General features: G+C 35.4%; 7 protein-coding genes across 13 annotated transcripts; 4 read left to right on the plus strand and 3 right to left on the minus strand.

Moving 5' to 3' along the window:
* Window positions 1-22,117: 22,117 nt before the first annotated feature.
* On the minus strand, window positions 22,118-23,113 carry LOC120153596. 2 transcript variants are annotated; one of them, XM_039165518.1, is made up of 2 exons: window positions 22,885-23,113; window positions 22,118-22,710 (listed from the first exon to the last, which is right to left on the minus strand). In XM_039165518.1, exons 1-2 carry the CDS (start codon window positions 23,016-23,018, stop codon window positions 22,290-22,292), a joined length of 555 nt encoding a protein of 184 aa, XP_039021449.1. In that variant the 5' UTR covers window positions 23,019-23,113; the 3' UTR covers window positions 22,118-22,289. The 2 variants fall into 2 exon arrangements, with proteins under 2 accessions (XP_039021449.1, XP_039021445.1); XM_039165514.1 differs by having other exon boundaries at window positions 22,118-22,719; window positions 22,885-23,099.
* A 1,258-nt stretch (window positions 23,114-24,371) lies between these two features.
* Window positions 24,372-27,696, minus strand: LOC120156060 (transcription factor bHLH145-like). Of its 3 annotated transcripts, XM_039167487.1 has the most exons (5): window positions 27,535-27,696; window positions 26,435-27,031; window positions 26,048-26,200; window positions 25,398-25,970; window positions 24,372-25,334 (listed from the first exon to the last, which is right to left on the minus strand). In XM_039167487.1, the coding sequence occupies exons 4-5, from the start codon at window positions 25,951-25,953 to the stop codon at window positions 24,880-24,882; spliced, it is 1,011 nt and encodes a 336-aa protein (XP_039023418.1). In that variant the 5' UTR covers window positions 25,954-25,970; window positions 26,048-26,200; window positions 26,435-27,031; window positions 27,535-27,696; the 3' UTR covers window positions 24,372-24,879. The 3 variants fall into 3 exon arrangements, with proteins under 3 accessions (XP_039023418.1, XP_039023405.1, XP_039023412.1); XM_039167474.1 differs by having other exon boundaries at window positions 24,373-25,970; window positions 27,535-27,695; XM_039167481.1 differs by lacking the exon at window positions 27,535-27,696 and having other exon boundaries at window positions 24,373-25,970; window positions 26,435-26,626; window positions 27,020-27,032.
* A 9,373-nt stretch (window positions 27,697-37,069) lies between these two features.
* LOC120152273 (protein CutA, chloroplastic-like) lies at window positions 37,070-39,542 on the plus strand. The gene is made up of 6 exons (XM_039164532.1): window positions 37,070-37,344; window positions 37,439-37,518; window positions 38,002-38,064; window positions 38,569-38,600; window positions 38,837-38,929; window positions 39,188-39,542. The coding sequence occupies exons 1-5, from the start codon at window positions 37,070-37,072 to the stop codon at window positions 38,927-38,929; spliced, it is 543 nt and encodes a 180-aa protein (XP_039020463.1). The 3' UTR covers window positions 39,188-39,542.
* A 1,085-nt stretch (window positions 39,543-40,627) lies between these two features.
* On the minus strand, window positions 40,628-44,417 carry LOC120156082. Of its 2 annotated transcripts, none has more exons than XM_039167505.1 (6): window positions 43,818-44,417; window positions 42,368-42,458; window positions 42,099-42,256; window positions 41,854-41,881; window positions 41,274-41,382; window positions 40,628-41,094 (listed from the first exon to the last, which is right to left on the minus strand). In XM_039167505.1, the coding sequence occupies exons 1-6, from the start codon at window positions 44,079-44,081 to the stop codon at window positions 41,013-41,015; spliced, it is 732 nt and encodes a 243-aa protein (XP_039023436.1). In that variant the 5' UTR covers window positions 44,082-44,417; the 3' UTR covers window positions 40,628-41,012. The 2 variants fall into 2 exon arrangements, with proteins under 2 accessions (XP_039023436.1, XP_039023428.1); XM_039167497.1 differs by having other exon boundaries at window positions 42,099-42,259.
* Window positions 44,418-61,926: 17,509 nt separating this feature from the next.
* LOC120153622 (AT-hook motif nuclear-localized protein 28-like) lies at window positions 61,927-62,844 on the plus strand. Its single transcript, XM_039165539.1, has one exon. The coding sequence runs from the start codon at window positions 61,972-61,974 to the stop codon at window positions 62,842-62,844; it is 873 nt and encodes a 290-aa protein (XP_039021470.1). The 5' UTR covers window positions 61,927-61,971.
* Window positions 62,845-64,129: 1,285 nt separating this feature from the next.
* On the plus strand, window positions 64,130-79,315 carry LOC120152292 (MADS-box protein AGL24-like). Its single transcript, XM_039164550.1, has 8 exons — window positions 64,130-64,241; window positions 77,690-77,768; window positions 77,834-77,895; window positions 77,972-78,071; window positions 78,161-78,202; window positions 78,873-78,935; window positions 79,013-79,152; window positions 79,303-79,315. Exons 1-8 carry the CDS (start codon window positions 64,177-64,179, stop codon window positions 79,313-79,315), a joined length of 564 nt encoding a protein of 187 aa, XP_039020481.1. The 5' UTR covers window positions 64,130-64,176.
* Window positions 79,316-83,736: 4,421 nt separating this feature from the next.
* LOC120156094 (probable ubiquitin-like-specific protease 2B) lies at window positions 83,737-97,703 on the plus strand. Of its 3 annotated transcripts, none has more exons than XM_039167515.1 (16): window positions 83,737-84,055; window positions 84,842-85,155; window positions 85,236-85,326; window positions 85,419-85,468; window positions 85,748-85,945; window positions 86,035-86,110; window positions 86,376-86,484; window positions 86,658-86,714; window positions 86,882-87,013; window positions 87,106-87,306; window positions 87,398-87,453; window positions 87,527-87,620; window positions 88,245-88,335; window positions 95,392-95,511; window positions 95,903-96,316; window positions 96,575-97,703. In XM_039167515.1, exons 1-16 carry the CDS (start codon window positions 83,917-83,919, stop codon window positions 97,484-97,486), a joined length of 3,054 nt encoding a protein of 1,017 aa, XP_039023446.1. In that variant the 5' UTR covers window positions 83,737-83,916; the 3' UTR covers window positions 97,487-97,703. The 3 variants fall into 3 exon arrangements, with proteins under 3 accessions (XP_039023446.1, XP_039023453.1, XP_039023457.1); XM_039167522.1 differs by having other exon boundaries at window positions 84,896-85,155; XM_039167526.1 differs by lacking the exon at window positions 95,392-95,511.
* The last annotated feature ends 12,690 nt before the right edge of the window (window positions 97,704-110,393 follow it).

A 110,393-nucleotide genomic window follows, 5' to 3' on the forward strand; every position in this document is an offset into this window, starting at 1 on the left:
GGGACTCCAAGTGCCAATCTAATCCTAGGTTTTTTCCTTTTGTAGTGAACTTGGGTTTTTTCTAAATGAGTGCTAGGTGTGGTTGTTGACCTGGCCGTGGTTGAGGTCGAGCAACTAGATTTACGGATCCAATAGATAAGACGCGTGTAGATCCCTCACCTCCGATAAATAATTCTACCTACGTGACCTCGATGGATTTGACCCTGTCCCTGGTATAAGTTTGACTACTCCTGTTAGAGAAACGACCATTTCTAAGTCTGAGCCTATGAGGGTAGTATTAGATGAGAATCTCAATAGATAATTTCTCCAATTGATTTAAGGAGCGATTCGAGCTACTGGTATTACATCGGAAGTTCTTATTTCTCAGACTCTGATTGTTAACTGAGTTAGGACCTTCGGAGACCCTACTGGTGGAGCTCCGTCTAAGGTTGAGGATTGGCTTTATGATACCGAACGACATATAGATCAGCTAGGTTTAGATCCACAACGGTGTTATTTGGGAATTTTCTATATGTTGGAAAAGAATGCCACACTTGGTGGGAGTCTGTGGTAAGTAGCATACCAGCTGATCACTTGACCTGAGATTTCTTCAAAGAGTGTTTTAGGAGTCATTTTCTGGGAGAACATTAACTTGTGCAGAGGCGACAATAGTTTTACGATCTGGTTCAGAGATATATAAAAGTTTCTAAGTATGATATAGAGTTTCTGAAGTTGTTGAAGTATGATTCCAGTTTGATACCTACGGAGAGGGATATACGCCGAAAGTTTGTCTAGAGACTTATATATGAGTTACGTCGACATGTAGTTACTTACCAAGATAAAGTGCTCGATGTTGTAGTAGAGAGAGCAAAAGACATTGAAAAAGTCAAGGCTTCTGCTCTTGATAGAGATAAGGTTCATTGAGAGTGATCTAGAATACCTTTTGGTCAGTCCGAGCCCTCTGCACGCCCTGAGAAGAGAACTCGTACTACTGCCCATCAAAGGAGTCATATTGGTTCGAGGCTTGCGTCACCTCCACCTTCATATGTTAGTTGAGGCGATTATTCTGTTTTCACTCTGATACCGAGTTGTGAGTACTGTGGGAACCAACACGAAGGAAAGTGTCGTAAGAATATGGGTACATGTTATTGTTGTGGCTCCAGTGAGTAATTTTTGAGGAATTGTCTGCATCTAGTTTCTGCCGATCGGACCTCCACTCAGAATCCTACACGTTCACAGGCTTCTATTCAGACTCCCGTTATGAGTCACAGTCAGGGTAGGACTTCCAGATCTATTTTTAGGGTTGACAAGAGAGCTCAATTGCAGAGCAGAAGACCAGCTGCTTCTAAGGCTAGACAGCCTGCCCTTGTCTACACTACCCGGCATTTTGGTGATCGAGTTCAGTTTGGGACTTCTACATGTATAGTTGTTGTTATTGATGTTACTTACCATGCATTTCTAATAATGCCTTTTCTATACTCGAGTTCGTATCTTAAGGCCCCCAGATTTTCAATTTAAGGCACCGAGATGTGCCCCCCAATGTGAACCAACCCAAAATCTTAAATTTTTCCCTAACCCCAACCGTCGATCCTCCATAATCCACCCCACTCCGGCCGTCGTCGATGTGCCTCGACACCACCATTGGAACCAACGTAGTCCGATGACCCAATCTCGACCCCTAATTCATCTGAGTCGACTGTCGTTCACCACGTTCAAAAGAGAAACTCATTCGGTTACCTATCATCTTTTCTAGGCCACAACACATCGGTAGGAGTCACCATTCTCGCAAGTCGAAGCGTCGTTACCGTCAGACCAAAACCCCTATGTTCAATTGTTGTTAACCGTGGGGAGCCGTTCGAAGTTTGTCGGAGAAACTTATGTTGGGCGTCATTTTTCCTCGATTCTGGTCGTCTCGATCATCGGCTCACTTCACCGCCACCTCAACTAGGCTCCCTGCCGCCGTCTAGTCAAAATCAAACCGGTGGGGCACATCGACGTCTCTGTACTTGTCATCTTCCATCGAGGTAAGCTTCTTAGACTTTTTTTCGTTTATTCTCGTGGATTAAGGTTGAATAAATGGATGTTGTAGATCGTTTTGGGTGAGTTGAAACTGTCGAAGTGCTCAGTTATCGTCCATGACCCCGTTGGCTCTGTCACGCGTTGCCATGCGACGTTGCGTGCGTGTGGGGCTCCTCTCTGACCTTATAACATTAACTCGAATTGGTCTGAGTCAACTTGAACTGAACCGAGTCAGCCTGGACCGACCCGAGTTAACCCGAACCGATCTGATTTATTGACTTTGACCTGACTGTTGACCTACCCATTGACAGTTGACCAGACCCGTTAACTATGTCTTTGAACAGTTTGACAGTTAACTTTGACCAAAAAGTTAAAATTTTTGAAACGTCGTATTTTATGTTTTTCGACGTCCTGAGTCTGAATCCGAACTTTGTTTAGCTAGATTCTAACCCGAAAGCCTCTGAATTGACCCCAAAACTAGAATATGCATATGTAATTTAAGTATTCATTTAAGTGATTTAATTAAGTGTATCTAATTTAATTTGAGGGTCAAAGACTAAATTATTATGTCGTTTAATTAAGGTACCTGTGATTCTCCCGACCGTTCGTCTGCTCTGCCCGATTTCTCCCGATCTACTCTTCTGCGAGAGCCCGTGATTATTTGTATAGTTCTGTAACCCTGTTAAATAATCAATTTAGTGTACTACTCCGATAATAATTTTGTTCTGATATGACTTAGGTTCTCGTACAATCAAAGAGCGTAGTGAAGCTGATGCTCGAACTGATTCTTTTGCGAGTGTTGTTCCTTTTGTGCTATATATATATATATTTTAAATACCTATTTGAAATATCATGTGCTTATAACTGTTTTATTTGAATTGCAATATGGTAAGCTGATCTGATTCAATTTCGCATAATTTATCTACTTTAAACCTGGTTTTTTATTTACTGAAGTTTAAGTCTGTTTGTCTGATTAATATTCTCTGGTTACTGTTTTTACTGAATTGATATATTTTTTATCTCTGATTTTCTTGCTACTGTGAGATACTATTGAAAACTATTCTCTTCGGGGTACTCTAGATCTAGTATGAAGTCTCTGCAGGTTCAACTTTGATCAAACTGGTAATTACTTATATAGGTTCAGCACCGATCAAGTTGGTAATTCCTTATGGACCTAAGGTGACCCTTGGGTGGGTTTCTAGTGTCCAATGAGACTTGTGGTAAGACCTTATGAACCCTAAGGTACTTTTTTAAGGTGGCTCGTCTGCTATGTGCATTGGGTAAGTCCTTATGGGCCCGAGGGCACACCCCTCAGGTGGGCACCTACGCTTCGACTAGGATAAGACCTTATGGACCCAAGGTGCTCTATTAGGTTAAACCTATGCCCTTTGGGCCTACTGTAAGTAGTTATACGGAACTGCATATGGCATACGATTTGAGGATTGTTATGTATTTTAAACTATAACTCTAATATTATTTTCATAACTTTGATAATGAACCAATTTTGAAACTAAATTGTATGTTTTTATTTTGCACTGCTGGAACACATTGAGCTCCCTAGCTCACTTATCAAACTTCTCTCTTTCAGATATTTTGGATAGGCATTTCAGACCTGGCACTTAGAGGATCGACACATTCGTAAAGTACATTTTTATAATGTTTTTATCTTCCGATTTGCCATTATTTTTTTGGGTGACATGTGCCTAATTATTTTTGAAATACTTGTTTTGCGACGCATATTGCTTTTGCTACTTACGTTGGTTTATTTTGATACTAACTAGGGGATACTTATTTTACTCAACTGTTTACTCCTTATAATATTCGATTTGGACTTTATTTTATCATTACATTTTATTTAAGTTGTGTGGTTATAATATGGTTTTAAATTATTGAAAATATTTTGAAATCGTTAATGTAATCCACTAGATCTAGTCATAACATATATGTTGATTCTAGGGGGTTATATTTAGTTGCATCAGAGCTTAGTTGGTATCATATCTTTTGGTTTTTAAACCTCAGGCTGTTGATGAGTCCTTAGTAAAAATACGGTTTTAAAATGATTTACAAAATAAGTCACGAAGGTCATGTCACCAAGTTTTTACGAGTTTAGCTATGTGCGAGACTCCCTGTGACCCCGATAGATATACCTCTGCCCCTGTTATAGGTTTGACTACTCCGGTTAAATGAGCGACCATTTTTGAGTCTAAGCCTATGAGGGTAGTATTAGATGAGAATCTCGGTAGACAATTTCTCTAGTTGATTCAGGGAGCGATTCGAGCTACCGGTGTTACACCCGAAGTTATATTTCTCAAACTCTGATTGCTAATGGAGTTAGAACCTTTGAATGCCCTACTGGTGGAGCTCTGATTGAGGCTTTATAAGTACAAGACCATAGAATTCTACGGGTCTAGGGGTAATGGCCCCATAGTAGCGAATCAATGGCTCCAAGTGACCCTCCACACGCTCTGTCAGTTCTATCTTACTCCCGAGGGTAAGCTAGAGTGTGTCACCGCCCTACTCAAGGGTGACGTTATAGATTGATGGGAGACGATTAAGATGGCGTTGGAGCTAGAGAGACCGTCTAGGGAGTACATCCTATCCGAGTTTTGTGCTGCGTGTTGTGAGTACTATAAAATATACGCAAATAATGTGCAAGTATACACAATCGCTCAAGTAATATAATGATGAGTGAGTATCGTCTCCACAGGGATTGGGTGAAATCACAAAAGTCTAACCAAAGCAATGCACTAAATTATCTAAGTATAGTTAGTCTTGATATATACAAATGTCACGGCAAGGATATGTGTATGCTGGTGGATGCGGATTGATGGTGTGATGGTGTAGCAAATGGAAATGCAGTGGCAATGATGGATGTTTAACATTGAGTATGGTGAAATGTCAAGGCAATGAGAAATGGGCATTAATTTATGCTTGAGAAAGTGATTCCATAGCTTTGCGCGCGGCTGAAGACGTTCCCGGTTGACCGAGTATCGGCTCGTCTGGCGACCATTCCACTCAGTGTTTTCGAAACAAAGGTCCTTAAGACCCACGTATGTGTTGCTACGGGCTTCCTCTTCGAATGTGGCAGATATCCACAACATCCTGCAAATGAAAAATAATGATAATAGCAGTGGATGTAAAACGGATTTGCTTACCTCGAACGAGATGGAGTGTTGATGGGCTTGGAAATATTCGCATAGAAATCCTTAACTAATGAGGCGTTCACGAACCAGGATGATGGGCAAATTCTGCCATTGAGCGGCGTTATGATGTCCATAACATCGGGTCCAAAACCACCATCGGTTTCCTCGGTAAAATAAATCCTAACTCAAAAAGAGTTTCGGTTCTTGAAGTTTTGGAACCAAGCCTTAGCCTAATCGTTCTCAAACTATTGCAAGCGGTTGTGTCGGTTGGAGCCGGTCTTGAGCGCACCATTTTTGATGTCCATAACATCGGGTCCAAAACCACCATCGGTTTCCTCGGTAAAAATAAATCCTAACTCAAAAAAGAGTTTTCGGTTCTTGAAGTTTTGGAACCAAGCCTTAGCCTCATCGTTCTCAAACTATTGCCAAGCGGTTGTGTCGGTTGGAGAGCCGGTCTTGAGCGCACCATTTTCAGTGTTTTGAAGTAGAAAAATGAAAAGGAAGAGAAGCTTTGAAGCTTTAAAAACTTGGATGTATTTCGGCTATGGAGAAATAACAAAGAAAGAGATGAATGAAAGAAAGAGAAAAGGTAAAAGTTAAAATGAAAGAGAAAAATTAATAATGAAAGATAAAAGAAAAAGTTAAAAATTTGGGAGGGAAAGGGGTGATAGGACGGTTAAGAGAGAAATTAGTAGGTGGGGGTTGTGCGTGTATGGGGAAGGAAAAAACTGCCAAAAAGCAATGATGTGATGGGATAAAACTGTGGAAAGAGAAAAGAAATGTCAGAAATTAAATTAAAAAGAAACAAATCAAAAGAATATCTCTCCAATTAATGCTTTGTCCTTCCTCCCTTTGGTAAACCGCTCCTTGTACGGTTTGCAGCAGTGTGGTCCTACAAATCAGATCAAAAATTAATTACAAAATAAAATAAAATAAAACTAAAGAAAAAACTTGAATGTTAAATTTATTTATGCACAGACACAAATTCATGCCGAGGCATCGAATTTTGGTTCTCCTCTGGGCACGCTTCAGTATCGTGCAGCCGTAACACGTCCTTATTGTGCGGTGGTGGAATTCCATTGTAGGCTTTCAGACGCTGGCCATTGACCTTGAAGATCTTCCCATTGTCTATTCTCTTGATGTCAACAGCTCCATGGGGATAGACATAATGCACCTCAAATGGCACTGACCATCGAGATTTTAGCTTCCCAGGAAAGAGTTTAAGTCTGGAGTTGTAAAGCAAGATTTGTTGCCCCACATGAAAATGACGTGGCATCAGTTTTTGGTCATGCCACTTCTTGGTTTCTCTTGTATATCCGAGCATTCTCATATGCTTGTGCTCTAAACTCTTCCATTTCATTAAGTTAATAATCTCTGCTCCCAGCTAGTTGAGATCGAAATTCAATTGCTTGATAGCCCAATAAGCTTTATGTTCAAGCTCAACGGGAGATGACAAGCTTTACCATACACTAACTTGAAGGGTGACATCCCAAAGGAGTTTGAATGCTGTTCTGTACGCCCAAAGTGCTTCATCCAACTTTGGCGACCAATCCTTTCGCTTTGGGTTCACCACTTTCTCTAAAATCTGCTTGATCTCTCGATTAGATATCTCAGCCTGGCCATTTGTCTACGAATGATATGCCGTGGCAATCTTGTGTTGAACTCCATATCTCAGCAATGCCTTGGCAATCAACTTGTTATCAAAATGGGTTCCTTCATCACTGATGATAGCACGAGGTACTCCAAACTGAGTGAGAATATACTTGTGCAAAAACTTGAGTACAGTCTTGGAGTCACTCATTGATGTTGCTATTGCTTCCACCCACATTGACACATAATCCACAGCAAGCAATATATATAATTTTCCTTCAGAAGATGGGAATGGTCCCATGAAGTTGATGCCCCATAAAAAAGCTCTATCTCCAAAATATTTGCAGCGGCATTCATGTCGTCTGGAGACGTTTCCAGTCGTTGGCACGATCATCCTTTGTAAAATGCTTGGGCATCTCTAAACAAAGTTGGCCAGTAAAAGCCTGATTGCAGGACCTTAGCAGCAGTCCTTGTTCCACCAAAATGGCCTCCACTTGGGGTCGAATGACAATGGTACAAAATATCACTTTGCTCCTCTTCGGGTACACATCGTAATGAGCTGATCGCACAATGTTTGAACATATATGGCTCATCCCAAAAATAGTGCCTTGCATCGTACTTGAACTTCTTTTTGCCTGACTATTCAAATCAAAAGGCACAATTCCACTAACAAGAAAATTAACAAGGTCAGCGTACCATGGGATTGCCGCAGCATATAAAATTTTCTCATCAGGAAATTCCTCTTGGATATCTACAGTGTCATGGCATTCATAATTGTTCTCTAGCCTAGATAAGTGATCAGCAACTTGATTTTCAGTTCCTTTTCTATCTACCACCTCTAAGTCAAATTCTTGCAAAAGTAAGATCCACCTAATAAGTCTAGGCTTGGCATCCTTTTGTTCACTAAGTATTTTATAGCCGAATGATCAGTGTGAACAATAACTTTAGTGCCTATTAGGTAAGGTCTAAATTTATCAAAAGCAAATACCACGGCAAGTAATTATTTCTCAGTGGTGGTGTAGTTCAATTGTGCTTCATTTAAAGTGCGGCTAGAGTAATAAATAACATGAAAGATTTTACCTCGGCGTTGCCCCAAAACAGCTCCTACGACATAGTCGCTTGCATCACACATCAGCTCAAATGGTGATGTCCAGTCGAGAGGGACTACAATGGGTGCCGAGATCAGTGTCGTCAGTTTAGTAAATACGCGAGGCATAATTCGTCAAACATAAAGGGTTGGTTTTGTTGAAGCAATGTGCACAAGGGCTTAGAAATCTTGGAGAAGTCTTTGATAAATCTTCTATAAAATCCAGCATGTCCAAGAAAACTTCTTATTCCCTTGACCGAAGTTGGTGGTGGCAATTTTTCAATCACTTCAATTTTGGCCTTGTCTACCTCAATACCCTTGTGTGAAATTTTGTGGCCTAATACAATACCTTCAGTCACCATGAAGTGGCATTTTTCCCAGTTTAAGACCAACTCAGCCTCCTCGCATCTCTTGAGAACTTTTACTAAATTGTCGAGGCATCGTTCAAAGTCGTCCCCACAAACAGAAAAGTCATCCATGAAGATCTCCAGAAAATCCTCAACCATATCTGAAAATATAGCTTGCATACAGTGCTGAAACGTTATCGGGGCAATTTGATTGTACCCCGAGTACCCATCCAAAAAGCAATAGAATGCTTTGCCGGCCAATCGATCCAACATTTGGTCGATGAAAGGTAGAGGAAAGTGGTCCTTCTTCGTAGCTTTGTTGAGTTTTCTATAGTCCATGCATATCCTCCATCCGGTCACAGTGCGAGTAGGTAATAGCTCATTATCCTCATTCGTAACCACCGTCGTGCCTCCTTTCTTCGAAACACATTGGACAGGGCTCACCCATGAGCTATTGGAGATAGGGTAGATCACTCCAGCATCAAGCCATTTCAGAATTTCTTTCATCACTACTTGCTTCATAACAGGGTTGAGTCTTTTTTGTGGTTAAATTGAATTTCCGTGGCAATCTTCTTGCAGAATCTTGTGCATGCAGATCGTGGGACTAATGCCTTTCAAATCGGCCATAGTCCAACCAATTGCTTTCTTATGCTGCATCAAAAACTTAACAAACTTTGCTCTTGGTTAGCAGTAAGGTTGCGGAAATAATCACGGTAAAGTCTCATCGCTACCTAAGTAACATATTAAGATGCCCTGGCAAAGTCTTAAGCTCTAGATTGGGTGCATGCAATAATAAAGGCTTAGGAGAAATGAATTCATCAAAATTTAGAGGTTCAAAATTCATACCTGATCTAACTTGCACTAAGCTAGATTGCTCCTCCAAAATTGGAAAGTCGTTGGACTTCACTAAGCTTTCATCATCCACCCAATATTCATTTTCTGCTAGCTGAATGAAGTTGTTCTGGCAAAGATGTTCAGTCTTCTTCAATTATTGAGTTCAATTTAGAAATGCCTTGGCATTCTTCAGTGTCATCAACATATTGAGCGTTCTAAAAACATTGACAGTTACACACTGATCAGCCACTCTCATGGTGAGTTCACCTTTTCACAGTCTATCAAGATACGTCCAGTGGCTAGGAAAGGTCTTCCCAGAATGATTGGTGCCTTGGCATCAACTTCGTAGTCCAGAATTAAGAAAGAAGTCGACTGGAAACACAAACTTGTCCACCCTTACTATGACATCCTCGACTCTCCCTTCAGGTTTAACATGGGATTTGTCGGCAAGTTGTAAAAATAACTGAGGTGGGTCTTGCATCTCCTATGCCAAGCTTCAAGAATACGATTTCGGCATTAAGTTGACACTTGAACCAAGATCACATAAAGCCTTTCCAACAAAATTAGCTCCAATGAACAAGGAATAATGAAGCTGCCCGGATCATTTCTCTTTAGCGGCAACTTACTCAATGAAGAACAAAATTTGTTGCCGTGGCAACAGTCTCTACTTTACTCTCTTGGTACAGATGTCCTCAGAAATTTGGCATACACGGCATCTGTTCAACAGCTTCCAAGAGAGGTATATTGATATGGAGTGATCAAGAATGTCTACGAACTTCTTGAACTGAACTTCTCATTGTGCTTCTCAATCTTTGCGGGAAGGGTGGGGGAGGTCTAGCTTCCTTAGCTGTAGGAATAGAATTTTCTTTTGCCTTAGCATCAGAATCTGGTACCTTGACAGAATCCTCTGTCATTCTCAGAAACTCTATCATCTGTAATTCAGCTTCAGTAGTGGGATTAGAATCATCATGCTGTGGCCACTATCCATTGACTTGTCGGTGATTGTGTCCACTCTAAGAGTTAACACATTGCAGTGCTCTTTTCCAGGCCTTAGTGACTTCAGTATCACTTGGCAAACGTCCTTGCTGACGCTCTTGCAATGCCGTAGCAATCTGACTAACTTGACCTCAAAGCTCCAGAGACGAGCTATGGCTTTGAAGTAAGGCGCCTTGACTATGAAGTAAAGCTCCTTGATTCTTAATGAAGTAGAAGGTCTTGCAGCATTGTCTTCGTAGTATATAATAATTCTTGAATTGTAGCTTCTAAGGAACTTATGCTTGCTGAAGATGAAGCTCCTTTGTTAGCATTATGCCATGGCATAGCATTTTGGTAACTTTGAGGCTCATTGTGATTCTGCTACCTAGTAGGTTGATTAGCATTATGGGCTCCTTGATTTCCCCATGAAAAATTAGGATGCTGACGCATCAGCATTATAAGTGTTGAGTAAGGATTGTTGCTGCCTCGATTGTAATTACCAACAAAGTTGATGGACTCATGGTTGGTTGGGCATTCGCTCTCGTGATGATTGCCTTGGCATAACAGACATGCCAGACTAGTTGTTTTCACTTCCTTCACATCAGTGGAACATTGTAAGTTCTTCAACATATTAGTAATAGCGGAGAGTTGAGCGGACACCGAATCTTGGCTTCTAACTCGAATGCTCCAGGTGCTCTCTCCCACTCCCAAGTCTTGAGGAAGGAAATTGATAATCATTGTTAGCAATTCTGTCCAAATAGCAAATGCCTCGTAGGTGATTTATCCAGCAATGTCCCATTTGCCGAGGCATCCAGTAACATCCGTGGGTGCATTGACTCCATTATAGAACATGACTACTTGAGTCCAATCATGAAACCATGATTTGAACATTTTCGAAGCAAACTCTTGTAACGATCCCAACACATACATGGATTCGTCGTCGCCCTGGCGAAAAGATGATATTTCATTCCTTAGCTGGTATTCATATTCGGTGGGTTGTACCTCAATAAGAAGCTCTTGCAAAGATCGGCCCATGATTCCATCGAACCGGCTGGTACACCACTCAACCAAGCCCTTTCTCGGTCACGCAATGAATACGAAAAAAGCTTTAATTTCAGAAAATCCTCATGCACTCCTTCTTGGCGGAAAGAATCACAAACTTCCAGAAAATTGCGAATGTGCTGCCTGGCATCTTCAGTTGGCATACCCCTAAACTGCCCAATGGAATTCAACATGTTGAACATGATGGTTTCAGCTCGAAATGTGCAGCTGAATTTCGAGTGCCACAATCCAGGATTCAGATCATCCAGCATCGGATTTAAATGATCTCGAATACACGAGGCCTGATAGCAGGTTCAACATGTTTAATGCATCGGCATTTGATTTCCGTCATCTTGACCAATGCCTTGGTTTCCAATCTTATACACATTTCTTGAGCACGTCTTCTTCTTCTAAAGAGTCTTTCAATCTCAGGTTCTATGGTTCCAAAGGCTCTTCAGAATTTCTTCTAGGCATACACTAAATAAACTGGAAAAATAAAACAAAAATATCAAGTAAACTATACAAAAAAATAAAACAAAACAAAATAAAATGCTCTGGCAAAACTAAATAACTTCAGGCTGCCAATCCCGGCAACGGCGCCAAAAATTATTGCGTGTTGTGAGTAAGTCTAACCAAAGCAATGCACTAAATTATCTAGTATAGTTAGTCTTGATATATACAAATGTCACGGCAAGGATATGTGTATGCTGGTGGATGGGATTGATGGTGTGATGGTGTAGCAAATGGAAATGCAGTGGCAATGAGGATGTTTAACATGAGTATGGTGAAATGTCAAGGCAATGAGAAATGGTAAAAACAGTAAATAAAAAGATAATAAATAAGAAAAAATAATCTCACTGAAGCTTCCAATGAAATGAATGGTAAGGATTGTCTAAGGTGCTAAACTTATTTCTCAAGTATATTAAGCTATCTTATCTTTATTACTCGACAGGGCTTTCCTAAGGTGTTCAAAAGAACCTAACAAATAGGATGCCAAGGCATCTGCTCTCACTCAACGAGTTGGACAGCCTACCCTATTGATAAAGAACCCTTTTAGTCGTTGAAATCCTATCCTAGTCTCTTCCGAGATCTAAGGGATTAAGTTATATATTCCTAGGTCGGTTCAAACCCCTGAAAATACCATAACCCATGTTTATGAGATCTTATCTTGCGTTTCTTCGAATACTTACAAGTATTTTTAGTTTAGGATTCTTCCGAATACCTAACCTTATCTAAGAGATGGACATTTCCATGCCTCTTACAAGCCTAGATGGTGAAGCATTCATAAGCAAGCAAATAAAGAACCAAAATAAACTTAAATATACCTTAAAAATAAGTTTAAACAACCATTCAACCAACCACCACCAAATAAGTTAGTTCATGGTGGGGTTCGAAATATCCAAACAAAGTCATGAAATTCGTTCCAACAACCCACAAAATAATATAAAGAAATAGCAGCAAAAGGGAAGTGAGAAGAAGCCTCGACGCCACCGGAGGTCTCTCGGCCACCACGAACCACCTAGCTCGCTAGCTCCTTCCGGCGCCTAGCTTGCCACTCCTTGGAGCTTATCATGGAGGATATTCCAAGGAAGAAGAAAGGAAAAAGAGAAAATAAAAATCTGATTTTTCTGCTATGCTGTGCTCACTCTCTCTCCCATGAGGTGTCATATAATAAATAAATATCTAGGGGTGATGATGAGTTTGTTGGGTGCAAATACCCCTCATACCCTAGAATCACATTTGTGCATGAATCTATCCTCCAAGTGGTAGTGGTACATTGGCAGCTGGAAGGCGGTTACAACAGTCCTTCACATGCAGAGACAGCTGTCCAGTGCCAGCTGTCCTTATGCAGAAATATCTTTTATCTTTTTCTGCGCCAAAAATGCCAAGGCATTTCAATCTGCTTTAGCAACGTGTGATGCCGCATTACTTCCCAAAGAATCCTTTTTTCTATTCCCTGCACACCATAGACAAACTGCACATTTCCCTCAAACAGCACCATTGAGAAATAAATAGTACAACCACCACAAATGCAACTATATGCAAACATGATCCTAAAATGATTAAAATGAGCTTTTAAACAAACAATAACTTAAGTGAAAAAGGCTTTAAAAGTAGCCTTTTTAGGAAGTTAACGTTTTGTTAGAAATATATTGGGGTGGCTCACATAGATGAATTGGGGGACTAATTTTTGTATTTATTCCAGGGGGATCATATAGTAATCGAGTATGAAAGATAATTCTTTAGAGTGAACTGATATGTGTCGGAGTTGATTTCGTTAGAGGACCACTGTTTCCAGAGATTCAAGGAGGGCTTACATTTAGATATTCTTTTGCACATCGCAACTGACCCTCTCAGGGTCTTCATCGAGTTATCCCGCCAAGCAAAGGTTATTGAGAAAGTCATGAGTCAAAAGGCCAAGCAAACTAGTGAGACCATAGGACATACTAGGATATCCACTAAGCCAGCGAGATCATCACAGACTTCGATTTAGAGAGCTAAGGGCAATCAAGGTTCATGGAGACCTTCAGCAGTGTAGTCGAGGAGAATTTATCAAAGTTTAGATAGGGGGTAGGTCTGAGCCCGAAGGAGACTTCTTGCATTAATATTTAACACGAGTGTCGAATGCTAATTCTAGTGATTTAGAGATAATCTTCACATATCCAGTTTATGTTCACTGTGGGAGGATAGACCCAAAGTCATGCTTGCAGGGATCGAAGAGTTGTTTCAGTTATGGCTCCTTAGACCACTTTATCAGAGATTGCCTGAAAACTCAAAGAGTAGCTCCAGCATTGACTCGGAGATCAACATTATTCATGCAGAGAGTTCGAGGGACTACAAGAGGTAGTGGAGCTACGTCTGGGCAGTATAGTTGAGGGATACCATATTAGTGGTTGAAATTGAGCCAAACCTATCCTCTAGACAATATACAGGGAGAATCTGTGAGTGCAATACAACAAATATATGATATACATTCACAGTGTTTTCCATTCCAATTACCGTATTGATATATCTAGGTTCCACTCATTCCTATATTTGCCATGACCTAGTTTGAGAAATATATATATTAGCATAAGATTTAGTGATAGGAGTTCGAGTGTCGAGCCTTCTAAGTCTAGACTTCTTGGTAGATAAAATTCATAGGCGATGTCTGGTAGAGATTTAGGGTCAGACCTTCTTAGCATACCTAATAGAATTGTCATTTTGGGAATTCAATATGATCTTGGGTATAAATTGGTTATCCAAATATAACAATAGTTTGAAGTGTAAGATTAGGAAACTCAAGCTCAGGATTGATGACAACACAAAGTTAGTTATGAAAAGTGAGAAGACGGGTCAGTCAAGGATTGTATCAGCTATAAGGGCTCAACGAATGATCGATTAGGTTTTTGAGGCTTTTCTAGCTTACTTGTTCGATACTAGAATCTCAGCCCCAACACTTTGGGATATCTGAACAATATGAGATTTCCTCAATATGTTTACAGAAGAATTATCAAGCTTACCACCAAATCGTGAATTAGAATTTGGCATCAAAGTATTGTCAGGTTCAGTTCTAGTGTCCATTGCTCCCTATCGCATAACACCGATAGAACTCAAAGAGTTAAAGACCCAGATTCAAGAATTGCTAGAAAAGGGCTTCATCTGACCGAGCATATCTCTGTGTGGAGCACCGATCTTGTTTGTTAAGAAGAAATATGGATGTTTTCACATGATGTTTGATAATTTTTTTGGGTTAACCACTTCGGTGGTCCCATGTAATACTCTAGTCCACTGATCATCAGAACGTATCAGATTAGGGTGTTACATGCTAACTCTTCCAATTGATCCACATATCCAAGCCTTAAAAAAGAAGACCAGAATAATAGCATACTTGCAATGATTTTTTGAATGCGATCCATGTGTTATTTGGTCAACAAATCTTTTGGAGATATAACAGTCTGTCTTTTAGCTTTTCAACAATACTTGAAACACATTAATTAAATATAGATAACTCAATATACGTTCATTTTAGTGAAGACAATGCATACAGAAATTCATACAGAAACACATTTCCATGCCTCTTACAAGCCTAGATGGTGAAGCATTCATAAGCAAAGCAAATAAAGAACCAAAATAAACTTAAATATACCATTAAAAATAAAGTTTAAACAACCATTCAACCAACCACCACCAAATAAGTTAGTTCATGGTGGGGTTCGAAATATCCAAACACAAAGTCATGAAAATTCGTTCCAACAACCCACAAAATAATATAAAGAAATAGCAGCAAAAAGGGAAGTGAGAAGAAGCCTTCGACGCGCCACCGGAGGTCTCCTCTCGGCCACCACGAACCACCTAGCTCGCTAGCTCCTTCCGGCGCCTAGCTTGCCACTCCTTGGAGCTTTATCAATGGAGGAATATTCCAAGGAAGAAGAAAGGAAAAAGAGAAAATAAAAATCTGATTTTTCTGCTCTATGCGTGTGCTCACTCTCTCTCCCATGAGGTGTCATATATAATAAATAAAATATCTAGGGGTGATGATGAGTTTGTTGGGTGCAAAATACCCCTCATACCCCTAGAATCACATTTTGTGCATGAATCTTATCCTCCAAGTGGTAGTGGTACATTGGCAGCTCTGGAAGGCGGTTACAACAGTCCTTCACATGCAGAGACAGCTGTCCAGTGCCAGCTGTCCTTATGCAGAAATATCTTTTTGTCTTTTTCTGCGCCAAAAATGCCAAGGCATTTCAATCTGCTTTAGCAACGTGTGATGCCGCAGCATTACTTCCCAAAGAATCCTTTTTCTTTCTATTCCCTGCACACCATAGACAAACTGCACATTTCCCTCAAACAGCACCATTGAGAAATAAAATAGTACAACCACCACAAATGCAACTATATGCAACTACATGATCCTAAAATGATTAAAATGAGCTTTTAAACAAACAATAACTTAAGTGAAAAAGGCTTTAAAAGTAGCCTTTTTAGGAAGTTAACGTTTTGTTAGAAATATATTGGGGTGGCTCACATAGATGAATTGGGGGACTAATTTTTGTATTTATTCCAGGGGGATCATATAGTAATCGAGTATGAAAGATAATTCTTTAGAGTGAACTGATATGTGTCGGAGTTGATTTCGTTAGAGGACCACTGTTTCCAGAGATTCAAGGAGGGCTTACATTTAGATATTCTTTTGCACATCGCAACTGACCCTCTCAGGGTCTTCATCGAGTTATCCCGCCAAGCAAAGGTTATTGAGAAAGTCATGAGTCAAAAGGCCAAGCAAACTAGTGAGACCATAGGACATACTAGGATATCCACTAAGCCAGCGAGATCATCACAGACTTCGATTTAGAGAGCTAAGGGCAATCAAGGTTCATGGAGACCTTCAGCAGTGTAGTCGAGGAGAATTTATCAAAGTTTAGATAGTGGGGGTAGGTCTGAGCCCCGAAGGAGACTTCTTGCATTAATATTTAACACGAGTGTCGAATGCTAATTCTAGTGATTTAGAGATAATCTTCACATATCCAGTTTATGTTCACTGTGGGAGGATAGACCCAAAGTCATGCTAGCAGGGATCGAAGAGTTGTTTCAGTTATGGCTCCTTAGACCACTTTATCAGAGATTGCCTGAAAACTCAAAGAGTAGCTCCAGCATTGACTCGGAGATCAACATTATTCATGCAGAGAGTTCGAGGGACTACAAGAGGTAGTGGAGCTACGTCTGGGCAGTATAGTTGAGGGATACCATATTAGTGGTTGAAATTGAGCCAAACCTATCCTCTAGACAATATACAGGGAGAATCTGTGATGAGTGCAATACAACAAATATGATATGATATACATTCACAGTGTTTTCCATTCCAATTACCGTATTGATATATCTAGGTTCCACTCATTCCTATATTTGCCATGACCTAGTTTGAGAAATATATATATTAGCATAAGATTTAGTGATAGGAGTTCGAGTGTCGAGCCTTCTAAGTCTAGACTTCTTGGTAGATAAAATTCATAGGCGATGTCTGGTAGAGATTTAGGGTCAGACCTTCTTAGCATACCTAATAGAATTGTCATTTTGGGAATTCAATATGATCTTGGGTATAAATTGGTTATCCAAATATAACAATAGTTTGAAGTGTAAGATTAGGAAACTCAAGCTCAGGATTGATGACAACACAAAGTTAGTTATGACAAGTGAGAAGACGGGTCAGTCAAGGATTGTATCAGCTATAAGGGCTCAACGAATGATCGATTAGGTTTTTGAGGCTTTTCTATCTTACTTGTTCGATACTAGAATCTCAGCCCCAACACTTTGGGATATCTGAACAATATGAGATTTCCTCAATATGTTTACAGAAGAATTATCAAGCTTACCACCAAATCGTGAATTAGAATTTGGCATCAAAGTATTGTCAGGTTCAGTTCTAGTGTCCATTGCTCCCTATCGCATAACACCGATAGAACTCAAAGAGTTAAAGACCCAGATTCAAGAATTGCTAGAAAAGGGCTTCATCTGACCGAGCATATCTCTGTGTGGAGCACCGATCTTGTTTGTTAAGAAGAAATATGGATGTTTTCACATGATGTTTGATAATTTTTTTGGGTTAACCACTTCGGTGGTCCCATGTAATACTCTAGTCCACTGATCATCAGAACGTATCAGATTAGGGTGTTACATGCTAACTCTTCCAATTGATCCACATATCCAAGCCTTAAAAAAGAAGACCAGAATAATAGCATACTTGCAATGATTTTTTGAATGCGATCCATGTGTTATTTGGTCAACAAATCTTTTGGAGATATAACAGTCTGTCTTTTAGCTTTTCAACAATACTTGAAACACATTAATTAAATATAGATAACTCAATATACGTTCATTTTAGTGAAGACAATGCATACAGAAATTCATATACGAGATTAATATGAGATTTTGTAAATATTATAAATTTTTAATATTTTATTGATTATTTGTAATATAATTTAATATACAAAGTTGCACTATAGTTTAAGACTAGATTTATTATTTTATTAGGAATTAGAATCAAACATTATCTATAGTTATTATTATTTTATTCATTAGTTACTTAGGACTTTGGAACTCCTCTCCTATATAAAGGAGGCTCCATTCACCATTATAAATCATATTTCTTTTGATTATATTTTGTTAAGTGTTGATTGCCTTTTGTCTTCGAAGCATTCTTCATCATAAAGTTCTTCAAGTTCTCATCATAAGAGCATGTTCGGCATGTCATTCAAGAGCTTAATGCTAAGTTCATATTAAAAGATCTAACTCATTCAATACTTTCATGGTATTGAAGTTGTTATACGTCGTCTGGGATATATTTAAGTCAAAAGAAGTACGTAGAAGAGCTACTTGCCAAGTTCAATATGGATATTGCAAGGTCGGTTGATACCTCGATGGATGTTGCTCCTAAATTATGTAAATAGAGTAACAGTGAACTTGTTGATGCCACATTATATCATAGTGTAGTCTATCCACTTTTATATATGTGCCATACCAGATCTGACATCTCCTTTGTTGTGCATAAAGTGGCACAACTTATGTTGGCAACGTGTGAGTCACATTGGTCAGCTGTTAAGATAATATTCATGTACTAGAAGGGAGCAATTGATTTTGGTCTTTAGATTGCTCCAAGAAAAGATTTTTCGATTGTTACAAGCTTTATAGATGCGGATTGGGGTAGTGAACCTGATGATCGTCGCTTTGTTTTGGGATATTGCGTGTATCTAGGGCAATATCTATTATTGTGGAGCTCAAGGAAGCAAATGTCTGTGTCATGTCCACAGCTGAAGTGGAATACCAGAGTATGGCTGATGCAACCTCTGAAGTTACCGAGTTAAGGAACTTTTAGAGGATATGGGTGTTCATCTTTCTCAAACACCTATCATATGATGTGATAATACGAGTACAGTGGCTATTGTAGAAAACCCGATTCTGAATGTGAAAATTAAGCTAGACCTTAATGTGCACTTTGTGTGTGAGAAGGTTGAGAGCAGATTGATTGAGGTGAATTATGCACCAGCTAAGTTTCAAGTTGATGATGTCTTCACTAAGCCTCATCATGCAGCTCGATTTCAAAAACTGCTTCAGAATTTGAAGGTTTTACCCTTAAATCATATATGATCTCCTAAGCGAAAAGAATGTTAAAAAATTGAGTATAGGTTGTTTGTGATTTGTGCCGTCTGGCTTTGTGGAAACTGAAATTGGTTATTTTGTTAGGTGGTTATGCCCAATGGTTCAGGTCAGGTCAAACTTTTTGTGTTGATCTGTTGGACTAAAGTGGGTTATATAAAAAAGGCTCACAGGCTTGAAGGCCATGTTTTGAAAACCGAACCGGACCGGTCGGTTCAATCGGGAATCGTTGTCTAGTCCGGTTCAATCTAAACCGGTTGAACCGCTACTAGTGAACCGGTCAGAACCGTTGAACCGTTCGAACCGGACCGGCTGAAAACCGGAAAAAAATGGAAATTTTGTTTTTTTTTTAAAAAAAATTAAACCAAACAACGTCGTTTGTTAAACGAGCCAAATTGAACTTGAGTATTGCTGAGCTCGACTCGAACTTAAAAACTTTAAAAGTAAGCTCAACTCGACTCAAACTCACAAGCTAAAAATTATCAAGTTCAACTCAAACTCGAAATATAATATTGAAACTTGAACTCAAAAAAAATTTAGAAGCTCGATTGAAGCCTAAAATTCGAGCTTGATTGAAGTGAAAGAATAGTTCACTCAATGCTCACCAAAAGGCTCCATGATTTTGAATGCCAAATTACCTCTATTATTTATAGAAGTTAGTTGTGATGCTCTTCTATGTTTCTTAGCAATGTGAGATTGTTTTGTTATCATATTTTTACTCTTTAGACTTTTGGGATGCTCTTCTATATTTCTTAGCCATGTGGGATTGTTTTTTTAAAAAAATTAAACCAAACAATATTATTTTGTTATGATTTTTTTAGCCCCAAATTTATTTTTTAATTATAGTTATATAATTATATTTATTATTTAATATGTTTTACCTTAAATATTATGTTGTAGTTAATTTGAATCATTTTGTTTCACTTGATTTTATGGGTTTTAACTTATATATATGTTATGACTTGCTTTGAATATGACTTAGATATAAAAAATTATTTTTTATTAAATATTTTTGGTATTTTTATTTAATTTTTTAAATAATTATGACGTCGTCCGGTTCTTCTGACCGATCGGACCAATTCGACCGGTTGAACCAGTGAACCGGTAGCATGACCGGTTCGCTAACCGGTCTGATTCTGAAAACCATGCTTGAAGGCTAAATCATCTAATAGCCTACACTCTCTTCTTCATCTCGTTAACCTAATTTTCCTCTGCTGTTTCACTTCTTATGTTTTCTCTGGTGTCGTTTTCTCTCCTTTCTAGGTTTAATGAAGCAATTAAGAACTAATCAATTGGTGTGCTTGAAGCTGTTATCATTCATTGTGTCTATAAAGTGAGAGGACTAGAATTGGAAGCCGAAGAAAGGAGGTCAAAGGCATCCGCACTATCCGCCTGAACAATAAGGTTACGAAAGCCCCTATACCAAGCAAGATTAAGGTCATCAAGAACACCCCATAACTCAGAATTGATGATCCAAGAGATACGCAAGTTATGAGCAAAACCGGCAATGAAGCTTCCGTCATGACTACTCAAGATACCATCCGAGGAGCTATGATTAGAGTGGCTCACCGAGCCATCGTGTTGAGGCAAATGGAGCTCAGAGGAGGATGTTCCTAAATGATTTCAGTAGTAGTAGATCGACCACAGACAGCAGAAGCACCCGAATTATAAATGTTTGCCCAAGAGAGACTTTGATGAAGCCAAGAAGTAAGAGTCTTCTGGCTATTTTAGAAAACCCAATTGTTTCGCCGCTTCCAAATACACCAAAGCAAGGAAGAGAAAGCTATTTTCCAAGGTATGCAAAAACCAACATACTGAAGTGAGGAAGAAGAAGACGGATTGGCCACTAACCAGTCATGGAGCTGAAAGGAGAAAAGACGGGCAGGAGGACCACAACTATCCAAAGTGACTTGGTCCAGGGGCAGTCCCTGAGAATGTGAATCGTCGTCTCCTCAGCAGCTCCACATATGGAACAGGAAGGATCTCGAGCGATCCCCCGCTTACACCGGTTTACATTTGAGAGAAGCTTATCATGAGTAACTAGCTAAAGAAAAGTTCGAATCCTCTCCGGGACTGCCAGCTTCCTTGTTAACCAGGTGGATCTCAACTTTATAATCCATAAAAAAGGGTTCATTTATTAAAAAGCCAACCTAAATTTGATTGGATCTCAACATATGTACATTGTAGTCTAAAAGCTCGCTATCGTCCTCGCCTACTCCTCCTTTATGTTAACCTCATAAAACAAATGTAAGGTACCCAACCGTTAAGAATCCTAGGAGAAATAGCTGGTGTTGCTGATTTATAATTACATCTTTGTTAGGATTTAATTATATAGATATTATTATCAGTGTAATATATAAAAAATATAAGATTATTCATTTTCAAATTCTTAAAATCTTTTAATTTAAGAATATGGTATAATTTAAATAGTTAAAACATTATATAAAAGAATTAAATAATCAATACAAAATAAACCTAAAATGTAAGAAAAATTAAAATTTCTATAAGATCCATTAATGGTTAGTAGGTAAAATACACGTTAACAACCCATTTGAGCGACCCTATTTATCGCTATAAATAATATATTTATTATATTTTCCCTTTCATATACTACATATCTACATGAGTATTGATTAAAGATTCTATAATCCCATATTTTATTTCCAAAATATTTCGACCACAGAAAAACATATAATGGAATCTGATCAGATATTTCACAATGTGTCTAGACTAGCCATTCACCTAAGTTTCACTACTTTCCAAGTTTGTATTTTTATTATACTAAAATAAAACGTGTTGGTCTATGCTTTTTAGTTAAATCTAATTAAAAAATATCAAAATAAATAACAAAAAATTGATATTTTTAAAATTTTGATTTTATATGAATAGAAGCGTCTAGCGACAATTTGCTGTCAAATGCCATAGCTTTTTCAAGGAAGTTTCCCTTGATGACTAATGCATGCAAGACATGGGAAAACATAAACTATTTTCTTTTCTGTTTGGAACGAAGGAAAGTAAAACAGATTGCGTACGAATACATAAACCAAGTTCCTCTGGGACCAGATTCCCCCACAAACAAAACAAAGCCATTACGATCATAGAAAGTTCATTTTTGGGATGAGCATCATCCGAACTTGTGAATTAACTCGAAACCTCGTCCAAAAGCTTGTATCTTCTTACCTTGTTTCTGAACACATGTCTTGTAATGAACCCACCGTTTGATCTCTCTTCCGATTTTGTTCTCCTAAGCTTTTCTTCTAGCCGAGCATTGCTTATTATCCTTCTTCGTGGCGATTTCTCCGGTGACGGCGACCTTTTCGTCACCCGCAGCCTTAAATCCTTGCTTCTTTGGCCGCCGCCTTTCATCCCTCCATGATTGTTATCATTCTCGGTCTTCTTCTTGTTCTTCTTGTTCTTCTTATTGCTATCGTCTTCCTCGATCTTGTCTTTCCATGTTGCTGAAGAGTTCGAAGAATTCTGAGACCTCTGATCCTTCGAATCCTCCTTTTGATCCAAACACCAATTACAAACTCTGTAAAACTCGGCTTTCGGATACAGATTGCTGCAGTATCTGACATAAATGGAACGAAACTCAATAGTATTAAAAAAGTCGAATTCATAAGATTTTAACTGAATAAAACAACATAAAATACATATAAAATATATAATCATCTAAAATTACAATAGATCAAATAAAAAAAACAAAGTCAAATGAATGATTCATTATGTTTTGTACCTGTGCTGAGATCTGAAATGGCAAATTTTGCATTGAAAAAGCTCCCGAGTTAAACCAGAATCACCACACATGCAACACTCGAGAAGGCTTGATTGTTGTGAGATCGATATGATATCTTGCTTGTTTTCTGCCATTTTTTTTTTCTTTCAAGAGGAAGGGAGAGGGAGAAGAAGACGATAAGAGTAGGAAAGAGCATCACATGAAACCATGTTTCAATGGAGTTTTATTGCAATAATGCATTAATGAATATATATATGTTGGATATCATTTTCCGTGTGTGAAAAGTAATATACTAATATCGTATACGTGTATATGTACACAAACACGTTAATTGATTTGCTTTTACATATTTTTCAATTAGGGTATATCATATGTTTTAGCATATTAAAATACATTCAACTAATGTAAAATGTGAACCCTTACATATAAATAATCTTTTTTGAATATATATTATATATATTTTATATGCAATCAATAAATTTATATAGGGAGGTAGAATATGTTTATATTAAGTAAAAGTTTTTAATTTTATGTTTGTTTTTTTAAATGGTTGAGATTAATATTATGAAACGAGAATATATTTACTAGAAAAAAAAATTTCAGTTTGCATTCATCCATACCTTAAAACGTGTAAAACTAAAAATTGTTCGACGAAATGTTTAGAAGAAAAAAATGATCCCTCATGTTATAATATATTAATCAATAGATTTTTCATGTTATAATATATTAATCAATAGATTTTTTCAGAAATAATGGGGTGTTTGGCAAACAACTGATAGTTGATAGTCGGTAGCTGATTCTAGTAGCTAATTTGACCAATTAATTTGATTAGCTGATTTGAGAAATTGATTTGATTAATTGTTTATATAGAAGTGTTTGGTAAAATTTAACTGATAGTTGATATGGGTAAAATGACAAATAAGGGTATGATACATTTAGTTGTTAAATACATATATGTTTTATAATACTTTAGTCTTTATTGAGATGAAATTATTCGGACAAAATGTTTTTAACAATGAATTAAAAATTCCTTAAGAAAATTAGTGAATATTTTTGAAAATTTTGAATATATTTTTTAAAATTTAATATTTACAAATATTAATCTTGTGAGATTGATACATACTATTAATTTTGTTTAAAATATCAACACTACATTTTTTACTTTCATGTTTTACTATATTTTCTTAACTAAAATATATTTGAGAATTTACAACTAAAAAATAGAATAATAAAATAAAATTTCAGCTTAAGTGTATTAAGATGAAGACTATTTCATTATATTAGGTTTTATGGTAAAGATGTAATTATGGAAAAAAAATAAGGTCAAATATATCATTTAACATTTTATTTTGCAACCAGCTCTTTCAAACAGTTGGATTTTTCGGCGTTTTCATTTTCATCTTATTTTGCAAAATAAACTTTTTTAAAAAGGTGTTTAGTATTTCGAAAAACCTTAAACACTGAGTAATCAATACATAATCACATTCAGTCCAGCCAACACCATTCAAAGCACTACAATCACACGGTTCAACAAAGAAAACACACCATCCATAAAAACAATAAAAAAGGCAACACAGATTCATAAAGCACGAGCTGATCGGAGACACTAGATACTTCCAGCACATTGCTGCATTATAAAATGGGACGAACCATGTTCGCTTTATCAATTTTCTACAGCAAAAGAAACGGAACTCAGCACGTCGCAATCATAACAGCAATACCATAATGATTAACGAGAACAGGGCAAGCACTGGTCTCCTTTGTGATGATCCCTCCAGAACTATTGCTACTTCCACTGTAAAACAAAAGAGAATTCAGGCCGAAGTTACAGGTTTCCGCCTCGAATCATTGAAGAAAACACACACACCGAAGAGGAGGGTTTCAAGCTCATTCTCCACTCTGCTCCACAATTTCAGCTCCTTTATTGGAAGACAACCATCACACTTCATTTATTCGACGCATATCATTAATAATGGGTAAAATAATAACAGCAACTCATGCAGCACGAAATCCCAAAGATTTGGCTTTGAGTTTCAAGGACTTCAGGTAATCAATAGCTTCTTCAAGAACCAAAATGGCATCCTTTCCCTCTCCATCTGGAATTATGCTTCGTAAAACACTTACAGTGTCACAAATTTTATCCTTTCTCATTTTCTTTCTCCCTGAGGATGTGTACACATCATAAGATGCAGGTTTCCAACCATTGACACAGCTGGAATCAGCATCATCCTGGTAATCTGAATGTATAGGATTAGCTGAAACAGCAGGGTCCAAAGGCAATGGGAAATAATCATTATTGTCACCAAGCAGTTTTCGTTTTTTCGTTAGTCCGGTAGTTCTAACGAAATCTTCAGTGCCTCCCACAAGTTGCTCATAGTGAGCCGTCATTGTACTAGGAGAATGATCTGTGCTCGCAACTTCTTCATCATCATCAGTATCATCACAATCATCTGAATAAAGCAACGCATTCAGTTCGCCAGTGTCCTCATGCATTTCACTTTTCACATCAGTACAATTGTCATCAAATGCATCTATTGATATTGGTCCAGACTGAACATTCGGTTTTACTTTAGCTATAGGATCATTCCAGCTAAAGTTACACGAAGGGATCTTTGAACCCAAAGAAGTCGGGATTTTAATAGGAGTTCCAAACACAGAACTAAAAACCACTGTTCGACCACCAGATCGATCAAAAACAAGGAATCTCTTCTGAGCACACTCAGACCCTACCTTGGGGGTAATGTTTTCCGTTTGATTTTCACAAGGGTTTACCGGGAGTTGTACTTTCAAGGAAGAGTTTGAACCAGGCACAAAGACCTGACGGAAGTGGGGTAAACAGTAAAACCGGCCACGATTTTCGTTATCTTGGCCAACCTGAAACTGAGGTAATTCGGTATTAGCATAAACCGGAAAAGTCCTAGTGGTGGAGACCATATTAGTGTCGAAGTTCATGAATTCAGTATTGGTTCTTTGCTGCCCCAAAGGATGTGGAGCAGCCAAAGAATTCAAGTTGTGTGATTGACAATCAACTTGCCTCTGAGGAAACTGAGATCCACAGTCTTCTCCCATCCAACCAAAACAATCACCTAGGAAAACAACCGAGTCAACTCGAAAACAATGTTCCAATAGAGATTCAAAAAACAAAGTACTCTTTAATACTTACCAGAAGTTGAATGCTGTAGCAGTAGAAATAGCAGTTTATTCGCAGTCTCTCTCAAACACAATGGGGAAAACTAGAACTCCAACTTAACTTGAATGCGGAAAATGTGGAAGGAATCTACGTAACAGGCTTAAGCAAATGACGGAAATATTCAGCCTGGCAGAAAAAAAAGACCCTCAAGAAAGGAAATCCAGTCAAGGCTTTGCACAAACTTTCTTATTCAATCATCAATGACAAAAAACAAAAAGAACAAGGTATCACATGTACTACGAAAAGATATATAAACCAATGAAATCCAACATCATCAGGCATAAGGGCATCTAGTTCTATCATAAAGGCTAGTAAAAACAGCATCAGATCGAAGTCACAGTTAACAGAAGGTAAACAAACCTGGCAATCCTGAAGAGGTTGAAAGCATGCTATAACTCTAACCACAATGACTGCAGTCCCCAAAATACCGTTTTCATACTTCAATGCCCGGAATCGTGTTTGGCTTGCAGCTTGGCACACCATAACTACGTCCCAAACCTTCAATATGGCACAAAAACAAGGATCTTCCCGACAATGATGTATTCGAAACCCCTATTATGTTAAATAGAATGAAAGGAAATAAAACTACAACTAATATGCCAACAAAATCTAAACTCTGGATTGAACTACTACTAATCTGCCTACCAAAATCAAAGCTCTTATAAATTTCAGAGATGGGATTGAAGCTATTCAACTAATCCGACGGACATAACATCGGACAACAATAAAATAAGTGGATCCAATGGAAGATATAGAATGATAAGACTACCAAAAAATGAAAATGTTCTAGAATTTGCAAATTACAGAATCACTCTGCAATACAAGTTCAAGGAGATAACTTTTGGAAACACATCAACAGAAACACTTAACCACCACCGCATGATGTTCCTATTTCCCAGTAAATAGCCACGTTCACCTTTCTTTGTAATACCACCACAAAACAACCTACTCCAAAACCTGCAATTGCCAACAGATTTGTTATTTTCAGCATCACATACATAATATTTTTTCTCACTAAAAGCAAGTCTATTAATCAATGAAAAACAAAATTGAAGAACAAGGGTATGATATTTTAAGTTATGTCATTATGTAGCCAGTCGAAGAGCCCGTTTTCTTATTTAATGTTATTGTTGAGATGAAGATATAAAGTTCTGAAACCTTTTGCATTACATCTGTTTTGAGTTTTCTATTATGTTTTGGTTTTCATCAAAATTTGTTTTCTCAATAACCAAATACATCAAACTTATAAAGAGAAATTAGATAAAACAATTTAGCAAAAGTTAATAAGAATACTATGAAGTACACTCTTAACTACAGAAAAAAAAATAGCTGAAAAAAATAAATGAGCTAAAAAACCCAGCAAGAAAATTAAAGATTTGTCACAAAAACCAATAAATCTAAGCAGATTGAAGCAAGATTTGCAAATGAAAACCATCAAATAAACTGGGAAAAAAACTTACAATAAGAGAACAAAGGAGAAGAAGCCCAAATCCTAAATCAACAAAACAAAAAGAAACCCCAACTCCAAATTGCTCCAATCTTTAAGCTTGACAGAGATTCAAGTCTGAAGCTTTGTTTATTTCCTTTTCGGCAGTGAGAAATAAAATAAAATGAGAATCATTACATATAGTCAAAAGGGTTGCAATTTAAGAGTACACAGAAGCTAACATTGTTAATATTAGGCTTTAATATACAAAACGTAACGGTACATTCCGTCATGCCGTCACAAATCATTAATATTCGACGTTGACTCATTTAAAATATTACGTGACTTATTTTTTAATTAAAAAATGATATTTGCAAATAAAAGTAAATTAAAAACAAGCGTTATAATTTTTTTACCGTTTAACCCATTAAAAATTTTCGCCATTCTTCTTCACTCTCTTCCCCCAAATTGATTTTACCCTAAATCTTTTCTAAAGGGATCGACATCGAAGCTTATTGTGATTTTGTTTGGTTGTTGTAATTTATTAAAGCCAGTGCTACTACTAGTAAATGCCTTCCCTCCAACTATGATTTTACTTGGTTTTTGTAATTTACAGTTCTACTTCCTGAAGCTCAACTGGTAACTGTAAGTGTGTTTTCATGATTTTAGATAAGTTTTAGATAACTTTGTTGCTTTCATTATAAAAAGGATTTAGGATTATCATAATGTTTACAAAGTAGATGAACTTTGAAATAGGTAAACCATACAGAAGCGTTAGGCTTTTGAATATATGAGTAATTTCTCAACAACAAAAAAACGTGAATTTTTATTTTAATAGTAAGTTTCCATGGATTCTTTGGATTTTAACATTAGGTAAATTATTTTGATTTTTACAGTGTGACTTTTGAAGGATACTTAAAGTTGAAGCAAGTCTTCTACAGGACCAACAAAGGTAATTTTTTTTGTCTTTTTCTACAGATTTATTTTTTGAAAATAGTAAAATATTTGATTAAAGTAGTAGCAGGTCTTCTATAGGACCAATATTCTTTAATTCTGTAACACAATGGAGGCAAATATAAAATTAATTGGTCTCAGGTTGAAGGCATAACATGTTGTCAAAGCACAATATTTAAATTAGTTGCAGGTCTTGTGCTGTGTTAAAGAATAATTTAAGTTTGACCATAACATGTTTATTAGCTGTTAAAATATTGTGACAGATATAATGCATATTGGTTATTTGGTTAGTGACAGATATAATGAATATTGGAATTATATGAACTTGTGGTTATTTGATTTTGTTTGTTAAATATTAGTTTGACCAGAAAATGTTAGTATTCTATTAAATGATTCTATTTATTAAATGTTAAAAGCAGTACTGATATGGAAATATTAGCAGGTAATTGATATTGAGGGTAGTGAAAATATTGGCAGTAGTGAAAATGCTGGCAGTGGGCCTGTTGGCATTGATAGATTGTTAGATGAAGAAAGTGATGACTTAAGTTATGATACCCAAGAGGAGAGTGAAGAGTTAGGTGGATATTATCTCTTATCTGATGATGATGATGATGAGATAAACTCCATCAGAAACAACTTTAAATTAGTGAAAATGAATATAAAAAATAGCACTCTCACTGCATCAAACTTAGAAGTTGTTGTTAATAAAGGTAATCGGGAGGTTAATGAAGATTCTGGAAATGTTGATTTGGGTGTAGCAGATCATGATGAAGAAGGTACTGGTTTGGGCTCAGCAAAAGTAAACGAGGCAGATTTACCTGGTCAAAACAGAAGAACTGGTTTGGGCTCAACAGAAGAAAATGAGGCAGATTTACTTGGTGAAAACAGTGAGGATGATATTGTTTACCTACATTCTTCAGATGTTGGGAGTTATGAGACTGATTCAGATGGAGATTTTGTATCTAAGAAGATTGGTAAGCTGTTTTACGATCCTTCAAATGTTGAACCTAGATTTGAACTAGGAATATTTTTGAAAATCACAAACAGTTAAAGGATGCTTTGTCTGCTTATGCAATAGCTCATAGGTTTGATTTTAAGTATTTAAAAAATAGAAAAGAAAAAAATTAGGGCAGTTTGTAAGACTTAAGGGTGTCCATTTTTTATATATGTCTCTTGGGATGATTTTTTTTACAGTTAAAACTCTAGTAATTGAACACCAGTGTTCTATGACATTTAAGAATCAAAAAGCTAATTTTAAGTTTATAGGAAAACATTTTCTTGGGAAGCTTAGGATTGTTTCTAATTTGAAACTGAGAGAGATGATCAAGCTTGGTAGAGGGGAGTTACATGTGGAGTTGAACAAACAATGTTGCATGAGAGCTAGGATGTGGCCAATGAACTAAATTAGGGGTAGTGTTGAGCATGAATGTAGTAAATTGTATGATTATGTGAATGTAGTAAATTGTATGATTATGTGAATGCATTGAGGACTGCTCTTTTCACGTAACAATTGTCATATCATCCTTCATCTAAAGACCAAATTTCACCATGAAGTACACTATCCAAGAAGTAAATAATGCTATCTTATAGAACAAAGTATTTGTCATCCTCTTTGCACATTTTTCTTTATATGATTTTACAATTTCCTTCAATTGTTGGTTTTCATTTTTCAATTTCTTATTTTCGGTCATCAACAACTCCAATTGAAATTTTAAATCTTCATCAATACATCCATTGTCTTCTTCATTGTCTACCCACTGAAAAAAATTACATCGATTCTGCGGTATACAAAAAATAATTAGGCTAATAAGTTAGCAAACTCTCAAAATTTCTTATAAAATCAAAACATACCTCTTTCACTTGACAACACCCAAAAAAAATTCCCTTTACTCCGTGGCTTATTCGAAATGCAAATGGGATATTTCATTCCACAATAACATACCACGACCCTAGAACCATAACGAGGCCTTGAACTTCCACTTGACATCTTCAATTTACTTTTAGAAAAAGGGTGGAGAAGGAGATTCCAAGAATTGATTTTGGGGGAAGAGAGTGAAGAGAAGGGGGAAATTTTTAATGGGTTAAACGGTAAAAAAATTATAACATTTATTTTTTATTTGTTTTTATTTGCAAATATCATTTTTTTAATATTAAAAAATAAGCCACGTGACATTTTTAATGGGTTAATGGCGAATATTAACGGTCCGTCACTGCGTGACTCATTCTGAGTTATGAAATGTAACGTTAGATACCAAACTGGAACGAAAAAACCTTAGGCACTAAACTAAAAAAATAGACATACATTGGACACCTTTTGTATATTAAAACCTTAATATTATAAAAACATCCTTGAAACGCAAAAAGAAAAAATGTTTTTTTATTTATAAAAGGCTTAATTCCCAAATAAGTGCCCTAACTATCTATTTTGTACCAAATAAGTGCCTACAGTATTTTTTGGCTCATCTGAGTGTCTAACGTTATAAACATTACCCTTTTATGTACCCAGGTCGTTAACGCTGTTAGTTTTCTCCGTTAAGTGACACGTGTCAACACCTGATAATTTTAAAATTATATATAAAATTTAAAAAAAAATTATATATTTTTAGAAAAGAAAAACATAAATTTTGAAATAATCCCTAAACTTTGAAAAAAATTCATTTCAACCCCTAAACTCACGTCAATCGCCACTTTTTACCGTCGAAGAAACTCGACCCGACCTCCCCCGGTAACCATAACCCCTATGAAATCGTGACCGATTGGCGATCAATCGACCACAAATCAATTTTTTAAATCTAACGAACCCTAAGATAAAAATCGTGATCACACGCGATTTTGACGGTGAATCAGCAATAACTACAACGACTTACAACTAGGATGATATCAAAGACTACGTCGGCGACGGTGGTGATGGCCGGATAAGGCATTAAGTATTTTGTGGTTGTTTTATAATATAATAAAAGTTAGGGTTTTTTATAAACATAATAATTTTTTATAAAAAAATTAAAATTACCAAGTATTGACATGTGTCACTTAACGGAAAAAACTAAAGGCGTTGATGACATGTGCACCTAAAAGAATAATATTTGTAACGTTAGGCACATGAATATGTTAAAAGAAACCGTAGGCACTTATTTGACAAAAAAAAATACATAATTTGAATACTTATTTAAATATTAAACCTTTATAAAAACATTTTTTAGATACTCTCGATGACTATAATATAATATTTATTAAAATAATATATATTTTACAAACATGATTATTTAAATTTAATTTTTCAAAAAGAGATACCTTTTAAATATTGAATTCAGTTAATGAATTTTATTTATAAAAAAATTGAAAGGAAGAAAATTTAAAAGGAAAATGATGAAAGGTTTGATAAGTGCGTGCGTGAGGAGCGCACGCAAGATGTTAGTGAACCCTGATGAAGGCAGCACAGTTGTAGGCCGTGTGGTGATTGTTGGTGTCGGCGCACTTCTCAGTGATTTTATCATTACCCACATCCAGATAATGATTTGGTTTTGATACACTTGATTTTATTGGAAAAAACTCACACATACAAATATCATTATGTTTAATTTTCAACAAATACAAGTATAATTTAATTAAAAAACAGATCGCTTTTATAAAGTTTAATAAATATATATATTAAATTAAATTTTATTATATTTTTAATTATTATAAATTATCTGATAATTAAATTTATTTAATAATTAAATATTTATTTTAAACAAAAAATCATATAAATTAAGTTTATTAATGACCAATATTCGATAATATAAATGATTTTACCAGATTCTGGTATGTGTGTGTGATATAATATATTTTGTATTATTTTTTTTCTACGTTTATAGTGAAATAATTATTTCTATCATCTATTAAGATAAATAAGGTAAAAATCATATTGAATCTCATCATTTGTACGTATCTTATTTATATATTGATATTTTATTATTTATTTTTCTTTTACAAATTATTAATAATATATGTTATAAATAAGTTATATATGCTTGAATTGATTAGACTACATTACATTAGTATCGATAGCCAAGGTCCTTGTTTCGCATCACATATGGTTCATTTTGGCCATTTTTTTGTGTGTATTATGGAACTATCGTTTTCGTCCAACGTGTTACTTTGTTCCTTTTCTCGAGTTAATGTATTATTGTGACCACTTAATCATTGGCCAACAACAAAATAATTTAAAAAAATAGAGCTCAATTTTACACAGAAAAATTAAAAAGATTTCACCACAAAAGGAGAACAACTTCCAATGCAAGTGCCCTTCATTATTGTATAAAAAATCCCTAAAAATTATTTTTCTTGAGAAATATTCTAAATAGCATTATTTAAAAAAATACCCTAAAATATAATTATAGGATTATCCTAGGTTTTATAAAATACGTTTAATGAATTTCGTGTTTTATAAGGCACATGTCCTATCAATTTTTTTTAAATAAAATCATTTAATTTTAAATAAAATAATAATAAATACAATAAATATGTTTTTCGTAAAACATAATATTTAATCTCACATTTTACAAAATACGTAATATTTTTGTAACTAATCTTATTTGTAAAGTTTTTCTCTAAAAAAGTAATTTTGGGTTTTTTTTACTTCTTTATTTCACATGACAGTCAGTAAATGTCAGCCTTTGAACGTGATATTCTTATATAGAAACAAATGGCGGCATTAGAGAGTACAACAATGGGCAGTTATCCGATACGGCATTCTAGTATACGATTAAAATAAAATTGTATTAATTTTATTATTATTTTAAATAATAAAATCGATAAAAAATGATTAAAAATATCATTTTTTATCGGTTCTAATTACCTATATAAGTAAATATAGTGAAAAATTCGGTCAAAAAATGATTTTTTAGATAGCAATTTACCTAAAACATCATTTTTCTTACCGAATTTTTTTATCGTGTTTATTTATATAGGTAATTAGAACCAGTCAAAAAAATATTTTTAATATTTTTTACCGGTTTTGTTTAATACCTTATTTTACTCGTATATTAAATTGACGCACGTAAACATTTCCGTACAACAATACTTTTTCATTGACGTGATACATGGAAAAGGATGCCCCCATCCCCTTTGCGTGGTTATGCTTTTGAATCATTACTTTTTTAGATATATTTCACCAAATCAATTTCATTTTTATTTTTCCTTCTTGTTGTTGTGTTTTGGGCCTTAGCAGACCCCGTTTCTTGCTAATTACTAATTACTAAATGCTAATTATCTCTAATTATTTATTAAAATCATACACATATATATATATATATATATATATATTTAATTATACAAAATTAAAGTTTACATGTATATTTTTAATAATGATAAAATATTAAAACTAAATATAACTTTGGTCAAATGTGTAATATTATACATTAACTTTGATTTGATGAAATAACCTATATATGTAATTTTGATTTTCTCTCAATTGTACATATGTAATTTAACCTTAATTATATATATTTTAAAAAATATATACACATTCTTATTTATATTGGATAAATGTAAATATTATTTTTTTATCAAAAATGAAATGATTACAAGATAGTACATATTTTAAAGGTTCTATTTCATTTAATAATTAATGTTTAAATATTTCTGTTAATGTTGATATTCGAAATCGAAACCTTTAAAGAAAATAATTATCTATTTAATCATTGAGATAGTTCGATCCGTACGACAAATATAATCATTTATATAAAATGTAAATGTGAAATGATACTACATTAATAATAATATTAAAAACTTTAAAAATTTTAATTAAACTAAAATTTCGTATACAATTTTATAAAAGTTCAATTTAGGTGTCATATAATATAAGAGAAAATAACCTCAGTGACCGAAAATGTCTTGTAATATACGATTTTGATCAACTTTTTTTGGATTTGCCAAAATGACCAAGTAAATCGCAATGCGATCGATAATTCGCAACGCGATCTCTGGTATCGCAAATCAGATTCCAGATTCGCAACGCGATAGTCGAAGTTCGCGTTGCGATTCATTCCAAATTTGTTGCGATAGTCGAAGTTCGCGTTGCGATTCATTCCAAATCGTTGCGATAGGCGAAGTTCGCGTTGCGATTAATTCCAATTCGTTGCGATAGGCGAAGTTCGCGTTGCGATTAATTACAAATATTTGCGATAGGCGAAGTTCGCGTTGCGATAGGCGAAGTTCGCGTTGCAATTCATTCCAAATCGTTGCGACAGGCGAAGTTCGCGTTGCGATTCATTCCAATTCGTTGCGACAGGCGAAGTTCGCGTTGCGATTCATTCCAAATTCGTTGTTGCATTTGTTTCTTAAGAATTTTCTCTAAAAAAATAGAATTCGCGCGGACGTGTCGAAGACACGTATTGCCACGACCACGCCTTAAATACCATTCCCAATAGTATTTCCAATACTATGTGGGATTGAACATTACCAACACTTGTTTCCAATACCATTACCTTCATTGTTGTAAGAGTTTAATTTTGAAACTAAAAAAATATTTATTCGAATAAATAACTTACCCTTTGAGGACTTTGATCATAAATGAAGTAATTGCTAAAACTAACTCTGATTCGGGTTCTTATAGTATTCAAATGACTTACTTGCAAAGAGTAGATGATGACCAAACAACTCGATATGTTTCCTTTGTGTCATTATCAGCTAGTTTTCGTAGCATCCTCAGTTGAAAACTTCCATCATTGTCTCCTTTGTATTTGTTTGGTTAATATTTTTCTTCCATCAAAGTCCTCAAAGGGTGAGTTATTTAATCGAATAAATATTTTTTTAATTTCAAAATTAAACTCTTACAGACAATGAAGGTAATGGTATTGGAAACAAGTGTTGGTAATGCTCAATCCTACATAGTATTGGAAACACTATTGGGAATGGTATTTAAGGCTTGGCTTTCCCACTTCCTTGTTGAGTGATAGAGAACAAGGGGGACTCTCGCGCGCCGCCGCCGCCGCCGTCCCGTCTCGGGTCGGGTCTAGTCGGGTCTGGTCGTGGTCGTGGTAATACGTGTCTTCGACACGTCCGCGCGAATTCTATCTTTTTAGAGAAAATTCTTAAGAAACAAATGCAATATTTGGACTATTGCAACAAATTTGGAATGAATCGCAACGCGAACTTCGCCTATCGCAACGAATTGGAATGAATCGCAACGCGAACTGCGACTATCGCAACGATTTGGAATGAATCGCAACGCGAACTTCGCCTATCACAAACGAATTTGGAATGAATCGCAACGCGAACTTCGACTATCGCGTTGCGAATCTGGAAACTGATTTGCGATACCGGAGATCGCGTTGCGAATTATCGTTCGCATTGCGATTTACTTGGTCATTTTGGCAAATCCAAAAAAAGTTGGTCAAAATCGTATATTACAATGCATTTTCGGTCACTGAGGTTATTTTCTCATAATATAAATGTGGTTGTCCCTTGTTCCCTATGTAATGGGGTAAGGGGGAGGTAAGATAGTAGGCTGCCCCCAACACCAGGTTGAGAGCAACTTCCGTAAAAGACCTCTGAATTATGAAATGCCATCCGTAATACTCGATCCCACGTCCTCAAGATTAAGAACCTTGTGCTCTAACAACTTGAGTCGGATAGTCATCTTAGGTGTCATATAATATATTTTATTAAAATCCAGTACTGCCACGTTTCGGGTGGGAATATGTATATGAGATCGGAGTGTGAACTGTTAGTAATAGGCTTCTCTTCGTGACACCAAATATAAAACACAGACCCCAACAAAAAATGGCCTCCATTCTCAGCAGCACTGTTTTGAAATCGGACCGGACCGACATGTTCAACCGGGAACTGCTGTCTAATCCGGTTTATTCTACACCGGTTAAATCGCTACTAGTGAACCGGAAGGAACCGTTGAACCGACTGTGAACCGTTGAACCGGACCGGACCGTGAATCGGTTGAAACCCGGTTCTGTTTTTTTTTCAAAAAAAAAAAAATTAAATCAAACGACGTTGTTTGTTAAACGAGCCGATTTGAACTCGAAAACTTTAAAAGTAACCTTAACTCGACTTAAAAACTCACGAGCTAAAAATTATCAAGTTCAACTCGAACTTAAAATATAATATTGAAATTTGAACTTAAAAAGACTCAAACTCAAAAAAAAAATTAGAAGCTCGATTGAAGCATGAAATTCGAGCTCGATTGAAGCGAAAGAATAGTTCGTTTTGTGATCACCAAAATGCTCCATAATTTTGAATGTCAAATTACCTCTATTATTTATAGAAGTTAGTTGAGATGCTCTTCTATGTTTCTTAGCCATGTGAGATTGTTTTGTTTTCATATTTTTACTCTTTAGACTTTTGTTATTTTCTTCTATGTTTCTTAAATCAAACGATATCGTTTGTTATGATTTTTTTAACCCCAAATTTATTTTTTGATTATAGTTATATAATTATATTTATTATTTAATATGTTTTATCTTAAATATTACGTTGTATTTGATTTAAATCATTTTATTTACTTGATTTTATGATTTTTAACTTTTATATATATATATATATATATATATATATGTTATAACTTACTTTGAATAATGTTTTTTATATTTTTATTTAACTTTTTAAATAATTAATTAATTATGACGTCGTCTAATTCTTTCGATCGATCTAATCGGTTCAACTTATTGAACCAAAAATCCGGTAGCACGGCCAATTACCGGTCTGGTTATGAAAACCATGCTCGGCAGCAGAGCTCCATCGCTGGTTTCACCCGTCATAATACGGCGCCGTTTGCTGCTGGTCGGTGTGTTTTTCGTCATCAGTGTGGGATTTTCCAATCTCTGCCCGCCTCTTCCCTCTCCCTTTTATCACAAAACAGGCAGCGCTCAGTCTCTCCCCTCTTCCCCCTCTTAAGGTAGTGGTTGCTCTGTGGTTATTATTAATGCTGATTTTCTCTGGATTTTAGCTCTAATTTATGTTGGGATTCTTGTTTTAAATTCCAAGTTTAGTGCGCAATCAGCAGATAAGACCGTCCACACTGCGAAAATGGAAACGAATAGCGACACTGTTCCAAGCATCGTCGTTTATGGTACAGTTCCCAACAGAGAAGCAACCCCCCCCCCCTTTCTGGGTGTTGAAAAGATTAATTGCTTAACGTGAATTTTGTGGTCAAATTGAATATGGGTTTGGGGAAAAGAAATCAGTATTTGGGAATATAAAGATTTAATTGAGAATACTTTTCCATTTGCAGATACACTGATTCGAACTTCGATCTACTTGATGACATCTTTTAGGGATAATTGCTTAAACCAACTAAGCTAAACGCCTAAACCCATTTCTTACTTTTCAGTATTAAAAAGTATTAGACTTTAGAAAATGCCATTTCAAAACCAAGGGTGTGATGCAGTATTAAGTTTGTTGATTCATTCAAATCAACTTGAAAGTAGCTTTTTTCTTCTTAATATTAAGGTTTCTGCTTAATTTGCTGAATAATCCATTTCCATGTATTGAATATTTGAAGTAGTTGAAATTTGAAAGTAGCTTTCTAAAAGTAATGCATGATTATATGCAGGTAAGAAGTTAGCTGGAAGCATTGTCAAAGAGAAACTTGCAGCATGTGTTAATATAGTACCAGGTTAAGTTTATAATTCTTTTAATTTGTGCCACAATATAGCAATCTATTTCAGATATGGGAATGTATTGTTTTTGTGATTGTGTTATTGTACGTTATATATGTTTTACTCTATAGATTGCCTATTAAGTTTGCATGTTTAACCTTATCAAAAAACAAAAAAAAAGTTTTCATGTTTAAAAATACATATTTAAATCATCTATCAGCTAGCTAATATCCGTTTTACGAAATGAGTGTGCCTCAGACTATCTTGTAAAGATATTTGGAATAAGTCATTTCTCTAGTTTATTCAGTTTCAATTTGGCAATTCGTAAATAAGTGATCTTGTAGCTTGAATGTCTTGCTTTACAGTAATTTTTATAAGATCCCTTGAACTAAATCCACTTGGTCTATCGCTGCTCAACTTGCCTTTTTAAAATGTTCCCTTTCTTTTCTTTTTCATTTCACGAGGGACAGTTTATTTCTGATTATATTGATTCTTCAATCATGGTTATTTTGTGGATGTAGGTATTGAATCAGTATATGAATGGGAGGGAAAGGTGGACTTTCTTTTTGATACTTGCTTTTGTTGAACTTATGCGCTTAAAATGTTAAGGCTCAAGTTTTGCCGAGAAACTGAGATTTTGAGAATCTAGAAGAGCAAATCCTTTTAATTCTCAAAGTTTTTGCTTAGGGGGTCAATCTAGGCATTTCTGATGATTGTTCTCTGGCTAAGTTTGTAATAATTAGATTATGTCTAGGATTGTTTAACCTAATTATGTCTCTTTGGCTGCAGATCAACTCCGATCCTGAGGAACTGCTCATAATCAAGACAAGGCAATCTCTTCTCGAAGCTCTAACAGAGCATATCAAGGCAAATCATGAATGAGTAAGCACAAAATAAAAATTGTTCCAACTTGAACTTGAAGTTAGAAGTTGCAACTGAAGAATGGATTAAGGATTGTTTCAAAAGGAAAAGAAATAATGTGTTTGTTATTCTTTTCGGGACATTATTTTTGAACTTTTGTTTTAACCCCTTTTAAAGCCAAGAAAATAACATCCCTTTTTTAATAAAGAAAATAAAGAATACAATGAACCAAAAGCATGCTAGATCAATTTCTGGACCTTACCTTTTTTCTTTTTTCAGTGTACCAGAAGTATTTGCCTTACCCATCACTGGTGGCAGCCCACAGTATCTAAACTGGCTCAAGACCAGTACAAGGGATTGAGTTTCCCAGATGTGGTATTTTCCGGAACGCTTGAAACCATTAAGTAGTATTTCCTTTAAGATGCCAAATCACATATATGGTTTGCATGGATAGATGCCATTAGAACATTAGAATAAAGGTGGCATGTCATTCTTGCAATATGAAAAGTCAAAATCGAGTTATGATAGGTAGGATCGTTTTAGAGTGAGTGACTTTAGATGTAAGACATGGAATTCTATTCGATAAATAAAGGGGCAACCCGTATTCAATAATGCAAGTATTTGATCCCCTCAATTTCTGCTTGCTTTCTAAAATATAGTTGTATGCGAATGGTGCTCATCGTGTAAAGGTCCTACTATTCTGCGTTGTGTATTTCTCATGCTTTAGGTTTAGGTCACCGGTTTGGTGTGAAAATAGATTGTTTGCCAACTGTTCATTATTCTAGGACAAGCCACTTAGTTGGGGGTTGAACTAGAAGAGGCAACTGGTGTTACATATCATATTCGTGTTGGATCATGTACATGGATCTGTTAGATGAAACACAAACACCTGTTTAGTTACAAGTTCATTTTCACATACTTTTTTGTTGTTTTAGCAAACAATGCTGGGAGTTGACACTCTAGCTTCCAAGTCTTCAATATTGCTAAAGAGATGGAGCTTATCCATTTAGAAGCCTAGGCCCTAGAGAATTTTTTTTTAACCTTGTAAAAATCCTTTAAACACCCACCCCATTATTAGGGTTAATGACTTCTATGGCCCTTATAGTCGAGAAAACAATAATTTTTTTTATCGATCCCTTCAATTTAACCGGTTCTAACAGAGATTGATTTAGTTGGTTATTTCTGAGTTTTGGGTTTATTAAATTGTGAACTGCATCAGTCGTCAAAACTGTCCTATATATTATTTCAAATGTACTTATTACATATAATATAATTAGTGGCTTAAATTATCTAAAACCTAATTAATTTGGTGAGCTAATTAAACCGATTGAGATTATGTCGTTTCTCCATTATAGTCGACCGGTTCAATTTTTATAAATCATAATAAGTTAGAATGATTTTTTTAAACGATTGAAGTGATGGTTTAAATCGTTTGTTCTCCCGAACAAGGGAGTACAAACACTCCACGAAACAATTATAAAAAATAACATTAACAACTATTATTATTATTATTATTATTATTATTATTATTATTGGGCAGTTGATCTGATCTTCCACGTTTGGTCAATGAATTAAAGATACTTTCTTTGCTCAGCAGAACAAGAGAAACACCGAAACAAAGAAATACAAAAAAGAAGCCAAGGAAGAAGTTGCCTCCACGTTTCTGTACACGAGATTGATTATTTTACCAAGACTTCCTATAGCTTGCCCTCTACTGTTTTAATAATAGGAAAAGCTTGCAACGTAGGCCACAACGTAAACAAGTTATCTTTCTAGAAAAACAAAATAAACTTCAAGGACTCTACCAATAAGCATTTGCATATCCCGGTCACAATCAGCAAAACTATTATGAGATCAAAAGGCTGATTAAGCCATCACCTGATGCCAAATTGCCAACGAGTTTTAATTGCAATCAGAAATCCCCCCATAAAAGAAAACGATATTTACAATGATTAAACATAGAAAGGGTAAGGCAATGAATCCGTAGCACGAAAAAGCATGGAATCCGTGGCACGAACAAGCTGGCAATTTGACGGCACAAGAGCATAAATACAACACGGATTTCCGGCACACCATGCTTTGTTGTCCATGTCATGTAAAGAAATCAGATAAGTTTTGAAAGTACGTCACAAGAAGTCCAGAAGGCTTTCAATGCAGCTTGGTAAAGTAATGGGTTTTGGTATATCCTGTTGAGAACAAACAAACAAACAAATGGATTGTTATAGCCAAAAGAAATTAAGCGAAATCCAAATAATAGAATAGCAGAGATGCCGCATATTTATCGGCAAAAGCTGAGTCAGAGAACTTCTACAAGCAAATTGAGGAACTGAGAGACTCGTTTGCTAAGATTAAAACCATAACTCACCCAACTGCAGTCGCTCCCCAAGATGCAACGTTATAAATGACTTTACTTCCATCCCATGCTCTTTGAAGCTTTCCCTTTTTCTTTTTTACAGAGAAGGTCTTGCAAAGTGCTACAAGAGAATTGCAAAGGTGTTCAGAATTCCTATGCTGGATTAATGACTGGGATTATAGTATCAATTATGGAATAATCTGGTAAAAAATATGGAATAAAAGATACTTGAGATGGAAAATATAAAAATGGCAGCCTGTTTTTCCTACAGTATATCAACCTGGGATTGCAACTGGATTAATCAATAGCAACCCAGTAAAAAACCACATAAAACCAATAAGAAAACCAATTTTGTATTTGTTTCCAAAATTTTGTTTATAATTGATGATTTGAACCTTCAACCTTATACTAAAGATCATGTCATTAAGCCAAACTTTTTTAATTAATCACAAACTATAGTTGATATTTATTTTATTATTATTTTTTAAATATTGAAAAAGGAGTTTTGATCAAAGTGGAAGAAGCCTGACTGGTTCAACTTCTGCTTCAGTCTTTTACACTGAATTTCCTAGAGTGGAATAAACAAACTCACCTTCCTGAAGTTGATTGGGGGTCAAATCCTGGGGAAGAAAACAACAATAAAACACTTTAGCCTTCAGCGGTGAATTAATGAAAATGCATGTAGACAGTTTTGTTTGGGCTTCCAGAAAGTAAGGCCCCAAACGAACTTTGAAATGAAACCATCAAAATTTTCCGGCTTTAAGAATAATACAAGTGAATGAAAACAAAGAATATAAAAAGATAATAACACCGAGAAAGAGCAAGAATTTCACATACCTTAGTCTGTTTAAGGGACAGCAAATATGCAGCCATAAAACAAGCAACACCTTCTACTATATCCTCCTGCCTAACAAGAATATAATCTTCTCCATCTAAATCAACAACTTCATCTTCCCAAAGATCATTTTTGTTGATCATGTCCCAAGAACTACAATCTTCTGGGTCCATATTAGAATTTCATTAGCATCAAGAAAAACAAAGATGCATGTTCAAAGCATTTGCAATAAATTGAAAATGGCAAATTAAAGGGGTCATTGGATGCATACTGGCTATGTCTTCTGGAACAGCCACCTGGGCACACTCTAGCTTTTCAAGGAAGTCAGAGCATTGAACTCTAGATTTTAGAAGATAGCATAACTGCATTTATACAAAAGGTGCATAAACTTTGAAAGTTATTTGGAAATATTTGATATGAAAGGCAATTCAAATCTCATATACTATTGCAAATTAAGTAGATCTCCTTTCTAGCGAGATAGGGATAACCATATTTAAGTGGATTTTTGCCATAAAAGATGCAGATTGAAAAGAGTAGCATAGAAGTGTAATATGGGCATTTATTCTGATCCTGATATTTAGTAAACAGGTGACTGCAAAGTGGACTACAATGAAAGAACAACTACCGAAACACACACACAAACTTCACACTCCAAAGAGGAATACAACCATCAGATGAATAAATAAATTTCTTCACATTCCCCAACCGTCAGACTCAACTTCCAAATGAACAGAAGAAGGTTCCAGTTTATCACAAACTTCGGCTCTGCTTTATAATTTCATTTATCCAATTCGAAATCCATTTGTATTAGTTCCCAATCTTATATCTTAGTACCAAATTTCTAATTCATATTATGAATATTAAGAATGAGAAGTTTCAATATCTTCTTGGTGCTTCGTTCTCATTTATTTCCCTTTTCAAAGTAAATAATCGCATGCAAAGACAGAAACAAACACATAAGAAAGGAGCATGGCAATTGAGTTGACATCAATGAGACAAAGGCTATGAGGTAAACGGATTATTAAGCAAAGAAAGGCATTATATAACAAATCTGACAAGGCAAAGTGTGTAAACTGTAATCTATTCTTGTTCAATTTATCTTACTATCCTCTAGCTAGCTTTTTCAATTTGTTAGAGAAAGAATGCACCCCAGCCAATTTAGCTGTTAATCAACAATAATTTATCCCTCATATGACAGCACAAACACTCCTCAAGCAAACCAGAACTCGAAAGTGAAAGTCATCACAGCATATGTAACTTATTTCCTAGCAAAACTTTACCTGTAAGCATACAGCAGCAAAAGAAAGTACTGGACAGTTGACATAGATACGCAATTGATGAATCACAACAGGAAAATTGTCCGAATGAGAACTGCCATTTAGCTATAATATAAGTCCAAATGCCTCATTCAGGCTGAGCTCAACTGAGATCCCAACTATCTATCACTCAAGGATGAAATGCATAATCCTAATGAACTACATAACGTAGCTGAACCTCTACGAATTAAAATTTTCATAGTTTTAGAATTCTCAATAACAAAGCATAGAATGAGATTAAACAAACAAAATCTTCACAAGGACAAAACAAATCCACCAAAATGAAAATCAATTATTCTTACGAAGTTGCGAGTTAAAAAAGCTGCATATGTAAGATTCTCGCCAGGAATTTCCAGAATCAAACCTCTTAGAAAACAAACAACAAACAAAAAGCATTACACAAACCTTGTCAGCTTCTTGGTCACTTTGAAGTCCGCCACCGCTGACTTCCCCTCGACGATCTACATCTTTATCATATCCATCTTCTCCGTCATTATCGTTATCGTCAATTCCAGCTTCGGCTTTATTAAGCAATTCGAGAGCTCTCTGGCACTGTTCCAGCACGGCTTGCAAAGTCTTCCTCTTAACGCGAACCTGATCCTTCTCTTCCAAAAATTTTCCCTTCATCTCCCAACCTTCCACCGCCAAGGATTCGTTGCTAGAACTCATGTCGCCAACCCTAAAACAATCTCACAAAATCCACCCAAGCCTTAATTTCAAATTCAATCAATTTTTTAAATTGTCGTCTCCTAAGGAAATCGGAAATGGAAGGGAGTGTAATTGAATTTTATTTTATGTTCTTCGTAAAATAGACGGAGATGAAGAGGAAGAACATGAAATATATTTTTGTTTTTTTTTTGGTGAAAAAAATGTAAATGTTATTTTTTGTGGAGAAAAAAAGAGGAGCGGGAAGAGGCGTACAGGTTGTAGCCGCCGTGCCAGCTTTGGCGTTTGGAGCGGCTTACACGCTGGATTTTGAGGGCCGTTCTGTTTCGGGTAGCGTGCCCCACCTCACGGGGCAATTACAGTTTCGTCAATTTATATTAATTAATAATTATATTAAACTTGTTTCTAGTTCCAACTAATCTTTATTAGGAATTGTAACTATGTTTTAGTAGTTATTTTTTTTTACAAAAGCTACTAGTTTTATTAAAAATAAAAAAAATAGAATTATAATGAAAATTAGGATTTTTTATAACTATGTACACAAAAATTAGTTATTTAGATTACAATGACCAAAAAAAGAAAAGATTAAAAAATCTAATCAATGCTCAAACAAAATAAATATACAAACAAATCTGATTACATTGGCAAACGAACCACAAAAGGGGATGAAACTATTGAAGACCACCCCAATCGCAAATCATAGTTAAGCGACATGAGAAAACTATCAACGAACGCAAAATGTATATCCAAATCAATATGAGTGTCAAAAGCAAGGAAGATCGTCATGATAACAAATATGTGTCATCTTGATCAGTCGTGGAGATGACAAATCCAACTTTGATAAAAAGATAAACGAAAAAATGGTAAAAGACTGTAAGTTGCCAAAAAGCGGAGAAAAACGTGTCACAAAGAAAAAAAAACATGTCACAACAACATAATTTCCCAATTTACCAGTTGGAATCTAACCTTTAAAAAAATGCTCTATTTCGATGAAATAAACTTCTCATTCTCATTCCTCCTTCATAACTTGGTTTCTCATTGTTTCCCAATTTATCAAGGAGATACCATTAGATCCTTTATTCGTGCCCCATATAAAGTGACAGATTAATTTCTCCATCTCATCACAAAATCCTTTAGTGATCTATGTGGACTGCATAATGTATCCCAGTATTAGAGATGTAGGTTGTTGTTCACTACTATGCAGTTATTGTGGTTGATGTGCAACTAAAAACTTGTTGAGTTTGTTAAAGTTGTTGCCGAAAGCTGTTAAGTTTGCCAGCTAGGATAATAGACAGTTATGCTAGCTAGGCTAGTAGACGGTTATAGTTTTACCTATATAATCTTGTCATTATATTATTGAAACTCAGATAATAAGAATAAACTTTTGGTATACTTGTTGTGAGTTTCTCAACATGGTATCTTTCGCTAAAGATCCTGGAGCTTGCTTGGTTACGAACTGAGGAGTGTGTTTCGGCTATTGCGTTTGCTCTTTCATGTGGTGGTGCGTTCGTGGCTTCTTCTAGCAGTGTCATAAAGTTTATCAATAAGAATGTGAACGTGGTTTTTGATAAGATGAACTTCCTATTATGGAAACAAGTTATTCTTACTGTAAGGAGTCAACACATCAAACGATTGCTTACCGGTGCGATGCAACCCCCATCATGAGGTAGTTGTTGATAATAATGGAGTCTTGATCTCCAATGAGACGTATGAGGATTTTGTTATTCAAGATAGTGATATGGCATTGTCTACCATTAGTGCTCACTTGTTACCTCAATTTGTTGGTGCTGAAACAGCTGCTCTTGTTTGGAGTATGGTACTTAAGTTATTTGCTAATAGATCTACAACTTCTGTTATGAACTTGCACTATAAGATGCAATCTCTTAAGAAGGGAGACGATACCATGAATGTGTTTTTTGCTAGGGTTAAAGAAGTTTGTGATGCCTTGTTGTCGTGTGGCAGTTCTGTTCATGTTGTGGAGTATATTACCATTATTCTCAAAGGGTTTCCAAGGGATTATAAACCATTCACGACCATCATAATGTCTTGTGGAAATATTTTCCTTAGATAAGGTTTATATTGTACTTGTTGATGCTGAAACATAACTTGTTCGACTTGCTACTTATGAGGATAATGGTATTGTCATTGCTCATGTTGCTCGTGGTATTGTGGTTGATCTTGATAGTAGTGGTCGTCCTCAACCGCACCGATCTTATTCTGGTGGTCGTTCTGGAGACCATGGTCGAAGGAAGCAACGTGTCCATTATCAACTTTGTGGAAATGTTGGGCATCTGGTCAATAAATGTTGGCATAGGTTTGGTGAGATGTTCACCGGTGTTACTGATGATGCTGGTCAGTTTTGTTCTAAGAAAGATTCAAGAAATGCTCATATTGCGGTTAGTGACACCTCTGGTTGTGATTGCTGTCATAGTAAGAAATGTGATAAGTTGTCTTCAGCTCATGCAGATCTTGCTTCTGCTTCTAATCAGTGGGTGAAAATTCAGGTGCCACGCACCATGTCGCGCCTAAGTCTGAAACTGTCACTCCCCAAGCTGAACACTTTGGTCTAGGTAATTTAGTTATGGGTAATGGTGTTTTATTGAAGGTTAATATGGTTGGTAATGTTGTGTTACATTCTTTTTCTCGTTATTTTTTCTTAAATGATCTTCTGTATGTATCTGGTGTAACAAATAATTTGCTTTCAGTTTTAAAGTGTTCTAGGGACAATGTAGTTTACTTTGAGTTTCATTCAAATGCGTGTTATGTTCGTGATAGCTCTACAACTGATGTACTGTTTACATGGAAGGTTAAAGATAATTTATATGTGTTTTCAGAAGATTGCTCACCAGTTGTTTGTAATAAAGTGCATGCTAATGTTGCTAATGCTCATGACTATAAATTGTATGATGTATGGCATAGATGGCTGGGTCATGCCAGTTATAATATTTTAGTAACAGCTTGTAAGGCCATTGATGCAACAATTCCTTCGAATGTTAATGAAAATGTGATGCATACTGCATTGACAAAAGCCATAAGTTGTCATTTCATTCTTCTATTTCTATTTATAATGCTCCATTTGAGTTGGTGTTTACTGACCTCTAGGGTCATGCTCATGTTGTTTCAAGAGGCTTTAAGTATTACTTAACATTTGTTGATGTATATTCTAGGCACACTTGTATTTATTTCCTGCAAAACAAGTCTCAGGATGTTTCAGTGTTTCAATTGTTTCAGAAGTTGGTTATGAATTAGTTTGGGGGTTTTATTAAAGCAATTTAGAGTGATTGGGGTGGAGAATATAGAAGTTTGTCTCCAATTTTACTACAAGATGACATTATGAACTACCTTACATGTCCTCACACTTCTGAGCAGAATGGTTTTCTGGAGAGGAAGCGTAGGCATGTCATTGAACTTGCTTTAGTTCTATTTGCTCAAGCTTCTACGCTTATACAATATTGGTTCTATGCAGTAATGACTGCGGTTTATACTATTAATTGATTACCAACTAAAGGGTTAAGAGGAATATAACTGTGTGAGCGGCTTCTTGGGAAGAAACCATATTATACTGCAATGAAAGTGTTTGGTTGCAAGTGTTTTCCTTATTTACGTTCGTTTCAAACACATAAGCTTGAGTTTCATCTCAAGTGTGCACGTTTCTAGGTTATAGCCCTCAATACAAAGGATATATTTATCTTGTTTTGAGTGAGAGAATTTATGTGTCTCGTCATGTAGTTTTTGAAGAATCTGTTTTTCCATTTGCAAGTTTGTCTAACAAGTCTCCTACAGCATGTATAGATGACTCGTACAAATGAGCTAGCTGAACTAGAAATTGTGGCTGATATTTCGAGGTTACGGGTAGTAGCTACTCAGCCTGATTTCTCGTTGACTGACCTGGGTATTGTTGAGTCTAGTGATGCACTGCAGGGGTATGTACAGGTTGAATCAGTGCGTTCTGAGTCGGCACCTGCAATGGCTGGTGAATGTTTGTTTGCAGATGAGTCTGATGAAGTACTTGCTTCTAATAACCAGACAATTGTACAAGTTGTTGATGCTACCGTCAATATATCTGAGCATTTAGCCACACCTGCACCTGCTTTGAATAATCACCCTATGCTCACGAGGAGAAAGTGTGGCATTTTCAAGCCTATAACATTTCTTCTGAAACTGTGGAACCCGTTAATGTGTATGATGCCTTGAAGTCTTCCAACTGGAAAACAACAGTTCATGCTGAATTTGATGCTTTATAGTGTAATGGTACATGGAATGTGGTAAAGTTACCCCCTGGACAATCAGTTGTAGGGTGTAAGTGGCTTTTTAAACTGAAAACTAATCCAGATGGTTTGGTTCATCACTACAAGGCTCGGTTGGTTGCTAAGTCCCAGGACATTATTTTACTGAGACCTTTCTTTAGTCCGGTGGTTAAGTTTGCTACACTTCATGTTGTCTTGTCTCTGTCTGTGGCTCGACAGTGGCAATTGTACCAGATTTATATTATTAAAGCATTATTAAATGGAGAGCTGCATGAGGATGTGTATATGCAACAACCTCCAGGGTTTGAACAATATGTTGAGGATGTCAGTCAGTTTGTGTGTAAACTGCACAAGGCATTATATGGACTTCGTCAAGCACCTCGCAATTAGCATACTCGATTAAAGCAATGTCTACTTCAGCTAGGGTTTGCAGAATCTAGGGCTGATACATCACTGTTTATTTGTAATAACATGGGTGTTTTTCACTACAATAAATTTATCAATTTATGACGAAATTTCTATGTGGCGTTGCATATAACGTCACAAGATATACAATAATTGTGACATTTTTTTAATTTTTGTCATAATCAATGATTGATGGTATATCTTTTATGAAAATTTTAAAATTGGCCATTGATTTTCGTCACTATATGTTTGGAGCCAAAATTTGCCTCTAAAAAGAATTGGTGGGAAACCTTTTAATGACAATTAGACAAAATGGTGACATTATAAATTCGTCACTAATAGAATATAAGTATTAGTGACGATTTATTATAATGAAGATCTGATTTGAATTAGTAGCATGTCAAATTTGTTGCAAATAAATTCTATTCACGACAATTTAATTTGTCATATTTTATAAGACATAAAAGGTGATAGTTTATTGTTGTCACAAAAATAAATTTAACATGACAAAATCAATTACTTACCACTCATTGTTATACCTATTCTCTTTTATATGACAATTTTAAAAGATATTGTGAGATTATGTCACTTAATTTTTGCACCAAAAAAACATAAAAAAAAATTGGTGAGAAAAGTTTAGTGACACCTTGGATGTGCCACTAATTCAAAATCTTATTAGCAACGATATTTTTTAGGCTCATACTTCCAATCACTCCTACTAGTTTTCTCAAACTTATGTTTTTTTATATATTTATATGTATATGTATAATATTTTTCAGTTAATATGTATATCTATATGTATATTTAAGACCCCTTTTTACTATTAAAAGGTAATATTTAGTTGAATATATCAAAGTTGAGTGGTAGATAATCATATAATTAATTAAAAAAAAGATAATCATATAACCTTAATGAATAAATCAATTTAAGTAGATTCATTATTTCTAATTTATCACATTATAATGTCCATAAAAGAATTACTCATATTTATCGATATCATAACAATATTTTTTAATATACAACAAATAGGATTTTAATATTGGTTTAATATTGGTTTTTTGGAAAATAAGGAAGAAACACATATTATAAAAAAGAACTGTTTTTAGTTACAAGAAAAAAACCCTAGAACTGTTGTCTTTTAACCCTCTTGTCATCACTGTCTGGCTTCTATTATCATGTCGTCGTTTCTTGGGTTATGTTATCATTGTCTTCGTTGTATTTCCTTTGGATTCATCAGATCAAGCATTCAAATGGGTAAGATTATTCTCACATTTTTTATTTCTATTCAATTTGTTAAATTAGGGGGAAAGTAATTGATTTTGAAAAGGAGTTTTTGTGCGTGGAGGTAGTTACTTTATGGGTTCAATGTCGTTATCGCCAATTTTTACGTGTGAAGGTTCATGTTTGATATGTTCTTTATTGGAAAGAATTTGGGGCCTTGATTGCATGGTCGTTGATTCATCGTTCCCCTATTTTGAATGAGGATGTTGTCAATATGATTGAATGGTGTTTCCATTCACTCTCTATTTCAGCATTGGTCTTCTTCATTGGTGAATCAACATCATGGTGGTCGCTGTCTATTGTTAGATACCTTGAATTCTAGTGCATGTAGTAATTCTTTGCTCCCCTGCAACATTTGAATTAAAGAAAAAAATATAAATAATAAATAACAAAATGATAAGTAAATTATAAATTATATACGTATGATACTACTGTTTTTAATTGATAAAAGGATAGTAAATTATGTTACTTAAGGATTTTAGATAGTAATTGATTACATTGTTATTACTATGTGTCACTATTACCTTACCAGACTAGGAATTCAATATAATTTTGAGCTGTTAATTCGTGGTCAATTTTGGTGCAGGAAATATGTAACACCCTTAACTCATATCCGACCCGAATACAAGTCTGAGGTGTCACATTGACTTTTCAAAACCTTGACTCTTATAGAAAATCCCGGGAATTTTTAAAACTTTCATTAAAACGAAATACTTTAATTTACATAAGACCATAAAATACAAAATCGATCAGAGTATTTGTAATTAACACTTATTACATGCCAACATTCTATACATAACCAAGTACATACTTTGTCAATTACTTCTGATCTGATCTCTTAGTAGTATTGCTGTCCGTGCTACTTCTATTTCCACTTTTCCTGATTCTTGGTACCTACGTGTAAATCACTTACACGCTAAGTCATAGACTTACTGAGGCAATAAATGAATATGCAACAATAAACTTATGAATGTTCATACTTACCATTGGATCATGACATTTCAATATACATGTTTCTATCACACGATAACATATAATGCACATACGAAACTTACCTTCTTGTATCACTTTCACTGTAAATCTGTATTTCAATTGTATAGCCCATGTATATTATTGAGAATAGAGGTATGTGAGTACATTGAGGTTGTGCACTAATGCTGTCACCACAGCTCGTATCAATTTCCTCATGGGGCACCGAACCTTAGTTCAGTATTCGTCCCGTAGGACTATTATCTATGTCCTGTAGGACCCCTACATCCCGAAGGACTACATCCCGAAGGACTATTATACCCTCGACTCTTGGCATGCCAATTACACCTATAGTTCTCATATCGTATACTATGGGCATTATTGTTATATTTCATATGTTCATGTACTCATATCATTTCTCTTGTGATCATGTATCTCATATCACTTCATATCATGTTCTCATATCACATGTCATATCACATATCATATCACATGAACATATATATGTCTTATGCATGTATCACAATAATTATCATGTATGCATATAGTATGCACTCACCACCACTATTATATTATAAAAATCAACTTAGGAATTAGACTTATCACAAGTCTTATTCCATTATAATATACATATAGTATGCACTCACCTTAGCTTTGATTTGATTCGATTCTAATCCTTTGATCGTTCCGGAATAAGCTTACTTTTAGTATCTACATAATCACACATGAATCTATATCAGTATTATAACTAATATATTCTAATAGTTCATTCTTTAGACTAAGAGAAAAGTAAATTTCATCTTTTAATGAAGGTATGCATCGATGCACTACTGATGCATCGGTGCATAAAAGACATTCGATGTTTCATTATTAATGGGATGCATCGATGCACTACTTATGCATCGATGCATGAATTGCATTCGATGTTTTTATTTTAAAAGAGTGAATCGATGCACTACCAATGCATCGATACACCTTCAAACAATTTCTGGGTTTTAACCTTGATGCATCGATGCATTATGAATGTGCATCGATGCACTCTGCCCAGAATCCTCTTTTTGAACCCGAAAATTCATTCATTTTGGATTAAATCCTTCATGTTTAATCCTCTTTTTCATTCTTAACTCTAGTACACATCCTTAAACCAATTTATACTCATTTATTTCATCTTAAACCTTCAAATCCTATCCTTCATATGTAATTCAAGAATTACATTAATAAATCAACATGTTTGAATTCCGCTTTTAACACTTCGTATATCTTAACTAGATTGATGACAAGTCAAATATAACTTTCAATTCTAGTTATGAACTCTATTACAAGATTTCATTCAAGAACCTCTAATCTTTAATCTTCTCTATCACCTTTATATTTTGATCTTAAGATAACTTAAGCTTTACTTAAGCTTAATTATCATCTAATGATCAAAACCCAAATCTTAAACTTAACAAATAATTAACTAAGTAGAAGACTCACCTTTGAGCTTGGAGATACGGGAGGAGAGGAAGAAGAAGTTCTGGAGAAATATCTCCCTACATGCTTATCTCTTAATAAAGAGATAAGATAATTATCTTTTAGATAAAAAGACAATTTTGCCCTTTAATTACTTTAATAATTACTAACATTTTTAGGATTTATTTCCAGATAAATCATTGAACTAATCCATTCTTCTACTTTAATCACCAAATTCTGAAACTTTACAATTAAATCACCCATAGTTTGGGATGTTACAACTCTCCCCCCTTAAGAAAATTTGTCCTCGAATTTTCATTATGCAAAGAGGTAGGGGTACTTAATCCTCATGTCCTCTTCACGTTCCCATGTTGCTTCCTCTACTTTGTGATTCCTCCACAAGACCTTAACCAATGGAATAGTCTTGTTCCTTAGTTGTTTGACTTCGTAAGCTAATATTTGAACAGGTTCTTCCTCATAAGTTAAATCTGGTCGGATTTTAATTTCTTCAGGGGTCACAATGTGAGATGGATCAGATCTATACTTTCTAAGCATTGAGACATGAAAAACATTGTGTATCTTTTCCATTTCAGGTGGCAAAACTAACTGATATGCTACTGATCCTACCATCTTAGTAATCTCATAAGGTCCAATGAACCGAGAACTCAACTTTCCTTTACGTCCAAACCTCAATACTTTCTTCCACGGAGACACTTTCAAGAACACTTTATCTCCGACTTGAAATTCAATTTCTTTCCTTTTTAAATTAGTATACGATTTCTGTCTATCAGCTGCACCTTTCAGATTATTCTGAATTACTTGAACTTTCTCTTCCGTATTCTGAATCAACTCAGGACCAATAACTCCTCGATCCTTAAGTTCATACCAGTTCAAGGGCGTACGACATCTTCTTCCGTATATAGCTTCATATGGAGCCATTTTAATGCTTGACTGATAACTATTGTTGTATGCAAATTCAGCAAGTGGTAAATACCTTTCCCACGATCCTTTGAATTCAATAACACAAGCTCTTAGTATATCCTCCATAATTTGAATAGTTCGCTCAGATTGACCATCGGTTTGAGGATGAAACGCTGTACTGAAGTTTAACCGAGTTCCCAACGCTCTTTGTAATGACCTTCAAAACCGTGATGTGAATCTATGAACCCGATCAGAAACTATGGAAATAGGTACACCATGCAACCGTATAATCTCTCTAATATACAACTCAACATACCTATCCATGGAGAAATTAGTTCATACTGGAATAAAATGGGCTGACTTAGTCAATCTATCCACGATTACCCAGATTGAATCCTTTTTGTTTGGAGTTAAAGGCAAACTCGTCACAAAATCCATCGTTATGTTTTCCCATTTCCATTGAGGAATTGAAATCGGTTATAACAATCCTGACGGAACTTGATGTTCAGCTTTGACTTGTTGACAAGTCAAACACTTTGATACAAATTCCGTAATGTCTTTCTTCATTCCCGACCACCAATATCGACTCTTGAGATCTATATACATTTTGTTCCCTCCCGGATGCATTGTCAATGGACTACAATGAGCTTTCGTTAACAAATCATTCTTTAATTCATCATCATCTGGAATTACTAATCTTTCTTGATAATACAAGTTCTCATCAGACTTAATCTTATAATCCGTACCCTCTCCATTCTTTATCTGTTGTATTCTCTTTAAACACTTTTCATCTTTAACTTGCAATTCTTTAATTCGATTTATCCATACGGGCTTGACTGTCAGTTCTACACAAATTGCACCATCTTCTCTTAAAGATAATCTAGCATCAAGAGTTCGTAAAGCTGCAAATGTCTTTCGACCCAAGGCATCAGCTACCACATTTGTCTTTCCAGGATGGAAATCAATCACCACATCATAATCCTTGAGAAATTCCACCCATCTTCTTTGTCTTAAATTCAACTTTTTCTGAGTCATCAAGTATTTTAAGCTCTTATGATCCGTATACAAGTAGCACTTTTCACCATACAAGTAGTGACGCCAGATCTTTAAAGCAAACACTACTGCCGCCATCTCTAGGTCGTGTGTTGGATAATTTTTCTCATGCGGTTTTAGTTGTCTCGAAGCATAGGCTACCACTTTGCCTTCTTGCATTAATACGCATCCCAAACCACTATGAGACGCATCACTATACACTATAAAGTTCTTTCCAGACTCGGGTTGAACTAACACTGGAGCTTCTGTAAGAATCTTCTTTAACTTTTCAAAACTCTCTTGACATTCTTGAGTCCAAACAAATTTTACTTCCTTTATCAACAGTTTAGTTAGGGTAATGCTATAATCGAAAAGTTTTTAACAAATCTTCGATAATAACCAGTTAACCCCAGAAAATTTCTAACTTCTGATACATTCTTTGGAACTTCCCACTCCAGAATAGCTTTAATCTTTTGGGGATCCACTCGAATTCATTCTTTAGAAATTACATGTCCAAGGAATTCCACTTCATTCAACCAGAATTCACATTTAGAAAATTTAACATAAAGCTTATTGTCTCATAAAATCTGTAAAACTATCTGTAAGTGTGAACTATGCTCTTCTTCTGACTTTGAATATATTAAAATATCATCAATAAACACCACAGCAAACTGATCCAAATACGGTTGGAAAATTCTGTTCATTAAATCCATAAAAGCAGTTGGTGCATTCGTAACTCCAAACGGCATCACGATAAATTCATAATGACCATATCTTGTTCTAAACGCCGTTTTCGAAATGTCTTTTTCTTGAATCTTTAATTTATGATAACCCGAACGTAGATCAATTTTTTTTATTTCTTTATCCATTTATCCTTTCATTATCAAAATCTTCTTATATACAAATCATATCTTTATCACCTCTTTATAACGTTAATAACCAACTTTACTTATACATAACCTCATTCTTTACTATCTCTTATAATTGTATTTTCTTTCATCAGCTTCTAATTCTTTAACTTAATATACTCCAACTTCATAACTCTGTTAATCAACATCGATTCTTCTAATCTAAAGCGAAAACCTTCATCTAACCATTCATATACATTCTTTGTAATTGGAATTATTTCAACAATTACCAAATCTCAATACTCATCTCATCCCTTTATAATACTTTTCCCGCTTCAATTTTCATAACTCTAACATAACTTTTAATCTAATTCACAAAGGTTGTCTTTAACCTTGGTTTATTATCAATTAAATCATTGTTTAATCTTTCAGTACCAGACCATACTAATTGAGTCTGTCTGATTCTCATTAGATTTGATTATCTGGCAGAGAATACAACTAATTCATACCTTATCTGAAGTTAAAAACCAGAATCTCTACCTCTCTTTGATAGTACTGAACTCTATGAAGCACCAATTCTCTTAATCATATGAGATTTGTATTCTCCAAACTTTTCATTCTGAGCTCTTTCTCTTTAAAGCTTTAACACAATTAACCATTTCTTGAAACGATAACAAATTCAAAACCAGTAACACTCTTTTAATTTAAGGCGCAAGTCCTAAACAACAAATCACATGTATCATTTTCAGTCGGAATTAACTCAGCATCAATTCTGCTTAGCTTATTAAACTTATAATCATACTCATACAAGGTGTAATTCCCTTGTTTCAAGCTCGTGTATTCCAGTTTCATCTGTCTTATAAACTGGTCATCAATGCACTTATTCTTGAACTCTTATACAATTCTAATCACATCATTTAATCTTTTAACGTTCTTATGGTGACAATTGTCCACCATACTCTAACTTACCAAAGTAGTAACAAAACTACTCAATTCAACATCTCCACTTTGAAGAAATGAAAACCTTCTATCATATCATTAAACCAAAGGTCTATAACAATAGAACCTTCCTCAAATCCACCCTTGAACTTGGGTGCTCGCAACTTTATCAACTAATTTGATACATTCATTCTATGAGTTAAAGAAGTATAAATTGAAAACACATCAGAACATTCTTCAACATGAAGAATAATTTTCCAAATTTTATACAGGCACCTCCTGAGGTGTTCGCTCTTCTCCCTGCCTGGCCAGGGCTGGTGAATGCTATTAACTTCAGGTTTATTACCTTTCACTTCTTTTGAAGCTTTTATTATCATACTTCTATTATCACATAATAATATATTTTTATTAGCAAGACAACATACTCCTTACACTATCAGATCAGAATTTTTCACTTTGAGTTGGCATGTATACTTTTTAAAACACTTCTGACTTCGATTTAAGCCTAAAATCGACTAAACCGTAGCTCTGATACCATTAAATGTAACACCCTTAACTCATATCCGACCCGAATACAAGTCTGAGGTGTCACATTGACTTTTCAAAACCTTGACTCTTATAGAAAATCCCGGGAATTTTTAAAACTTTCATTAAAACGAAATACTTTAATTTACATAAGACCATAAAATACAAAATCGATCAGAGTATTTGTAATTAACACTTATTACATGCCAACATTCTATACATAACCAAGTACATACTTTGTCAATTACTTCTGATCTGATCTCTTAGTAGTATTGTTGTCCGTGCTACTTCTATTTCTACTTTTCCTGATTCTTGGTACCTACGTGTAAATCACTTACACGCTAAGTCATAGACTTAGTGAGGCAATAAATGAATATGCAACAATAAACTTATGAATGTTCATACTTACCATTGGATCATGACATTTCAGTATACATCTTTCTATCGCACGATAACATATAATGCACATACGAAATTTACCTTCTTGTATCACTTTCACTGTAAATATGCATTTCAATTGTATAGCCCATGTATATTATTGAGAATATAGGTATGTGAGTACATTGAGGTTGTGCACTAATGCTGTCACCACAGCTCATATCAATTCCCTCATGGGGCACCAAACCTTAGTTCAGTATTCATCCCGTAGGACTATTATCTATGTCCCGTAGGACCCCTACATCCCGAAGAACTATTATACCATCGACTCTTGGCATGCCAATTACACCTATAGTTCTTATATCGTATACTATGGGCATTATTGTTATATTTCATATGTTCATGCACTCATATCATTTCTCTTGTGATCATGTATCTCATATCACTTCATATCATGTTCTCATATCACATGTCATATCACATATCATATCACATGAACATATATATGTCTTATGCATGTATCACAATAATTATCATGTATGCATGTTCACCACTATTATATTATAAAAATAAACTTAGGGATTAGACTTATCACAAGTCTTATTCTATTATAATATACATATAGTATGCACTCACCTTAGCTTTGCTTTGATTCGATTCTAATCCTTTGATCGTTCCAGAATAAGCTTACTTTTAGTATCTACATAATCACACATGGATCTATATCATTATTATAACTAATATATTCTAATGGTTCATTCTTTAGACTAAGAGAAAAGTAAATTTCATCTTTTAATGAAGGTATGCATCGATGCACTACTGATGCATCGGTGCATAAAAGACATTCGATGTTTCATTATTAATGGGATGCATCGATGCACTACTTATGCATCGATGCATGAATTGCATTCGATGTTTTTATTTTAAAAGAGTGCATCGATGCACTACCAATGCATCGATACACCTTCAAACAATTTCTAGGTTTTAACCTTGATGCATCGATGCATTATGAATGTGCATCGATGCACTCTTCCCAGAATCCTCTTTTTGAACCCGAAAATTCATTCATTTTGGATTAAATCCTTCATGTTTAATCCTCTTTTTCATTCTTAACTCTAGTACACATCGTTAAACCAATTTATACTTATTTATTTCATCTTAAACCTTCAAATCATATCCTTCATATGTAATTCAAGAATTACATTAATAAATCAACATGTTTGAATTCTGCTTTTAACACTTCGTATATCTTAACTAGATTGATGACAAGTCAAATATAACTTTCAATTCTAGTTATGAACTCTATTCCAAGATTTCATTCAAGAACCTCTAATATTTAATCTTCTCTATCTCTTTTATATTTTGATCTTAAGATAACTTAAGCTTTCCTTAAGCTTAGTTATCATCTAATGATCAAAACCCAAATCTTAAACTTAACAAATAATTAACTTAGTAGAAGACTCACCTTTGAGCTTGGAGATACGGGAGGAGAGGAAGAAGAAGGAGAAGAAGTTCTGGAGAAATATCTCCCGACATGCTTATCTCTTAATAAAGAGATAAGATAATTATCTTTTAGATAAAAAGACCATTTTGCCCTTTAATTCCTTTAATAATTACTAACATTTTTAGGATTTATTTCCAGATAAATCATTGAACTAATCCATTCTTCTACTTTAATCACCAAATTCTGAAACTTTACAATTAAGTCACTAACCCATAGTTTGGGATGTTACAAAATATTTCAAATTTTAATGGTAATTGTTCAACTCCTAATTCAATTGTATTAGACTCACTCTAGTTTGAGTTGTACCCGTTATCTAGATAGATTATTTGATTTGTTATCTGATCCAATCTAATCAAGAAAAATATAGTTGACCATTGTTAACTGTTAACTATCGTTAACTCTTAATTGTTAATCGTTTGTTAACTATTGTTAACTATTAATCATTAATCATCAGTGACTGCTAATTGATTTTGATTTTTCATCATCATTGATTGTTAACTATCGATGACTGTCTAGGACAGTTCATCCAAAAGTCAAATATATTTTCTTCTTTTACTACTTTTTTTTGTTTTGATTTGTGTTTGCATTTTTCTATGTGAGATAATTTTTTTTTGTTTCTAGTTAACGTTTTTTGTTTAAAAGGATTTTAGAATGGTGGCCAACGATAATGATGACCAAGAAAAGCAGCGATCATGATGTAGTGGCAAAATCGTGGATTAGATTTGGGGATTGGTTTTGGGTATTCAAGAGGAAATTATCAAAATGTAATTATTGCATAATTTTGAGTATTTATTGTAATTTATAAAAGTACGGGTTGTTATTGTGTAAGTTGTAAAAAGTATATATCATTATTGTAATTTATAAGAAGTTTTGATTTTTATTATGATTTATAAAAAGGTTTGTTCTTTGTTGTAATTTGCAAAAAGTTTTGTCTTTTATTTTAATTTACAATAAGGTTTATTTTATTGTAATTTACAAAAAGGTTTGTCATTTATTATAATTTACAAAAAGGTTTATCCTTTAATTTAATTTTTAAAAAGTAGCGACGATAATAATTTTGTCATTTACACAATAAAATTATTATATTATTGGTGACATTTACAAATAATTAGTGATGAAATTTTATATTATTTGACGACGTAATTAATTGTCATTGAATACAAACTATAATGTGACAACATTCATTAACGTCACTAAATGTCTAACAATATGTGACGAAAATACATAAATCGTCACATTTGATATTTAGTGACACACCTAAGGTGACGTTCGCTGTGACACCAACTTTTACGTCACAAAATACAAATAGTGACATAAATGTCAGTTTCAGTGACAATATTTTAGACGCCACAAATAAACAAATTTGTTGTAGTGGATGATATTATCATTACTAGTGTTTTGGATATCAAGATTGATGATATAATTCGACGCTTGGGTGCTATATTCTCATTGAAGGACCTTGGAGAACTTGGCTACTTTCTTGGTATTGAAGTTAAGAAATGTAGTGAATATTCTTTTCTAAGTCAACACAAGTTTATACTTGAGCTGTTGATGAAAGATAATATGGATACAACCAATTTTGTGGCAAAGCCTATGACACTAACCAAGCTGCAACAGGATGCTGGCGATCTGCTCTGTGATGCTAAGGAATATCGCAGTATTGTTGGAGTATTGTTGTATGCTTGCCACACTCAACCAGATATCACCTTCAGTGTAAATAAAGTTGCCCAGTACATGCATACCCCTTGTCAGGGTCATCTTCTTGCTGTAAAATGGATTCTTTGCTATCTTGTTGGCACACTTGATTATGGATTGATGTTGTTTCCCTGTGGTGTGGATGTGATGGTGACAACATTTTCTGATGCAGATTGGGGTGGTAGTCGTGATGATAGAAAATTGATATCAGGATATTGTGTTTTTGTAGGCGATAACCTTATGTCCTGGACCACCAAGAAACAAAAGTTTGTTTCCAGATCCACCATGGAGGCAAAGTATCGTAGTGTGGTGGATGCAACAGCTGAGGTAACTTGGGTTAGTGCACTTCTTTCAGATATGGGGCTTACACATCAGTGTGTACAAGTCGTCTGGTGCAATAATAGTGGTGTTGTTGCCATGAGTAGCAATCCAGTGTACCATGCAAATGCTAAGCACATTGATCTGGATGTACATTTTGTGAGGGAAAAAGTTGCTGCTAAACAGGTGCTTGTCAACTATGTTCCAGCTAGGCATCATGTTGCAGATGGGTAAAACCGTTGTCCAAATCTTCATTTGAGCAATTTCGATCCAAAGTACAAGTTTTCTCATTTGGTCAAGGAGAAGAAAAAGAGTATAGAGAATATTAGAGATGTATGGTGTTGTTCACTGTTGTGCAGTTACTGTGGTTATTGTGCAGCTGAAAACTTGTTGAGTTGTTAAAGTTGTTGCCGAAATCTGTTAAGCTTGCCAACTAAGCTAGTAGAAAATTATAATTTTACCTATATAAGCTTGTCAATGTATTGTTGAAACTCAACTAATAAGAATAAACTTTTGGTATACTTGTAGTGAGTTTGTCAACACCCAGGATAGCATGCATAACGTATCCAACTTTCATAAAAAAAACTCTATTTTGATGAAATTAACTTCTCATTTCCATTCCTCTTTCATGACTTGGTTTCTTCATTTTCATAACATTTTAACATCTATAAAACTATAACATAATTAGTTAATTTTTATCACATTTTATAATAATTTTATACAACATACAATATACTCATAACTACGGATTTGAATTTAACATATTAATAATTTTCTTGATAAATATTCATTTCTTTTTTAAAATATGTGATTGAGATCAAATTTTATTTTTATTATATGAGAATGAAGTATAATATATGATTAAATATTTAGTTTAAAAAATTCAAGATAATATAATTAATCATTAAATTAAGAAAACAAAATATAATAGTTTTGACAAAATAAAATGGTCTAATTTAAAGAAATGATCATTCAATATATATATATATATATATACCAATCAGACAATTCTAATAGTTAATGTATTTATTGTTATATCTTAAGGTTTTAAATTTAAACATATCATATGAACATTCATGGTAAAATATTTAAAAGATTTTAAATACATACTATAAAAAAACATTTTGTCCGTGATGAAAATAATCCACTTTATTTTTTTTTTCACTTTCATTTATTATTCTGCGATAAAAGGAATCCAAACACTATAAATTTTATCTTTTTTTTTATTGTCCCATCCCTCTCACCATCTTTATCTCCTACAGGCTTTCTTCCCCCACATCTCATCCTGACTTGTTCCTTCTCTTACTTTAAAAAAAAAAAAAAACATATCCTCTTATTTTATTACAAATTCCCACATCCAAAAATCTCATCCCCATAACATGAAACGTGAATATGTAGAACCCAAAAATGAAAACCCCAACGCCATGTACTCCACGCTCCACCACCAAAACCACCCTTTCTCTCATCACTTCCAGCTCTCTCGCGACTCTCAAATCCTCGAATCCGATGACATCGCCACCTCCGCCTCCAACAGCCACCGCTCCTCTCTCCCCAGTGGCGGAGGTGGCGATGGTTCTATGGAAGTCATTCGTAGACCTAGAGGTCGTCCTCCGGGTTCAAAAAACAAGCCCAAACCACCCCTCGTCATTACTCGTGAATCCGACCCTTCGATGAATCCTTACATTCTCGAAATCCCTGGAGGAAACGACGTCGTCGGAGCTATCTCCCGCTTTACTCTTCGGAAAAATATTGGCATTTGCGTGCTTACTGCTTCCGGTGCCGTTTCCAATGTAACGCTCCGTCAACCTTCGAGCACTCCAGGAGCTACCGTAACTTTTCATGGTAAATTCGACATATTATCTCTCTCCGCCACTCTCCTCTCCCAGGTGACGTCGTGTCACGTGCCCAACACGTTCTCCATCTCCTTAGCGGGTCCTCAAGGGCAGGTCGTCGGAGGGTTCGTCGCTGGTTCCTTGGTAGCAGCTGGCACGGTGTTTATAGTAGCGGCTACGTTTAACAACCCTTCATATCATCGGTTACCTGGAGGAGGAGGAGAAGAAGAAGAAGAAGGGAGGAATATGGTGTCGTCAGGTGGTGGCGGTGAAGGACAGTCGCCGCCCTTGTCTGGTGGCGGGGGAGACAGTGGTCACGGTGGTGGTGGGGGAGATTCTTCTGGGGTTTCGATTTATAGCTGTCATTTGGGTGGTCCGGATGTAATTTGGACTCCAACGGCTAGACCACCGCCGCCTTAGTGACGACTGTGAACTTCAAAGTTTTATCTTTTCAGTTTATTTTCCATCAATGCAGTTCACATCTTTTTCTTTTTCTGTATTACGTGGTAATCTGTATTTTCTGTTTAATCAAATTATCGTTAATAATCTGTTTAAATTTTAATTTTGAATTGTTAACCATTCTTCATTACTTTTCTTTCATACCATAATTCAAAATCAAACTTCTTTTTTTCTTGGTTTTACATGTTAGATATATATATTACATTAGCAAACTCCAATATTCGTGAGGCATTGCATTGCTTTGAAGTATGGAAATTTGATCCATCATTCATACAGATCACTGCAGCTGCAATCTTTTGAAAGCAGCAACACTGACCGAAAGATAATGCAGCTGAGTTGGGATTCGATTCGATTCATCTTTTTTTTGTTTTGGGGAGTGAGTTTCTTCATGTGGATAAAGTGTAATCCAGAAGAAAACATGGCTAGGGTTATGGCTGCCAGTTCTCTTTTCAGTACTGCTACTGACCTTTGCTTTTTATCCCCCCCATGTATATGTGTTATTGAATGCTCTTTCCAGCTGCCCCACTTAGAAATAGTATTATGGAGTATTTCTTTTTTTCTTTCCAATCTGATCTGATTATATTTGTGTACTTTGGTTTGTCTCTTTCTAGCTAATTCGCAGAACTTGAAAGCTTTGTATTTTTAAGAGAAACTTCGAATCCAGTGTTCGAGAAATAGGCGTGTGAAAATTATTTATTTTGAAAATGGAACATTTGATTTCATGAATAGGAAAGTTTATTGCGAGACTTTTAATATAAATTTTACAATAAAATCCAAGAAAAAAAGTGTCCGTACCTCAATAATATTTCATATTATTAGAGAAACTTGCTGCTGCAGATGGCAAAGTTACTAATATGCACAATGTTGAATGATTGAGAAAGAACCTTGCAATGAAGACCCACATAAAACAATTATTTTCATAATGACCCATGAAGCACACTCAAAATATTTTTAAAATTAGTCTTGGTGTAATATAATGAGTGTATACTAAACCTCTACAGCTCACTCTTCATTGAAAAAGAAAAGGTTTTTCATTGAGCAGAGAAATATGCAAGAGTGTGGGATTTGGTTTAACCAACTGAATGTTGTTCTAGAAAAGCAGTACTATTTTATGTCCTTAAAAGGCTATTTTGGGAGGGTATTGTTGGATCTTCTGGGAGAGTATTTTGGTAGACATGACGAGGGAGAAGACCAAGATCAAGAAGGTCGACAACGTGACGGCGAGGCAAGCGACTTTCTCGAAGAGAAGGCGAGGGCTTTTCAAAAAGGTGGAGGAGCTTTCGGTTCTTTGTGATGCTGAGGGTGCTCTCATTGTTTTCTCTTGCTACTGGAAAGCTCTTTGAGTTTTCTAGCTCCAGGTATATTCTTCATCAGCTTTTGATAATATTCTTCTTCCTCTCCTTTTAATTACTTTCTGACTGCTTAAATCATAGCCATAGGTGAAGATAAACAGCTAGGGGAGTTCTTGTACTAAGCTTGCATAACAAAAATAACCCTTTGATGATATTGAAGAAGAAGCAAAGTCTTAAACAAATCTGTTATACAGATGGGTGATCTTTGTTTTGTTCAGTTCCCATAGATGATGGAGGCTATGGTACTGTGTTAAATCTTTTGCATAAAATACTCTCTCCCTCTCTCTTGTAGGATAGGCATTGGTCGAATTTTTTGTCCTTCTTACCCGACTTAAGAATAAAGGAGCCTTCACCCAAGATCTGATTTGATCTGATCAATATAAAAGTTTATCGGATCCGATATATAATTTAGTAATCTGACCCAATCTGATCCAACTCAAAATAATAATAAAATTATTATTTTTATTTAATAAAAATAATAACTTGATTGAAAAAATTTATATATAAAGAGATATTATTTTAATTATTTCTAATATATATATAATGTAAAATTATATATATTTTTGGGTCGAGTTAGATATTTTTCACCTTAAATCCGATTCCGACTCGATTTTAAATTTTTTTAAAAAAATTATACCCAATCAAATCAGATCGAATCGAAACTCGTCGAATTCGATCCCATACCCATCCGTAGTTCCTTGTTTCTTATACCATCCGTGTGCTCCTTGGTTATTGGTTCAGTCTCTTTTCCTGCACATTTAGCCAGATAGTTTATCCATTTTTAACTCTACCCTGAAAATTTGAACTTTTTTACGTTATATTTATATATTATTAGGATTTTAATGGGGTGTTAGACAATCCTAACTCATTTATGTGCGTCGTATTTATCGAAAAATAATCCTGATTTTTTTATTTACGTGTCATATATCTTTAGAAAAATTTTATTAATCTAATATCATTTGTAAAAAGATGCTAATAATGATTCGTACCTTATCTTGATGTGACGTTATATTAGCGTAAAACGCGGATCATTATCCGTGCCTTTTTTCAAACTGATACAAGCGCAAAAAAGCATGGATCTTTTATAATTGTATCTGAATTTCTCGGCTTTTAAACTTTCCCCTCGGTTATAAATAAGACTCTCTCAACCCGTAAACATCACTCATCAATTCCTCTTATATTTTCTTTACAAGTTTGTTCGATCTTTCGTTATAAGATAATTTTTTAATATATAATATTTTTTATATATGATTATTTGAAAAAAAAAATTATTATGCTAATTATTTTTTATTATTTTTGTGGTTGTAAAATTAGAAAGTGTGATCATACGTCGAAATATTTTTACCGATATAGTAATAATATAAAATTATTATTTAAATTATTTACGTTTATTTTTAAATATTTTATTGTTTTATATTTTATTTATTTAATTAGGCTTATTTCAGGTATTATTTTTGCAGATATAAGACTATATCTTTCAAATTCTCAGAATGACGCGAATTTCAGCTATTGTTTACTATGATAGAGAAATTCGGGAAGTTAAATCGGCTTTGTATTCACATCAAATCATTCTGTTAAAATATCCTTCAAGAGAAACATAACTTTTAAGGAGCTGATAACGAAGATTTTAAGGAAGGTTAATGTTGGAAGTACTAGAAGACTGTCGTCGTTTTAGTACGAATTTCCAACATCAGTGTTTTTGTTAATTTATAAAACGTTCGAATTATCGAATGATGATTTTGCAATGATGGTTGATTATCAAAATCATTATTCAGACGTCAATATGGAGATGTATGCAAAGTTTGTTGAAGTGTGTATTGTTCGGGGTATGTCATTATGCTCACACTATGGGTTAGTAGGGATGCACAAAGTCGGATTTAAATCCGATCTGGATCGGATAAAAATCGATCCTATTTTTTCTCCTAGCCAAAAAATCAGATTTTAAAAAAACTGGTTCGGATCCTAATCGGTTTGGAGGGCCAGATGGTGTAACTCGGTTTGAAAAAAATTTGGTTTTTAAAAAAAATCGATTTTTAATCCGGTAAAAAAATCGGTCGTCCAATTTTTCCCAAACCAGTTATATTAAAAGCTAGTTTTTAAACCCCAGACCGGATTTTTTTCGGATAAAAAATCGGTTTTTTATCTGATTTTTTTTCAAACTGGTTTTTAATCCGATAAAAAAAACGGTCGTCCAATTTTTCCCCAAACCGGTTATTCTATCCAGTTTAAAAAAAAATCGATTTTTCCCAAACCCGATTTTGAATATTTTTTGCGCAAAATCAGATATTCGAATTTTTTGTACATCTCTATGGGTTGGCTCAACTAGTTGATCAAGTTGACAGCCCAACTACAATAATGCGTAATGATTTTAACGCCATAATGGGAAATACACATCATGGTGACATCCCATTAAGTTCAATGGGGAGATATTTATCAGCAACTTCTTACGATCTGTACCGAGATGGGTCTACAAACAATTCGTGTGGCAACATCGCGTCTAGTTCAAGGGGAAGATATTCATCTGCCAATTTATTTGACCTAAATATAGAGATTTTATCGACGCAATAATCTGTGTAGTTTTCATTTGACACGATGGTTTCAAGCTCCAGGAGGAGGCATTCTACTGTGAATTTTTTCGATCTCAATGTCAAGATTCCTTCAAGTTCAAGGGGAATGCATGCAAGTACCAGGTTGTTCGACCTAAACGTTGACAGCATGGAGGAACCTCCATCTCTACCAGAAGAACCGCTTCGTGAGCCAAGTATGGATGGTGCTGAGACTGAACTATTTGTTCACCCAGAATCACCGAAGTTCAATATAGACTCCGATGACGATGATGTAGATGAAGCTTCCACAAATGTGGTACACACTGAACCTCCAGCACACATGTATAAAGCTGACTATGGTGCAATGTATGGGTCAGAATTTGCGGATATGCCTAATGTCGGTGACTATGGATTTTAATCATCAATAATTAATGGTGAGTTATATAACGGAATGGAGTTTTCAAGCAAAGAAGAAGCGATGACGTCAATTAAAAATTACAATATGTGTAATTCTGTTCAATCCAGAGTCGACCGCTTTACGACCAAAAAGTATGTCTGCCACTATGTCCAACGTGATAACGGATACAATTGAATAGTTCGTGTATCGAAGAGGAATAACAATATATGGGAACTAACGATATACAACGATCCTCACACATGTTGTGCTGGAGGGATAAACCAAGATCATCCCAACTTGGACTCCGAAATAATATGTCAAGCCATTATACCCATGGTAAAAGCAAACTCTCATATAGTTATTGTTGTGTTAATTTCAACTATACAATTGCGGTATGAGTATTCCGTCTCATACAGAAAAGCATGGATGGCAAAACAAAATGCGATTATAAAACTTCACTGTGAATGAGATAAATCTTATAATGAACTATCAAGTTGGTTTAGGGTGGTGCGCATGTTGAATCCAGTGACAGCTATGGACTTCAAAACTTGCCATTTATACCATAATGATCGAGTTCTTCGCAATCGATGTTAATTCTACCGACTTTTTTGGACTTACCCACAGTGCATTAATATTGTGAAATACTGCAAGTTTGTGGTCCAAATCGGCGGGACATTCTTGTATGGAAAATACAAGCAAGTTTTACTATTGGCAGTTGTCCAAGATGGTAATCGCAACATTCTTCCAGTTGCTTTTTCCTTTGTTGAAGGATAATATACAGATTCTTGGGCTTTTTCTTCCGAAACTTACGCTCATATGTTATCACGAGGAAAAAATCTGTATCATTTCAGATCGCGGAGCTGGGATCAAAGCAGCAATGAATTCTTTGGGTCCAATGTGGCAACCACCCTATATCCAACATAGGTACTGTATTCGACACATTGCTGCGAACTATCATGGAATGTTCAAGAAGAATGATGAGCGCCAATTACTTGTGCGTATGGGTATGTAAAAATGATATTATTTTTTTCTTTCAATCATTTTCAATTTTTATAGAAACAAAGTTAGTAAGTTCTATATTTGATGCTCAGGTTACGAACTATTACCTCAAACATTTGAGTTCATGCTTCAAGATTTAAGGGGGAAGAACGAGAAAGGATACGATTACATCAGCCTCATCAATGAAGAAATGTGAACAAATGCATATGATGGTGGATATTAATATGGACACATGACAACCAACTTAGCAAAGACAATCAATTCGACCTTAAAGGGGGGCATGTCATTTATCTTAACGGCTTTGGTAAAAATGAAATTGTAACACCCCCAACCCGTATCCGACCCGAATACGAGTCCGAGGTGTCACATTGACTTTTCAAAACATTTACTTGTATAAAATAAGGAGTAATTTAAAACTTTTATAACATATAAATGACTAACTTACATCAAATACATTTACATTATTGTAAAAACCGACCAGAGCATGCATAATTCACTTATTCATCTACATATAACTTATTCAAAACGTTTACAAAACTATTCAGAGCTTATACAATATATTCTTTTGAATACATGCTAACTAGAACTTTATATACAAAAAGACATTATTCACCTATTTTCTGATTTGACATTCGGTAAGGAGAATTGACATGTCTTGTTCCACATTGCTCTTCACTTCTCTTGAAACCTACATGTAAATCACTTACACGCTAAGTCTATGACTTAGTGAGGCAATAAATATATAATGTAAACTATAACTTGTAATAATGCATGAACAATTACTGCAATCATAGCATACCCAAACATATATATGTTCATCCATCAAATCCATACATGCATATAATTATCTTCATTCCTATCATTATCATTTTATTATCATTCATATTTCTATTCTCTTGTTTCTATGATTTATTATGTTCATATCATATATCTTATAACATATACAATAATCACTAACACACAGATATCCTGTCATATAATTCATATTCCAAAACATACATATCCCATACATTGTATTCAATATCATCTCTTATTAGCCCATGTACACATGTGAGAACTGTAGATATGTGAGTCTATTGAGGTTGTGTACTATGCTGTCACCACAGCTCGTATAATTCCCACTAGGGGCGTGTAGAATTTGTCCCGAAGGACCACGTTGATGTCCCAAAGGACTACATATAACACATATGTCCCGAAGGATGTCCTGAAGGACCGCGTAGACCCTCAATTCTTAGCATGCCAACTATACCTCTAGCTCTCAATACACATAACATGGGCATTTTCACTTATCTCATTTCACTATACATTTTCATATCACATGTTCATATAAGCTCATAGCTTCTTTCACATATACATGTAGACATATGGCTTCTTTTCATGTAATTCATATCACTTTTCATATTCTCATAGGATCACATAGCTCATATATACATCACATAGCACATACTTCTCATAGACATATAAAAACATAGATCCTCATCACATCACTTATATTACATGTTCATATAATCATTTATATATATACCGCATAGCTTATATCACTTTCTCTTGTCATTACATAAGTCATTATTATTTATATAATTTATGATCATATAACTTATATCATAGAGTCACATCATCACATAAATCATATCATATAGAAAAGAACATAACAATACATATTCACATACTAACAGCTACCAACTATACTTATTTTCATGCATTCATAAATTCAAAAAATGAAAATAGACTTATCGCAAGTCTAATTTCCATATAATCATATACTATAATCATATGCACTCACCTGGCCTCACTAGTCAATATCGCTTTTATGATTTCCTTTCTTTCATCGTTCGGGAACTTGTTCATGTTCGATATCTACATAATCATACATTGATACATATCAGTATTCCATTAATATACTCTAATCTATCATCTCTTACACCAAAAGAAATGTCTATTTTAATTTTCCCTTGAAGTGCATCGATGCATTCTACAGTGCATCGATGCACTCTACAGTGCATCGATGCATTCTTTGACATGTGCATCGATGGACTACCCATGTATCGATACACAAATCACCTTCGATGTTTTCATTTTAAGGGGGTGCATCGATGCACTCCTTATGCATCGATGCACTAATTGCATTCGATGTTTCTTCTTTAAAGAGTGCATCGATACTCATTGAATGTGCATCGATACACTTGCCCAGAATTTGCATTTTAAGCTCGAAAACCATCAACTTTTCACTCAATTCTTCTATTTTAAGCCCCTATCATGTCATTAAACTCAATTACCATTACTTAAACAAACTTATATCTATATAAACCATTTTTATCTTCCGTATATCATCATGATTCTTAAAATTTAAGAATCTTGCTAAACTTTCAACTTTGTTATTAATTCTTTCTAACTTCATATATCTCTTATTCTTAGTGACGACAAGTCAAATTCCTTCTCAATTTTCATTTATTAACTCTTTTCCAGAAATTCATCTAAAAACTCATTTTCTTTAATCTCTTCTATATCTTTCATCTTGTTGCTTTAGAACAAATTAAGCTTTCCTTAAGCTTAATTATCATCTAATGATCATAACCCAACCTTAAAATCAATAATTAATCAACAAACAAAGAAACTCACCTTTGAGTTAAGCCTTCACGTATGAAGAAGGAAGAAGAGAAGAAAACTCTGGAATCTTTTCTCTCTTCCCACGTGGTTTCCTTATCTTATAAGAAAAATAAAAATCTTCCTTGTCAAATGTCCCTTTTGCCCTTCAATTCATCTAATAATTATTAACAACTTTTATGATTTATTTCCAAATAAATCATTGAACTAATCCATGGTTCTACTCTAGTCACCAAATTCTGAAACTTTACAATTTGATCACTAACCCAGTATTGAGGATGTTATAGAAATTTTTGTTTTGGAGCACTTTTTGTGAAGTTCGGGGGATAAGCTCAAACATGGATACAAAGCGGTTATGTCTATCACCCTAGATTAGTTACATATCTACGAAAAAAGAATTGTTGCATCAAATAGAATGTCTATAACAAGCTTCTCTATAACGTATTAATTGTTTCATGTCACAGAGATGCCGCAACCTTTTCAAGGGATTGAAGCTAACTCGTTAAGAGTTAATCTCCGAGACAGATGGTGCGACTGTGGGTTTTTTCAAGCTCTGAAGTATTCGTGTTCTCATGTAATAGTAGCTTGCTCGCATACCTTTCAAGACTATAACCGTTTTGTGGATCCCGTATACCTACTATCAGAAGTGTTTAAGGTATATGAATTTGAGTTCCCCCCATAGGTAATGAGAAATACCCTAATGAGGAAAGACAAACATAGATGAGTGAGAAAACTGTATAGGAGGTGTCTGTGCGATGACCATTGGTGGTGAGGCTGGACCCGCCAAATAACCTGCATATGAACCCAAGTTGAATATGCAAATATAGAACCATAATATCCTCTGGGGGTCATATAACTCTGCGACGGTGGCGACATCTAGTATGAGAATGACGGTGGCGGCATCTGATATGGTTGCGGAGCCATATGAACTGGCTGCAGGGTGTACATCGTTGCAGATGATGGTTGCTATGAAGGTTCTGGTGCTACAGCTGTCGACGAATCGGAAGCATTTGCTCTCTGTCCACAAGTTGGGGGACGATGGGGTTGTGACGGTAGACGTCTCTATCGACATCGATGAATGCTCTCTCTTCGTGCTTCATCGGAAAACATGAACAAATTTACGTTACTCTTGAATCACTCATAATAACCATATGCAACAGTCAGATGGTCCATATAAATGGGTTCCCTATGGGGATTACGCTGACATCGATCCTCTCATATCATGACTCACTGATAATGCTTTAGCAGCCAATCCACATATTTTTTACCACGTCGATTGGTGTTATGCAACTCGTCGAGATTTTGAGGTGCTTCCAGAATTGATTGTACAAAACCAAATTGTCGGAGTACGCGATTAGTGGGGTGGCACTCGACAATCGCATAATAGATCAAATGGACCACCATCATCCAAATATCTAATGGGTCCCTTAGTCGTGTGTGATGCAAATCCTCATATCATCAGTACAATAAGTAGCCCATTCAAACTAAAACAATATATATAATTCTTATCAAAATAATAATCTAATTATATAACGATAATACAAAATAGATTTTCAAACATTTAAATACATATCTCCGTGCCAGCTTTCTGATCAATTAATAGCCTAATTGATTCTAATTCATCAAGTAAATCCCAATGATCTTTCCTTGAAATATACTACCTATTCAATGAAATAATTTTTATTATATACTAGATAAAATGATTAATATACGAAATCATTAAAGTAATTATCTTAATAATAGCGAGAATACGAATGTGTTCTTCACAACCGGACATAAAAAATGTATACGATACTATGCTCCTATAATCAGTAGCTCGACACATTTCCCTATACAAGAATGCCAAAACTGTCGAGCCCTAACTCAGTGTTCCAGCTAGATGAAAATCAACGAGATGCCGCAACCACATACAGTGAACTTGGTTGCGCGATTTGTCCGGCATTAGGAGCTCTCCTATCAATTATAGTATGTATGTCCCTGCATATATTTTTACCAACTCTTCTGAGGCTTCGTTACTCAAATGCTTGAAATTTGCATCCAACCACTTTTACGAAATTCGAACCCTGTTAAAATTTGGCGGGACACCTACTAGATATCTTGACACAATGAATTCTAGTTACCGTGCGCTACCCCTGAAAGAACATCTCCATCTACTGGAAGCCCCATTTTAAAAATACAGCAGACCGCCTTCCATTTTATAACTGCAAAAAAATTAATATAAAACAATTTAATAAAATACTAAAATATTAATTTAGTAGAGTATAGTATAATATATTACATTCTAAATAAAATTTGACCGGATTTTAACTTTAAGAGGATTTGGATTTTGATTGAATTTGAGAGGATTTGGTGTGGTGAAATAGAAGAGAGGGGGTAATTATAGGTTGTGAGATGAGGTTTGAGCGGATGTGTATCATTAATTGGGGGAGTGTGAACGGTTGAAACTTAAATGAAAGGTGCAGATAGTGATTCGCGCCTTTTCGGTGCGTGTCAATTTTACAAAAAAACGCGGTTGTGGCGCCAGCTGGCGTAAGGCACGGATCATCATCCGCGCTTTACAACACGTGGCGCCATATCAGCGTAAGGCGCGAATCATCCGAGCCTTTCTGGAAAGGGTGCTAGATCGATAAATTTTTCTCTAACGGTGTCTAACACGTAAATAAAAAGTAGGGATGATGATTTGCACCATTTGCAGACATAATTAGAGAAAAATTTACCGATCTAGCACCCTTTTCAGAGAGGCGTGGATGATGATCCGCGCCTTACGCTAATGTGGTGCCACGTGTTGTAAAGCGAGAATGATGATCTGCGTCTTACGCCAGCTGGCGATATATCAGCGTAAAATGCGAATCATCATCCGTACCTTTCTGTAAAACTGACACGTGCCAGAAAGACGTGGATCACCATCCGCGCCTTTCATTTAAGTTTCAACCGTTCACACTCCCTCAATTAATAATACATATCCGCCCAAACCCAATCCCATAACCTATAAATACCCACTCTCTACTATTTCCACTACACCAAATCCTCTCAAACCATATCAAAAGCCAAATCCTCTTAAAGCTAAAACCCGGTCAAATTTGATTTAGAATGTAATATATTATATTCTACTAAATTAATATTTTAGTATTTTATTAAATTTTTTATATTATTTTTTTACAGTTATAAAATGGAAGGCGGTCTGCTGCGTTTGGATGGAAATAATATCTTGAGGCATTTTGCTGATACGATAACATTTTTATATTCTATTTTAATTTAAATTATTAGTAATAATTTATTTATTTTTATTAGTTTATATATTAATTTTTGTAATATTTATTAAATTAGGAGAGAGACTGTATATTAGATCCTTTTATCCGCAATCTTAAATTAGAGATACAAAGCTGTGTTTAGTTGTATTTAGTCGAGGATGAATTCAGTTCCGTAGCTAGATATGAATGCTACTGTAACGTAGAATCCAACCTGATTTCTGCATTAGTCGAACGGTGGAGACCGGAGACACACACATTCCATCTTCCGTGCGGAGTTTGCACGATTATGCTGGAGGATGTTTTCATGCAGTTGGGGCTTTCGGTAGATGGAGATGTGCTTTCAGGGGTGGCGCACGGTAACTGGAATTCATTTTGCCAGGAATATCTAGGACGTATCCCACCAAATTTTATCGGTGGTCGGATTCCGTTAAATTGGTTGGATACAAATTTCAAGCATTTGAGTATCGATGCCTCGGAAGAGCAGGTAAAAGTGTATGCACGGGCATGTATACTACAGTTGATAGGAGGATTCCGTTATCACGTTGGACACATTAACAGACATACTTTTCAGTCGTAAAGCAATCGACTCTGGACTGAACAGAATTACGAATATTGTAATTTTTAATTGCCCTCATCGCTTCATCTTTGCTTGAAAACTCCATTCCTTTATATAACTCATCATTAATTATTGATGAGTTAAATCCATAGTAACTGACATTAGGCATATCCGTAAATTCTAGCCCGTACATTGTACCATAGTCAGCTTCATACATTTGTGGGAACTTCATCTACATCATTATCATCATTGGAGTCTATGTTGAACTGCGGTGATTCTGGGTAAATGAATAGTTCAGTCTCAGTGCCATCCATACCTGGCTCACGAAGCGGTTCTTCTGGTAGAGATAAGGGTTTCTCCACGCTGTCCACATTTAGGTCAAACAACCTGGTACTTGCATGTATTCCCCTTGAAATTGAAGGCATCTCGACATTGAGATCAAAGAAGCTCACAATAAAATGCATCCCCATGGAGCTTGAAGTCATTGTGTCAAATGAAAACTGCAAAGATTGTTGCGTCGATGGCATCTCCATATTTAGGTCAAAGAAATTGGCAGATGAATGTCTTCCCCTTGAACTAGACGCGATATTACCATATGGATTGTTTGTGGACCCGTCTCAGTACATATCGTAAGGAGTTGATGATGAATGTCTCCCTATTGAACTTGATGGGATGACACCATGATGCGGATTTCCCATTATGGCGTTAAAATTATTACATATTACTGTAGTTGGGTTATCAACTTGATCAGTTTATTGAGCCAACCCATATTGGGAGCGTAATGACATACCCCAAATAGCACGTACTTCAACAAACTTTACATACATCTCTGTATCGGCGCCTGAATAATGATTTTGAGAATCAACCATCATTGCAACATCATCATCGTTCGATAGTTCGAATGCTGTATAAGTTAATAGAAACATTGATGTTGGAAATCTGTACTAAAGCGACGACAGTCTTCTAGTACATCTAACATTAACCTTCCTTGAAATCTTTGTTATCAGCTCCTTAAGAGTTATGTTTCTCTTAAAGGATATTTTAACAGAATGATTTGATGCGAACACAACGCCGGTTTCATCTTTCCGAATTTCTCCATCATAGTAAACAATAGCTGAAATTCGCGTCATATTGAGAGTTTGAAAGATAGACAGTCTTATATATACAAAAATAATAGTTGAAATAAGCCTAATCAAATAAATAATATATGAATAAAAATATAACGCAATAAAATATTTAAAAATAAACTTAAATAATTTAAATAACATAATTTTATATTATTACCGTATCAACAAAAATGTTTCGACATATGATCCCGCTTTTCAATTTTACAACCACAAAAAATAATAGAAAATAATTAGTACAATAAGTTTTTTCAAATAATCATATATAAAAAATATTATATATTAAAAAAACTACCTTACAACGAAAGATCGAATGAACTTGTAAAGAAAAGATAATAGGAATTGATGGGTGATGTTTACGGGTTGAGAGGGTCTTATTTGTAGCCCAGGGGGGAAGTTTAAAAGACGAGAAATTCAGATACAATTATGAAAGGCGCGAATCATGTGGCGCCAACTGGCGTAAGGCGCGGATCATCATCCGCTCTTTACCACACGTGGCGCTATATCAGCGTAAGGCGCGGATCAGCATCCGCACCTTTCTGCAAAGGGTGCTAGATCGGTAAATTTTTCTCTAACGGTGTCTGACATGAAAATAAAAAAAGTAGGGTGATTTTTTGGTAAAGACGCCCTTCAGATGCACTCATGTTCGTTAAGACAAAAATGATGTTATAAATCGAGGGAATGATTTATAAGATGAACTAATTGAAGATAATTGTTTTGCATATTTTAAACTATATTAATATTAACACATAATATCAAAATTTATCCTAATATTTGATTAAATAATTATTTTAAGTTTTACTCTTTTTTATTAAACAATAATGATTCTTGATTGAACGAAAGCGGTTAGTTTACTTTTGTTGTTTATGTGTCAAGATTTATGTATTCATTTCTTTAAAAAAAATTATGTATCCAAATAACCGATATGCTATATGACACATCATCACTTTTGACACATAGTAAATCTCTCATCATCACTTTGGATACATTGTATGTGCCACGTCATCACTTTAGACACGTGATATGTCAAGTCATCATTTGCTATGTCATCACTTATGTACACATAAAATATGTCACGTCATTATTTAAATACATGTGGTATATGTCACGTCATTGCTTATGTACACGTGGCAGTACTGCATCAACACTTTGGGCACATAAGACTTATCATGTCCATGATAAGCATTGACTGTTAGTCAACTAACGATTTCCTTCGAGCCAAGATTATTTTGATTCAAAATCAAACGTTGGATTAAATTAATTCAGAAAAAGAAGAGAACCCAAATGATTACTTAATTAAATAGTAGAAGTGAATTTGACATTACAAGTATGTTACCTTTGAGGCTTTGACATAAATATATCCTGAATCATTTTCCTAATAGTTTTTTTAGTTAATGTTAAAACTGGGATCTAAATGGTTATTGCAAACTTGTTTTCGATTGTGTTTATTATAATTGTGGATATAAAGAATACTATCGTGGTTATTGTGGGTATCACAATCATACAATAACAATTTCTGATGATACTATTACCACCATATAATGGTGGTTATTTTTAATAATAGACTGTTATTTAAGTCCCAGGTTATAGTAGCATATTTAATGTTATGGCAGCTTTTTGCATTGCGTTTTATAATAGCGTGGTTATAATTAACCTTGTAAGAGCTGGCTGGTGTGCGTGGGTGGATTCTAGTGTTTCGACTTTAACCTCAGCTTATGGGAAGTAGTACTAGTATTTGTGGATTTTGTTCTTTAGAGACAATGCAAGAAAAACTGATTCAGCTCGATTGCTTGGTTCATGTACTCCTAATTTAAGATTCATTGTGAAGTGTAAGTGTAAACCCACCAACATTTAGCATTTTAGCCTACATTCCATTTATTGCTAACTGGAGCAAATAATATCTGTTAGGCATGGTTTTCACTTGAATAAATCTTTTGTTTATGCAATATTTCCCTTCTTTTTTTTTTCTTCCTGTGGCATGAAGGATATACTGGGAAGGTGCCATGCGCAGACCAACAATCCCAACAAATTGGATCAACCCTCTCTCGGTCTTCAGGTGATTTATGAAATTAATGTCCGTACTATGCACTCATTATTTTGTTCTTTCTTTTCTAAATTTAGCCGGAAAACAGTGATCAGATGAGATTGAGCAAGGAATCTGCTGATAAAACCCTTGAATTAAGGTCAGTACTCAGTGACTTGTTGACTGTTGTTGAAGGGAATTTGACGTATAACATATGATGTCTTTGTGTAAAACAGGCAGATGAGAGGAGAAGATCTTCAAGGGTTGAACATCGATGAATTGCAGCGACTCGAGAAGCTGGTGGAATCAGGAGTCGCGCGAGTTCTTGAGACCAAGGTTCATACGAGTTCATCTGCAAAGTGAATTCTTTACTTTGTCCATTGTAATAATTTTTTTTTTTTTGTATTCCCATTTTTCTCTCTCAGGTTGAACGTATTATGAACGAGATCTCTTCACTAGAAACCAAGGTTTGTACAACGGATTGTTTTATGTATATACATTTTGACATTCGCATATATTTTTCTGTCATGTTTTTTTTTTTCATTTTTCATATTTTGTGCCGTTTAATAGCATCATACTGGCATTGTCGGATCTATGAAAATTATTATAGAAATTTGTTCGAGATTATGATTTGAATTTCATTTGGTGTCGTTTAAGAAGTTTATGGTTTAATTCTTTGGAGATGAATTGTTTTAGAAGAAAAAAATAGGAATTTGTGGTGAATACAAAGATTCTTGAGATTTACAGACCAAGGCACATGGAGAATTGGAGGAAGGTTATTGCTTCTCCCAAAATTTTTGATATAGTATTTTAGGTATTTTTAGTTTAAAATTAAGTTTTAAGTTTTTGCCTCTTCAAATTTTGAAAATAAATACTTAATTATTTTCTATTATTTTGAACTTAAATAATTTTTTTTTTATATTTAAGTCTTACTCCATTCACGTGGGGGAGATGCTCAAGTTTCTTTCTCTTTTACAATTTTGAGGACAATGGATTTATTCTTTTATTCTGATACTTTTTTCGTCTGGGACTTTCATGTAAGATCTGTGTTCAATTTTGTTTAGTTTTTATTTGCGATTTCACATCGAATTTTGTGTTCTTTTATGTGCTTATTTATCTCTTCGATGATAACGACAGGGAGCAAAGTTGCTGGAAGAGAACAAGCAACTTAAAGATAAAGTAAGCAGACTAGTTACCATGGTAATATGTTGAATACTTCAATTTGCAAGTAACTTATAAAAACATTGGCAAAAGATTCTTGGTATGTCAATATTCAGTTGGCGACATTGTGCAAAGACAAGATTTGTCTTAGCAGATTCAGATGTTGCAACTCATCGGAGTCTGCCAGTAATGTTTACGGTTGCAACAGCGGCCCTCCACCTGAAGATGATAGCTCCGACATTTCACTCAAACTAGGGTAAGTTAAATAAATCGAACTTCGTGATGAATATTTATTAGGTCGAGTAGTAAAAAATTCAATAATTTTAATTTCGAGCATTGTGTATAGATAAAATAGAGGTTGCAAGATTTGTGCTTAATTGTTTTCTTTTTTTGAGTTCTTTTGCAGGCTTCCCTCTTAAGCTGAACCCTTGCAAGAATACGTATATATGATTATATGTATTAGGTTTAAAGAAAATATGAACATATAATATATATATATATATATATATATATATATATGATATTTTGAGATTGGAAGTTTCATCTTAGATTACATTGAACTTGTTCTAGTACTTGTATATATTTGGATACATTTACATGTATAGTATTTCATCGGTCCATGAAAATTTCACACTAAATTATGTATCTTCTCATCTAAACTATACATCTTTATACTATTTTTCCTTACGTTCAAAATACACATTGTTTGATTCAAGCAACAAAGGAGGAACTTTGATCCACTAGATTTAAGATTTTAATTTAAAAATTATTTTAAATGTTATTAATGGTTGAAAAAAAGAAGAAGTAAAGATGACATTTTTGTAAGACAAATTATCCAAAAATAAGAATCAGTGGGGTTCGATGAGTGAAATAAAGTCATCTCTTTTGTTTAGGAAGGTAAAAGGAAACCTTGTCATCTTCCTCTATTACTCATCTACCTCAATCGATTCCAAGTGAAGGGTAGTTTTTGAGTTTCATCTTCCTCTATTAATTAGTCATCTCTTTTAGCACTCGTTGATCTGGCCAACACCCTACTTTTGGTCGCGCCGTCCATTCCCCTATCTAGCACAAGCTGCTCTGCCTGATGATACCCAATTATTCTACGACACCATCAACCCATCCTAATCTACGTCGTACACTCCAATGCCTTTTTCTCAAATCTGCAACCCCTATGCTGCCACCTGACTTTAACACCAAAATAAAACCCCAAATCATTAGACTTTAGATTGGACCCTAAAATCTTTGAACCCTAGATCATACCCCATAACCCTCGTACGGCCGCCCATTACCATTTATATTTTCGGATTTATTTATTATTAAAAAATACAAATATAATAATAAGCACCATATATTAAACAAACCTGAATTGAAAATCAAATAAACTAAAAATTTAGTTACATGTTTAATTTATTCAATTAATTTGGTTTAATTGTCTATTTGTCGCCTTCAAAGTAAATATCGTTATTTCAAGATTAATTTTATTTCTTTCTTTAGATTTAAGCATGTGGCACCGGTGGTTTAGTGGTAGATTAATATCCTGCCACGGCCCGGCTGGTGCATTTTCTTTTTTAATTTGTCCCCCTTTTTTTTCATTTAGCGGTCGTCTATGCCTTCGAACGTACCTAAATCCCGTTGTCAATTGAATGAGAGACCAATGGTCTTGATCCGCCCGTTCATCCATCGAAACTGCTTAACACATTCCATCTTGAATCATCAAAGTCCAGAACTTGCTTCTCCTTTTTTAGTTTTTATAATGGCTTCCCTATAGCCAATAACTTTGTAACCCTGCAAAATCAACAATGGTGTTATCTTCACCTAAACTTCTAAATTGATAGTCACTCACTGGCCTCCTTCACCTACACTGTCATCTTCTCGGACCAAAACCAACGAAAACAATAGAAGCTTTGCTAATCTAGAGCTAGTATCGTCTTCTCCATTTGTCCACTCCACGTACACTTGTGAAAGAAAATGGTGGAAGCTTTGCTTTGATTTGTATGGCAGCAGAAGTTTCGGGCACTCCCTCGTAATAAAAGACTGAAATTACCAAACGAGCATTCTCAACCTCTTTTCCTTCACTTGCAATCCCCGTTTTCTTTTAAAGCTCAAAGAGATAGTCTCTGAATTCTGATCAAATATATCTTCTTTTATAGTGTTAGATTTCAGTTTTGAAGATGGCTGTGGTGGTTGATGGCTTGGGATTGTCTGTGAAGATTCATAGGGGCATGCAAGAGAGAGACAGTTCTCTGCAACTTTTGATGCTCAGCTGCTATTTCCATTATAATTATAATGGCTAGCGGTGAGCTCGACTAGAAAAAACCGAATTTTTCGACTCGATTCTACTTGGAAAAAAAACTCAACTCGAATTGACTTCGAGTTGCAATTTCATAAACTCAGCTCGACTCGAAAAAATTTCAAATTCGAGTTGTAAAATGCAACTCGAATAACTCGAAATTTTTAGTAATTAAAGGATTTATTTTTAAGTTTGAGTCGAGTCCTTGGATTTTATACATATACACATAGGGGTGTATTCGGTTCGGTTCGGTTCGGTTTTTTACCAAAAACTGAACCGAACCGAAATAAACGGTTTTCAATATTTAAACCGAAACCGAAACCGAATAGTTAAAAAACCGAAAAAATCGAAACCGGTTTTTTCGGTTCGGTTCGGGTTTTTCGGTTCGGTTCGGTTTTTCGGTTTTTCAATGAAAAAATCATTTGAAACTATAATTTTTTTTACAAAAATTGCCTATTCGGTTCAATATGAAACAAATGGGTTCCATATGGAAAACCCGAACCGAACCGAATCAAAAAAATGAAGCCTTTAAATCGAACCGAAAACCGAACCGTTTAAAGCCAAACCGAACCGAACCGTTTTACTCGGTTCGTGTCGGTTTTTCGATTTTCTCGGTTTCGTTGCTCACCCCTATATACACATGTATGAACAAAATATGAATAAGTATATTTGAATTGTATATATGGTTATAAAAAGTCAATTAAATTGAAATAAAATAATATTTTAATATTATAAATATTTACAATTAAATTTAAACAGAAGCTCGAAAAATTGTCTCGATTTGATTGAACTCAAATTTTATAAACTCGACTCAACTCGAAAAAAATTTCAAATAAAGTATGAGTTGTAAAATAGGATTCGTTAACTCGAATAATTCGAAATTCTTTTACTCTACTCAATCGAACGTTGACCTCCTAACAATGTCATTTGCTGTCTGTCGTCTTTTGTCCACATAGGCATGCAAGATCGGTGATTGGTCTTGGCTTCATTTCATCATCGTTCTTCCTTCGGATATAGAAATTTTAATAGTACTATTTGTTGTTGCAGTTCAAGCTTTTCTTACCGACCAACAAGAATATAAGTGGAATACATCAATATGCAAAAACAATACTAATTGAACTTTGACCTAAGTGACTACAAAAATTACAAGGATGTAATCAGCCCTTGAATAAAAATAAAAGTTCATAAAGTTAATTTTTTTTATTAGGTTATTTTTTGTCTCGATTCATTTTTTTAAGTCGTTTAAAATGATTTTATTTATATCTATTTTGATATTTTAGTTTAAACTAGTTGAATTGTTAATTTTCTTATTTAATCTATTCAAATAATCAGATTAATTAGAATTCAATAATATTAATTACCATAATTAATTGTTAATTATGGAATTAGTAAGATGTTGAGGTTTAAATATCAAATTAAACAAATCTACAATAAAAACTTTAGTGTTAATCATATCACTAATAATTTTTTTGATCAATCTGATGTAAGTATAAGATAATATTTATTCAAAATAACATATAACTTTCAACTATTTGACATTTAGTATTCACACCCCTGACATTTCAATTGCTCAAGAAATTACAACAATTCTTTTATCACCGATGCCATTTGATTCGTGCTAATCAGATCACTATTAAATTACCTAAAAAGGTCTAGCGGCAATACATAAAACTATCCAATTAGTATTCACACCCCTGACATTCCAATTGCTCAAGAAATTACAACAATTCTTTTATCACCGATGTCATTTGATTCGTGCTAATCAGATCACTATTAAATTACCTAAAAAGGTCTAGCGGCAATACATAAAACTATCCAAATTAAGAGGGGACACTTCCAATAAATCCCTTTTCCCTGTCCCATTAACTTCCTATAAACCAAACCCTACGCGCCAAGATAATTGTTCATTTATTTTTTCTATCGCCTGATTGATTCGTGTTATGTACTCTCTGAACTTGCGCGTTACTTAATTATCCTAAACCCAACACGTTTGTAATATTTTTAGGTTAAACTATGCATTTAGTACGTAAACTTCTACTTTTCTTCAAAACTATACTTAGTATTTCATTTTAGTACCATTCCATTAAAAATTTAACAGAAGAGCTCATCGACCCGCCATGTCTATAGTCGTCAGTCGTCAGTCGTCGACTGATGAAAATCAAACTTTTTAATTTGTACTTTTTCGACCCGCTAAAGGCAATTTTGACCTTCGTTTCACCGGGAAATGCTTCAATCTTCCCAAATTGACGATGAACTCTTCGATTTTTTCATCCTCTGATCTCCGTTGTCAATCGTTCGATGGGCCTGAAATTGGACTATGTTGGTAGACTCATCACTCTCTCGTGGTCCACAGTTCAGATTGATCGTTTCACCGGATATATGCACCGTCAGCCCGTGCATTAAGTCTTTAACGGTGAGGGTACTAAAATGAAATAAAATTAAATGTTAGACGTGATTTTAAAAAAATTGAAAGTATAAATACTAAAATAGACTAAAACTTATAGTTTAGGTACTAAATGTATATTTTACCCTAGTTTTTACTCGAACTGGATTTCTTCTAATCTAATTCGTTCTTTTACTCGGAAATTAGGGCAGTGCCTTTCCTCTCCTTCTTGGAAGATCGCGGGTAATAATTGGTCTCCTACACGTTTACTCACTGAGTTTCGATTTCCGACTCACCGAGTTACCAACACGTTTGTTCGTTTTAACATATAGTTCTCTCACGCGCCGATGAACAACGGTTTCGAAGTGTTCGAATTCAAGGAGGAAGACGGGATTTCAGAATTGACAGCTGATAAATGCTTTTGCAAATTGAGAAACCCTAATTCCGATGACCCGGCGACTATGGAATGTCAGTTTCTCGAATGCGGTAAGTTTCTAAAACAAAGATTTTTTTCATTTTATTTATTATTTTCATTTTAAATATTTTTTGGGCGCTGTAAAAAGCCCCTAGAAAACGATCGGATTTTCTGTCAAATTTTAAATGGACAAAACCCTTACCTTTTTTAGTAAGGTTAGGGCAATGAAAACGAAGTGAATCATATGTAGTTAATAATTGTATGAATTTGGTCGTATCAACTTTGCAACGAGGTTGTGGGGAACAGTTTGCAATGACTGTTTTGATTTGAACTCCATAATTTAGTGAATGCGGGCTCTGAATTCACATCCAGTGAACTGGAATGTTTCCGGGTCCGTGGCCATTAGTAGATTGAGAGTTTAGTTCTAATCCCTTGTCGAGTAATGGCGATCAAGATGTGGAAATACTGCAAATTACAATCCTCTAGATTGTTTGATCGATGTGAAGATTGACTTTTGTCTTTTAAGCTGATAGTCTTTTCTTTTACTAGCATGAAAACATATGTTCCTCTTTGGATTGCTTGGGTTTGGGTTATCTGTTTCTTTATATGCTACAGGGAATTCTCTATAGATTTAATTATTGGTTTTCTTCTTTTCTGTATATGTGGTGATTGAGTTTAAAAAGTATGAATTGTATTCTCTTTGTTCAGCAATGGTTGTTGAATTTGGTGGTTAAAGTAATGTTATATGCAAAATTTATTCAAAAACTTGTATTGTAGGATAATTGTTGAATCATGTGTGGATATTTCATATTTAATTCTCGGCATTCTGATAGTAATTATTTTGCATTTGCTTTAAGTTGCCCATGGTGCTGCGGTTCAGAGAAAAGAAATGGACAACATTCCTTGCATAGATGTTGGTGGAATTGATGGGGCTACTCCTGCTGCCTCGCTGGGTCCTGGTGAAAATGAATTTGCCAAGGAAGGAAACACTGAGCTGGATGTTTCCCCAGAGTCGAAGTCCACAAGTTCTGAACAACAGCCAGACTTAGAAAAATATATGCATAAGTGTGGAAGTACCTTTCCTGAGTTTGAGTCTAGAAATTCATTTTCTGAAGCACCTTCACCTGGGAAAAGACAATTAAGCTGTCCCCTTTCAAGTTCTCCATTAATTGTACTTTTCCAGTTATTCCTAAATTACATTTTGAATTAAGTTCAATTTGGCTTGCACTTAGATTGTTATATCTCTTGCAGAACGAGCCAGTTGATATGACTTCAGATGGTAATGGAAGCATGAGTGAAAGATCCACATCAAATCCTATTTCTGATGTAGCAGAGGATAATGGTATTCCTTTGGATTGGAAATTTTATGTTCATTTCCCAATTGTTTTTAGGGGTTCTTAATATTTTCTAAATCTTTTTATCTGCATTTTTCAGTTTCTTTGAATGGCAATGTGGTAGATCATTTTGATGGAAATATCCCTATGGTAATTTCCTTTCCTTTTAAATTTATTAGTAACAGATATTAGGGGTTTTCATCTTTAGAGGTTTCATTCTTATGCCAAGTAGGCTATTGCCTGAGTTAAAACTCTGGGTATAGTTATTTTAATATTTACCCTCTCGATGATGTTATTTTAATTTTTTTCTTTAGTTGAATGTTAAAACAGTTCTAGAGAAAATTATTAGCCAATAAGATCAATATTATTAGTACGTGATATTCTGAAGGCTTTTCTTAGTTGTTTCAATTATCCTTTTTTTTTTGGCAGGATAACATAGATAGAGAAGTTGTTATATGTCCGGAATATGTTGTATATCAAGATAATTATTATACAGGGGTATCAGTCATTTTTTCTCCTGATGGCATCAAAATTGAGTGCTCAACTGTGAGTTATCACCATGTGGCCTTTAGTTTTGAAAGGGGAGTTGATGATATTATTAACATCCATTGTCAGTGGTTTCAAAGGGTGAGTCATGAATGGAAACGTTTTAGGTTAGTGCTTTTGTACATCTTGATTTTAACAGTATGCAGTTTTTTGTGTGGACTGCATCGTAGGGTGGGTGTATGATTGTCAATCTGAAAGTCCTCTCAAAGGTTGCGGCAGAGGCTGAGAATGAATGTAGCACTTCATGTTAGTGGCCTTACATAGCTATTTTTTTATTTTGTTCCTTGTAAAATTTGTTTCATATTTTCGTAGATCCATACATTTGTTTGCCTATATGGGTGAAGATTTTTGAGGATATGTTTTAACCTTGTTCAGTTATTTTTCTTTGTTTGGTTTGAAGCCTTGGCCTAAGTTTATCGTATACTCTGATCATCATATGGGAATTAGTTCTCAGCTAATATTTTTCTTTTCCTTCATTTTATCTGACTTTATTTGCTCATGTGTATTCCAGTTATTGAGGAATTAAAGTTCACGGTATTTGACTCCAGATGGTCTGAGAAACAGGAAGCAATCACTTCATTAAATCATAAATACCTGGCCATGTGGAATATTGTGTTTGAGTAAGCTTCTAAATATACGTTTCCTTTCAAAGTTGTCATTCAACTCCAATTGGCTGCTTAGAGTTCCATTTGCAATTTTTGTTGCCTTAACAAAGACTGATACTTTCGTGCCTGTCATGATATTATGATGTTAAATCTAAGAGCATGGCTAAAATACTCATTTTTATTTTCAGTCCACTGATGGAAATGGATGGGGATGATTCACCAATACATAAGTCTTATTTTCCAAAGTAAGTTATGGGACATCAACCCCTTTCTCTCTCTTTTCTCCCTTCAACACACACACACACACACAAAGGGGTTAAAAGTCCATATTTTCTTTATTGTTTCAAGTTTGTTTACCGATTTCATGACCCAGTCTTGCTTATGCTCTATGCCAACAACACCTGATTTGCAGTTTTGATGAGCCTTTTGAGGAGGTTATATATCCAAAAGGTGATTTTGATGCTGTTTCCATTAGCAAGAGAGATGTTGATCTGTTAGAACCAGAGACCTTCATCAATGATACGATCATTGACTTCTACATTAAGTAAGATCATTTTAATTCTTTTATCATGCATATGTTTCTATTTTTAAGGAATGGTGCAGGCTCAAGTTTGGAATATAAATTTTTTTTGACAGGTATTTAAAGAATCAGATAGAACCTGAAGAAAGGCAGAGATTCCATTTTTTTAATAGTTTTTTCTTTCGGAAACTTGCTGATCTTGACAAAGATCCATCCAGTATTTCTGATGGCAGGGCTGCTTTCGTGCGAGTTCGTAAATGGACAAGAAAATTGGACATGTTTGGAAAAGATTACATCTTTATACCAGTAAATTTCAAGTAAGAAATTTGTCCTCAGAGTCATTTGTTTTAAGAAATACATATAAGAACTTATGAGCTAACATTAAGTGTATTTGCATATTACTCACAGCCTTCATTGGAGTTTGCTAGTCATATGTCATCCTGGTGAAGTGGCTGCTTTTAAAGGTATATTCTTGTTTGACTGGACAAGAGCTTTTGGGGAATAGGCCTTTTATTCATGCATATTTTTTCTGTTCAGATGAGGATTTGGCCAAATCATCGAAGGTACCATGCATATTGCACATGGATTCTATCAGAGGAAACCATGCAGGTCTTAAAAATCTAGTCCAAAGGTATTTTAATGCTTTTACACAATATATTTGAGTTCATAAATACATTTGCATGTAAGTTTACCTTGTTAGGTTTCAATGCCTTTACTGATTTGCTTTTCTAAGTTAAAAGTGCTGATATTTTTTTCTAGATTATTAATTTCTGTTTTTCATCTCTTAAACTGTCATACCATATATCTTTGCTATGTTTAGTATGTTTATATTGAACAAAATTTGCTGCTAGTTACTCAGAATTTATGCAAATTTATTTTCATAATTTTCTCTAGGATTATGTGTGAACCCTTGTATAACACACTTGGTCCTTGCTAGTTTTCCGCAAACGTACAACTGAGTTTTTTTTTAATAAAATGACGGGGTCCAATCCATATTTGTATTTACTGGTCTTGTATAGCCCTTTTAAGAATTGATCTTTTCCACTTTTGTCCAATGTAGTCATACACTTCTTTATTGAATAATTTCTTCCCGTCCATCATGTTGAATCTTTGATTCTTTTCATCTACGTCTTTAATTTCAACCTTGTGTGCTTGTTTGGATATTTAAACCCCCTCCCCCCTACTTAGTTAGTATGCATTTTGAATGGTATATCGCATAATTTCTCGGCCTGACTTTTGTTCTTGAAATTAACAGTTACCTTTGGGAAGAGTGGAAAGAGAGGCACAAGGAGACATCTGAAGATTTTTCTTCAAAATTCTTGAACTTGCGGTTTGTCTCACTCGAGGTACAGCTAACTTTGGTTTAATATTTAGCTATTTCATGATAGTCTTGGAATAAGAATTTCCTTAACAACTCTGAGGGATTCAAGAAGAGAGGAGAATATTCCAAATATTATGATCTCTTGTCCCGTTTAATTCTGTACTTGAATTTATCTGATAATCTTGTTTTTTTTTCTGGGGTTGGGCTGTTGTTGTCTTGGAGCAGCGTGTTAACCTATCATTCAAAGAGATTACTTATCCTACCTCCACTTAATGTCATGATAAATATACTTTTTGCACGAAACAGACATTGGAAGGATAATGAGCGAGAAAGGTAGAGAGAGAGCGAGAGAGAGTTCGAAGGGTCTTGTTCGTCCGGGCAGTAGTATGTCTCCGCCTGGAGCAATATCGTGGGTTGTATTCGTGGATAATTTAAGTAGGCGAGTGCATAGAAATGTATTATGGGAGCGTTTTAGTCATTATGGTAAGGTGATTAAGGTGTTCATTCCATTTGTTAATAGGAGACCTTATTACAAGGATAGTACGTTTGCCTTTGTGCATTTTGCTTGCAAAGATGATATGCATCTAGCAATTGGAAAGATGAACAACGCATCGGTCGATGGGAGGAGAATATTGGTGTCGATTGCCAAATATCAGAAGAAAAGTATACCGAGGAGCCTCAAACATACTAGTGGGCCGAGGTCTACAGATGCTGGTGTAGATGGGATGCTCAGGGAACTACCATCATCTCAAGTGGCAGGTTCTGGAAAGATGGAGATGATGAATAAGTTTCGCAATGGAAGGTCATATAAGGAGATGGTTGTGGGTGCGAAAGAAGTTGAGGGCCAGAAAGCGGGGAGTTTTGGAGCTAAGAAAGAGGTGAAGAAGAAGTTGGAAGTCTTTATTCCAATGGAGGATAGATCATGGCTGAGATCGTCGTTAACTGGTATTTGTAAGCCATTATTCAAAGTTGAGTTTGTGCAAAGGGCGCTAAGGACTGAAGGAATCAATGTAAAAGTGATTCAATGGGGTTATGCAAAAAAAGCTTGTCTGGTAGTTTTCCAGACTGTTGAGGAGAAAGTCGCAACGATGGAAAACAAATGGGAGATCTTGTCCTTCTGGTTCGAGAGGTTGGAGCAAGTTATGGAAGAAGAGGGGGTGCCATTGCCTTATTGTGCAGTTTCTTTGATTGGAGTTCCTCTGAATTGTTGGTCAGTTCCTTTCTTCACAAGCTTGGCGTCGAGATGGGGCAAGCTAGTTAAGATACAGGAACAAACTGCTAACAGAGTGGATTGTAGAGTAGCTTATATGTTATTGAGGGTTGAAAGTCCCTTTGATATTCCTCCCCATGTCATTATAAATACGTATGGAAGGTCATTCATGATTAAGATTAAGGTGGAAGGTAGTGATGAGTTTTTTCCGGAGTTAGAGGATATGGCTGAAGATGACGGAACAGTGGCTTCTAGTGAGGGGTTTTCGCCGGTCTGGAGCCAGAAGGATGTCCAGCAGGGAAAGGATGAGCAGTGGGGAGATCAGTCTGTGTCAGACTCTCAGGACAGGGTTGAAGCATGGGTACGGGGAGATGAAAAAGGGGTTGATACGGTTATCGATGGAAATTTGAATTTAATTGAAGGGACTAAACATTTGTTGGCTAATGACTTTTGTTCTGCGGAGGTAACAGCAGTAGGTGATGGTACCAGTCAACAGAGATTGTCAGAGGATTTTAATGAAGAAAGAGAAAATAAAAGAGCTGTGGAAGAAGTCAACTTGGGCCAGGATAAGGGTGTACAAGATAATGGGCTTAATACCAGCTTGGTCAGAAGTCAAACGAATGGGCCTGTTCAAGGGTTATTAAGGTCGAATACTGTTCGTATCCAATCTGCAGAAATGGCAATTGGTGAGCAATCTGCGGTATATTTGCAGAATCAGATTATGTCACCGGTGAGGCGTCGGCATTCTGGGAGAAGTGCGTCGGTAAGTAATATTGAAAGAGGTTTTTATAAGAATGTCTATTCTAGGAGGTGGGAAGTTAAGAGTTGCAATGGCAAGGACTTAGCTTCCTTTGCAGAGAAGGAGAATGAGGGGGTGGCAGAGGCATTGGAGTGTTGGAATGTGTCCAAATTGTTGGGGGTGAAATTTAAAGGAGGAGAGGAAGCTTTTATGGCTAAGATGGCTAAGATGGTTCCGTTGGTGAATGAAAGTAATTCGAAGGAGAGTCAGTAGTTGTAGCTGAGTTGCAAGGTTATGATATACTATGGATGGTTGAGTGGTCGATGATGTCTTGGAATGTAAGGGGTTTGGGTAGGAGAGTGAAAGCTCGAGCTATTAGGAGGTTTGTGGATGATAAAAAACCTACAATTCTATTCTTGCAAGAGTCCAAATTGGAGGTTGTCAGTCATGTGTTAGTGAGGAAAATGGGGGGGAAATTACTTACTGGATCGGCTGTAGCCCCTTCCATAGGTTTTGCTGGTGGATTAATAACATTGTGGAATCAGAAGGAATTTGTGATGGAAGAGGTAGCCCTGTATAGCAGATTTGTAGCTTTAAAAGGAACAATGGTGGGACTACCAGGAAGCTACTGTTTCATTAATGTGTATGGCCCTAGTTTGGACGCAGAGAAAGAGGCATTTTTCAGGGAACTATTATCCTTTTTGGGTAATGTGGAATGTCCAGTATGCGTAGGAGGAGATTTCAATGTAGTTTTGTCACAGGAGGAGAAAGAAGGAGGAGTTGTGAATTCGGTGACCATGAATATTTTCAGGGACTTTGTGAGTAAGGCTAATCTGCTAGATTTGCCTTTGTCGGGTGGTCGGTTTACTTGGTGTAATAACAGGGAACTTCCTACGTTTGAGAGGTTGGATCGTTTTTTGGTGGATCAGAGATTAGTCAGCTTGTTCCCGAAGCTAAGTCAGTCACTACAGGCAAGGTCAGTTTCTGATCATAATATTGTGATGCTGGAGAACAAGGATTGCAATTGGGGCCGGAAGCCGTTTAGGTTGTTTAACTATGTTATGGAGGAGGAGAGTTTTACCGAGATGATGGGTAAGGAGCTGGATATTATTTGCAAAGAGGAAAAGGGGAAGTCCATATCTATGGTGTTTAGGAGGGTGAAGGGCGTGATAATGAGATGGTCTGGGAGGGGTTATTTCGAATTGCCTGGAAAAATTAAAAAGTTGGAGGGAAGAATTCATGAAATGGAGTTGGATATGCAACAAGGCCTTCCCACGGTGACAATGAGGTCAATAATTGAAGCAAAGAGGGAGTTATGGGACCTTCAAAAGAAAGAGGAATCGATTTGGTTGCAAAAATCGAGATTGAAATGGCGATTGGAGGGTGATAAGAACACAAAATTCTTCCACCAAACTGCTTCAGTTAGAGGGAGAAACAATGGTATTAAGTCACTTTTGGTGGGGAATGAAGTCATAGAAGATCCTATCTCAATTAGAAATTCTGTAGTCGAGTTTTTCAATGGTCTGTTTTCTCAGGAAAATTCGTTGGAGGCTGAGGATATAAATCTGGAATTTCGAAGATTATCGGAAGAGCAGAGGTTAGCACTTGAAAAGCCATTTTCGGAAGAAGAAGTTTGGAGAGCAATTGCTGATTCGGATAGTAACAAAGCTCCTGGCCCGGATGGCTTGAATTTAGGCTTTTTCAAGAAATTCTGGTCTAGTTTGAAAGAGGATATTATGCTGTTTTTTAAGGATTTTTTCGAGGGGAAGGAGTGGGATCTAGAGGTGAATCATTCTTATATTTCTCTTATTCCTAAGAAGATTAACCCGGAGGGGATGGGGGATTTTAGGCCTATTAGCCTTGTGGGAGGGCTATACAAAATTTTGTCAAAGGTCTTGGCTAGGAGGTTCAGTTTTTGCATTAATGACATTATTAGTCCGTCCCAATTTGCTTTTATCCGAGGGAGGAGCATTCTGGACTGCTCCTTCATAGCGAATGAAGGAATCGACTTTTGGAGGAAGAAAGGGTTGAAGGGGGTGGTTTTTAAGGTGGATTTTCAGAGAGCATATGATTCAGTTGATTGGGGAATTTTGTTGAAAATTTTGGGTAAAATGGGGTTTGGCGAAAAATGGCGTTCTTGGATGTTTCAGTGTATGTCAACTGCTTCAGTTTCTGTCTTACTGAATGGGACTCCTACTGAGAAAATTCATACAAAAAGAGGTCTTAGACAGGGATGTTCGTTATCACCCTTGTTGTTTAATTTGGGTGGTGAATTGCTTCATTTGATGTTAACTAAAGCTGTGGACTTGGGACTGTTTTCGGGTTTTGAGTTGGGAGCCAATGATCGTATATTCAAGCTATCGCACTTACAATTTGCGGATGATCTTATTATTTTTTCAAAGGCTTCAATTCGGGATCTGAAGAATGTTAGAAGGGTGCGTTTGATTTACGAGATATTGGTGGGGTTGAAGATTAACCTAGTCAAGAGCAAAATTTACGGAATCAATATTGAGGAGGATGTGATTGCTGACTGGTCTAAGGAAATTGGTTGCTCAGTGGGTAAATTTCCAGCAGAGTATTTAGGCCTGCCTCTGGGGACTAGGAGAAATTCTGTTGCAATGTGGGAGCCAATAGTGCAGAATTTTTATAATAGGCTGTCGGGCTGGAAGGTAAATTCTCTAGCATTAGCAGGGAGGGTGGTGTTGATCAAATCTGTTTTGTGCTCTCTTCCCACTTATTTCCTATCTTTATTTCGAATTCCATTAGCGGTGCTGCAAAAATTAAACTCTATAATGGCAACATTTTTATGGGGGGGGTCGAATGATAAAAGAAACATTCATTGGGTGAATTGGGGTTTGGTCAGTAAGCCGAGAAGGTTGGGGGGTCTAGGGATCCCGAACTTAGCTATTCTGAATAGAGCATTGTTGGGTAAATGGGTTTGGAAGTTTGCCTCTGAAAAGGATTCTTGGTGGAAGAGAGTAGTCTGTTGTGTTAATAATTTGGACCCGAACTCCAAAAAGGTTGAGAGTTCTTTGACTGCTCGTGCCTCTTGAATTTGGAGAGGAGTGATAAATAACTTCTTTTCTAATGATGGATTTGGTGTCTGCATTAGGAGAAATTTGAGGTGGAAAACTGGAAATGGCCATTCTGTGGCTTTTTGGAATGATGCTTGGTTGGGTGAAGTCCCCCTCAAAGATTTGTTCCCCAGATTGTATACTCTTTCGACGAATAAAGAGGGGAAAGTAGTGGAATTTAGGGAGAGTAATGCTGCAGGCTGGGTGTGGGATATTCAATTCAGGAGAAATCTGGTGGATTGGGAGGTTGACCAATGGTTGCATCTGATTTCTTTGTTGAACAACTCCTCTTTGTCGCATGAAGAGGAAGACTGTTGGATTTGGTTAGGGAATGGAGAGGGCTGTTACTCTACTAATTCATGTATCAAGAGTTTCTTTGACTCGGATGGTATTGAGGGGAATCAGGATTTTTGGGACAGAAATGTTTGGGTAGGGATAGCACCTCCCCGTGTTGAAACCTTTTTATGGCAAGTAGTTCATATGAGAGTGGCGGTTAAGGCAGAATTGTTAAAGCGCGGAGTGGCTGGAATTGAAGATCCCTTATGCCCGTTGTGTGGCAGATTTGGTGAATCTGTTCCCCATCTCTTTCTGCATTGTGAGGTTGCTTGGGGACTGTGGGTCAGATTTTTGAATTTGTGGGATGTTGATTGGGTGATTCCTAGTAAACCTTTAGAGTGCATCACACAGTGGGACGAGCTTCTTCCGAATTCTATTATTTGGAAAGTCATTCCAAGGGCAGTCTTGTGGACGGTCTGGAAAATTAGGAATGAAGTCATTTTTAAGAAAGGGAAGTTAGATGTGGTGTTGTTGTTCTTTATTGCTCGGTTTAGAATAGTTTCTTGGTTTGCTGCTAGTTTTGATTCGCATATTCCTTTTGATTCTCTGGTGGGTGATTTAACACTTGCAGATTCAATGGTCAGCCACAAAGTAAGATCCAAGCCTTCGTGCTGGGTTCCTCCTCCAGTTGGGTTCATAAAGATTAATGTTGATGGAGCAATGGTGAAGGGGTGGAGCAAAGGAGGTATAGGAGGCCTGATTAGGGACAGCAGTGGTAAGTTGAGTCATTGGTTTGCTGAAAATGTTGGGGGAGGTCCCCCGATTATGGCTGAACTTCTGGCGATTAAGAGGGGGTTGGGCTTGCTTATTGATTCAGGTGGGGTATGTAACCAGAAGATAATTTTAGAATCGGATTCATCCAACGCGCTGAAGTGGATCAAAAATCCGGAACTAAGCACCCCTTTATTCCAACCTTTGGTGAAGGAGATAGTCTCTACTATGGAAGGGTTGGACATTTCGTGAAGGCTTATCTTGAGGGCTGCTAATTGGGAAGCGGACAGATTAGCTAAGGATGGTATAGGTTGATTTGCTTTCTTAGTAGTTGGGGAGTTAGTATGTTTGTTTCACTTTGTTCTGCAGTTTTTGGTTAATAGTCTTATGGTATTAGTGACTACGTTGTCCAGCTGATAGTGGTCTTTAAGTCTTATGTGTTTTGGGAATTGTTGGTTGTTGTAAGGGCTGGCTATGTACTATTTCTACTGTTTAATATAACTATAGGCGCTCTTTTCCTCCTTTCAAGGCCCTTCATGTTACTTTCATAACATGGAGGGTAAAATAAAGGGGGTTTTTATGAGGCCTCATCTTCTATCAAAAAAATATACTTTTTGCACTATAAGGATATTTAACACTTAATGTCAGCTTACAAAGAACAAATCCCTTTTTCACTAGAGAAGTGAAGTTGTGATACACGTTTGTGCTTATGTTTGCCCTTTAATTTTTATATGATTGTATTCCTGTCATCTCTCTGGGTATATATTCAGATTATTAATTTAATTTGCAACTTTGTCTGTATGCTTGCATGTAAAGTAGAGAACTGACTTCTTTATTTTAGTTGGGGACTGCAAAGTTGAAAAGGGAAAGAAGGAAAATGAAGAACTAAATGTGTCATGCCTTGCATCTTTGTAACTTTGTTGTTATACACTTGATGATTGCTTAGTTGCTGTCTTTCTCGTGGCTGTGTATAATGCATTTTTCTCTAATAATTTGTATCTTTATTGTCAGCTGCCACAGCAGGAGAATTCATTTGATTGCGGCCTTTTCTTACTCCACTATCTAGAGCTCTTTTTAGCTGAAGCTCCTCCTAACTTCAACCCCTTCAAAATAATCAAGTTCTCTAATTTTGTAAGTGGTCAACATAGGTATTTTGGTTCATAGTTCAGTTGTTGCTTTTTGTCTGATACTGTATGGAAGACTCATCCAAGCACAATCTTTTTTTTTCTTTTCTTTCTATGTTATTATTTATAATTTTAATAACTTGTACCTTTTTATTTTTTATTTTTTATTTGTCCATTTAGCAATGATGTGATCTAAGGTTTTGAGTTGTCGTGAAAATGCTTTAATGGGAAAATGTTCTGGACTTTGGTCTCAGGACGAGGAACCAAGTTAAAAGTTTCTTTAAGATAACCTGAGAATAACCAGTTGACTACTTGTGTTGTGATCGATCTATATATTTGTCATATGTTCAGAAAAATTAATCCATGGGTTTTATACTATTTTTCCCTTTGTCGCCCAGCTTAATTTGGATTGGTTTCCACCTACTGAGGCATCTCTAAAGCGCACTCTCATCCAGAAGTTAATTTTTGAACTCCTAGAAGTTCGTTCTCAGGAAATCAGTTCATCTCATTGCAGTGATGACAATAATTCTTCTGAAAAGATTAAAAATGAAAACGGCATGGAGTTTATTTCAGGGAGTTTCAGTACAGAAGTAGCTGATCATGGGAATTTAGATTCTCAAGCAGGTCGAGAGATTGAAATGACTCTGTTAGCATCATCTTCTATGAGAAACATGGGGAGTGTTAATGATTCTGGTCTGGTTCTCAGGGAGTTTTTTGATCCAGGAGTTACAACAGGGCCTTTGCTCGGACAATTTCAATCTTTTGACCAGCCTCCATATTACAATCTGAATGAGGCTATATCACCAACAGAGGTATTGGATTTCATCATTCTTATGATGTTTTTCTTCTCACATTTAGGTTTTAAATGGTTTTGGTGCAATGGTAACCCGATGATACTTCCTTACTATACCTTCTGATGCTATGTTAGAGATGGAGGCATACCAGAAAAATGATGGAAAATCGATAACTGTGAGAAATTGATAAATAGAGGGATTTCTGCAATTTGATATTCTTGTTTTACGTTTTCTTGGATTTCCATATCCATTACAAATAATCTGTTTTATTTACAGGAAGTGCAAACTGGTCAACAGTTTACTTATTTGGCTTCTGGAGAAACTGGTTTTCCGCAGTTCTCTGGAATCACACCTCAAGCTTGTGAACCTCCATATTCATCAGGAGGTTTTGGCATGGGAAGTACATGGAATCCTGAAATTTCCATGCAAGGAGATCATGAAGTTGACACATCTTCTGAAACATCTGCCTCTGGTGATGAAGATGATGATATTGGGATTATTGAATGTAATCCCTTTCAGGTTAATGAGGAACGAATCCAAAGACGGGATACAGTTCAGGAACAGTCTCATCTCGTGGAAAATGTAGTGTCTCTGAAGAAAGTTTCCATGCCTGCCTCCGTTGAGGTGCTGGAGACGTCTATCAGTGAAGTTTGTGGAGCTTCGGAGGACACTGTCAAGACCTGGATTAGCACTGTGGATGCAGACCTTTGCTCAACCGATGATTTACCTTTATTGTTGCATCAAAATCCTGGTGCAGCGGTGAACCGGTTGGATCAGGACCCTGAACTCATTAAAAATAATGCCGAAAAGGTTGAGAACAAGGCCATAGATGATAATGTGCAAACAATTGGTGAAGACCTTCCATCCGTGGATAATTCAACTCTATCATTGTCTAGAAACCCCGATATGTTGTTGAAACGGTTGGATCAGGATTCAGAACCTGTTGAAAACAAGGAGGCTAAAGCTGATGACTTCCCACACGAAGATAATTCAACTATGTTCACGCATCAGAATCCAAGTACAGTGTTGAACCAGTTGAATCAGGATTCAGAAATGGTTGAAAACAAGGACACAAATGACCATGATGTGCAAATAACCAGCAATGACATGTCAGCAGAAATAGCCGAGCAACCAGTAGCAAAAAGGATGCGGCTTACGCCTTCTGATGAAGAGAAAGTGGACTCATAGAGAAGGCCTGCTGAAAATTGGAATTTTTTGCTAGTTGGTTTGTTTCCATCATTCACGTTACACTAGGAATTCAATCAACCCTTAACTATGTATTTACGTTGTGCCATACTGTGAATACTGTTAGTGGCTTTATGTTGACAATGGGGCCGTAGGTGATTCGTTTCAACCCTTTTGGATAGCTTTCTTAGCTATATTATACTATACCCTGTTAAGGAGACATCTACTCCCAAAATGATCTTGGAGAAGTCACTTGTTGCCCTCAATCTGAATCGGTTTCCTTAAATGATTAGTGAATTAACATATAATTATAATTTATAAAGATCAAATCATAATAGTATCATTGCGGAAAGACAATATGAATTTTAATCATATTAATGTATGATTTTATAAAAAATTTAAACATATATATGGAATTTTACTATTGGGTAAATTATACGAATAGTTTCTTCTGATCATCGGTTTAAAAATTAAGTGTGTTTGGTTCGAACGGAATGTTTTGTTTAAGTCTCTTAGCTATTAACTTGTTAGCTCATTAACAGAAATCTGACTTTGACAATAAACAAAAAAAAATGTCATTTTCTTCAGCCGCAAAAGAGGATATAGATTACCAACCTTACCAAGCTGCAGAGTTGACTCAGAGAATCCGGATATAAACACTAGATTCCATGAAACAAATAAAAAAACATTGACCACATATTTTAGGCTTTACAATTCCCTTCCCATAAAAAACAACAACTTTGCATGTAGAACCGGATAATACCAATCATACTCTCCGATTTGTTCTCGTGGCTTCTCAATGAAGACATTAGTTTTTTTTACATTTGATTTTTATTATTATTATTATTATTATTTATTATTATTATTATTATTAATATTATTATTTATTATTAATTTTATTATATTACAGGCCCAATTAAAATGGATCCCTGAGCCCAATTCTGGCCCAAGCTAAACCCTAAAACTAGATTAGGGTTTCCATATCATCATCCAGCCGCCTCAACTTGCTGCCGTTGGATCTAGTTTTGATCCAACGGCCCAAATGACTCCAGCAAAGAAAATCCTAGGGTATCATAACCCTAGGGCTATGTTCAGCCGCCGCCTCGCCAGAAACCTCCACGCTGCTCCATCGTTGCCACGACACCAAACGAGAATTCCAGAACACCAGATGGCATCCCACGACCATCCCTACGGTGAGTCACCAGCCTAGCTTTGGTGACTCACCGAGGCTTACATTCTTTAACCAGTTCGAAGAAGAGCACCGAGGTGGCTATAAAAGCCACCGTTCCCTGCAAGAATGAAAAAAAAACCCAACAGCCACGGAAAACAAGGAGACAACAAGCAAAGAACGGAGACAGCAACCAACAGACCAGAGAGAGCAACGAAGAGATACCGAACAGACAACAGAAAACAAAGAAAAAATAATAACAACCCTCAGCAGCAAACAAAACAGAAAGAAAGAAAGGAGAAAGAACTTACCGAGGAAACCACGCGGTGACCGGAGACGCTACGTGCCGAGGAAACATTCGAAATACCCGAAGGTATTTCTATAGATCTGCTCCGATCAAGAGTTTTTTTAGGGCAAACCAAGGCCAGATTCGGCCTTGGAAGGTTCGGGGCTTTATTTTGGGGTCTTTATGTAAAATCCGACCACCGTATACGGTAGCCGGCGGCGGTGGTCGAGACCAAAGCGCGGCCGTCGGCCGGAGCTCAATTCCCTCAGATGAGGGAATTGAAGAGAGAACCGAGAGAGAATTCTCTCAGTTAGAGAGAAGAGAAACGAGAGAATGAGGCGGCTGGCCCTTCGAGCCAGCTATGAAGGGGTATATATATCCCTTCCCGAACGATGTCGTTTTGAGAAGGGGTATATGCGTAATTTACATGTATGGCTAAACCCTTTCTGTAGCCATCCGAGTTTTGTAATTATTCATTTTAGTCACTGAAACTAACTTCTAAATGTTCTAATTCAGCCTTCGAATTTTATTTTATTATGTTTTAGTCCTTATTAGTATTAAATAGTATATTTTAGGATAAATAATAGATTTAGTCCTTGTAATTTTGTTAATTAATATTTTAATTCCGAGTACATATTTTTAATTTATTTTAATCTGATATTCGAATTTTATATAATTTTAGTTTAGTCACTAAATTAATAAATAAGGAGAATAGCATATTTAGTCACTCAATTTTTAAATAATTAATTATGAATTAGGTATTTAATTCTATTAAGTTACAATTTAGTCACTAATTTCAATTTTTTTAAATATATAGTTTTAATTTTGTTCATTGTTTAGTTATATGTTAATTTTATATGTTTACTTTTTATTATTACTATTATTATTACTATTATTTAACCATAAATATATATATATTTATATAATAAAAAATATGTATTTTATCTTAGTTAATTATTTTTTAACTTATTTTAATCCTATTTTAATATTTATTTATTTTCCAATATTAAGAAAGGGCAATCTTAAAATAACTGGATGTTCATTTTCTGATATTTTTAAATAAATAAATATCTTATTTTATAAATTATATATTAATTGTTTTAATTATTTATTTATTTTTTTAATATCAAAGAAAAGAGCTGTCTTAATGCACCTAGAAGTCCTTTTCTGATATTTCTAAATAAATAAATATTTTATTTATAAATATATATAAATTAATATATATTTTTCATAATTATAATCTTAAAATAATAGGATTATAAATTAAATATATTTTTAATTTTTAATTTCTAATAATAGAGACAATTTCTAATTAAAATGTACCAATTTTGGGCGTTGTAGGGGTGCTAATCATTCCCTAAACGTAACCGACCACGAATCCCTTTTTATTATTAAAAAGAACGAATTTTTTGGTTAAAACGCAGATCAGTTTATCTTTTAATTGTTGTTTTCTTAAAAACTATTTTAAAAGATAATTTTTAGGTATTCGACCTACCTGGCCCAAAAGGCCGATGGCGACTCCCAAATTATTTTAAAAAACCATTTATTCACATCACTTTTCCCACCAAGTAAAAAATTCGTGCCCGGACGAAAACCGGTTACGACACTCAACATTGCGACATCGTTCTTCAACGGCCAAAAATACAAAACCATACTCGCTACCGTTGTTTTCGTACTGATATGTGTTTTCGCACTCCGTCCGGCAGTCGCTTGGTTGATCGAAAGTACTTTGAAAGGTGATGTCCTCAGCGACACGCATATATATATGGTTCATCATGGCGAGGATTTTGTTCTGCGGACTCACCACCAATTTGCCGAGTGTAGTTGCCGGATTTTTCTTCAAAGACTTTCGAGCTGATCCCTCGTTCGATGAGCATGGCGACGGAGCACGGCGTGCTCATCAACACGTTTTTCACATTAGCGTAACTGGAGTTGCTAGGTCCCATATTAATGTCAACTTTCACTTCCTTATGGAACGATAGGAGGATGAGGTTGACGTATTTGTCTTCGGCGAGGCTATGTCGACATGCATGGTGGCATAAGGGAATATGACCGACATCGCATGGACTGTCACCGCATCTTCCTCGTTCGATTTCTCGAAGTTCTCGAGCGCACGAATGATGTTGGTCGTCTTCATTTTCTCCCGGTTGAAACGAGCACCATCATCCTGGCTGTCCTCGTCGTGAACAATGAGCGTCGCTGTGCAGGCTCGTTTCGAGAGCTCTATGAGATGGGTACCGAAGATGGAGAGAGGAGATGCCATTGGAAAGGTTGAACGTGAAGATACTAAGGGTTCCCATTACATTTCGCATGGAGTGCACACATGCGAGGATCCTTAAATCTCTGTCTGTTTCTTACCCTTTGATGCTCCCATTACTTTTTTATTGTTTTGACAAAGCGAGTTTGGTTTTGTATTTTTGGCCGTTGAAGATCGATATGGCAGTGATGAGGAGAAGCCATGAGAACAAATAGGAGAGAATGGCCGCACTGCTATTTATAGCACATATAGCTATTGTAACAAACTTGAACTGTATACATGTCAGCATAACAGCTTTAACAAAGGTGGTTAACCCATGCACAGCTCATCACATCACACACTATGCATGACCTCAGCAGCTCATGCTATTTACACTTCAACATTCTCTCTGCTCCTCTTTGATCATCTCTCTCCAGCATTAGCAACCTGCACCTTCTGTCGAAACAATTCATGCGACGTCCTTGACAAAGGTTTAGTCAAGCCGTCTGCAACTTGATATTCTGCGTACATAATTCACGTGAACAACGCCATTAGTGATTTTTTCTCGAACAAAATGCAAGTCGAGCTCTATGTGTTTTGACCGAGCATGAAATACGGGATTTGTGCACATGGCGATAGCATTCGTGTTATCGTTCCAAACAATAGGAACACTTGCAAGTAACTCACCCATGTCAGCCAACAACGACCTAATCCACACCACCTCAGATACTGTGTCTGCTATACTTTGATATTATGCCTCGGTTGTCGACCTTGCGGCCCTCTTAGCACTCCAAAAAACCAGATTACATCCCAGAAATACACAACCACCTGACACATACCTTCGATCATCAACATTACTCTCCCAATCTAAGTCGGCAAACGCAGTCACCGACTGAACATCCGAGGAGGTGGATGAACGAAACACCAACCTGTGGTCAATGGTACCACTAAGATACTGCAAAATTCGCTTAACGGCCAACCAATGCCCTTCACAAGGGCGATGCATATACTGAGCTACCCTATTTACACTAAAGGCAATATCTAACCTTGTGTGACAGATAAAGCAGTGCCCCAATAGTGCTGCGATATAACAACGCATCAGACAAAGGTTTCCCGGCATCTGGTGTCAACTTGGGTGAAACCACCATAGGTGTGGGAGCTGGCTTTGCTTCTGCCATGCACGTACGTTCAAGAAGTTCTTGAACAAACTCTCTCTCGTAACACTAATTGCTCAGAACTCCGTTGAACCTCTAATCCCAGAAAATAACTGAGCTCACCTAAATCCTTCAAGGAAAACTGTTTACCAAGCAGCTTAATAACTTCTTCAATGTCAGTCTTCAATTCCCCAGTTACTATAATATCATCGACATAGATTAAAACAAAAGTACATGCTTTATCAGTCAACCTCACAAATAGTGAAGCATCAACTGAAGTTCCACAAAACCCTAAGTCAAACAAACATTGTCGCAACTTAGAAAACCACATCTGAGGAGCTTGGAGCAATCCGTACAATGCCTTCTTTAACCTGCAAACGAGTCGAGAACCATCAGCAGATACTTGTTCAAAACCTGGCGGTTGAGACATAAACACCTCCTCGCTCAGCACTCCATGAAGAAAAGAATTATTTACGTTAACCTGACGTAAACACCATCCTTGAGCAACGACCAATGACAACATAACGTTAATCGTAGCCAATTTTACCACAGGATTAAATGTATCCTTAAAATTAGTCTCAGGCAGGTTTCAAATCGAGGTCGCGGCCGCGTTTTCGATTATTTCGGATTTACCGTAATTACGGCCGTCGCGGACGCTATTGCGGGTGTCACGGGTAACTCGGACGACGGTAAAACCGCTATATTGCGGCCGAAATCACGGTCACGGACTATTTTTTGAAACCCTGTCTCAGGTACTTAGAAAATCCTCGTGCAACAAGGAGAGCCTTGTACCTAGCAATCGAGTCGTTCGCATGGCGTTTTACTATAAACAACCACTTACATCCTATGGCCGAACATCCTTCTAGCAATGGCTCAAGCACCCATGTCTCATTCTTCACAAACACATTATATTCTGCAACTACTTCTTCTTTTCAAAGAGGATGCTTAAATGCTTGAGTAATCGAACTTGGTTCATCATCATCATCCTTATGTTTTTGAGCAAAAAAAAGGCTTGGGATTAAAAATTCCTCGTTTTCTACAAGTAATCATAGGGTGACCAACAGAAGAAACGATCACTGGTTGAACTATGACTTCCTCCAAAGGACGACCAAAAGTATCACCAATGTAACACCCATTTTCCGTATACGTTCTTGTACACGAGTCACATGTGTTACATGACTTTTAAAACATTTTCGTACTTGAAAACTAATAAAATTTTGTTTCTTTGAATAAACGATTTAATAATATAGTTTATAAAATTTTCTTCAAATACACACACTCACACACACACACACACATATATAATACTACAACCAAGTACCAAATATCTTATTAGAGCGTTACAACATATCTAAGTACATGCCAACTAGTAATATCAAAATAAACATCTAGAGATGTCATACTGTTATTGATGAGGCAACCCTTGACAGATGATGTCAGTTGCACTTCTCCCTTCGATTCGTACACTAAACCTACATGTGAAAATCATCACACGCGAAGTATTCACTCAGTGGGGCATAATAACATAAATAAGGCATTTTAAAAAAACAAAGATCAAAATACGATTTATCATACAAAATACATAAACACATAAAAATTGACTTCATAAGCCAAGTTTTCGTCAAATAACCTGTGAAACAATATTTAGTATGCCCATCATACCTATCAATCGATATATATTCAAAAGTACTCATTTATAGTCCAATGTATGTCAAATGAGAATGTAAGGTACATGAGTTGCACATAAGTGCTAAATAAAAGTATAGTTATTGTAGTAACAACGACACTTTACTAATATATCGAAATGATAATTCACAAACTCATTATGAATACCATGCATGCACACATAGTGTCGAAAGTACACAAAGGTACTGATACGAAAATGCAATATATGCATTAAACAAAATTGATCGATAACGATATACTCCAAGTATATCGAAATGCACCTATGACTCTCAATACATATACAATAGACCTTTAAATCAAATTCGCAGATTAAACATTTATTATGAAACATCAATAGTTGTTAAAATAATATAAAAGTCCATCTATCTATTTTAGGGCAGTTCATATCCTAAAATTTATTCGTAAAAATCATTTTCATAAACTTTATGAAAATATTTCAAAATACAGTAAAACATGCTTTTATAAAAACATTCAAGTTTGACTCATCGCAAGTCGTCCTCATATCATATAAGTACATAATAAATGCACTCACCTGGTATGCCTCACTCTTATGCCTTACTAACAAAATACGACTATTCTCGAACTCTTTCTTTGCTTTTCACTTTGCTCGTATCACGAGTTCAATCACGATCTGCACGAACATCCATAAAAAACATATACAAATATAAAATACATGTTAGTATTCTTACTAACATTTCATACTTAATAATAATACTCCAAAAGTATTATTATTTTCAAATTCTTCTAAAATTCATCTTAATTTTTTCTTTTTTATTCATATTGGGTCATTGTCATTAATTCTTCAATTCAAGGCCCCAAATAAACCCAATAATTTCCAACATTAAAATTTCAGCCCAAATACCTCAACAATGTCATATTTACCATTTAATCCACTAATTTTCTCAATGTTTACCATTTAACACTCAAACTGTCAAACTTTCCAAAATAGCTAAATTTCACATTCTAACTTCAATTTTAGTACCCAAATATAAATTTCAACCATAGTAAAATAATTATTGAAAAATTACACAACCCATAACTTTTTCATAATTACTGATTTGGTCCCCCAACTTTAACAAAATACAGATTGGCCCAAAATATTTCTATGGCTTGTAGAACCTTTCTAATATCATTTCTAAACCGCATGAAATTTTTCACAATTTTCCCCATCATCTTCCTCAAGGTTGAATGGTTTATGTACCCGAGACTAGGGGTTTCATGATTTTACTCGATTTTGATTCAATTCAAGTATGAAATCAACCTCAATTCAACCTTATACAATCTCTACAATCAAATCCCTAATCAAATTTCATCATAACATAAACTTCCTCCAAGATTAGGGTTAGGCCGAATTTACCCATAGCTTATAGTTGATTTCAATCATAAATCATGCATGGAATTAATTCTACAACCTCAAAAGCATCAAAATCCTTCATCAATTCCATAAAGCTTAATGTGAACATAAACCCTAGAATTTGGTATCTTTGAACACAAACCAAATTAGAAAGCAATAAAGGTACCAAATGATAGCGTTTTTCGAATAGAATAATTTTTTATTTCACGGCATGATCCAAAATCCAAAGGAAATTACTTAAAAATAAAATAATAAAAAATTCTCTTAGCACGAAATGGAGCTGAAAAATGGCTTAAGTTTCATGAAATTTTCATGTAATTTCATGTTAATTTAACCTTTATTTAAGCTTAAATGAATAAAATATTCATTTAATGAGAAATATCCATTTTGCCATTAATGAAACTTGATATTTACAATAATACCAAGCCACATAGCCTTATCATCTTTTCAAAGTCAAAGATGAACAAAATATTTTACCCTTTTCCAATTTTACCAAGCAACTTTTCAAAAAATGCAATCTTCCCACTTTGATCCAATGGTCCAAATTAAACATGAAAATAAATCTTCAAATCCAATGATCCATATTATTTTACATCATTTTAACATGTGGAAATAATATTTTTAATCATAGTTTATCATCATTCAAATTTTTTCAAAATTTTTATTCGATCCGATTTACCGATTTCTTACTGAGCTTTAACCCTTTCTAATTTTCAATATCAATTTCAGATCAAGAATATAATTTTAATAAAACCCCATTATCAAAAGTAAACTATCTATTTATGGAATAAAAATTATTTTAGGAAAATTACCACTTAGGTCCCTATACTTTTCCACTTTTATATTTTGACCATTAAATTTTCAAAAATTACATTTTAGTCACTAACCAAAATTTGGGATATTACAATAACATCATTATTAGGAACCTCATCAACAAGATTATTAGAGACAACTTCCACATTTTGACATGTAGTATCATCTACAGTTTCAATCACTGTATTATCAGCAGTACAATGCTGAATTGTAGTCAAAATTGGAGCAGCTGACTCCACACCAACACATCCAAACGACTGAGATTCAGATACCTGTGAAGCTGATTGTGTAATATGCACACCTTGATTCATACCATGCACGACACCACACACACGATCGGCCTCAGGAACAATATAAACTGAAGCACCATTCTGTTACCGAATCTCTTGAGATGAACCAATATTTTCCCTTAGCTCAGCGAACCAAAAAAACGTGTTCATCAAAGACCACATGCCTCGGCACATAGACTTTCCCATATGGGGCTAAACATTGATAACCCTTATGTTACTGTAACCAATAAAGACACAAGGTTGCGACCTGTAGGCCAGTTTGTGAGGCTGAAACACTCGCAAGTGGGGAAAGCAACGACAACCAAATACTCGAAGATGACTGTATGATGGTTTTCATCCATATAATCGTTCAAAGGAGACACGGTCTACAGTACCTTAGTAGGCAAACGATTGATCAGATGAACAGTAAAAACCACAACATAAGACCAAGACCAAAACGACAACGATGCTCTTGCCAGTAATGCCAGCGCCATTTCAACAATGTGACGGTATTTCCTCTCAACGTCATCGTTTTGATGTGACATGTGAGGACATTTCACATGATGTTGAATCTCACATCGAAGAAGAACGACAGACAACGAATGATACTCACCTCCCTGATCGCTTTGAATTGCCTTGATCTCATGGCCAACCTGAGTGCGAGCAAGCTGCTGAAACAATTAAAAATCATGAACAGCCTGAATTTTATTCTTTAACAAGAATAACCAAGTATGCATTGAGTATGCATATACAAAGGATACATAATAGAGAAACCCATTGGAAACAAATGGGAGCATGTCCCCACAAATCAGTGTAAACCAACTAAAACGGCTGCGTGTACTATGAATGAGAAGCAATAAATGGTAGTGTATGATTTTTATCCATTTAACATGAATAAAAAACAGGGAGCTGATCTTATTTAAACGTTTTGACAAAGAAACATTACAACTATTGCAACTTGAACTAAAACTTCATGAGATGGATGACCCAAACGGTCATGCCACAAACTATACGAATTATCTACTGTATGAGCCACATTGGCTTTAGAAGAACACACATCATCAGCAGAAGAAACTCCAAACGCATACAATACGTCAAACTCTCTTCCTCAAAGAAGAATAGCACCTAACTTCTCATATCGAACGACACAGTGATTTGCATGAAACTCCAAGTAAACCTTATTATCCCTAGCAAGCTTTGAAACCGAGATCAACTTCTTAGTCATAGATGACACGTGCAACAGATTGCTTAACAATAAAGGTCTAGAAGAAGCACAAATTGAAGCATTACCAACAGATTAATACAAAGACCATTATCATTTCCAACCGTTAACTTACAAGCTTCTGTATAATATGAGCCATCTGCCACTTCAACATCATCAAGGGTCACATGTGTGATACACATGAGTCAACAAACCAATATGCAGCATCCACAGTCATCAAATCAGCTCGTGGACCAAAAGACACACAATCATTGGGTTGCCCATGACACACATTTGCTGCAGGTGACTTCTCTTTTGCCAAACTCCTTGCACCAGAATCATCATTATCGGAGAACGACTTGTCGAACCGATACCAGCACGGGCTAACCAAATGTACATTTTTCCCGTACATCTGACACTTGATTTTTCCACGTCCACGTCCACAACCACCATTATAGAATGTAAAATGGTCTGCCTTGAACTGAGCCAGTTGAGACGATTGCTTAGCACCAGAACTCTTAACATGTGCTACATTAGCAGAAATGGTGAGATTATCAAAACGAGTAATTTTTTTGGTTTTTTTTTCAGCGTCCATAAGAACCAAAATAATGCCTTCAAGATGTAACACATCTTGTCTGGCAGAAAAACCGTCACAACCAACCCATACTCAACAGACAAACTATTTAAGATAGTCGCGATATGCTTTAGATCAGAAATTGGACTGCCGCACGACGCCAATGCATCACATATCTCTTTGACTTGAGATATGTACACGCGCATCCCTAGATCTCATTGACTAACGGCATTAAGCTGATAATGAAGATTCATAATAGTTGTCGCAGATTTATATGCAAAAACTTTGTTCACTAATGATCATACTGTCAACACACATTTTCGTCATACTAAGATTCAAACTTCTAAAAATAGGATATACATTTTCGTCATACTAGGATTCAAACTCCTAAAAATAGGATATAATTTTACTAGGATTCAAACTCCTAAAAATATGATAGAGTTCTACTATTATTTAAACTCCTAAAGATAGGATCCACAAGTATTATAAATAGTCATTCTAACTCACTATTGTAACACATTCGGAGAAGGATATACGAAATACCAAGCAAAAAATTACAAGCAACTCGTAGCCATTTTTCGAAGCATTTATATTTTGAAAGGTAAAGTTCATACCTTCGCATGTTATTTTTCCTTACCCTTGCTGTGTTTTGATTCGAAAGAAAACTGAGATAAGTGTTTTTGGCCGATGAACGGGGGCGTTTTCGAGATCTATTTTTGTAGATCTAGTCCCCGAGGCTTGTGTTTTTGAAAAACTATTAGGATTTTTATAAACGGGTCGTGTGGATCTACGTGTTTTGTCGTTTTTTTTCTTCGATTGGCTTTTAGTTTTGACCCCTAATTCATTTTTTATTTTAATTTAACCCTTATTATTTATATGTATATATATATATATATTTAATTATATTTTATTTATTTATTTATTATAATTTTTTTTATTTTTCTTTGCGATATATTATATTATTTTCTTATTATATATATATATATATATATATATATATATATTTTTTATCTATGTTTACTTATTTACTATATTTTTTACTATATTTTCCTAACGTTATATATATATATATATATTATTACTTCATTTTATTTTATATTTCTATGATTACTATTTTTTTTAGTTAATATTATATGTATATTTATTTTTCATTTATTTATTATTATTGTTACTATTTAGTATTTTATTATAATATTATACATACACTTTTATATTTATATATATATATTTTATTTTTTATTTTATTTATACTATTTATTTATTTTCATTATGTTTTTAGTTTCTTTGCTCTTATTATTATTTTTCTTTTTTTAAAAAATATTTTACCTTTTTTATTCTTTTTTGTATATATATTTTTTTCGTCATTTATTTTATTTTATTCAATTTCATTTTTTTTATATTTGTTTCATCCAATTATTTTATGTTTATTATTATTGGTTTCATTTATTTCCTTGGTTTACTCTTTAGTTTTGTTACTTTCTTTTATTATTATTATTTTCTTTTAACATCTTATTTTAAAGAGTATTTCCGTAAACTCATTAAGGGTAAGTAATTCAAATCAAATTTTACCTTTTAATTTAACTTGCAATTTTCTTAATCAAAGACAACTGGAAATTACGTAGTACCGAAAGGGCGGTTCAAGGGTGTTAATCCTTCATTGACCGTAACCGACTCCTGAACCCGACACATCTTTGGAAAGACGTAGATCAGGTAAGAAATAGGGTATCCGATCAACCCATTTGTTTTAAATAAATGATCGGTGGCGACTCCCAATCTACATTTTTCAAGTCGAAACCCAATTCCGGGGCCTAACCGAAAGACGGTTACGACAGTTTGGTGACTCCGCTGGGGACACAGGTAAGTGAGTCAGGCTAAGGTAATTTCCAGTTATCTTTTTAATGAAAATGGTAAGTTTAAATTTTAAGGTAACATTTCGATCCTTATTACTTACTTTTAATTATATTTTCGAGTAAATAGTTGTACTGACCGTTTTTTAATGATTTCAGCCCTTAAAGATTTTTCATCCAAAGGCTCTATACCCGAGCTCCGAACCCGTTTTAAGTGGGGGTGAAAGCGACGCCTTTGTGTGAATTTATTCATCGTATAGGCCTAGCAAGTAACCTTCGGGATTCATATACCTTATGCCTTCGTGTGAATTTATTCTCCGTA

Source organism: Hibiscus syriacus, unplaced genomic scaffold, assembly GCF_006381635.1.
Source record: "Hibiscus syriacus cultivar Baekdansim isolate YM2019G1 unplaced genomic scaffold, ASM638163v2 tig00002840_pilon, whole genome shotgun sequence".
NCBI lineage: Eukaryota > Viridiplantae > Streptophyta > Magnoliopsida > Malvales > Malvaceae > Hibiscus > Hibiscus syriacus.

What these genes read in the sequence shown, in the direction of transcription:
- LOC120153622 (XM_039165539.1), top strand. Translation starts at nt 61,972, where the DNA reads ATGAAACGTGAATATGTAGAACCCAAAAATGAAAACCCCAACGCCATG.
- LOC120152292 (XM_039164550.1), top strand. Translation starts at nt 64,177, where the DNA reads ATGCTGAGGGTGCTCTCATTGTTTTCTCTTGCTACTGGAAAGCTCTTT. An exon ending in TCTCTTCACTAGAAACCAAG is followed by an intron (nt 78,203 to 78,872) that starts GTTTGTACAACG and finishes TGATAACGACAG; the next exon opens with GGAGCAAAGTTGCTGGAAGA. An exon ending in TAAGCAGACTAGTTACCATG is followed by an intron (nt 78,936 to 79,012) that starts GTAATATGTTGA and finishes GTCAATATTCAG; the next exon opens with TTGGCGACATTGTGCAAAGA.
- LOC120156060 (XM_039167474.1), bottom strand. Translation starts at nt 25,953, where the DNA reads ATGGGAGAAGACTGTGGATCTCAGTTTCCTCAGAGGCAAGTTGATTGT.
- LOC120156094 (XM_039167515.1), top strand. Translation starts at nt 83,917, where the DNA reads ATGAACAACGGTTTCGAAGTGTTCGAATTCAAGGAGGAAGACGGGATT. An exon ending in TTTCAAGTTCTCCATTAATT is followed by an intron (nt 85,156 to 85,235) that starts GTACTTTTCCAG and finishes TATCTCTTGCAG; the next exon opens with AACGAGCCAGTTGATATGAC. An exon ending in ATTGTCAGTGGTTTCAAAGG is followed by an intron (nt 85,946 to 86,034) that starts GTGAGTCATGAA and finishes ACTGCATCGTAG; the next exon opens with GGTGGGTGTATGATTGTCAA.
- LOC120156082 (XM_039167497.1), bottom strand. Translation starts at nt 44,081, where the DNA reads ATGAGTTCTAGCAACGAATCCTTGGCGGTGGAAGGTTGGGAGATGAAG. An exon ending in TGTTCCAGAAGACATAGCCA is followed by an intron (nt 42,260 to 42,367) that starts GTATGCATCCAA and finishes ATATGGACCCAG; the next exon opens with AAGATTGTAGTTCTTGGGAC. An exon ending in TGGGGAGCGACTGCAGTTGG is followed by an intron (nt 41,095 to 41,273) that starts GTGAGTTATGGT and finishes TGTTCTCAACAG; the next exon opens with GATATACCAAAACCCATTAC.
- LOC120152273 (XM_039164532.1), top strand. Translation starts at nt 37,070, where the DNA reads ATGACGTCGTCTAATTCTTTCGATCGATCTAATCGGTTCAACTTATTG. An exon ending in ATGTGTTAATATAGTACCAG is followed by an intron (nt 38,065 to 38,568) that starts GTTAAGTTTATA and finishes TTGTGGATGTAG; the next exon opens with GTATTGAATCAGTATATGAA. An exon ending in TATATGAATGGGAGGGAAAG is followed by an intron (nt 38,601 to 38,836) that starts GTGGACTTTCTT and finishes CTTTGGCTGCAG; the next exon opens with ATCAACTCCGATCCTGAGGA.
- LOC120153596 (XM_039165514.1), bottom strand. Translation starts at nt 23,018, where the DNA reads ATGGCAGAAAACAAGCAAGATATCATATCGATCTCACAACAATCAAGC. An exon ending in CATTTCAGATCTCAGCACAG is followed by an intron (nt 22,720 to 22,884) that starts GTACAAAACATA and finishes CATTTATGTCAG; the next exon opens with ATACTGCAGCAATCTGTATC.